This window comes from Pseudophryne corroboree, chromosome 2, assembly GCF_028390025.1.
Source record: "Pseudophryne corroboree isolate aPseCor3 chromosome 2, aPseCor3.hap2, whole genome shotgun sequence".
Lineage (NCBI taxonomy): Eukaryota > Metazoa > Chordata > Amphibia > Anura > Myobatrachidae > Pseudophryne > Pseudophryne corroboree.
The window spans coordinates 41056209-41178104 of NC_086445.1; the positions used below are offsets into that span (position 1 = coordinate 41056209).

Genomic DNA, 121896 nt, shown 5'->3' on the forward strand with positions numbered 1-121896 from the left:
CACCAACCCCTCTTGCTGCCACAGGTTTAAACACTTTGTATGTCTGACCCTTTCTTTTCGGGATTTTATCAGACATATCCTTATCCTTAAGTTCTGCAATACCTCTGGTTCAAAGCTGCCCACCCTAGGGAATGATACCCTATCGTTGTCAGTCATACATACCCATTCGTCATAAAACTTCCGTGTGTGAACCATATTTTTCACACATGATAAACCTTGCTGACCCTTTCAGCCGCAATTCTGACCTTCTCGGTCCTAACTCTTCTGCCTGAACCCTGCCTACCATACGTCCCTTAGTTGAGCAACTGGCTCCCATAATTTGTGGGTCTTGCCTTCTCGGCTATTCCCACAAATACCAAAATACTCAATATAAGGCGACGGTGAAAGTTCTCCGAGCGCTTCCACCCACTCTCGCCCACGTTGGCCGGTACTACCATACACTGTCGATAGCGAAGGCGATGTACCCAACTTAGGGCTCCTATCAGACCTTACAGCACCGTAATTTCTTTCGGTGGAGGTTCTGTTGGAATATTTTCCTGAGAGAGGCAGCGAAAAATTCCTTTTCGGTATCTGTCAGCTGGAATTGTTTGTAGGGTGAAAAACAGAGAAATTAGATAACTTTCCTTCACCCTTTCCAGTGAAGCCCACCAGGGAGATTTCCCAACCTTATCAAAGAAAAACCCCTTTGTCTATACAATCACGTCTGCGTATGCTTTTCCACAGCGCATATGACACAATGGTATCACGTTGTGCTGTGTAGAACAAACGGACATGCGATGCAATCGCACAGCCTATAGATACTAGTTATCTATATGCCTTAGGATTGCTGTAGACCACTTAGCTTAGACCACTCCAGACCACTTAGTTGTATGGGATCACTAAGACCACTTCAGACCACTAAGACCACTTAGTTCTAATCACGCAAGGTAGCGAACCCTACGCCACCGGGCCTCTACTAACCCAGTGTTACCACTCCAGCCGCTTAGACCACTTAGACCACTTAGTTCCTGGGTTCAGCTCCACTCACTCCGCTTTCACTCACTCAAATACGCATTGTTTTTCTGTACAGAAAATTTTCTCTCGTTCTGATTGGCAGCTTTACCCCCAGAGGCAATACAGTTTAAACAAAAGTTTTATTCTAATCTGCTTTAGAAACCGGGTAGTTTTGTGCTATTGCAGCATGGCTACTATCCCACCTTAATTGAACAAATATCGTGTGGTTTTATTATGCGCACATAACCCTACGCAAGCTTGCGTAATTATGCAACCGTGCGTACCCCTATGCCACGTGTGCGGCCTTGTGCCACATGCACATTTTTTGGTACGCTGTCCTCACGTTCCGTACCACGTGTACCAATGTGCGTATGCAATTCAACAAACCACAGTCTCTATAAATGTGAGCAATACTAACTATAATCACTCACTTAACACAACACCCAGTTTTTTTCCTGTATAAACCTTTAACGACAGGGCCAGACTTGCATGTTGTGCTTTATATTTACTTCCTTAAACACTGTTATTTTAGTTTTAACTATATAGCAACAAATGTATCCGGTTTCACACAGATATAAATGAATCTAGCAATAATCAATAATTTAAATGATATGATTCAGATTGGATAGCTATCCTGCAGAACATACACTGATATAAATATACACATAATTATAATAATATTATATATATATATATGTACCATTCACTGGTCTCCTATGAGACACCTTACCTCTTATTTGCATAGCAAAGCTATTTGCTTTCCACTGCTAAAAAAAAAAAGCAGTTACACAAGTTAATTTGCATTTCAATGGCTATCCTATAGCAAACAGAGAGTTAACTAAATCCTGGGAAAGAATTTTTCTTTTTTTTTTTATGTGCAATTTCTTACACCAAGCCAAGCATTTATCTCACCATTTACTCTCACTAGGCCCAATTGAAACTATTTGTAATTGACTATGGCATGAGTTAAATAAATGCATTGGTAACTCATAAATGGTGCTTGATGTGACAAGGGAAACTGATTGTTCTGAGCAGACTGAAAATCAGCTATTTAGAAAATGACCTTCCTAAAATGGTCACTGCTCCTCCCCCTTCCACATCCATGAGGTTTACAGAAAATGGTGGACAGGCCATGTGGTTAGTCCAAAATGGAGGACAGACCATGCAGCTTCCTTTGTCACAAAATCACACATTATACAAGCACCAGAAGTTATTTTAGGCCTGAGTTTAAAAAAAAAACTATATCACTTCCGGTGGGCGGGCCGAACGGATCGGCTGCTTTTAGCAGAGAGCTCTCCGTGCACCTCGCCAATATAGCCCTTATCATCGGCTATATTTGGACCAGGGGCCCCATTTTCACGACTACGGGGCGCGGAGATAATAGGGAGCAAAGAGGTACTCTCCCCGGCTCGCTCCCCTTCTCCTTTGAGCCCACCGAAAGAGGCACACGTTTAGTGCCCGGCACAGCGGCGGCCATCTTGGGACTCGTGACCATCCGAGTCCGGCCCGCCTGACACACAGAGCAGCCAGCAAGTGCCCCGGAGAGACGTCTCCCCTCACCACCCCTCGAGGCAGCCGCTGCTTGAGCTCCGGTCTCACTCATCGCACCGCGGACCTCGGCCGAGGCCCGCGATCCCCCTCCTGGAAACACCCCACCTGCGTCACTCCTGGGACAGCTGAAGGAAACTACACAGCTAGCCAGTGTTACAGAGTCACAGGAGGGCCTAATTGACGGCACTTCCCTCCATATCCCCGCTGTGTCCGCAACACCCTGGCTGACTGAGGCCTACAACACCACACTCCCGGCAACTCCTGGCAAACTACAGGTGAGCGGTGCAGTCATACCTCCCCCCAACCCAAAACCACAGGGAAGTGAACCACCACCCCACGCTGTGGGTCCCACAGGTACCGCGCTGGTCGCTGCCTGTACCCCACGACAAAGACAGGCGAGCCCTAAGTTTTGAGCCCAAACAAGTCTGACAAATCAACCTACATACAGGGCCCAGCTGACCCCCTTACCCCCTTCTGGTATCCTGGGGTTTCTCTGACCGTTCTGTACCTTCTGCAACGCCTGAGTTGCGCTCACACGGCATTACAACCTATAACTCTTGTTACACCTAGCCTGAAGACAAACTTATCATCATGGAAAAATACGTGGCTAAAACGCTCCGGGCAAATAAAAACTCTCAAAATAAAAACAAACCGGCACCCAAAGAGCAAAGCCCACTTCAACAGCGGTCACCTTCCTCGCCGGGCGAAAAAGATGCAGACGACTCATCGTCGACTGACCTCAGGGCCAGCCCGTCCGCCGTGCAGAGGGCCAGGGAGATTACGGAAATCATATCACCCTTGTTTGACGCAAAACTGGCACCCTTATTAGAGGCCATCAACTCAGCTGCGGCCCAAATATCACAACACACTCAACGATTAACAGAGGCTGAGGATCGTATCTCCACATTGGAAGACGACCAACACGCGATCCAATCACAATTAAAAGCTCACGATAACACGCTAACAGCCATGAACGATAAAATTGAAGATTTGGAAAATCGCAACCGTCGAAACAATTTGCGCCTCATTGGGCTTCCAGAGACGGTCAGGCAAAAGGATTTGATGGACTTAGTCACCCACTGGCTGCCCTCAACTTTAGATCTTCCTTCCTCACCGACCTCATATCTAGTGGAACGAGTTCACCGCATCGGCCCCGAAAGACAACCCTCCCAATCTGCTCAATCACGCCCCAGACCGGTAATTTTCAAACTGCTAAATTACCTGGACAAGGTAAAAATTATGGAACAATACCGCAAGAGTTCCGGTCTCTGTTATGAGGGCTCCAAGATCCTCCTCTTCCAGGACTTCTCCTTCCAGGTCTCCTCGCAACGAAGGGAATTCTCCCCAATATGCAAGGAACTATTCTCTCGGAACATTAGATTCGCACTCTTATACCCCGCAAAATTGAGAATCTTCCATGCAGGAAAACCAAATTATTTTGATTCCCCAGAACCGGCACGGAACTTTCTCAAATCACTTGACACCCATGGATCAAACTCCTGTATGGATGACGCGGACTGAGTGCCCTGGAGTAGCAAGTATCCCTTTGTTATAAATAATCTTCTATATCTTTCTAATGGCTAACACACTACTAAATTTAGACAGTCGATTAGTCTGGTTACAGATAAATCTGTTGTTTTCATGTATGATGTTGGGACAGGGAAGGGGGGGGACTGCTTACCCACTCTCTCTGTCTATGCCTACCTTTTCCCCTTTGTCTAATCTTTTCACAGTTTCAGTTAAACACAAATGGTTCCTAGAACCATTCTCTTGGGTTCAGATATTTCAAAAATGTTTTGACCGATGGCTTATATTGTTTTTGTTATCACAGTTTACATGTATTACAGTGCATCATGGTTATCTAAGTGCTCCCCTACATGCTGCCATATTACACTCCTTTTGCCCTACCTCCGCTCGCTGGGACGGGGGGCCGGGCCTTTGCTTGTGGCTTCTCTCTCCAAGTTCCATTAGACTGGGTATTGGATAATGATAGACCCACGAGCAGCTGAGACATCTGTAGATGGCTCAAAGACATCACTCAAGTTAGTCTCATGGAACGTGGAGGGCTTGAACACACCGATTAAGAGGAAGAAAATCCTAAATCATCTCAAAAAATTTCACCCAGATGTGGTGTTTCTACAGGAGACACACTGGCGTAGTACAGATCCAAATAAATTGAGAGATGCTTGGGTGGGTGATTTTAGAAGCGCCTCATATAGCACCAAGACACGAGGGGTCTTAATACTCTTTCATAAATCATTACACTATGAAATAAGGGAAGAGTGGATAGACCCGGAAGGTCGATTCTTATTATTGAAGATGGATATTGAAGGTGAACGATTTACCTTAGCATGTATCTATGCCCCTACAGGTTCAAACACATCCTTCTTCTCAAACATATTTGTTAACCTGCAGGGCTGGATTGAGGGCTCATTGATTTTGGGAGGTGACCTTAATGTAGTCCTGGACCCTCAGTTAGATGCATCAGGAAGTCCTAAACAATCAGGTTCCAATAGGCCTATACCACCCACACTTTCCTTGATGCTAGACTCCCTACAACTTCTTGATCCCTGGAGATTTACACACCCCGACGCCAGGGAATACTCCTTCTCTCACCCGCACAAAACATTCTCTAGATTGGATTATTGGCTGGTATCGGCCTCTCTAATACACAGAGTAGAAGATTCAACCATAGCTAGTATCCTACTATCTGATCACGCTCCTATTTCATTAACAATCACGTTGGCCACGCCTCGCACAATCTCTTACAATTGGCACTTCCCAGAATACTTAGCCGCCTCAGAAGACTTTAAACTCTACCTGCCTCAGTCCTTCCTAAACTACGCACAAGACAATGCAACACACACAAATGACATGAACCTTTTCTGGCAAGCTTCCAAACCTGTTCTCAGAGGCCAAATACTATCTTATGTTGCCACAAAGAAAAAACGCTTTAAGGAAAGGATGTCTGCAGCTTCCCAACAGGTGACCACCACATACTCAAGGTTACTGGCCGACCCCACTGAAAACAATAGGCTTCAATACAAGGACGCCAAATTAGTTCATGACACTTTATGCACAGAACAGGCCAAGCTATTCCTCTCTTTCCAAACTAATAAATACTTCCGCTGGGGCAACAGGCCAGGAAAATTATTAGCTATCATGGTAAGGACCCAGAACACTCCCAAACATATCTCCTCAATTCGAGACAGTCACACTAAGCCTTCACTGACCCAAGAGGCAATTAGTAATACCTTTCTGAAATTCTTTGAAAATCTTTACACAGCACCCCCTGACCAGCCTGAGATAGGAGAGGACTTCTTACTACAAGCTGACCTCCCTACTCTTAGTGACACTGATAAAAGATGTCTCACCGCCCCCATTACAGATGAGGAACTGGAATTAACCATAAAATCCCTTCCCAATGGGAAATCTCCAGGCCCAGACGGTCTGTCAGCAGCCTACTACAAAACACTCCTTCCACACATCAAAAAACATCTAGGGGCCCTCTATAACTCAATTCTGACTGGAGGTCCGGCTCCGCCTGACTTCAACACAGCCAGAATCATTGTTCTACCCAAACCAAACAAAGACCATACTTTGGTATCGTCCTACAGACCCATCTCGCTACTAAACCAAGACTTCAAAATTTTTACAAAAATCCTCGCCTCCCGCCTCCAATTGATACTGCCCACACTACTACACCCTGCACAGACAGGATTTCTACGCAATAAACACTCTGTGATCAATGTCCGATCTTTAATAGCGGCCATGATCAAATCCCACGAATCACGGGAGATGGGAAACACAATTCTCAGTTGTGACGCAGACAAGGCCTTTGACAGAGTGTCTTGGGCCCATATCAAAAGGATACTTAGACACCAGAACTTTGATCCTGCCTTTACACATGTTTTTCAAACACTATACCAAAACCCCCAAGCCTTCTTGACAATCAACGCCCATAACTCAAAACGTTTCATACTACAACGCGGGACCAGACAAGGTTGTCCTTTATCCCCTCTCTTATTTAACCTAGCAATGGACCCCCTCCTCAGACACTTCTTAAAAGAAAAAAAATGGAGAGGTATTAAACTAGCCAACCAGGAACTTAAATTTTCAGCATTTGCGGATGACATACTACTCTATGTTAGCAATCCTCATGAGGCCATGCCACATTTGCTTAACATACTTAACTCTTTTGAAACAGTATCAGGATTCAAAATTAATTACTCAAAGACAGAAGCATTAGCCTTCTTCCCTGCAGCTAAATTGGGGTGGGGTGACACCTTTCCATTCCAATGGGCAAGGAATAACCGTCTCACCTACCTGGGCATCATAATCCCGGATCACCCTTCCAAACTATACTCCCTTAACTTTCTCCCACTCCTCGCCAAAACTCAAGCAGATTTCACCAGATGGGCCCACCTTCCGCTAACGTACACAGGCAGAGGTCACTTGTATAAGATGATCAGCTTCCCACGCCTCTTATATGTGTTACAAATGCTTCCGATGATCCCAAATAAAAGCACATTTGTTCAACTAGACAAAGCGCTGACTAAATTTATCTGGGCGGGTAAACGCCCACGATTTTCCCTATTCAAATTGCGACAACCGAGATCGCTCGGTGGTTTGAACTTGCCATGCCTTCGTGCATACGCATTAGCAGCAAATTACAGGATCGCCCTGGACTGGGTGGGTGGACAAAACAAATACACCAACGCACAATTAGAACAATCTTTCATACCCACCTGGAACCTGACGTCCCTGCTGCACACCTCCCCGAATAACATGCCTAACCATATAAGAGACAATGTGCTTATCTCTTCTGCTTGTGCTGCTTGGCAACAGATCCGCTCTCAATTAAAACTCTCAAACCAGACGTCACTCTTTACACCTCTCTGGGGCAACCCTGATTTTAAGCCACATGTCACCTCTCCGATATTCCGTAATTGGCATGACGGAGGACTGAAATATGTACATCACTTCTTAGACACCCAAAATTTAACACTACTCACACACTCACAGATCATAGAGCGCTTCCCGAACCTATCCATACCGCTATTCCCCTTCCTTCAAGCGAGCAGCTTTGTAAGAAAATTATTATCCCTTTTATCCTCCCAAGATATTTCTAATGCTTTAGATAGATCTGCTCGACTTAACCCAAAAGGTCATTTCTCAATAGCATTTATACACACACACTCTCGCCCATTACTAAATATAGATTCTGGCACAGTGGGCTTACTGAAATGGACAAGAGATTTCCCGGACCTTACACTAAGAGCTATTCTAGACGCCAACAGCTACCTAGATAAGACACTGGGCTCAGTCACATACACAGAGATGCACCAGAAAATACTACACAGAGCATACGTCACCCCTAGATTGAGATTTCTCATAGGAGCTGCCCCTTCATCCCGCTGTTACAAGTGCACCGCTTTAGAGGCAGGTATAGTTCATTGCCTCTGGTCATGCCCTAAAGTACAGGTTTTATGGCAGGCACTACAATTATACATAACTACAGAGCTGAAAATACAATTCACCATAACTGAAACTTGGGCGTTTTGGGGCATTTACCCATCTTCCCCACCCAACACGCTAACCAAAGGTAATCGCATCCTATTAATCAAACTGGCCGCTGCAACAAAGAAAACAATCCTCTCTCAATGGGTCTCCACCGATCCAATCCCCATTACATTGCTACATCCTAGAATTTCCCATCTCTTCCACTTGGATTGGACCAACACTACACTACAGAAAGACAAACTAACGGAAAAACACTTCCAAACTTGGTTGCCGTATGTTTTAACTCTTCCCCCACTGGTAAGGGCCGCTCTGCGACAATGTTTTCAAGATACCAGATGGTATTTACTGGAGACACTTAACTCCACTGCTCCTTTCTGACTTTGATCTTCATCTACATACCTGTCTTTACATAATCTCTACAGGACCCGATGTGGCTTTATAATATCTTGTTTATTTTTACATAATTGATTGTTCTAAATACATGTCTAATGATGTTAGAATATGGCGGAGTACCAAAATCTATATGTATCGCCAAGCTGTTTTGCACTGAATACATTTGTTACTTGTTATCTGTTACTATACTCTGTAACCATCTGTCAATAAAAAAAATTTTGAAAAAAAAAAAAAAACTATATCAAGGCTATGCAGCAACTTTTAAATTTACTTTTAAACCTACTTAACAGATAAACAATCCAATCTGAATCAAACACAATATGACTTATTTGAACTTTGTTTTGCAACAATAAAAATACATTTTAGCATCTTAAATATTATGAGAAACACATTGTCCCCTGAAATTTCATATCATTGGCTTACTGATAACACAACAATATACGTGGATGTTATTCATCAGCGTTGTGATGCGTCCATTGGAGCCGGTCGATCACAGACGCGTTTGTAATGTACAGTGCATCATTAAGACCATGATATCCCTTTACGAGCCCCCATCTGTAAATACCAAATTGCTTTCTAACAAATATTTAAAATGCTTACTCTAATATATATTGTAAACGCCTGCACCTCTTATTACCATGTGCCATGAATGTGCGCTATACATAGCAAAACACTGCATCCCATAAGAGAAAACAATACACCCACACATTATCTGAGTTCCAAAGCTCATTGATGTATATATTTGTTATTAAAAGGATATGGATTCAATATATTACAATGTACAGTATACCTATAGTTACATGGTTACAACTCATACAGTAAGCAGTTAATACATACATACATACAGTTACATACAGTTACAGGCCAGCAAATACATCACCATATCTTTCTCGTATAAAAGTCTCTCCATATCACTCTCTCTCTCTCTCTCTCTGTAAAATCATGCAGGAACTGGGCAGACAGCATCTCCATCATCATCTGGGACAGAACAGCAACTGAGAACTGTGTGTCTCTGCAATGTGTTATCTAGTTTTTTGGGGGAGGGCACTTTCTCATTCATGATGAGTCACTAGTCTATTTGTATATGCTAAACAGGTTCAGCCTTGAAGACATCCAAAGGGCTGGCCTGAGTTTCCTGTCCATTGTACTAATAAGAGTGCTTTTAGCTTTCATACATTTAATCATAACTATTTGTTGCAATGTCTTACAACTTAATAACAAGTATCAAATGAATCTACACATTAATCTGGTTGCTTAAATACCATATATGACAGGTGTATCTTGCTTTGTTCAAATAATACACATACATGACATTACTTCATTATATAATATTAAATCATTATGATGTCTGGCGCTTGATATTATTATAATTATGTACTGTATGAAATAAGTGTCGAATCGGGGGCGTGGCCTGGCTAGCAGTGGGGACAGTAGCACCTCACATGAGCTCCTGCTACCCAAGGGTTAAAAACTCGGAATTACCCCCCAAACAGTGCCCTGGTGCCCCCTCCACTTGCCTTATTGCCTCTGCCTTCAGTGGCCTGACACGGGGAGACGAGCTGCGGAGTCGGGAGGCGGCCTTGGCTGCCTTTGCGGACTGCGGCCTTCCCCCCCTTGTGAAGCCGGGGCCTCGATTTTGGCGCCTTGCGGGGCTGGGCTCCGGAGCTGTCCGTGGGAGCCGGGATTCTTCCTTCAGCCCTTCCGGACCACCTGTTCCTGGCTGCGGTGACCTCGTCCCCCCCCCGTGGGCCCCTCCGGCGGAGCTGTGTGGCTGACGAGCCGGGCCTGCGTCCTCCAGCTACCTCCGGCCGCCGCGGCCTACTACGCGCCCCGCAGCCGGGACCTGGAGTTTGGGGATACCCCGGCCGGGAGCTCCGGGACCGGAGCGCGGCCGCGACGGACCCCCCAGGACCTCGGATCTTCTTCCCCTGGTGTGGCTGGGCACCCCTGACACCAGGAGAGAGCCTCAGCGCCTCCACCGGCCCCACAGGAGATATTTGAGGAGTACAAGCTGTCCTGTGTGTGCTGCGGCGGCCATTTTGGATTCCTGGGACACAGGCTGGAGGGAGCTGTGCACACCTACGGGAAGTTCTGAAAGGCTGTATAACACTTCCAGCAGGCTGAATTGTCTTCAATGTCCAGTCCACTTGGAATGTGGTGAGTACCTGCTGCTGCCACAGCAACCATTCCCGATCTGCACCCCTGCTCCATAGAATCCTGTTACACGAGCCCAGAGCCGCCATTTTGCTTTCTGGCACTCAGCCAGGGTGAAGATAAATCGCATTATACCACACACTCCTCACCCTTGCAGGCTTACAGATTCTGCCCGCATTACTGCCCGCAGTGGCGACAACCATGAAAGAGCTTTAATATCCACGGGGTGTGCCAGGGCCACAAGATGAAGGGTTAAGCCGCAATCTACCCCGACCACAGAGCTGGCTCCTGGGAGAGCCACGGCCTCAGCGCTATGACACTCGGATCCACACGTCCCCGACCCATTCTCAAGATGAGTTAACGCAAGATAATAAAATGCTACAAGTGCCATAACTAAGTAGTTGGACTCTATTTATAACGCTCTGGCACATTATCCCCAACTCCGCGGCTAGGACACCTGAAGATGACAAATTTATCCCCCTCTGGAGGCCGCTACGGTGAGCTATTTGATCTACAATAACAGAAGTCAGGAACACGATATAATCTTGAATACCGATCAACTTCTACGAACCTGATAAGACACCTTCCTCCACCCTCCGACCTTCCTGGGGCTATCAGTACTTACTCCACCAGTCACATAGGAGACCGGTGCGAAGCTAAAAAAGACAGCAGCCTGACCTCCCCGGACTATCCGCTCAATGTACGGACCCTGAACTGTGTCCCCTCGTCAATAATTTTTCATTCCCATTTCTTTTACACCTCCACCGTTATTCTCCCCCTTTTTTTTTGTACATATATGCCACTATGTCCAAAAATAAAAAAGCAACACAAGTCCCGACTAACTTCTTTGGCTCAAAATCTAAGGGCCCGCAGAACCCCAACATGTCCGCAGGCTCCCCCCCCCTCTCCGTGCTCATCGGAAACAGGTATCGACCCTCAGATACAGGCGGTCATGTCGAGCCTACTGGAGGGGGTACAATCTGCGTTCAAGCAGGAACTCTCGAACGCCATAGCTGATTTTAAATCGGACCTTACAGCCCTCGGCAATCGAACGGACACATTGGAAACTAAGACGGACGATCTCTGCCGCTCCCAACACCGCCTTGACAGTGAGCTCACCAGATTGCACGAAGAAATGGAGACCCTCAAAGAGCGACAAGAGGACCAAGAAAATCGCTCGCGTAGAAATAATCTACGCATACGCGGTGTCCCAGAATCGGTCCTCGGACCATCGCTGCCGTCATTTCTGAGAGAATTCTTCATACACATAGTACCAGACCTCACAGACGAAGAATGCCTCTGCGACAGGGCACATAGAGCACTCCGTGCAAAACCGTCTCCTGCCCAACCACCCAGGGATGTTATTATCCGTTTCCATTATTTCCGTTCGAAAGAGAAAATTCTATCCTCCGTTCGAGACTCATCGGAGATTCTGTTTAAGGGTATGCAACTACAGATTTATCAGGACTTAGCCCCCTCCACGATCCAGAAACGTCGGGACCTCCAGCCGGTCACCCGGGTCCTGCGTCAGCATCAGATCAGATACAGATGGGGATTCCCCTTTCAACTTCACGTCTCGGTCAATAACTTTGTCCAGTCAGTCAAGACCTTAAACCAAGGACAGGAACTACTGGCAAAGTTAGATCTCCTTCCAGCATCATCCGTAGTCGACACGGCGACTTCTTCATCTAAATCACCGCACCCTCTGCCACCCCTTCCCGACTGGACGAGGGTGACCCGACAGCGCAATGTGGACAAAGACCCTCCCTGACCTGGGGAGCTCCCCGCTGTGGATTATATGCGTAATGTTGGCGCAACAATTCCGCGCCTCGAACTGAGCCAGAGCCGTGGAAGATTCGACCTCCATCCATATGCCAGTGTCTTAACTATCCTCAGTTATTGCTGTTATAATTAAGTCATACCTGTTTGCACCCCTGTGGTTTCCCTTCTCCCTCCCCCCCCCCCCCACCCCTATAATATATATTTTTTTTTTTCCTCCTTCTTCTCTTCTCCTCTTCCCCAACCCCTTCCTTCTCCCCCCTTCCCCCTCCCTATCTTGAATTTATGTTTGAGGTTCTTGTTGTCTGGACGCAGTTCTCATTGTCCTATATTGTAATATGTCAGATATAGATAAAAAACGGCCAAAGCCAATCCCAATCCTTGTGGCCCGGGCACCCTACGCCCTCCCACATGGTACCCTGGTTACCCCCCCATAATCCCTTATTGTTGCTTACAATGTTACTGTTGCAATGCTTTTCCCCTGGCGGTCCCCGAATGGGACCCACAACCTTAGGGATGTTTCCCCGTTTGGGGTGTTTCTTCTTCTTCTCTATGTTCCTCTTTCTCTCTCTCTTCTGGCGACCTCTGCCTGACCTTCCCGCTCCTTTTCTTGCTTGGCCCAGAGGGGTGGCCCTCTTCTGGCGCGGACGGTACGTTACTGGACCTTTAGGGCAACATGCCATACTCCCCCACGTAAATAGCCATGTCCCTTAAAATATTCTCGGCCAATGTAAATGGCCTAAACTCCCCTAGGAAACGCACCGTGTTCCTGAGCGCCTGCAGACGAGAAAAAGTCGACATAGCATTTCTCCAGGAAACACACCTCACCGGTCCCCATACCCAGCTTAAGGGCAAATGGTTCTCCCAGTCCTACTTTGCCTCGGCAGACTGTAAAAAACGGGGTGTGGCCATATTAGTTCGCCGTAACATCCCGTTTACTCACTCTAGGACAGTGACAGACCCAGAAGGACGGTTCCTCATGGTAATGGGTACCCTCCGCTCAATGGCTCTCACACTGGTCTCCACCTATGCCCCCAACCAAGACCAGTCTCTGTTTTTCGACTCTCTCTCTAAACGCTTATCACGGGAAGCACAGGGAAGCATTATCATGGGTGGCGATTTTAACACCATAATCAACCCGTTGCTAGATAGATCTGGCCCCCCCCCTCACGCTTCTATAACGACCCTTCCTCGGGCCTCCCACACACTTACCGCCATCATGAAACATCACGGCCTCTGTGACACTTGGCGTTCCCAACACCCTCACACCAAAGATTTCACGCATTTTTCAGCCCCACATCAACACTACTCCAGGATCGATATGATCCACATCTCCTCTGCCCTCGTACCACTGATTTCGGACACGGGCATTACACCTCTGTCATGGACGGACCACGCTGGGGTCTATCTCCTTATAGACATATACCGCGCACCGCGTAGGAGATATAAATGGCGTCTGGACGACTCGCTTCTACAACACCCCTCAGCATTAGAAGAAACCAGACTAGCAATCACACACTACTTCACCGAAAACACATCTCCCGACATCTCGCTTAATGTTCTCTGGGAAGCCCATAAAGCTACGATTCGCGGAGCCTTACTGGCAAAATCGTCAGCACTTAGGAAAAAAGCAGCGCAGGAGATATCCTCCCTCGAATCAGAAATAGCCACCCTACTATCCAAACATAAAGCATCCCCCAATCCTTCCCTGCTCACCCAGATAGATTCCCTTCGGGGACAACTTAACACCCTTCTTTCCAACCGCGCGGCACTGATCCTCCGGAAGCTGCAACAACGCTTCTATGATAAAATGGACAAAATAGATTCCCTACTGGCCAACAAACTACGTCGCAAGCAAGCGTTGGGTGCAATAGATAAATTGTATTCGTCGCGAAGGGGAACCTATACATATGACCCTGAAGTGATGGCCGAAGATTCCGTTTGTTTTATAGCTCCCTTTATAACCTACCTGGCCCATCCCAGCAGTCTCCTGAAGAGACTGGGGGAGTGCGCTCATACTTGTCTGATACCCCCCTCCCAACCCTATCGGATTCTCAGTTGGAAGCCCTTAATTGTCGAATCTCGGAGGAGGAGACAATAGCCGCCATACGATCTATGCGCTCGTCGGCCGCTCCAGGTCCGGATGGTTTCACAGCCCAATATTATAAACTCTTCGCAAAGAAGCTGACCCCACACCTAACCTCCCTATTTAACGGTATTCTTGAGGGAGCCTCCTTCCTGCCAGAGACCACCCGGGCCGACATAGTGGTAATCCCAAAGCCCGACAAAGACCCGACTAGTTGCCTGAACTACAGACCGATTTCACTATTGAATGTCGACCTGAAGATATACGCGAAAATATTAGCTAACCGTCTGGGTCCCTTGATGCCCGGTCTGGTCCATCCGGACCAGGTCGGCTTCATCCCTGGACGCCAGGCACCTGATAACACTAGAAGGGCCATAGATCTAATATACTCGATTCAAAAAAGGAAATCTCCCTCTCTCATTCTGGCTCTCGAAGCGGAAAAGGCCTTCGACCGTATATCGTGGTCTTTTACCTTTGCAGTCCTTGACAAAATGGGATTCTCCGGAGAATTTTTGGAAGGGATCAAAGCACTTTACTGCTCCCCATCGGCCCAGGTTATGGTTAACGGTGTCTCCTCCTCCAGTTTTGGGATTGCCAATGGTACCAGGCAGGGATGCCCCCTTTCCCCTTTAATCTTCGCACTAGTCATGGAGCCCCTAGCAGCAAGAATCCGTAAACAACAATACTATTCGTGGAATATCCACAGGCCTATCCGAACATAAGATAGCGTTATATGCCGACGATGTCCTGATCTCCCTCACAGACCCAGCCCAATCTCTCCCCGCCCTCTTATCCGAGATCAGCTCATACTCCCAGTTCTCTGGATATAAAATAAATGTTAACAAAACAGAGGTCCTCAACTTTTATAACCCAGCAGCTCTCAAACAAGACCTTCAGAACACCCTCCCCTGCAACTGGTACACAAAGAAAATCAAATACCTCGGTGTGTACCTGACCCACCATCACCACCAACTTTTCCAAGCAAATTATCCCCGTTTATTGCAGACAATCAAGGAGGATTTGGTGGAATGGTCCAGCTACTTTATATCATGGATAGGCAGAATTAACTCCGTCAAGATGAGCGTACTCCCCCGACTTCTGTATTTATTTCAGACCCTCACGATTTATGTCCCTACCTACGTGTTCAAGACCCTGCAACGCCAATCCTCCCTTTTTATCTGGAACCATAAGCGTCCCCGCGTTAGACTTAAATTGCTTCAACGCCCCTCCAGAGGCGGAGGCCTGGGTATTCCGGACTTTAAGAAATATTTCTATGCTGCACAACTTGCTCAATGCGCACAATGGTGCAACGAGGGAGGGACACGAAAGGTCTGGGTGGGAATAGAGGCAGAGGAGACGGGCCTAGCTACATTATCCTCCCTATTGTGGCTTCACCGGAACCAGCGCCCGCGCGCGGCCCTCTCGCACCCCGTAGTAAGTCGCTCATTAGCGACATGGGATCTGACAAATAGACGGTTCAGTTTAGCCCCATACCCATCCCCGCTAATTCCGTTATTTCACAACCCAGCCTTTCCTCCAGGCATGGGTAAAGCCTCGCATACATTTTGGCGCTCGAGTGGTATACTATATGTTAACGATATCACCTCCAATGCTACTTTCCCACAATTTGCGGATATCCGTGAAGGAACAGTAATCCCCTCTTCGGACTTCTTCCGCTACCTACAAATCAGACACTTCCACTCCACCATTACCACTGCGCTCCTCCACAGACATTTATCCCCCTTCGAATACATTAGCTGGAAACGCACCAACACTAAGGGCCTCATATCAGATATATTTACACCTTACTTGACGACTACCCCAATACATCCCAGGCCCCTCACGAAGCGGCATGGGAAGAGGAACTAGGAGTAACTATAGACAATGAAGATTGGGTAGATATATGGGACAATGCGGCTTCCAGCTCTATCTGTGTGAGAATTAAAGAAAACATCTATAAACTACTCTACCGCTGGTACTATGTCCCTGCCCGTCTACACACTATGTTCCCCGACACTCCAGATGGTTGCTGGAGGGGTTGCACGGACAGTGGTTCTTTCTTACACATATGGTGGGCCTGCCCTAAAATTCACAAAATATGGGGTGAACTCATTACATTGCTTTCGCGCTTATTTGACATCTCTATCCCCCCTGACCCCCAATACTTCTTGCTCCCCATGTCTCTTCCAACCCTCAATAGACACCAAAACAAACTATTTCGACATGTAGTTTCGGCAATGACTTGCCAAATTGCCACAGACTGGAAGAACCTGACCCCCTCACCAATGCCGGTGATAATCTCCCAGATATGGTATGTCCACAAAATGGAATATATGACCGCAGTCATACGTAACACCTCGAAACAATTTGACAAAGTATGGTCCCCGTGGCTAAACCTACAACAGGCCTCCTCCCCATTTGTAACCTGACACGGTACGCCACGGTCCGGCCCGCCTCCTGCCCCAGAGGGCCACCCCTCCACTCCCCCTCTATTCCCCCTGCTTTTCTCTCCGATCGGAGGCGCTCAGCCTCACCTGCTTTTCTGTCCCCTTTTACTTGATCTCTGAGTATTCTTTTCTTCTCATTGCCTCCGCTGACTCTCTATGATGGAAGGCCACTCCGTTGCCGAGAGTTCCCCACCGCATACATCTTAATTTTAATCTTTTAAAATTAGGGGAAAACAAAAACAAAAAAGGATCAATTATTTTGTTGTTGTAACAATTTATTGTAACTACAGTTGTTCTTTAAACACCCAAATTGTCCGGGTGCTCTGTTACCAATGTAATCTTATTGTGATCCACCCAATAAATTGTGTTTAAAAAAAAAAAGAAATAAGTGTCGAATCCATCTCTGTGGCATGTCCGTGTAAATGAGTGTGTTACCATATATTGCTGTGCTCGCTGCGTGTATTTGCAAGTATAGCGACTTATATGAGTGTAGAGTTTGTATGTTCTTTCTATGTAATATTTTTGACTTCGACAATACTAGTGGTGAGATACATACCAGCTCACACCTCAACCATGCCGCACAACATGGCATTCAACAGAACACACTCAACAGGCATGAACCAATTACAGCAACATGCTGAAACTAATATAACACAACATGTGTAACTCTAATAAAACTGCAGGTAAAGTACGCACTGGGACGGGCACCCAGCATCCTCTACAGACTAGGAGAAAAGGATTTACCGGAAGGTATCAAAATCCTGTTTTCTCATACGTCCTAGAGGATGCTGGGGTCCACTTTATGACTATGGGGTTTATACCAAAACTCCAGTATAGGCGGGAGAGTGCGGATGACCCTGCAGCACCGATTGACCGAACTTGAGGTCTTCATCGACCAACGTGTCAAACTTGTAGAATTTTGCAAACGTGTTTGACCCCGACCAAGTAGCTGCTCGGCAAAGTTGCAATGCCGAGACCCCCCGGGCAGCCGCCCAGGATGAGCCCACCTTCCTAGTGGAATGGGCCTTCACCAACGTTGGTAACGGCAATCCAGCCATAGTATGAATGTGCTGAATCGTACCTCTGATCCAACGCGCAATAGTCTGCTTGGAAGCAGGACACCCAATCTTGTTGGGAGCAGACAGGACAAACAAAGACTCTGTTTTCCATATTCGAGCTGTTCTAGCGACATAAATCTTCAAAGCCCTAACCACATCTAGAGACTTTGACTCAGTGAACGTGTCAGTAACCACTGTCACCACAATAGGTTGGTTTATGTGGAAAGATGAAACCACCTTTGGAAGAAAATGTTGACGAGTTCTCAACTCTTCCCTATCTTCATGGAAGATCAGGTAAGGGCTCTTGTGAGACAAGGCCCCCAATTCAGACACCCGCCGTGCGGATGCCAATGCCAAAAGCATCACCACTTTCCAAGTGAGAAACTTCAACTCTATCTCTTGTGGAGGCTCAAACCAATCCGATTGAAGGAACTGCAACACCACGTTAAGGTCCCATGGTGCCACTGGAGGCACAAATGGAGTCTGGATGTGCACAACCCCTTTCACGAAGGTCTGAACCTCTGGAAGAGAGGCCAATTGTTTTTGGAAGAACACTGACAAGGCCGAAATCTGGACCTTGATTGACCCCAATCGGAGGCCCGCCTCCATACCAGCCTGCAGAAAATGGAGAAAACGTCCCAAGTGAAATTCTTCCGTAGGAGCCTTCTTGGATTCACACTAAGACACATATTTTCTCCAAATACGGTGGTAATGTTTCGACGTTACTCCTTTCCTGGCCTGAATAAGGGTGGGGATGACTTCCTTGGGAATATCCTTTCGGGCTAGGATCCGGTGCTCAACAGCCATGCCGTCAAACGTAGCCGCGGTAAGTCTTGATACACGCACGGCCCTTCTGCAGCAGGTCCTCGCGAAGAGGAAGAGGCCGAGGATCTTCTATGAGCAACTCCTGAAGATCTGGGTACCAAGCCCTCCTTGGCCAGTCTGGGGCAATGAAGATTGCTCGAACCTTTGTTATTCTTATGATCCTGAGAACTTTTGGGATCAGCGGAAGTGGAGGGAAGACATACACTGACCGGAATACCCACTGGGTCACTAGCGCATCCACTGCTATTGCTTGAGGGTCTCTCGACCTGGAACAATATTTCTGAAGCTTCTTGTTGAGACGAGATGCCATCATGTCTACTTGAGGAACTCCCCAAAGACTTGTCACCTCTGCGAAGACTTCTTGGTGGAGGCCCCACTCTCCTGGATGGAGATCATGTCTGCTGAGGAAGTCTGCTTCCCAGTTGTCTACTCCCGGAATGAAAATTGTCGACAGAGCCATGTCTTTCTGCCCAGAGGAGGATCTTCGTCACCTCTGCCATTGCCGCTCTGCTTTTCGTTTCGCCCTGCCTGTTTATGTACGTGACTGCTGTTACATTTTCCTGTCTGGATCTGCACGGGATGATCTTGAAGAAGATGTATCGCTTGTTGAAGGCCGTTGTAAATGGCTCTCAATTCCAGCACGTTTATGTGAAGGCAGGCTTCCTGACTTGACCATTTTCCTTGGAAGCTTTCCCCCTGAGTGACAGCTCCCCAGCCTCGGAGACTTGCATCCGTGGTTACCAGGACCCAGTCCTGAATCCCGAACCTGCGTCCCTCTAGTAGGTGAGAACTGTGTAGCCACCACAGGAGCGAAATCCTAGCTTTTGACGACAGGATTATCTTCCGGTGCATGTGTAGGTGGGATCCCGACCACTTGTCCAACAGGTCCCACTGGAAAACTCTGGCATGGAACCTGCCAAACTGTATGGCCTTGTAGGCCACCACCATCTTCCCCAACAATCGAATGCACTGATGGATCGACACACTTGATGGTTTCAATATCTGTTTTACCATTTTCTGGATTTCCAGAGCCTTTTCCACCGGAAGAAATACTCTCTGAACTTCTGTGTCCAGAATCATCCCGAGAAAAGACAATCTTGTCGTCGGTTCCAACTGTGACTTTGGATAATTTATGATCCAACAGTGTTGTTGGAGTATTGACAGGGAGAGTGTGATATTTTGTAACAACTGCTCCCTGGATCTCGCCTTTATCAGGAGATCGTCTAGATAAGGAATTATATTGACTCCTTTTTGATGCAGGAGAACCATCATCTCCGCCATCGCCTTGGTGAATACCCTCGGTGCCGTGGAGAGACCGAAAGGTAACGTCTGGAATTGGTAATGGCAATCCTGAACCGCGAATCTCAGATAAGCCTGGTGAGGAGGATAAATGGGAACATGCAGGTAAGCATCCTTTATGTCTACAGACACCAATGTAGTCCCCCTCCTCCAGACTGTAAATCACTGCCCTCAGTGATTCCATTTTGAACTTGAATTGTTTCAAGTAGAGATTCAGATTTTTTAGGTTTAGGATCGGTCTGACCGAGCCGTCCGGCTTCGGAACTACAAAAAGGCTTGAATAAAACCCCTCCCCTTGTTGTGACAAAGGTACCAGAACTATGACCTGATCCTGACATCATTTTTGGATTGCCGCTGTTACTACTTCCCTTTCTGGAAGAGAAGCTGGCAAGGTCGATTTGAAAAATCGGCATGTGGGAACGTCTTGAAACTCCAGCTTGTACCCCTGGGATACTATCTGCAAAACCCAGGGGTCCAGGCCAGACAGAATCCAACCTTGGCTGAACAGTTTGAGACGTGCCCCCACCCGAGCGGCCTCCCGCAAAAGAGCCCCAGCGTCATGCTGCAGATTTGGCAGAAGTAGGCGTAGACTTCTGCTCTTGGGAACCTGAAGCCGCTGTGGACTTCTTTCCCTTTCCCCTTCCCCTACCTGCTAAGAAGGGGGAAGCTTTCGCTTTTTTGTATTTATTGGGCAGAAAAGACTGCATGTGCGGGTGATTTGTCTTTTTTGCCGGTGCAGGCGCAGAGGGCAAAAATGTCGACTTACCTGCGGTAGCCGCCGAGACTAACGCATCCAGTCCATCACCAAATAAGGCTTCACCTTTATATGGGAGAGCCTCCATATTTCTTTTGGAATCTGCATCCGCGTTCCACTGGCGAATCCACAACGCCCGCCGAGCCGATACTGCCATGGTAGCGGCTTGTGAACTCAAGAGTCCAATATCTTTCATCGCTTTTAGCATGTATGCGGCAGCGTCTTTGATATTCCCTAACTTAAGGAGTATCTCATCTTTATCAATCGTGTCATTTTCTGATGACACGCTTTCTGACCATTTTTCAATAGCGCGACTCACCCACGCGCAAGCAATTGTGGGCCTGGGCAGCGTACCATTGGCAACATAAATGGATTTCAATGTAGTCTCCATTTTACGGTCTGCTGGCTCCTTTAGTGAAGCCGTGCCAGGTGCAGGGAGAATTACCTTCTTTGCCAACCTGGACGGAGCACTGTCTAACACAGGGGGTGACTCCCATTTTTTCCTGTCCTCCACCGGGAAAGGATATGCTATCTGAATTCTCTTGGGAATACGAAATTTCTTTTCGGGATTCACTCACATCCCTTCAAAGAGAGTATTAAGCTCGTGGGAAGGAGGGAAAGTGACCTTGGATTTCTTTTCTTTATAGAAATAAGCCTCCTGAGGTATAGGAGTGGCTTCCGTGACTTCCAGAACTTCCCTTATAGCTACAATCATGTATTGTATATTTTTTTGCCAATTTATGATCTATGGCCCTCATTCCGAGTTGTTCGCTCGGTATTTTTCATCGCATCGCAATGAAAATCCGCTTAGTACGCATGCGCAATGTTCGCACTGCGACTGCGCCAAGTAACTTTGCTATGTAGAAAGTAATTTTACTCACGGCTTTTTCATCGCTCCGGCGATCGTAATGTGATTGACAGGAAATGGGTGTTACTGGGCGGAAACACGGCGTTTCAGGGGCGTGTGGCTGAAAACGCTACCGTTTCCGGAAAAAACGCAGGAGTGGCCGGAGAAACGGTGGGAGTGCCTGGGCGAACGCTGGGTGTGTTTGTGACGTCAACCAGGAACGACAAGCACTGAACTGATCGCACAGGCAGAGTAAGTCTGAAGCTACTCTGAAACTGCTAAGTAGTTAGTAATCGCAATATTGCGAATACATCGGTCGCAATTTTAAGAAGCTAAGATTCACTCCCAGTAGGCGGCGGCTTAGCGTGTGTAACTCTGCTAAATTCGCCTTGCGACCGATCAACTCGGAATGAGGGCCTATTTCTCTGGAGTCACTATCGTCGACACAAGAATCAGTGTCCGTGTCGATATCAGTATTCACAATATTCGCAAATGGCCTCTTATGTGACCCAGAGGGGTCGCCTGCGGATGGAAGAACAGAGCCCTGAAAAATCACATCTTCCACAGATTTTCTCCAGCATGAGATTCAGACTTATCTAATCTCCTATTGATATGATGCATACTATCACGTATTCCTTTCACCCATGCAGGCTCTTGGTGTGTCGGCAGCGCCACCACATTACACTTCTGTGTCCCTAAAATGTTTTTTTCCGGGGAGGAACTCCCTGCCTCTGACATGTCTTACACACGTGTACAACACACACACAGACACACTGGGACTTATAGGGGACAGACCCACAGTAAAATCTGTCAGAGGGACACAGTTTAGGAGCAGCCAGCTCACAACCCCAGCGCCAGTATCTAATACCTGTGAACACAGAATGCCCACTGACATGCAGCGCTTTTTACACAGTAAAACACACTTGTAAAGCACCAAATTCGCTTGTGCCCCCTGATACTTGTAGTCAGAAGTGAAGGAGGACCAGCGATGTCTCTGCAGCCTGAAAGAAAATGGCGCTGAGCAGAGTGCTGGCTGCCTGAGGAAGAAGCTCCGCCCCCACGATGGCGCATTTTTACCTCAGAAACGTTTCATAATATTTATACTGGCGTGGGTAGGGCTGTGCCTGGGCATCTTATGCCCCCTTTTTGCCAGTTTATAGAGGTGTTTTTGCTGCTCAGAGTGCCCCTCCCCCCCGCACCCTGCAGTGCCTGGGTGTGTGGGCCGCAATGGCGCGCTGCGCTCCCACCAGCCGCGCTGTACCTCAGCCGTCACTTTACTTGATAGAAGATCTGTCATCTTCTACTCACCTGTCTTCTGACTTCTGGCTCTGTGAGGGGGTGACGGCGTGCTGTGGGAGTGAGCATCTAGACATGGCTAGCGTTCAGTACCTTTCAGGAGCTAATGGTGTCCTGTCAGCCAGAAGCAGAGCCATGAAACTCTTCAGGAAGTTGGTTCCCACTTCTGCCCCCTCAGTCCCACGAAGCAGGGAGTCTGTTGCCAGCAGTTCTCCCTGAAAATAAAAAACCTAACATATGTCTTTTCAGAGAAGCTTAGTAGAGCTCCCCTAGAGTGCATCCAGTCTGCCTGGGCACATTTCTAAAACTGAGGTCTGGAGGAGGGGCATAGAGGGAGGAGCCAGTTCACACCCATTGAAAAGTCTTAAGAGTGCCCATGGCTCCTGCGGAACCGTCTATACCCCATGGTCATGAAGTGGACCTCAGCATCCTCTAGGACGTATGAGAAAATATGTAAGTGAACATGGGGTTTCCCTGGCATAGTGATAATAACGGATCTGTGGTAGGGTGGCACCAGTTCGTGGCAGACAAAAAACATCTTCTTCGCCAGAGTGGTAATAAAGAACTTTGGGACCCCTGGATTAGCAGCTGTTGTATGAACAGTGCAGCCTTATCTGAGCATCAACTCTCCGTGAACCGTTCCTGTAGGGCCGCAACACTCCACCTATATGTAACGTCCCAATGTACATCACAGTAAGGGATAAGCAGTGCGGCAGAGTCTGTTTTTCGGGAGGGTGGGTTCTGTGCCCTGTCTATTTTGCCAGTCGCAGGCCTCACAATTTCTGATGGCAGCCCTGAGGGGGATAGTCATCATTCCATCCTTTTTCTTCAGAATCTTGCATGTTTCAATAGAATTTTACAGCTAGGAAACAGCACAGAGCATAGAGGACTGGCCGGCGTCTTCCCAGCTCTCTGCGTCATTTAACTCTTCATCAGTTGAACCTCTTAAGTTGGGTACACACTACTCGATATATAGAAAACAAAAAGCTGGCACTGCGCAAATCAATCTGATGTGGATATTTATTTTCACATAAAATTACTTTCTAGACATATACAAATACATACAAAGTACTTGATACCGGCCAGCATCACATAAAAAATTATTTCATAAAACCAATTAATATATTACTACTGGATTTAATAATAGAAGATAATTTTTTAATTCCAGTTTAAATAACTAATACAATTTGTATCCTTAATTAGTATGCTTTAAATGAACCATTCATAACTCTCTCATGCAATATTAGTAATATCACTGCAAACAGATTAGACAAAAGTGTAATGTCCAGCGCTTTTTTGGTTAGTGGCATGCAACCATGCAAGGTTTTTTCCTTATAGATGTTAATATTTCATCCAAGCATGCATTATTATGAATCCTCAGTCCAGATCAAAAATTCTCTCTCCTCAGGTTAAAGACACCCACACTTAATTAATCACTTAGAGCCGCTTTGTCCACAAAGAAGGCTTCTGCCGTTTAGCTAAGCAGATCATGCGTGATTATAGCCTCTTATATGGCAATTCATAGCGTTCAATTATTCAAGGTATAATACTATGCCTGTGCAGTGTCCTTGGACAAACCCCTCCCGGCTAGTTAAAGCCTTATCTGGAGCCTCCGGGTTCTTTCTACGGCGTGTTTTCCTCCCCAAATTCAATGGGGTTTCCTATACCTGCGGCCGGCCGGCCCGCTGATGTCTCCACTGCTGACTCCTGTATAGGGAATAATGACAGACGCGTTTCCCCGCCTTTGATTACGTCGGCGGCTTCCTCCGACGGAGGCTCCAGATAAGGCTTTGTTAGGCGCCGGGGTCCGCATGGCCCGGCGCCTAGCAACTAGGGACGCCGTGCGCGTTCAGCCGCCGGCTCCCTAGCAACGCTAGACGCCGGGCGCGCTGAGCCGCACGGACCCTAGCAACAGGGACGCCACGGGCGGACCGCGTTCCCCGTTGCAGGGCCTAATTAACAAGCACACACACTTGTCCTCTGGCCGTGCAGCAAGGCAGCTGCACGGCATTTATTCCCAATCAGGCTCTAAGCAGCTGATTGGAGGACTCCCTGTTAAATACCTTCCCAGTACTTCTCACAGACGCCGGTAATAGCTTCCTGCATGCTGCCTTGGTTTGCTGAGAGTCTGTTCCAGTCCTGTTGTATCCGGTCATTCCTGTCCTCAGAAGTCCTGTATTCGGGAGTTGTCATCTCATCCCAGGAAGTCGTTTGGTCCCCAGTTGTCCTGACTGATCACCTTTGTATATCGAGTGGTGTTCCGTGAGTTGCGGCTCTGCCGTGTGTTGCGGCCCAGCCGCTTTATCTTTATATATTCTGTTTTTGGAGCATTTGCGGAGGGTTCCGCTTCCACAAGTCCTCTCTGGAACTCGGCGGTGCCGGGTAGGAGAAGTAGACAAGTGGATATTTTTGTTGTCCTTTTCCCTGGCGGTGTTTCCGCACATATTCTAGTTTTAAGTTAGCTTGTAGCCCCTGGCCTGGTTGTTTAGTCAGAGGGCCCCTTGTTATCACCCTGTCTCGGATTTCCCTTTGTCTCTCATTAAGACCTGGGGGGGCATCGGAGTTGGGCAGACATAATCCGCCCTTCAAACGCGGCTGCCATGGGCTCAAGCAACCATAGTCTCGCAGGGGATTTCCGACAGCACGGGTGAGACAACGGAGTCAGGGCGCCAGGGGCTATTTTCCATTCCCGCTCCCTTCCCCAGCATTTCGTTCCAGTGCTCCGGTCCTCGCAAAAAGATCTCCTCAGACCAGAGTGCTGGAATCATAACATTATTACCGGCCATACCAAAAAATTAAAATTAAACAGGGCTTTAATTTTTTCCTCTCATTCAGTTTTTGTTAAAAATTTTTGGCCTCATGAATCCGACAGGTTTAGGGCCAAACCCTGGCCAGCTCTTAGTCAATCAGATTCAAGAACTTACTCAGATGGTTCAGGATCTTTCCCTTCGGGTGAGGTCGCAGGAAGATCTTTTGCGAGCCTCCCCAAAGGTAGTCCCTGAACCAAAGATGCATTTGCCTGACCGTTTTTCTGGCGATAGAAAATAATTTTTTAGTTTTAAAGAATCCTGTAAACTTTATTTCCGTTTAAGACCTACTTCCTCTGGTTCTGAATCTCAGCGGGTTGGGATTATTATTTCTTTACTCCAGGGGGATCCTCAGACCTGGGCGTTCGGTTTAAGGGCAGAGGATCCTGCGTTGTTGTCAGTAGACGCTTTCTTTAAGTCTTTAGGGCTTTTGTATGATGACCCAGATAGAGAGGCGTCCGCTGAAAGTCAGCTGCGCGCTCTCAAACAAGGAAGAAATCCTGCAGAGGTTTATTGTACTGAGTTTCGCCGTTGGTCGAACGACTGTGGCTGGAATGACCCAGCCCTGCGCAGTCAGTTTCGCCTCGGCTTATCAGAGTCTATTAAAGACAGTCTCCTCCAGTACCCCGCTCCTGAGACTCTCGATAAACTCATGGAGCTTTCTATTAAGATTGATCGTCGTCTCAGAGAGCGGAGGGCTGAAAGAGGAACACCTGTAAGGTCAAGTCCTTGTGTTTATTCCATTCCAGAAGACGTAGAGGAGCCCATGCAGATGGGTCTCTCCCGGCTGTCTTCTGAGGAAAGGGCCAGAAGGCAAAATTCCGGTCTTTGTTTGTACTGTGGTGGTAAGGGACATTTTGCTCGTAACTGTCCGAACAAGTCGGGAAACGCTTTGACCAGGTGAATTGTAAGGGGGATCACCTAGGTCTGCAGCTTATCTCCTCGAATAACTCTCTTTTAGTCCCAGTTAAGGTTTCCTTTGGCAGCCTCAGTTCTTTGGTGTCGGCTTTTGTTGACAGTGGAGCTGCAGGAAACTTTATGGATTTAACTTGGGCTAAGGCCTTAGGCATTCCTCAGTTACCATTGGGTAGGTGTGTTACCATGCATGGCTTAGATGGGAGTCCGCTTTCCAACGGGGTTATTACTCACCGTACACCTCCCGTAGTACTTACAGTAGGAGCTTTACATTCCGAAAAGATCGAGTTCTATCTAACACATTGCCCAGCAGTTCCAGTTGTTCTGGGTCACCCTTGGCTGGCCTTTCATAATCCCACCATTGATTGGCGGTCCGGGGAGATTTCACAATGGGGTACTTTTTGTGCTAAGGAATGTATTTCGTTTCCAGTTAGAGTAGCAGCTATCATTCCAGAACTCATTCTGTCACGATCCAGGTAATTCCTTATCAGTATTTACCTTCCAAATGTCTCCTAAGACTGTCCCAGTGTTCCAAGCCTGGATTCCATCTGCACTGTCTGTGTGCAGGACGCTGCATCTCATTGTCTCTAATCTCCTTACTGTGATTCTGGCAGCTTCATGGTTAAAACTCACATGGAAGTTACAAACAGTCTTTCCCTCCAAGTTCAAACATGGGCGCAGCCATGTTTGTTTTAATCACATGATACCTTTCAGCCTATCAGCTGCACTCTGCTCTCAGCCTGATTACCCAGCAGCTGCACTCTGGTCTCTGGTTAATCAGCCAGCCAATCCCTGTTTCCCAGCTGGTATAAATATCTTGTTCCTGGGGTGAAAAGAGGTCAGTGTTTCAATTGTCTTCAGTGATTCCAGTGTGCAGTCCTCCCATGGACTTTCTCTGCAGTACAGCCTGACTCTGCAGTGTCTCATCATTGCATCCTGTGACTGGCAGTTACCTGAGACCGGCTTCCAGCTTCTAGCTTCCAGCGGTGCCCTGCCCTGCCAGTAACCATCGGTGTTCCGCCATCGATCCCCAGTAACCATCGGTGTTCCGCCATCGATCCCAAGTCTCCATCGGTGTTCCGCCATCGATCCCAAGTCACCATCAGTGTTCCGCCATCGATCCCAAGTCTCCATCGGTGTTCCATCATCGATCTCCAGTAACCATTGGTGTTCCGCCATCGATCCCAAGTCACCATCGGTGTTCCGCCATCGATCCCAAGTCACCATCAGTGTTCCGCCATCGATCCCAAGTCTCCATCGGTGTTCCATCATCGAGCTCCAGTAACCATCGGTGTTCCGCCATCGATCCCAAGTCACCATCGGTGTTCCGTCATAGATTCCAAGTCACCATCGGTGTTCCGTCATCGATCCCAAGTATTTCTCTGAACTGTGATTCCTGTTACCTGTACCAAGACATCAGTATTCCTCTGAACTGTGTTTAATAAACCTTTGAACTTTCCTTCGTTGTCTTGGTCACGCCTTCGGGCATTTGTTCTAAAGGTTCCCTGCATGTCTAAGAACCCTGTACTGCCTCCCAGGTACACATATACCTCAGCCCCTACAACTGAGGCTTCCCCCTGGTTAGCACCAGCCCTCAGTTTGTGACAGTAAGCACTGACCTAATGGATCCGGCCGGAGACCAGGTCCAAGCGACCAGGCCGATGCAAGAACTTGCAGCCTGCCTTGAACGTCAGGAGACTGCACAGGGCCATGTGATTCGCTGTCTCCAGGACCTCTCCTCTCGGCTGGATGGAATACAAGTAACCCTCCGTGGTTCAGGGGCGTCCAGTGTGCCGACTGCAGTACCTTTGGTGGTATCCCCACCCACCATTCCCGTTTCTGCTCCTTGTCTCCATTTACAGACACCTGCCAAGTTTGATGGTTCCCCAAAAGCCTGTCGGGGTTTCCTAAATCAGTGTGAGATATATTTCGAGTTACAGCCTGGCAGTTTCCCAACTGACCGCACAAAGGTTGCTTACATCATCTCCCTCCTCAGTGGCTCCGCCCTCGATTGGGCATCACCTCTATGGGAGAAGTCTGATGCCCTGCTCTCTTCATATGCAGACTTCGTGGCAACCTTCAGGTGCATCTTTGATGAACCAGGTCGTGTGACCTCAGGCTCCTCTGATATCCTCCGGCTACGTCAGGGGACACAAACAGTCGGTAAATATCTGGTACAGTACCAGATCCTAGTGTCCGAACTTTCCTCAGCCCAAGGAAGGGCGTCTGTGTCTACAGCCCAAGAAGGGGCGTCTGTGTCTACAGCCCAAGAAGGGGCGTCTGTGTCTACAGCCCAAGAAGGGGCGTTTGTTTCTGCAACCCCAGGAGGGGTATCCAATGTTCAAGCTCTAGTAGGGGCATATGAGTCTTCTCAAAAAGGAGTTTCTGATCTGTCAACCCCAGGAGGGGTGCTGGAGAAAATAACCCTGAGAGAGGTGTCTGATTTGTCAACCCCAGGAGGGGTCACCAAAGTTTCAGCCCCAAGGGAAGTATCCAGAGCCAAGTGTCCAGATGGAAATTTTTGTGCTACAGATGCAGTTATGAACTCCAGTTTGCCGTCTTCAGAGAGCACCACCCTGTTGGCATCCAGCATGGACCAGGTCCAGGATGGTCTAACTGAACACTCTGATACCACTCATTCCGGTTCTAACCGGATTCTGACTCCTTCAGTTCCAGCTGATTCAACTGTCTCCAGACTCAATCCGGTTCCATCCGTAGGTCCAAAGACTCCTTCAGTTCCAGCTGATTCGAATGTCAATCCAAAGACTCCTCCGGTCCCAGCCGGTTCAAGCTTTTCTGGACCCAATCCGGTTCCATCCGTAGGTCCAAAGACTCCTTCAGTTCCAGCTGATTCAACGGTCTCCAAACTCAATCCTGCCCTATCCGTCGGTCTAAAGACTCCGCCGGTCTCAGCTGGTTCAAGTTTGTCGGGACTCAATCTGGTCTCGTCCATAGGTCCAGTACAGTCTCCTCTGGTTCCAGCCAGATCAAGTTCATCAGGATTCAATCTAGATCCTTCCGTTTGTTCAGGTAAAGAATTTATAAGAAGTGTCCTGGGGCCACTCCTAAAGGAGGGGGTGCTGTCACGATCCAGGTAATTCCTTATCAGTATTTACCTTCCAAATGTCTCCTGAGACTGTCCCAGTGTTCCAAGCCTGGATTCCATCTGCACTGTCTGTGTGCAGGACGCTGCATCTCATTGTCTCTAATCTCCTTACTGTGATTCTGGCAGCTTCATGGTTAAAACTCACATGGAAGTTACAAACAGTCTTTCCCTCCAAGTTCAAACATGGGCGCAGCCATGTTTGTTTTAATCACATGATACCTTTCAGCCTATCAGCTGCACTCTGCTCTCAGCCTGATTACCCAGCAGCTGCACTCTGGTCTCTGGTTAATCAGCCAGCCAATCCCTGTTTCCCAGCTGGTATAAATATCTTGTTCCTGGGGTGAAAAGAGGTCAGTGCTTCAATTGTCTTCAGTGATTCCAGTGTGCAGTCCTCCCATGGACTTTCTCTGCAGTACAGCCTGACTCTGCAGTGTCTCATCATTGCATCCTGTGACTGGCAGTTACCTGAGACCGGCTTCCAGCTTCTAGCTTCCAGCGGTGCCCTGCCCTGCCAGTAACCATCGGTGTTCCGCCATCGATCCCCAGTAACCATCGGTGTTCAGCCATCGATCCCAAGTCTCCATCGGTGTTCCGCCATCGATCCCAAGTCTCCATCGGTGTTCCGCCATCGATCCCAAGTCACCATCGGTGTTCCGCCATCGATCCCAAGTCACCATCAGTGTTCCGCCATCGATCCCAAGTCTCCATTGGTGTTCCATCATCGATCTCCAGTAACCATTGGTGTTCCGCCATCGATCCCAAGTCACCATCGGTGTTCCGCCATCGATCCCAAGTCACCATCAGTGTTCCGCCATCGATCCCAAGTCTCCATCGGTGTTCCATCATCGATCTCCAGTAACCATCGGTGTTCCGCCATCGATCCCAAGTCACCATCGGTGTTCCGTCATAGATTCCAAGTCACCATCGGTGTTCCGTCATCGATCCCAAGTATTTCTCTGAACTGTGATTCCTGTTACCTGTACCAAGACATCAGTATTCCTCTGAACTGTGTTTAATAAACCTTTGAACTTTCCTTCGTTGTCTTGGTCACGCCTTCGGGCATTTGTTCTAAAGGTTCCCTGCATGTCTAAGAACCCTGTACTGCCTCCCAGGTACACATATACCTCAGCCCCTACAACTGAGGCTTCCCCCTGGTCAGCACCAGCCCTCAGTTTGTGACACATTCCTGTGGAATACCAGGAGTTTGCCGATGTATTCTCCAAAGGCAATGCGGACATTCTGCCTCCCCATCGGCCTTATGATTGTGCTATTGAGCTAATCCCTGGTGCCGCATTGCCAAAGGGGAGATTATATGCATTGTCCGGGCCAGAAACTTCGGCTATGAATGACTATGTTCAGGAGAGCTTACAGAAAGGTTTTATTAGACCATCAAAATCCCCTTTAAGTGCTGGTTTTTTCTTTGTGGAGAAAAAGGATGGCTCGCTTAGACCATGCATAGATTTTAGAGCCTTGAATAAAATCTCAGTCAAAAACACCTATCCTTTGCCGTTGATTTCTGTACTCTTTGATCAGTTACGTTCTGCTGTGATTTTTTTCTAAAATTGACCTGAGAGGAGCTTACAATCTCATCCGAATTAAATCTGGAGATGAGTGGAAGACGGCTTTCAGTACTCAGTCGGGTCACTATGAATACCTGGTGATGCCGTTCGGCCTGTCTAATGCTCCAGCAGTTTTTCAAGACCTCATTAACGATGTGCTCCGTGACTTCCTAGGGAAATTCGTGGTCGTTTATTTAGACGACATCTTGATTTTTTCTGAATCGATGGAACAACATATCACCCAGGTGCGTCTGGTTCTTCAAAAGTTACGTGAGAATCATTTATATGCCAAACTGGAGAAGTGTGAATTTCACGTCACGAAAGTATCTTTTTTAGGGTACATAATTTTCCCTCAGGGATTTTCCATGGAACCTAAGAAGCTTCAGGCCATCCTTAATTGGGCGCAACCCACCAATTTAAAAGCAATTCAGCGCTTTTTAGGGTTTGCGAATTATTATAGGAGGTTCATTCATTCTTTTTCTGACCTGGTTGCTCCCATTGTGGCTCTGACAAAGAAAGGAGCGGATCCTACCAACTGGTCGCATGAAGCTGAGTTGTCCTTCCGGGCCCTGAAACAAGCCTTTGTCTCAGCTCCAGTCCTCAGACATCCTAATCCGGAATTGCCCTTTGTTGTGGAGGTTGATGCCTCAGAGGTTGGAGTGGGGGCTGTCCTTTCTCAAAAGGATCCGGTGTCTTTGGACTTACATCCTTGTGCCTTTATGTCCAGGAAGTTCTCCTCCGCTGAATCCAATTATGACGTTGGTAATCGGGAGTTACAGGCGGTAAAGTGGGCTTTTGAGGAGTGGAGGCATTGGCTGGAAGGAGCAAAGCATACTATTTCGGTATTGACTGACCATAAGAACCTGCAATACATTGAATCAGCTAAACGGCTTAATGCCCGGCAGGCACGTTGGGCATTATTTTTTACTCGTTTCAAATTTATAATCACTTTCAGGCCTGGTTCCAAGAATACTAAAGCTGATGCCCTGTCACGTAGTTTTCTTCCGGTTCACAATAACAATCCTGTTGTTACCCCAATACTTCCATCTTCGGTCATACGGGCAGGCCTCACACAGGATTTATTTACCCAGTTAAACCAGCTTCAACACCAAGCTCCTAGATTTACTCCTGCTGGTCGTCTTTACGTTCCTGAATTTTTGAGAGCTACTGTTTTAACTGAATTCCATGACAACAAGGTTTCAGGGCATCCGGGAATCACTAAGACATTGGAGTTAGTCTCTCGCTCAGTATGGTGGCCTAGTATGTCTAAAGACGTTAGGGAATTTGTTTTTTCATGTCAGGTTTGTGCACAGCATAAGGTTCCCCGTTCCTTGCCTATCGGGCAACTTATGCCCTTAAGTTTCCCTCTCAGGCCATGGTCTCATATTTCCATGAATTTTGTGGTTGACCTTCCCCTTTCAGCCGTATTCCGAGTCATATGGGTGGTAGTGGACCGTTTTAGTAAAATGGCTCATTTTATTGCTCTTCCCCAATTGCCTTCTGCTCAAGGGTTGGCAGTTTTGTTCCTCCGCCATGTGTTTAGGCTTCATGGGTTACCCACTGATATTGTTTCTGATCGGGGTCCACAATTCATCGCACAATTCTGGAGATGTTTTTGTGCTTCATTAAAGATGAAACTGTCGGGGGGTGTGGCCTGGCTGGCATCAAGGGAAGTCAGGATTGTGCAGAGCTCCAGCCAGCAACTTTTTAAGAGGGACCCCCTGGCCCAAATCTGAGGGCTTCTGCATAATTACACAGCCCCTAAGCCCTGCTAAACCACCCTGCATCCAGAGGTCGAGGCTGCGGAATCGGGGGGGCCCTGCGCTGCCCCCTGCGGATTGCGGCCTACCTCTGTCCCTGAAGCCGGGGCCTCGATTTTAGAGTGAGGACGGGGGACCGCCGGGCCTGGAGCGGCGGTTGCACAGACTCTCCCCTCCACTGAAGCACCTCTCCGGAGGTCGGACACCCTGCCCAGCAGACCCCTAAAGCCCCAGAGAGGACCGGAGACCGGGCGGCCTGTGGGAGACAGTGGCCGGGACACACAGAACGGACGGACGGACGGCGGCCATCTTGCGATTGGCGCCGCCTAAACCCCATCATCTGCGCTGCCTCGCCGACCCCCGGCCACCGCGGACGTCTGACACCCGCCCCCCGCCTCACATACCCTCGTTTGACAGCTCCCCCACCCCGCTGGCGGTAGATGGCGACCAGGAGAGCTCCGGAGGGACCTGGTCTCATCGGCTGGCGGCGGCCATCTTGAGGTTGGCGAGGCACCCATCCTGCTTCATAGCTGGAGATAGGCTGTAATAGGAGCTCCCTCTGGTGGTTGCTTCTGGATTTGCAGCTGCTACACATTTATCCCTATAATCCTGCCTGCCCACAGGTCTCCTATCCGACAACCGGAGGGAAATCATTATCATCATCATTGTATATCATCTTGAAATAACCGATGTGAAGGGGCGTGGCTTGGCAGCAAACCCGAGAGGATATGTTGAGCTGGAGCTCCTGCCTTGAGATCAAATTTTATATTAATCACACTGCTCCCTGGCGACCTGGGGCATATTCTCCTGTATAACAGAGACCCCCTGCATCAGCTGACCCGGACCGCGGAATCGGGGAGCAACGTGGACGCTCCCGCAGATTGCGGCCCAGTCACAGAGCAAAAGCCGGGGCCTCAATTTCGGCGGCTCTCGCGCCGGAAGCCTGAGGACTCAGCCGACACCTGCCTCCCTGTCAGATCTCCCTCAACACCCCGCTCTCACCAGACCCGGACTGCGGAATCGGGGCGGCGGTTGCTGATAGCGAAAATCAAGCCTATTGCAACTCTTATCCATACCTCTGACAACCTCCTCAACATCGGTCAAGAGATACCCATACCCCCCTCATCCTTATCCCTGCTTTAGTGAGCTAGATGCCATATTTGATGAGCACCTGCAACGCACTAAATGAAGACCAGCAATAAATGACCACCTAGCACATGAGACCCACTACATCATTTACTACCTAAGCACCTAGTGTTTCTAGCCTTAACCTCCCCCTCTGGGCGACCCTGCATGGAAAAATTTTTGATACCTCTATCCGTAATGCCCGCAGGGACTGACCAACAAACCCGAGAGGACACCCCGGAAATAGACTCATCGGACTCTGATCGCTCTACCACACGCTCACTCTCCAGAAACTCCCGCAAATCTAAACCGCCTGCCAAACAACCCAAGATGAAGCACAAAGACCTACTGGCGGTACTAGGCCCTCTTCTTGACGAAAAACTAGCGGGCATAAAGGAAGCTATCGAATCATCATCAACTCTATTAACCCAACACTCCACTCGCCTGGATGAGGCAGAGCAAAGGATCTCGGCCCTAGAGGATGACCTGACTGAAGCTCAAAGATCCTTACAGGCAAAACAACTCGAAGTCGCGGATCTCTCGGATAAGCTCGATGACTTGGAAAATCGTAGCAGAAGAAATAACCTACGAGTCATCGGTATCCCCGAATCCGTAAAAGGCCACGAGCTCTTAGATCTCCTCTCGCTAGCCATCCCAGAACAACTGTCCATGAACCTAAAGGGATCTCCCCTGATCATTGAAAGAGCACACAGATTAGGCCCGGAACGGAAAAACCCATCAGGCCGCCCACGTCCGGTCATCATGAGGATCTTAAATTACGCAGATAAAACGAGACTCCTAGACCAATACCGAAAAACAGCCAATCTGACGATCAACGGAGAACGCCTTCTCATCTTTCAGGACTTCTCAGCTGTGGTAGCGGCGAAACGCAAAGAGTTTGCCCCCATATGCAGACACCTCTTTGAGGCAAAGATCAAATTCGCACTACTATACCCAGCGCGCCTCAGAGTTTTTGAAGACGGACGTCCGAAGTTCTTTGAAGATCCAGACGAAGCTAGACTACACTTCGCCCTTCCTTCCACTTGATCACCATGTGACTCTTTTTGATTATGGCTAAACACTATCCGAACCTTCTTTTCGGGTCTCAAATGCAGAATATAAGGAGTGCGAATATCCCGCACTCATGTATATTTTCTGTTGTTTAAGTTTCCATAGTTGGAAACTACTTATGTTACTGTTTTTATGTTTTGTCAGTTGTGCCTGCCTGAGCCGGAGCCCCCTCCCCCCACTGGGAAACTCCCCCCCCGTTCGCTGGGTCGGGGTGGGACCCCATCTTATCCTTCCAACCTCTCTAATGATATTTTTCCCGATGGGAGTGGGATAATATGCCCTCCAACTCCCACTCACAAACTCCCATAGACGTAGATCCAGTGGCCACACTACTCCACATGGTATCTTGGAACGTAGAGGGCCTTAATCACCCGGTCAAACGGAAAAAAGTGCTGGCTCATTTGAAATGTATGTCTCCTCAGATTGTATTTTTACAAGAGACACACTGGTTGGATGATCCTAGACACACCCTCCGTGCCCCGTGGATAGGGAGTTGTATATCTTCTCCCTATCACGCGAAATCTAGGGGTGTGGCGATTTTAATCCATGCCAACCTACAACACTCAATCCTCAGAAAACAGCTTGACCCAGAGGGCAGATTTTTATTATTAGATATAAACATACAAAACACAACATACACTCTCCTTAACGTATATGCACCAAATACTTCACCAGATTCTTTTTTTGCAGATCTGCTATCGACCCTCATAACCTGGGGAGGCCAAAACTTGATAGTTGGCGGAGATTTTAACACGGTCATCGACCCATCCATGGACAGATCCAGGGTAAGTGCTACTACCTCTACTCCCCACACCCACTTGCTCTCCTCCTTCTGTACCCAACTAAACCTCCTAGACCCGTGGAGAATACTCCACCCCACCCAAAAAGACTATTCCTTTTATTCCCACCCCCATTCATCCCACTCCAGAATTGACTACATCTTTACCGGCACCAATCTCCTACCCAAAATCACTTATACATCTATCGAGAATATTATCATCTCGGACCACGCCCCTATATCTCTCCGTCTCCAACTAGGATTACCACAACGCACCGCCTTGAGATGGCGATTTCCAGCCTACCTCCGCCAGTCTACTGATTTTATGCTTCACCTCAAACAGTCCTGGCATAACTACACCTCAGACAATAGCGATCAACAATTAGATTCACCAATCTTTTGGGGGGCGGCAAAGGCCGTCCTTAGGGGACACATCATGTCCTATACACACGCCAAACGAAAAAAAATTTCCTCCCAACTACACGCCCTGAGCTCCACTCTCACCTCAACATATCGCAGTTACACACAACACGACACCCCCGCCCACAAAGAGGCGTACCTCTCAGCCAAGCTTGTATATGATACATTTCTCACGGAACGGGCTCAGCTCTCCTACGACTATCAGCGGAATAGACTCCACAGATGGGGTAACAAATCAGGCAAATTATTAGCAAATTTAATCAAAGGACCCAAATCCCGTAACTGGGTCAACGCGATCATGCATGCGGACAAACTGACCACCACTCCTGACCTCATTTGTTCAGAATTTAGAAATTTCTACCAATCTTTATATACCAAAGGCCCTGATGATCCTGCTGCCAACCAATCATTTTTGAAGGAAGCAGACCTCCCCATTTTGACCCAAGAGGAGAGGGACTCCCTAGATAAATCGATAACAGTAGAGGAGGTGGTGGAGGTCATTAAGACCCTACCAAACAACAAAAGCCCCGGCCCAGATGGATACGGAGCGGAATTTTACAAAATATTAAGAGACGAACTCGCCCCTACCCTCACATCACTCTATAACCATATTCTCACCTCTAAACAAATCCCCATTAGATTTAACGAAGCCACAATTATTGTCATACCAAAACCAGGCAAAGACCCCTCCCTGCCTGGGTCCTACAGACCGATCTCACTCCTTAATCAAGACTTTAAAATCCTCACCAAACTGATGGCCAATCGACTACAGCTATGCCTTTCCCGTATTATATCGCCAGCGCAGATGGGATTTCTTAAACACAGACAATCAGTGCGAGGCATCAGAGTGGCGCTGGCAGCCATTACTCACTCCCACACCAATAATATCACAGACAACATCTTAATCAACCTGGACGCTGAAAAAGCTTTCGACAAGATCGCCTGGCCTCACTTAACAAGAGTTCTACTCTACCAGCGATTTGGCGAGACATTTCGGGGACTGGTTGACTCTCTCTACAGTAATCCATCTGCGCAGGTGATAGTTAACAATACCCCCTCCCCACCCTTTCTCTTAGAGAGAGGAACTAGACAGGGTTGCCCCCTTTCCCCCCTCCTTTTCAACATCGCCCTAGAACCCCTTATACGATATATCACCAACTTACCCACCTTTCGTGGTATAAAAATTGGCAACAGGGAAATTAAACTTATGGCGTTTGCAGACGACATCCTTATACTTACCTCCAACCCACGACAGTCGATAACAGCACTACAAGAAGCTATTGACCGCTTTTCCTCTTTTGCAGGCTTCACCGTCAATTTCGACAAGTCGGAAGCATTGGCCATATTTCCCCAGATTACCAAAGGCTGGGATACCCCCTTCCCATTCCGATGGGCCAGCACCCACATTACATATCTAGGCATCATACTACCCGCTGACCCCACCCATCTATACACCGACAACATCCACCCAATTCTCATTAAGATCCAGACAGAACTTACGCTATGGCAAACACTACCCTTAAATCTCTTGGGGCGCTGTAATCTGGTCAAGATGGTTAGTTTCCCCAGACTGCTCTACGCTCTGCAGATGTTGCCCATCATACTCTCAAAAGCTGATGTATCTCATCTAAATTCCTCGATCTCGAAATTTATCTGGGCCAATAAACGACCCAGGATAAGTCTTTTTAAGTTAACCCAAACAATACAAAACGGAGGGGTGAATCTGCCGAGCGTGGAGCAGTACAACCATGCTTGTCTCCTCCGATTCGCTGTGGATTGGATCCACGGAACGTCTACCTTTACCGACTCACTAGTCGACTCCCAATTCTGTGCCCCCCTATCCCTCAGCTACATTCTCCATGCAAACAAATCGGAAATATCTAACCTTCATTTGGATAACCCTCTATTAACCTCTACTATTGTAGCGTGGAGACTCTCCCGCAGATCTCTTAAGCTACACCACACCTACTCACTCTTTCTCCCTTTGGTCGGAAATACACAATTCCAAAATGGTCAGGCCCACATCCCCTTTACCAATTGGCACACCTCAGGTATCACATGTATAGGAAACCTCCTCGACTCCAACAAAAGAATACTCACCTTCACGGAGGTGTCAACCAAATATGGAATTAGCCTCCGCCATCGCTTTTCTTTCTACCAAATATCACACTACATACGATCGACCCTCTCACATCTTACTGCCTCAGACCTGGTTAACTCTCTGGACGCACTTCTGCGCTCAGGGACCTGCTCCATCTCAGCAATATATACCCGCATACGCACGGAACACATACCCACTACAGACCTCACACAAATACAAACATGGTCCACCCAAATCCCGTCAATGTCCCCGGAGAACATAGTGGATAGTTTTGCAAGCTCCCTCAAACTTATCCCTGCCAGCCTCTATCAAGAAATGGCATACAAAATACTACACAGAGCCTACATATCACCAAGGAGGAGCCATTTGATGGGCTTGTCCGACTCGGCTAAATGCTTAAAATGCTCTTCATTAATAGCAGATCTTATGCACTGCTTCTGGCACTGCAGCCACATCCAAAAATTTTGGACAGAACTACACACCTACGGAACTGCCGAGTTGGGCTTGCGCTTCCGATGTACTGCCTCTTGGGCGCTATTCGGGTATGTCCATGACCAAAACGATATTCCCTCTCGAGACACGAAACTAATTATGATCCTCTCAGCAGTAGGCAGGAAGGCCATATTACAACAATGGATATCCAATACCCCTCCCACACTACCTCTAGCTACCTCTAGACTACTATTCCTATTCACGATGGACTGGCTGGATACTTCCCTTAACAAAGAAATATTAACCCCCACCCTGTTTCACTGCTGGAGACGATTTATCAACACACTACCTATTCCGACAAAAACAGCCATTAAACAAAGCTTTCACTGCACCACCTGGTACGGACACCAAGTTCTAGCAGATGACCCCCCCATCGCTCTTCCATAACTACACCCTAGCCCCCTCTCCTCTTCCCTACCTTCTACTCTCCTCTTGTTTTCTTTTCTTGCTTTCTATTCCCTCTCATCGTTTCAACTCTGATTGCCCGCACCTGACCCTTAAGTTCTTACATCTACCTCCTCCTACTCCTTAACACTGGATATCTATCGTCTATCTCTTCTTATCACACTGTTGATGTCTCCGTGGATGGGTCGGCAGCCCCCGGGTCCTGGCAGGTACGATTAATAATGTTAATAATGTTGTTAATACTGTTAGTGTTTTTATTGTTTTAGGATTTAGCGATCCCCAAAGGGGGAGACGCATTAATATGCTTTACTTCTAGGCAAAGAATCTGCTAATTAGCAGGAACACATTAGCTGTTCCATCATATTTTATGTTTACTAATTTTGCTATTTGGTTACACAATACTATGATATAACACATATCTAAACGTATCGATGTAAAAAGTGAAAATGTGAGGTTCTTTGTTCTGGGCTTCGGATTCTATTTTCTTTTTCTTTTCATACACGACGGTTCCGGGTGGCTAATGTGGCCCCAGGTACAGTTGAATTATATGTCATTATATGTCATCATCTGTTATGATTCAACATGCCTTTTTGACCTCAATAAAAAATATTTTGGAAAAAAAAAGATGAAACTGTCATTAACATCCGGTTATCACCCACAATCCAACGGGCAAACCGAACGAGTTAACCAGTCATTAAAACAATATCTGCGCTTGTATTCAGCCAAACTCCAGAATGATTGGTCCGAGTTTCTTCCTTTGGCTGAATTTGCTTACAATAATTCCTGTCATTCCTCCACTAAAGAGTCTCCATTCTTTTCAGTTTTTGGTTTTCACCCCAGAGCTAATTCTTTTTTTCATCATTCTCCAGTCTCCTCGCTGGCATTGACCTCCCATCTCAGAGCAATTTGGAAAAAAGTGCACCTTGCTCTCAGAAAAGCGGCCTTTCGAGAAAAGAAATTTTCTGACAGGCTCCGACGTCCTTGCACTTTTAAGGTGGGAGATAGGGTGTGGTTGTCGACTCGCAACATCAGGCTTCGACAATCCTCGGCTAGACTGGGACCCAAATTTATTGGGCCATTTCTTATTATTAAAAGAGTCAACCCAGTTGCCTTTCGGCTACGTTTACCAAGATCTCTCAAGATTGGAAATACGTTTCATTGTTCCCTGTTGAAACAATACGTTTCTTCCAGTAGATTTCCTCGGAGGATCTCTCAGGGTAGATCTCCAGTGGATGTACAGGGACAACAGGAGTTCTTGGTAGAGAAAGTTCCTGATTCCAAATTGTCCCGGGGTCGGCTTTATTTTTTAGTTCACTGGAAAGGCTATGGTCCAGAGGAAAGGTCTTGGGTCCTAGATAAGGATCTTCATGCCCCTAGGCTCAAGAGGGCATTTTTTCGGGAATTTCCTCAGAAGCCTGGCTTTAGGGGTTCCTTGACCCCTCCTCAAGGGGGGGTACTGTTAGGCGCCGGGGTCCGCATGTCCGCGCGGCCCGGCGCCTAGCAACTAGGGACGCCGTGCGCATTCAGCCGCCGGCTCCCTAGCAACGCTAGATGCCGGGCGCGCTGAGCCGCACGGACCCTAGCAACGGGGACGCCACGGGCGGACCGCGTTCCCCGTTGCAGGGCCTAATTAACAAGCACACACACTTGTCCTCTGGCCGTGCAGCAAGGCAGCTGCACGGCATTTATTCCCAATCAGGCTCTAAGCAGCTGATTGGAGGACTCCCTGTTAAATACCTTCCCAGTACTTCTCACAGACGCCGGTAATAGCTTCCTGCATGCTGCCTTGGTTTGCTGAGAGTCTGTTCCAGTCCTGTTGTATCCGGTCATTCCTGTCCTCAGAAGTCCTGTATTCGGGAGTTGTCATCTCATCCCAGGAAGTCGTTTGGTCCCCAGTTGTCCTGACTGATCACCTTTGTATATCGAGTGGTGTTCCGTGAGTTGCGGCTCTGCCGTGTGTTGCGGCTCAGCCGCTTTATCTTTATATATTCTGTTTTTGGAGCATTTGCGGAGGGTTCCGCTTCCACAAGTCCTCTCTGGAACTCGGCGGTGCCGGGTAGGAGAAGTGGACAAGTGGATATTTTGGTTGTCCTTTTCCCTGGCGGTGTTTCCGCACATATTCTAGTTTTAAGTTAGCTTGTAGCCCCTGGCCTGGTTGTTTAGTCAGAGGGCCCCTTGTTATCACCCTGTCTCGGATTTCCCTTTGTCTCTCATTAAGACCTGGGGAGGCATCGGAGTTGGGCAGACATAATCCGCCCTTCAAACGCGGCTGCCATGGGCTCAAGCAACCATAGTCTCGCAGGGGATTTCCGACAGCACGGGTGAGACAACGGAGTTAGGGTGCCAGGGGCTATTTTCCATTCCCGCTCCCTTCCCCAGCATTTCGTTCCAGTGCTCCGGTCCTCGCAAAAAGATCTCCTCAGACCAGAGTGCTGGAATCATAACAGGCTTTAACCAGCCGGGAGGGGTTTGTCCAAGCACACTGCACAGGCATAGTATTATACCTTGAATAATTGAACGCTATGAATTGCCATATAAGAGGCTATAATCACGCATGATCTGCTTAGCTAAACGGCAGAAGCCTTCTTTGTGGACAAAGCGGCTCTAAGCAGAGCCGGCCATAGGCATAGGCAAACTAGGCAATTGCCTATGTAGCGTTGCGTATAGAAAGGGCACCACTGTGTCATCTAATGTGAATAAAGAGCAATAGGGTATGGTATAATGTGAAACAGGAGCAATTCAGTGTGATGTAATGTGAATAAGGGGCACTACTGTGAGGAGTAACGTTTATAAGGTAAAGTGATACTACTGTGGGATGTAATATGAATTATGGAAACTATCGCATGATAAAATGTTAATAAAGTGCAGTACTGCAGAGCCGGCCTTAGGCATAGGCAAACTAGGCAAATGCCTAGGGCATTTGGTATACTTAGGGGCACCAGCAGCTTCTGCTGATTAAAATGATATGCGGCATGCCTATATTCTGTGTGTGACTACGGCTGTATCTGCATACGAAATGCTACGTTGCAGTGTATTCCTGGATATCACTGTAATGTAGCATTTCGTATGCAGATACAGCCATAGTCACACACAGAATATAGGCATGCTGCATATCATTTTAATCAGCAGAAGCTGCTTGTGCATCCTAGCCACATAGTAATGCAAATAAGATGCAATTTCATAACCAAAAGGCGCCCGACGTTAGCAGAGCTGCCAGCTGACTCATGCCAGGCATCTCCTGCAGAACTAGCGGCGGTGCTAGGGGGCACCAGCCAAAATCTTGCCTAGGGCATCATATTGGTTAGGGCCGGCTCTGCAGTACTGTGTGGCATAATTGGAATTGGGGTTACTATTGTGTGGCCATGCCCCTTGCCAGCAAAAACACACCCCTTTTTGGGCTGTGCGCCAAATGTGCGAACTGTTCCTATTTAAAATATGGGGGGTACAAACCCCAAAATAAGGACTGCTATGGGTGAGGGTGATGGTGCTGGGAAAGAGGTGCAAGGTCAGAGGCGGAACCAGCGGTGGTGCTAGGGGGCACCAGCCAAAATCTTGCCTAGGGCATCATATTGGCTAGGGCCGGCTCTGGCTCTAAGTGATTAATTAAGTGTGGGTGTCTTTAACCCGAGGAGAGAGAATTTTTGATCTGGACTGAGGATTCATAATAATGCATGCTTGGATGAAATATTAACATCTATAAGGAAAAAACCTTGCATGGTTGCATGCCACTAACCAAAAAAGCGCTGGACATTACACTTTTGTCTAATCTGTTTGCAGTGATATTACTAATATTGCATGAGAGAGTTATGAATGGTTTATTTAAAGCATATTAATTAAGGATACAAATTGTATTAGTTATTTAAACTGGAATTAAAAAATTATCTTCTATTATTAAATCCAGTAGTAATATATTAATTGGTTTTATGAAATAATTTTTTATGTGATGCTGGCCGGTATCAAGTACTTTGTATGTATTTGTATATGTCTAGAAAGTAATTTTATGTGAAAATAAATATCCACATCAGATTGATTTGCGCAGTCCCAGCTTTTTGTTTTCTGTAGTTTCTGTACTAAGGGTTAAAACCAAAAACCCTTGGGGATTGCTGCATCCATCTGTAATCAATCACAGCGCCAGGGGATTGTGGTTTTGTATTGATCTACTCGATATATGTCCGATATATTGTTCTGATGAGAATTGGAACAACAGGACCGATTTGGTGTTGATACAAGCAGCATGTAATACATCGTGCCATAGTACAGCGGATAGTATAGGGTGCAATGTTAGACCCTGAAAATCGATTTGTGCACAATTTCTCAGCAATGTGTAATATTTCTCGGCTAGACTTATGGCGCCACCTGCTGTTTAAAGCGGAAAATTGTAACACCAGAAAATTGTATTTATTTTCTGACTTATAGGGACTTGCTTGCAAATATTAGATGCAACATACATCTGATTACAACCCTTGTGTTAATAGAGGAAGGGGCCCACGTGCAATCTCCACCCAGGCCCCCTACTCTCTATACGGCAATGTAGTACAGGGGAGATGTACTAAGCATACTTGTCTACTCTCCCAGAATGGCCGGGAGGCTCCTGAAAATCGGGTGACCCTCCCGGACCCCCGGAAGAGCAGGCAAGTCTCCCGATTTCAGGGGTCCCCCCCTGCCCGGCTGCCCACTTAGCGAGTAAAGTGGGCGGTCCGGGCAGGCGATGACGCGATTCTTGTTGAATCGCGTCATCATAGCCACACGGCATTACACAGCGGGGGGGCGTGGCTTACATGACGTGATTCCCGCAGCCACGCCCCTGTTCTGCCCCCACCATGCCCCCCCGTTCCGCCTCTGGCCCGCTCCCCTCTGCACGTCACGTCACTGCCCGCCCCCCTGCTGAGTCGACCTGGCTGCTCTCTCCAGGAGAGAGCAGCCATAAAGTCGACAAGTATGGTACTAAGCAGTGAAAAGAGTGAAGAAGTGAGTCAGTGTAGTTGCCCATGGCAACCAATCAGCTGCTCTGTATAATGTTATAGTATGCAAATTATAAATGTTACTTCAGTTTTGATTGGTTGCCTCTGAGCACTACGGTCACTAGTAGACAGGACCCTAGCGCTGTGCCAAAGTCTAGTGCACATGCACTGGTCTCCGGGAAAATGGTGTGGCAGCCATTTTCCCAGTGATTTTCCTACTGTGCATGTGCAAAATGCTGGGGAAATGGCCACCACACTATTTGGTTATTCGCAACGGTGCCATTTGCCCAGTCACAATACACCTTCACCGCAGCAGCACGCGGACAGGTCACACACTGCGCTGTGTCAGAAATACCGCCGCCCTTGGGCCGAAAGCCAATAATCATCCCTTTTTGCAACTCGGATAAATCATCCCTTTTACCCGAGTGATATGTGTGCAGGGGGCCTATCATACACCGTATGTACCCACCAAGCTAGCGCCGACACGTGACGTACTGCATGGGCTACGCGCTGCCGACGTCAAATGTCGGAAGTAAGAATGTGACTCAACGGTGTGAAGAGAGAGTGATGAATCACCTAGTTCAAAATATTTATGGTCAATGTAATAGACAAAACCAGAGCTAGTGGCTGCCAATTATATAATACTAGGTGATTCATCGCACCCTGTGGGCGCTCTTCACACCGTCGTAAGGGGCTACGCCCAGTGCCAGATTAAGGTCCACATGGGCCTGGAGCTGCTATTTATGAAGGGCCTATTGTGTGCCTCGGCAGGAGGTGTGACAAGCGATGTGCGGGTGAGACCAGTGTGGTGTGGGTGTGGTCTACATAGGGTGTGTGGCCTGTGCCATGGGTGTGACTATCTCCATGGAGGTTATAAATAGTGCCTACCTTCAAATACTTAATAGGTGGACCTATAACAAGAAAAAGTTTGTGACCAACATATAATGCAGAGCCATCAATAACTGCCATATGACGCAGAGAGTATCTCCGTGACCACCATCTAATACAGAGAGCATTGCAGGGTTTGCCATATGATACAGAGAGCATTGCATGCTTGGTGCTATATAATACACCAAGCATCCAAGTGATCTCCACACACTACAAAGAACATTGCAATAAATGCTATATTATATAGAGAACTCCAACGACCAATATAAATTACAGAGGACATCACAGCCAGGGTGTGTGACACATGGCAGTGCGGGGTAAGACTAAGAGGAGATGACTATGTGGAGACTGGTTGCTGCTATGGATGTGAGCAGGTCTCAGGATGAAGAGACACTGTGTAGGGGTGAGGGTCTCTGGATGAAAGGACAGACTGTAGAGATGTTGGTCCCTGAATGCATGGACAGGATTAAAGGGTAACGGTCCCTGGATGCATGGACGGGGTGAAAGGGTAACGTCTCAGGATGCATGGACAGGGTGAAATGGTAACAGTCCCTGGATGCATGGACAGGATGAAAGGGTAACGGTCCCTGCAGGGGCGGAACTGTGGGAGGCAGTGGAGTCGGCTGCCGCCGGGCTCCTGGCCACAAGGGGGCGCATCTCCTCCACTGTCTCCTGCATCCTGAGGACTGCGCTGCTATTGCAGATGGAGGAGCTGTGTCAATGACACGGAAGCTGCCTCCTGTAGAGAGAGATGGCACTGGCTGCAGCTAGGGGGAGCTCCAGAGCACAGCTCCTCCCGGGCCCTTAGTAAGCCAGCCGAGGGAAGCTCAGAACTCTCTGCTCCTCCATGCTCTGGATGATAGCCAAAGGTAGGCACTGTGTGGGGGGTGGGGGAGAGGTGTATTTGGGGGGGAAGTACTGTGTTTTGTGTGTGCTTGTTTTTAAGTGAGGTGTGTGTGTTTTTAAGGAAAGTTGTACATTCAAGTAAAAGAGGCATGTGTGTGTGTGTGTGTGATGTGTGTGAGTGGCATGTGTGTGAGAGGCATGTATGTGTATGTAAGTGGGAGGCATGTGTATGTAAGTGAGAGGCATGTGTGTGTGTGTGTGTGTGAGAGGCATGTGTATGTAAGGGGCCCTACACACTCGGCGATGCGCCGCCGAGGTGGCCGACGAGCGACCCAGCGGCGGGGGGGCAGTGACGGGGGGAGTGAAGTTTCTTCACTCCCCCCGTCACCCGGCTCCGTAGACTTGCAGGCAAATATGGACGATCTCGTCCATATTGGCCGACATGCACAGCCGACATGGCCCCAGCGATGAACGAGCGCGGGGTCGCGCATCGTTCATCGCTGGGGACTCCACACTGCACGATATGAACGATATCTCGTTCATTAATGAACAAGATCGTTCATATCGTGCAGTGAAATCGCTATGTGTGTAGGGCCTATAAGTGAGAGGCATGTGTATGTAAGTGAGAGGCATGTGTATGTGAGAGGCATGTGTATGTGAGAGGTGTGTGTAAGTGAGAGGCACGTGTGTGAGAGGTGTGTGTAAGTGAGAGGTGTATGTAAGTGAGAGGCGTGTGTGTTTAAGTGAGACGTGTGTTTAAGTGAATGAGGCGTTTGTCTTTTTTTTAATATATATCTAGTGTTCACGCTAGGTGTCTGCCCCTTTTTTAGACAGCTGAATCCCGCCCTGCCCATTTTTGTGCGCCCTGCCGCCCCGCCGTTTGCTGCCTGCCGGACCCCGCCACGTCGCCGGATCCAGCCGTGCGCCGCCGGACCCGGTACGTACATGAGAGTCCCCCTGGGCTAAATTAACCTTGTAAGTATTTTGCAGCTGTAAACATTAATCTCAGTGCTTTCTACCTGGTGCAGTGTGCCTCAGTGCTCTCTACCTGGTGCAGTGTGCCTCAGTGCTCCCTACCTGGTGCAGTGTGCCATTAGTGCTCCCTACCTGGTGCAGTGTGCCATTAGTGCTCCCTACCTGGTGCAGTGTGCCATTAGTGCTCCCTACCTGGTGCAGTGTGCCTGAGTGCTCCCTACCTGGTGCAGTGTGCCTGAGTGCTCCCTACCTGGTGCAGTGTGCCTGAGTGCTCTCTACCTGGTGCAGTGTGCCTCAGTGCTCTCTACCTGGTGCAGTGTGCCTCAGTGCTCTCTACCTGGTGCAGTGTGCCTCAGTGCTCTCTACCTGGTGCAGTGTGCCTCAGTGCTCTCTACCTGGTGCAGTGTGCCTCAGTGCTCTCTACCTGGTGCAGTGTGCCTCAGTGCTCTCTACCTGGTGCAGTGTGCCTCAGTGCTCTCTACCTGGTGCAGTGTGCCTCAGTGCTCTCTACCTGGTGCAATGTGCCTCAGTGCTCCCTACCTGACGCAATGTGTATAATGTGCTTTATCTGGCGCAATGTGTATAATGTGCTCTATCTGGCGCAATGTGTATAATGTGCTCTATCTGGCGCAATATGTATAACGTGCTCTAGCCTCTACCTTGCGCAGTGTGTATAGGAGGTTCTAACTGGTGCAATGTGTATTAGGGGCACTACCGTGTGGTGTAATGTGAATTGACACTATTATGTGGCCACGCCCCTTCCCCACGAAACAACGCCCCTAGATTTTTGCTGCGCACCTTCGGTGCGCACTGTCCATGTTTTGCCCATAGGAATGGGAGCACCAAGCATTATAGTATGTACCTAAGTTTGCCCATTTAACTTAAAAATTTACCCTCACGAATGAAAAATGTGCCCTCCCCGTGATCAGCACCCTGCCCTAAAAAAAAAATACTACAGTGAACACTAATTATATTGGCACACCGCTGCGCCAAAGCATCTCCATGGAGACCTGGTGGGTGAGGGAGCACTGTAGGTGTACTATAATGGTATGCTGGTGTCTGTTTTATTGTAATGACTGACTTGGAATGCGTCCACTTTCTATGTGTATCTATATTACTATTGGGAAAGGTACCTGAGCACCCTTCTACTGTTCACCCTGGGTGCGGGATAGCTACATATGGTATGTGTGTGTATGTGTAGGGGGGCACCAAAATGTATCATGCCTCCGGGCGACTGGGACGAACTTACGCCACTGGGTATCAGGATGCAGGGACAGGGTGTAGGGGTGAAATAAATGGAGGGATAATACAAAGCTCCCATAGATCATCCTAATAAGTGCCATAGGCTGCCTGTGCCCAGTTATGTGTAGTAGTTTAAATTAGACCATCAAGTGAGAGGGTCTCTGAACTAATGGCTAGGGGGGCTGAAACACCTGATGATTGCGTTATTAAGCACTCTCGGTCTCAATGTACCATGCAGACGGACAGCTAAGCTCCAGCTTACTCAGCTTACCGATAGATGCAGGGACTGCGAGGCCAGGAACTCACGCAGACCCCTGGCTCTCACCTCCCAGAAAGCAGGGGAACACTGGCCTCCCCCCAGCCCCTTGCCCACCCCCTCAATGCACTGCCTGGCAATCAGGCAGCAGCAGAGGGGAAGTCCAGGTAAGATTGGAAGGCCTGTCCTGCACATGTGTAGAATGGATCTTGCGCAGCCGCTGATTCACGATAATCAGGAATCTGCGTGCGGCGCAAGAGCTGCATCAAACTCTGAATCAGGCCCATAGTACAGTATGCATACATACACATAGTATATAAAGAATACATAGCATGCATGCATTAGTGCATAGTATACATATACTGTATTTATACATATAGCACACATACACATAGGGCAAGATTCAATTTCAGTTTGCACAAAAGTAGTTCCATTGGCATGCTGCCCGATGTAGCTCACCTTGTATGGGACTCTCATTGCAGTGTGATTCAGTGGGGGGATTTGGGAGTAGGTGTCAGTCAAATGCGGCACAGAGTGGTGGATGGTCGTCAGCGAGGGAAGGGGCGTTTGGGCAACACTATGATGTGTGATTGGGTGCAGGGGGAAAGGCGGGCCCCAGAGGCAGTGTGGGCCCTGTAGCAACAGCACTCCCTGCACCAATGCACTGCCTGCAGCTTCTAATGCTTGCTACCTTCAAGGCCACTCCTGTTGCTTATTTTACAGCCAGTGCAGGGGTGGGCAGTTATTTCAAATGGGGGGTGGGGGTAACTTAGCAGGTTCTGGAGAATGTGGAGTGCCACACATGAAGGATTGGACCTGAGTGCCTGGAGGGTCACATTCCTCTTCCAGCACAACATCAGTAACATTCCCTTATGAAATCCCACATTTTTTCCCACTGTACAAAGTTACTTGCAACCCCTCACTCCCATTACCCCTACATTTGTTACTCATTAGTCTGCACAGCTCATGTTATTTTACCTATCACGAACACTGGTCTCCTTCCTCTCAAACTCCTGTCCTTTCTTACTTGTACAGGACTTCTGTCCCCTCTCCATCTCAGCAGGGAGCAAGGTCTCCTCTCAAATTGCCAGGATGAGCTCTGAATCCCCCACTCTGACACTTCTCTGGAAGACTGCTGAGTGCTGCCGGGACTTGGCTCCGCCCACCGAGAGCTGCAAGAACTGTCTGGAGGTGCTGTTTATCCCTGCCCACCCGGCAGCAGTAGAGATTGAGGCTGCATCAAATGGGCCGGACCTAACTGCCTTGCAGCCACGTACAGGCTGCGGGAGGCACTTTGATCATCTGTAAACAAAGTTACCATGTGTAGTCCCAGCCACATAGTAAGAGAGGTTGCTTTGTGTGACATGCTGCTTTCTCCTCCTGCTAGCGACGCCTGTCTGTGCGGCTACAGGGGCGGAGCTTAGGACGGGATCCGGAGGCGGAGCCTCATGCAGATTCAGGACAGACAGGTAGTTGGGTTGGTCGGGACTTCGGCCGGCCGGATTGGGGGTCCTCTGGGCCTATTTTCAATGGGGGGCCTGGAGCTGCAGCTCCATCCGCCCCATTGTTAATCCGGCCCTGGCTACGACCCCTTAACCCTTGCACACCCTTGTGGCGTGCATTATTTTTATTTTATGGAGTATTACCTCCAATCATAATTGTGTGTGAGTGGTTAAATATTGCATGGACAAAGGGCGTGCAATGGCTAAGGAGTCGTAGCCCCTTGCAATGGCGTGAACAGCGCACGCAGGGCCTGATGAATCACCTAGTAGGTGCTGTGGTTGGGGGAGTGGCGGATGCGGGGGAGACGCGGATGGGGGAAGGGGTCCAGGGGAGATGCGGGTGGAGGAGGGGTGGTTTGCAGGGGTGCCGCGGGTGGGGGAGGGGTTGGTGCCGTGGTGCCATGGATGGGGGAATGGGATCTGGAGCCATCGCGGGTGGGGAAGGTGCAGTTGCGGTGGTGCCGCGGGTGGGGGAGGGGTGGGGAAGGGGGTGCTGCTGGTGGGGAAGGGGGTTGGAGCCACCGCGGGTGGTAGAGGGGAGTGTGGGGGTGCCACAGATGGGTCCCGGAGGTACTGCGAGTGGGGGAGGGGCGGGTAATGCTTCTCCAGCTTCTCCTCTAAACAGCTGCTGTCCTCCCTTTGGCAGTGGCTCTCCCAGGGACTCGCACAGCAGCCAGTCACTATTGTTAGCGCCGGTGTCCCAGCGCGTCGCATTACAGGGAAGAAGATGCGCCGGAATGCTAAGGGCTGCTGGGAGCTGTAGTTTATTGAGTGCATCTACTTCCCTGTAATGCGGCGCGTTGGGACACCGGCGCTAACAATAGTGACTGGCTGGCAGACTGACTGGCTGAATCAATGTAAAAGGTGAGAGTGCAGTGCAGTGTCAGTGACACTGCACACCCACTGCACTGCACAGCACTGTCACCTTTTACATTGATTCAGCGTCCAGACATTACCCTCCGCGATATCACCCACTCTATCCCTTACATTAGACATCTCGGGGCTTCCAGGCCGGCAGGCCAGATGCTGTGTTGCGGAGTCAGGGCCTCTGGGGATCTGGGCGCGGCTGTGGCGGGGAGGCACTTCTGTGACATCACACGCAGAGGAGGCTCCGGGGCTCAGAGAGTATGCGGCGCAGGGAGGGCTATGAAAGCCTTCCGCTGCACCGCTTTCATACACATCTATGCCGGTGGCCGCAGCAGCTTTTGATCCACCTGCGCTGCGGCTAGGGAGTGGGGATTGTTGATGCCGGAGGGGGCAGGCGGACTGGCAGCAAGACATTGGATGCTGCAGTAAAAGGATCCCCCCCCCCTTTCTCCAGCGCAGAGACTTGCTGCAGATGTAGTGGCATACCCTCCAGCTGCACCTTTTTGGCAGGTACAGAACATTTTTTATGGTCTGTACCGATTTTTGCCTCTCCAAACTTCCATTGAAAGTATGGGAAAATGGGCGTGACCATGCCACTGTACCCGTGGCCACCACGCCCCCTTTTCGAATTTGTAGCAATGTTTATGTGTAAAGTGTTGGAGGGTGTGTTGCTGCAGATGCAGGGGGACTATTTTGGGGTGTGGACCTGGAGCTGCAGCTCCATCAGCCCCATTGTTAATCCTGCTCTGGGACAACACAGCAGCCAAAGGCCAGAGCCTCCCATTGGATGTAACCTGTGTGGGAGGGCGTTTCTCGCCCAATCAGCTGTGGACTGGGTGTGATAGACCTGCCACTAACCCAATGAGAGCTCCTAGCCACGCCCAGCGTTATACACAGTCACAGAGTCACAGGTCAGGGCTATATAGGAGATGTGGACAAAAGGAAGCAAATCCTCTCCCTCACCACATAACTGACACTAACAATGACCTATAAACACAATTTGCTTAATTTAATATTTATTTCTAAATTTCTCAATAATAACTGTTGGCCCAGGGGTGGCATAAAAATAGTTTTGATACTCTAGGGCGCCGTGATCCAAAAACGTTTGGGAACCGCTGGTCTATGGGGGTCATTCCAAGTTGATCGCTAGCTGAAAATGTTTGCTGTGGTGCGATTAAGTAAAAAAACGGCACTTCTGCGCATGCGTATGCGGCGCAGTGCGCAAGCGCAAAGTACTTTCACAACGGCAGATGTAGTTTCACACAAGGTCTAGCGAAGCTTTTCAGTCGCAATGGCCGCCGCAGAGTGATTGACAGGAAGAGGGCGTTTCTGGGTGTCAACTGACCGTTTCCAGGGAGTGCTAGAAAAAACGCAGGCGTGCAAGGAAAAAAGCTGGCGTGACTGGGCGAACGCAGGGCGGGTTCGTGATGTCAAAACAGGAACTGAACAGTCTGAAGTGATCGCAAGCGCTGAGTAGGTCTGAAGCTACTCTAAAACTGCACAATATTTTTTTGTAGCCGCTCTGCGAACCTTTCGTTCGCACTTCTGATAAGCTAAAATACACTCCCAGTGGGCGGTGGCTTAGCGTTTGCACGGCTGCTAAAAACAGCTAGCGAGCGATCAACTCGGAATGACCCCCAATACCCTTATACCCAGCCAAATTCTAACTGGTGAAACCTGTCGGCTCCTTGGATAATTATTACATGGCTATATTAATAATACATATAATTATTGCAGCCCGTTGTCGCTCAGCTAAGAAGCGGAAACACACAACAGCTCCGTCTTTATTACCTCTTAACAACAGAAGAATATGTTTTATTGCCTCGATTGGATTAACCACTAGCAAGATTACAAACACAATTATGTCACTGGAAACAGCGTGGGAAGCTTGGCGGGAGAATGCAAGAGCTGACTTTCCTGTTTTGCAAACAACACAGTCATGGCTCTCATTCTCCTCCTGATGTGAAGCCACAGAGGACATATCCACTCTTCCCCCGCTCTCCCCAAAACATAGCCCCCCTCCTCCGGGGGTGTAGCAAGGGTGGCTCCAGTAGAGCGCGGTTGGGAACAGTGCAGGCCAGAGGCGACAGGAGGAGACACTGACCGCCGGATCTCTGCCTGTTCTCTTTATACGTCTCACTGTCTGCTTGTAGCTGTGCAGCGGGGTTACTTCTGTCCTGCAGCACCACTCTCTGCCCCCACTGCTGCAGCACATCTTTCTGCCCAGGCTGCTGAAACACCTTTCTCTGTCCCAGCTGCTGCAGCACCCCTCTTTGCCCTGGCTGCGACAGCTCCCCTCTCTACCCCAGCTGCTGCCGCTGCAGCATCTCTCTCTGCCACAGCTGCTGCAGCACCTCTCTCTGCCCCAGCTGCTGCTGTAACACCCCTCTCTGCTCCTGCTGCAGCTGCAGTACCCCTCTCTGCCCCAGCTGCTGCCGCATTTCTCTCTGCCCCAGCTGCTGCCACTGCAGCACCTCACTCTGCCCCAGCTGCCGCTGCAGCATCTCTCTCTGCCCCAGCTGCCGCTGCAACACCTCTCTCTGCCTCAGCTGCTGCCGCTGCAGCACCTCTCTCTGCCTCAGCTGCTGCCGCTACAACACCTCTCTCTGCCCCAGCTGCTGCTGCAGCTCTCTCTGCCCCAGCTTCTGCTGCTGCAGCACCTCTCTCTGCCCCAGCTGCTGCCACTGCAGCACCCCTCTCTGCCCCAGCTGTTGCCGCTGCTGCACCTCTCTCATTCCCAACTGCTGCTGCTGCAGCACCTCTCTCTGCCCCAGATGCTGCTGCTACAACACCTCTCTCTGCCCCAGCTGCCGCTGCAACACCTCTCTCTGCCTCAGCTGCTGCCGCTGCAGCACCTCTCTCTGCCTCAGCTGCTGCCGCTACAACACCTCTCTCTGCCCCAGCTGCTGCTGCAGCTCTCTCTGCCCCAGCTTCTGCTGCTGCAGCACCTCTCTCTGCCCCAGCTGCTGCCACTGCAGCACCCCTCTCTGCCCCAGCTGTTGCCGCTGCTGCACCTCTCTCATTCCCAACTGCTGCTGCTGCAGCACCTCTCTCTGCCCCAGATGCTGCTGCTACAACACCTCTCTCTACCCCAGCTGCTGCTGCGCCTCTCTCTGCCCCAGCTGCTGCCGTTGCAGCACCTCTCTCTGCCCCAGCTGCTGCCACTGCAGCACCCCTCTCTGCCCCAGCTGTTGCCGCTGCAGCACCTCTCTCTGCCACAGCTGCTGCCGCTGCAGCACCTCTCTCTGCCACAGCTGCTGCCGCACCTCTCTCTGCTCCAGCTGCTGCTGCACCTCTCTCTGCTCCAGCTGCTGCCGCTGCTGCACCTCACTCTACCCCAGCTGCCACTGCAGCACCTCTCTTTGCTCCAGCTGCCTCACCTCTCTCTGCCGCAGCTGCTGCTGCTGCAACTGCAGCACCTCTCTCTGCCCCAGCTGCAGCACCTCTCTCTGCCACAGCTACTGCCGCTGCAGCACCTCTTTCTGCGCCAGCTGCTGGTGCTGCTGCACCTCACTCTGCCCCAGCTGCCGCTGCAGCACCTCTCTCTGCCGCAGCTGCTGCTGCAACTGCAGCACCTCTCTCTGCTGCCGCTGCAGCACCTCTCTCTGCCAAAGCTGCTGCTGCAGCACCCCTCTCTGCACCAGCTGCTGCAGCACCTCTCTGCCCCAGCTGCTGCAGCACCCCTCTCTGCCCCAGCTACTGCCGTACCTCTCTTTGCTCTAGCTGCTGCCGCTGCAGCACCTCTCTCTGCCCCAGCTGCTGCTGCTGCAGCACCTCTCTCTGTCCAAGCTGCTGCCACTGCAGCACCTCTCTCTGCCCCAGCTGCTGCCGCAACAACAACACCTCTCTCTGCCCCAGCTGCTGCTGCACCTCTCTCTGCCACAGCTGCTGCCACTGCAGCACCTTTCTCTGCCCCAGCTACTGCCGCTGCAGCACCTCTCTCTGCCACAGCTGCTGCCACTGCAGCACCTTTCTCTGCCCCAGCTGCTGCCGCTGCAGCACCTCTCTCTGCCCCGGCTGCTGCTTCAGCACCTCTCTCTGCATTAGAAGCTGAAGAGTAACATATATAAACAGCTCTACTGTGTCACTCTCTACTACCTATATTTTTGTTTCATGTCTTCAGCGCGCACTGTCCCTGTTTTAAACATGTGGGGGGCATCCAAGTGAACTTTCGCCCTGAGATCCACAAGTTCTAGGACCGGCCCTGTCACCGATTTAGGATTTTTAAATATCTTTTGTAACATACCCCCAGTTCAGTTCAGGAGAGGGGCGCTGAAACATACCCTTGCTCCGGGCACCATGGCACCTAGCTACACCTCTTCCCTCCTCCCCACCCCCAATATTCCTCTCCACACGTATTGGCTAATTCTGTAATGTGACTTCATCACAACCTAGAGACCAATAAACGGCAAGCGGATTTCCTTCCTGATCAATTCCCTGGATCATTCCCTAATTGTGTAGCTACCAGTTCTAATCAGGAATGCTCTTGTGAGATAGTCTGATCCTGTCTTATCTGTTACAGGTTGAGTATCCCTTATCCAAAATGCTTGGGACCGGAGGTATTTTGGATATCGGATTTTTCCGTATTTTGGAATAATTGCATACCATAATGAGATCTTATGATGATGGGACCTAAATCTAAGCACAGAATGCATTTATGTTTCATATACACCTTATACACACAGCCTGAAGGTAATTTTAGCCAATATTTTTTATAACTTTGTGCATTAAACAAAGTGTGTCTACATTCACACATTTCATTTATGTTTCATAAACACCTTATATACACAGCCTGAAGGTCATTTAATACAATATTATTAATAACTTTGTGTATTAAACAAAGTTTGTGTACATTGAGACATCAAAAAACAAAGGTTTCACTATCTCACTCTCACTCAAAAAAGTCCGTATTTCGGAATATTCCGTATTTCGGAATATTTGGATATGGGATACTCAACCTGTATTACCTTTAAAACTGCACAGCTGATGAACAGTCCCTATTTTCACCTGTAGAGGGTGCCAGCATGTGGGGCCACATCCAAGTGCCTATGTGCAAGAGTTCCTAACATCAATTAAATAATTCACCCCAGATTTCTAAAATGACGATATCAGTAGGAACTAAGGGGGTAATTCCAAGTTGATCGCAGCAGGAATTCTGTTAGCAATTGGGCAAAACCATGTGCACTGCAGGGGGGGCAGATATAACATGTGCAGAGAGAGATAGATTTGGGTGTGGTGTGTTCAATCTGCAATCTAATTTGAGGTGTAAAAATAAAGCAGCCAGTATATACCCTGCACAGAAATAAAATAACCCACCCAAATCTAACTCTCTCTGCACATGTTATATCTGCCCCCCCTGCAGTGCACATGGTTTTGCCCAACTGCTAAAAAATTTCCTGCTGCGATCAACTTGGAATTACCCCCTAAGGACTGTAGCAGGGTGCCCGGATAAACAGTAATGGAGTACATAATACAGAGCCTGGGAAAAGGGGTGAGAGGGAGAATCGTGGTGACCCAGGGTGAGGTTATGGCTGTATATAGAACCACAAAGCTTAATGTAATAGCCCCCTCTTGCCAACATATGAGGCCCACCTCGTAGCCCTACATAGTCACATTTTACCATTACAAGGGCTCACCATGCCATCACGACTTTTTAAGGAGATTAACTAATATTCATTAATTAACTGATGTATAACAAACCTTTTACATTAGTTGTTTCAGTCTTTTGTAAGGGATAATTCCCTGTAGCTGGCATCAGGAAATTCTGGACGGATTAATATGTCTGTAATGGGCCGGAGCACTCCTGAATCACACAGGAACCAGTTACACATTAACGCCACTTTGTCATTAATTAGAATCAGTGATGCAATGTTGTTTTTGACTAAATAGTTTAAAGGTCATAGGACAACATAAGCTTTACATCAGTCAGCAGAAATCCCAAAAATGTTACATCCTGTCCCTGAATAAGCTTAAAAAAATATATACTGTATATGTGTTTTGTTCTTCTGCACATTCTGAAAGTACGGATAAAATCAGAATATAACAAGAGAGCATTTTGTATCACTGTAATAAATACTCTTTTTATATGGTTGTTAGTAAGATAAATGATAATTTGTATAATTAAGCTAATGACATTTAAATCCAATTGAAATATACATTTAACATTTTTTTATTATAGGGTAAGTGCCACATTTTTTGTGAATGATCATTTACTTTATAAACAAACTTACATACTGTAAGAAACAATTCACAGGATTTTCCGTAAAGAAACCTAAAACTGCAGTACCACCTCCAGCTAGCAGGTGGCGCTGACTATTGATTGCAGAACGTTGCAACTGGGATATTCTAGGACATGTAAATTCTTGTAGTGTGATCCAAATTGGTGCATAACTCAATAATGAGCTGGGAAATCTTATATCATGTAAAATGATCAAGAATAACCAAGGGGTTAATGTATCAAGGAGTGAAAAGGGTTGAGAAGTGGAACAGTGTTGCCCATTTCAACCAATCTGCTTTGAGTAAACATTTGTCAAGAACATACTTTGAACTTATAGGTAGATGCCACTGGTCCACTTTTCCACTCTCTTCAATGATTGAGACATCACCACCATTGTCCAGCACAGCAGCGTTTTGTGGTGTCTTATAAATAAGCAATGATGACGACGGTAGTAGTGGTGGTCACCAAGGCAGCAGTCTGTACAGTTCTCACCAGTCTCACTGGTTTCTGTGTAACCTGAACCTCCACACCAAAAAGTACAATACTGGGTCTATACAGCTGTTGACACTGGCCAGGGGTCGTGTTGACTTGTAGGCTGCATTGACCGCATCTAAAGTGGGGCAGGGTGCAGTATCCACTATGCGGTAGTAGTAGTACAGAGTTCGGGTGACATGAAATGGCAAGAAGCAGGTGATGAAGACCAGCAGGACCGTGATGATGATCTTGATAGACTTCTTCTTGGACTTCGATGTCTGGGAGGTGGATTCCGTTGGCCTTATAAGCACATATATCATGTAGCAATTGCAAACGAGGATGATGGTGAAGGGAACGCAAAAGAGCAAAGATAGGTTCACCGTGCTGTAGATGACAAACTGGTCAAACAACTCGATGTTGGAGGTGTCGTGGCAGACGGTGCTGTTGTCACTACGACTGGTGGATACAAAGTACAACGTGGGAGACTGCATGATGACGATGGTTACCCAGATACAGACAGAAGCTATCCTGGCGTAGCGGATCTGGCCCCAGCTTAGAAACCTGATGGGGTAGCAAACGGCCAGGAAGCGATAGATGCTGATGCACAGTAAGAAGAGGATGCTGCAGTATAGACTGGTGTAGAAGAGGAAACGGACCAGCTTGCACAAGGGTTCGGTGAAGGGCCAGTCGTTAGCTCTGGAGTAATAGTAGGCCAGCAGCGGCAGGGACAGGACGTACAGCAAGTCTGACAGTGCCAGGTTGAACATGAAGATGTTGACTACCTTCCATGGCCGGATCTGGAATATGAAGATGTAGAGGGCCAGGACGTTAAGGATGAAGCCAAAGACGAATACGAGTCCATAGGACACAGGCAGGAGAATATACTTGAAATCTTCTTCAAATATACATCTGTAGGACAAATTCACATCCTCCGTATCATCCATGGAGTAGAGTGACTGAAACGAGGAGGTAGAGGTTTAAGTAGATACAACTATATATATATATATATATATATATATATATATATATATAATACCATTGGTTCACAGTTCACAGCCTCAACCCTCAAGTGTGTATGTCGACAAAGCACATTGACGTTTTCATCATGTCAGTATGTACAATGTTGACCTGTAACACGCTAACATTGACATATGTTTACAATGTTCTGACCCCAACCCATTTTGACTAAGTCGACACATCATATGTCAACACTTTATCCATATCAATATTTTGCAGATGTTGATATTGTAGCTGTCGACATTTTAACCATGTTGCCATCATAACATTCGACATTCTGGTGTCGACATAACGAATGCATACTCCATACACAGTGTGGGACATGTCACTTTTTGAATTCCGGCAATGCGGAGCTAAAGAGGTGTCATGAGTGACTCACTATATACCCAGCGTTCCTATAATCAGTGGCGTATTTATAATGGGTGCAGTGTGTGCGGTGCACAGGGGCCCTTCGGATCCAGGGGAGCCCATACAGCACACACCCTGCACCCATTTCCTCAGTACTCACCTCTCCGGAGTCCGCGGCCATTTTCCCAGCGTTTGCTGGCAAGAGATAGAGGAGGAAGGCCAAGTTGATGACTACACATGGGCCCTCTTCTCTCTAAATGTGAATCATTCCCTATAAATCATATTGTACAATAAATATACAAGGTATATAGATGCAAATGGCCGTTATACTTTGTTAGAACTGCGGTTTTGCCTCCAAATTATTTTATAACTTTTTGTATATTTTTGACAATACGTTTAGGTTTCCATAAAAGACACCTGTAAAATCCCCTAAGGGCAGTCAAGGCCCACTAACAGTCCAGGTTTTCAGGATAGCCATGCTTGATCACAGATGGTTAAATCAAAATGACTGAGGTACTAATTAAGGAGGAGCTTTCAAAACGTGGAGAGAGAAAGTACAAAATAATCAGCTTCTGCCATTTTTTAAACACAGCCTGTAACATGGCAGTTAAGAGCTGATGGGTTGGTACTTTACCTTCTCCCACTTTATCTCCCTCCACGCTTTGATACATCTCCCCTAAAGTCACCTGTGCCCGAATATGGCTATCCTTAAAACCTGGACTGTTAGTTTGGGAAATGTCGCCTTAGCAGGATAAGCGCGGAACATAATGTAGATTTTGAAAGATTTTCTTTTTTCTAAGCTTTTGCGTTTAGTTCAAGTTAATTGTTAACCGGACTGCAGCAACAACCTAGACACACAGTAACTAACCTTTATATCATGGCATTCTCTCCGGGCTGCACTTTCTTTCCATCCATCTTCCCACAGGGTTATCAGTCAGGACAGGACAGAATCCCGGGCAGTTCGCTGACGACAGGAGGAACTTGCAGCTGAAATAAAATACGTCACAGGAAAATGTTTGCAAAATTGTCATAAAACATTATAAAAATTAAATTGATCACTATGCAGACACTTGGTTTATACAATGTAAACCTTGCCATACAAAGGCAGGCAAGCTACAAGTGATGCTGGCACTAGTAGTACCACATCAGCAGTAAACTCCATGGCTTACTTCACGATGCTAGAATACAGTGCATCCAGAAAGAATTCACAGCGCTTCACTTTTTCCACATTTTGTTATGTTACAGCCTTATTCCAAAATGTAAGAAATTATTTTTCCCCTCAAAATTCTACACACAATACCCTATAATGACAATGTGAAAAAAGACTTTTTGAGATTTTTGCAAATTTATTAAAAATAAAAATCTAAGAAATCACATGTACATAAGTATTCACAGCTTTTGCTCAATACTTTGATGATGCACCTTTGGCAGCAATTACAGCCTCAAGTCATTTTGAATATGATGCCACAAGCTTGGCACACCTATCTTTGGGCAGTTTCGCCCATTCCTCTTTGCAGCACCTCTCAAGCTCCATCAGGTTGGATGGGAAGCGTCAGTGCACAGCCATTTTCATATCTCTCCAGAGATGTTCAATCGGATTCAAGTCTGGGCTCTGGCTGGGCCACTCAATGACAATCACAGAGTTGTCCTGAAGCCACTCCTTTGATATCTTGGCTGTGTGCTTAGGGTCGTTGTCCTGCTGAAAGATGAATCGTCGCCCCAGGCTGAGGTTCAAGAGTGCTTTGGAGCAGGTTTTAATCCAGAATGTTTCTGTACATTGCTGCATTCATCTTTCCCTCTATCCTGACTAGTCTCCCAGTTCCTGCCGCTGAAAAACATCCCCACAGCATGATGCTGCCACCACCATGCTTCACTGTAGGGATGGTATTGGCCTGGTGATGAGCGGTGCCTGGTTTCCTCCAAACATGACGCCTGGCATTCACACCAAAGAGTTACATTTTTGTCTCATCAGACCAGTGAATTTTGTTTCTCATGGTCTGAGAGTACTTCAGGTGCATTTTGGTAAACTCCAGGCAGGCTGCCATGTGCTTTTTACTAAGGAGTGGCTTCCGCCTGGCCACTCTACCATACAGGCCTGATTGGTGGATTGCTGCAGAGATGGCTGTCCTTCTGGAAGGTTCTCCGCTCTCCACAGAGGAATGCTGTAGCTCTGACAGAGTGACCATCGGGTTCCTGGTCACCTCCCTGACTAGGGCCCTTCTTTCCTGATCGCTCAGTTTAAATGGCCGGCTAGCTCTAGGAAGAGTCCTGGTGGTTCCAAACTTCTTCCATTTATGGATGATGGAGGCCATTGTGCTCATTGAGACCTTCAAAGCAGCAGATATTTTTCTATACCGTTCCCCAGATTTGTGCCTCGAGACAATCCTGTCTCTGTGGTCTACAGACAATTCTTTTGTCTTCTTGCTTGGTTTGTGCTCAGACATGCACTGTCAAGTGTGGGACCTTATATAGACAGGTGTGTGCCTTTCCATATCATGTCCAATCAACTGAATTTACCACAGGTGGACTTCAATTAAGCTGTAGGAACATCTCAAGGGTAATCAGTGAAAACAGGATGCACCTTAGCTCAATTTTGAGCTTCATGGCAAAGGCTGTGAATACTTTGTTAGCCGCTGCAGCCGTGGTGGGACATGCCGGCTCTCGGCCGATGCTTGGCAACGGGACCAGTACATCACTTCCGCCTGCCAGGCAACCAGGGACGCCAGGTGGCTGCTCTCAGTCCTGGCTGTTACTAAGCAGCCGGGACACTCTGATCAGCGCGCCAGATCACAGTTGGCGCAATTAGGGACCGGGGGGTCGGGCTGCCTGGGTCTCCCATGATTGGTCCTCTGGGCCTTTTTATGGGAGCTAGGACAGTGCAACCCCGCCGGTGATAGCTTCCTGCAAGCCAGTCTTTGGAAGTTGCTGGTTCCTGTCTGTAATTCCCGGAGTTCCAGTTCCCTGCATTACTTTGGATCATGTCCAGCTTGTATCCAGATCTGCTTCCATTGGAATCAGCTTGAATTTGCAACTCTTCAGTATCCCAGTTGTCCCTGTATTCATCCCTCGTGGTACCGTGAGTTTGCGGCTCTGCCGCACCTTGCGACAGAGGCCGCATCTTTATTATCTTTTGCTTGTGTTATTTTTGCGGTGGTTTCCGCACAGCTCTTTTGCTTATTCGTGATGTGATCGCATATGTGGCTAGGCTTCTATACTTTGGTTGTTCTTCTTAAGTAGCGACAGTGTCGTTCTCTGCGGGTCGTCCGTTTGCCTTAGTTTTCGTGTTTGGGTTCTGGCGGCAGCGCCGCACATAACTGTTTATTGTATTCTCTTTTCCTTCTCTCGTTTTGTTGTCTCGTTAGAGCCTTAGTTAGTTTTTACCCTTATTCTCTCGCAGTCTCGGTTAGTGCCTTGTATCTTGTAAGACCTGGCGGCATCGGAGTCTGGATGGACCTAATTCGCCCATTCAAATGCGGCTGCTAAAGGAGAAGACTAGCTCTGCAGGCACCAATTGACCACTGGGAGAAATAACGGAGTCAGGGGGTTGCGTTGGTGTTGCTGCTGTATTCCATCCCTAGCTGCAGTTATACACGTCAGTACCTGGAACTCCCCAGTTGCCACCTGTACTCCAGAGTTCCAGGTACTTGGTTCATAACATACTTATGTACATGTGATTTCTTAGTTTTTTTATTTTTAATAAATTTGCAAAAATCTCAAAAAAACTTTCACATTGTCAGTATTGGGTATTGTTTGTAAAATTTTGAGGGGAAAAATGTATTTATTCCATTTTGAAATAAGGCTGTAACATAACAAAATGGGGAAAAAGTGCAGCGCTGTGAATACTTTCCGGATGCACTGTATGTTAAATGGGATTTCCACCTTCATACCAGTGTAATTTAGGGGCCTGTTCATTATCGGGGTCTGGGTGTCTCCTGAAAATTAAGTATTGACTCATTGTCAGTAGCGGCGGTGGAACCATAATGAGTGGGTTCACTCATGCGAGACTTCTGTCAGAGAGAGCCGTACAGGGGCAGAACTTCCCATAGGGAAGGAGCGGGTCCGGGAATCAGCGCTATCTGCTTAGTAAATAGACCCCACTGTATCTCTGGGGAAGAATATCCAGCCTATGGTCACTCATGTACATAGTATAACAACAGGGAACCCTGGGAATTCAGTACACATACAGGATTCAGGCGAGTGACAGGACCTGGCTGTACAATAAGTGCGGATCAGACATCTTACATATACTGGCCTACCCTCCCGGTAGTTGTGGGAGACTCGTGATTTATCGTGTAGTCCCCCACACTCCTGCAAAAGTAGGCAGATCTCCCGCACCTAGCCCATCTTCCTATCGAAGCGAGCAGGATGGGGAGATAATACGGGGAAACTCGGGTTTGTATGGAGGGGGCGGGGCTAAGTGACGCAAATCATGTCATTTTAGCCTCACCCTTCCACGTGGACCATAGAAACGCTGTATTTTGCCCTGGAGAGTCTGTGTCTGGCCCCAAATCTGTCAGCTGCACCTCTCGGAGAGGAAATAAACAATGTTGACATGTATGATCTTACAGCGGCAATACAGACAGTACCCTTATTTATTTCAGTTATTAACATTTGTACCTGTTCCTGAAACAGATTGTTTCTTCCCGGTAATAGATCCTGAAGGATTAGCGATGCAATTATACACTGGGTCGTAGGGTTCATATACAGTTGAGGAAACAGAGGTTGCACTGGGACCCGGGCCATCTGGCTACGTCACCTCTATATGACTATTCTTAGGTCCAGGGTATAATTATATCCTCTATACGTGAGCCAAAACAAGCTTATTGCACTCCAGCCCACGCCTATAAATAACCTACAGAATTCCACAGCTTGTGTCATTTCATGTGACAGTGATAGGACGGGTGCAGGAGATTTGGGCATAGCGACCATGTAAATGATCCCCACGTATTGCAGCAGACGGGGGAATTCAGGTCTGAATTATCCCCTATGTGTATAAGCGGCACTACTACTATCACCATTATGTGTATAAGCGGCACTACTACTATCACCATTGTGTGTATAAGCGGCACTACTACTATCACCATTATGTGTATAAGCGGCACTACTACTATCACCATTATGTGTATAAGCGGCACTACTACTATCACCATTGTGTGTATAAGCGGCACTACTACTATCACCATTATGTGTATAAGCGGCACTACTACTATCACCATTATGTGTATAAGCGGCGCTACTACTATCACCATTATGTGTATAAGCGGCACTACTACTATCACCATTATGTGTATAAGCGGCACTACTACTATCACCATTATGTGTATAAGCGGCACTACTACTATCACCATTATGTGTATAAGCGGCACTACTACTATCGCCATTATGTGTATAAGCGGCACTACTACTATCACCATTATGTGTATAAGCGGCACTACTACTATCACCATTATGTGTATAAGCGGCACTACTACTATCACCATTATGTGTATAAGCGGCACTACTACTATCGCCATTATGTGTATAAGCGGCACTACTACTATCGCCATTATGTGTATAAGCGGCACTACTACTATCACCATTATGTGTATAAGCGGCACTACTACTATCACCATTATGTGTATAAGCGGCGCTACTACTATCACCATTATGTGTATAAGCGGCACTACTACTATCACCATTATGTGTATAAGTGGCACTACTACTATCGCCATTATGTGTATAAGCGGCACTACTACTATCGCCATTATGTGTATAAGCGGCACTACTACTATCGCCATTATGTGTATAAGCAGCACTACTACTATCACCATTATGTGTATAAGCGCCACTACTACTATCACCATTATGTGTATAAGCGGCACTACTACTATCACCATTATGTGTATAAGCGGCGCTACTACTATCACCATTATGTGTATAAGCGGCGCTACTACTATCACCATTATGTGTATAAGCGGCACTACTACTATCACCATTATGTGTATAAGCGGCACTACTACTATCACCATTATGTGTATAAGCGGCACTACTACTATCACCATTATGTGTATAAGCGGCACTACTACTATCACTATTATGTGTATAAGCGGCGCTACTACTATCACCAGGGCCGGCTCTACCATTAGGCATGTTTAGGCTGCTGCCTATGGGTGCCAGCCTCTGGAGGGCGCCAATGAATTCTTCTAGGAAAAACTGAATGTCTCTGTATGCGGCCTCTGTGCTGACTGCTCAGGTGCAGCCGCCGCTATGTACCACATAGTGCCTCAGCGCTTCCTCTGTGCCGACACGGGTAACATCAAGTCATGTTACAGCATATAGGAGGTGGACTTTACCCGGGCTTCACCCACTCAGTGGAATGCCCTCCCACGCACAGTAAGACTCGCCTCTAGTCTCCAAACCTTTAAACGTTCCCTGAAAACTCACCTCTTCAGACAAGCCTATCAAATTCCAGACCCACCCACATATCCTTCAGTGCTTCCCTATCTCATTACATCCTCTCTGTACAGTCCACATAACATCACATATTATGTCTTTCTTTACTCTCACACCCTCCTGACACTTGGCCAACTTTGTGGGGTATCATCATACAACCCATTAAGAACCTAGCAATCTGGTGGACCATTATGCAATAGGTAGCATCTATCCTTGTGTATCCATGCCTATTTCCCTATAGATTGTAAGCTTGCGAGCAGGGCCTTCCTACCTCTATGTCTGTCTGTTTTTACCCAGTTTTGTTCTATTACTGTTCTAATTGTAAAGCGCAACGGAATATGCTGCGCTATATAAGAAACTGTTAATAAATAAATAAATAAATAAATAAATGTAACTATGGTTATCAAGGGGCACCCCCACGTTCCTAGGTGGAGACGGAGCGTTGCAGGGGCGGAGACGGGCAAATGGGGGTGGCTTTGTGGAAACGGGGGGCGTGGGCGTGATTGTGGTGGCTGCATGATGTCACACACAGCCACCAGAAAGATAGCGTTCGGGATCCTGAGGGCGCAGCCAAGCTGCGTTGGGGTGGGCAGAGATATCAGTGTACCGGCCCCCTAGGTCTCTGATGCCAGCCCTGACTTTGCCCATGGATAATTAAAAATGTATTATCTAAATGGATTTTGGAGTCATGAATCACATAAAATTTTCATGGAACCCTTTCTTGGGTAACATTTAAACATAAATGAAGAGGTCGCACTTTTCATAAGAAATTACATATCACTTCAATAACAATGGTGTATGTACATTTTGCAAACACGGACCGCAATACAGGCGCAATTGAAAAACACAGACCGCACTCAAAACCAGCCATTTACGCGAGTGTTTGGTGATTCTCGCCTGAAACACGCCTGTAAAATACGAGTGCATACACCGTCGGAAAACACGACCCCCCCCCCCAAAACACGGGAGCATAGTCAATATCCGTATTTCATTAAAGAAAAATGCTCCTGTATTCGATCGATCCCACTCGTGTTTAACCTCGGACAAACACAGGTGAGATACGATTCTTAGTAAATTTACCCCTAGCTGTAGGAGAGCAGCCATCGATAGGCTCCTTCCCCAATGCCAGTAGCCACTTACTTCTGGGTGTGGGTACAGCTGCTGCAGCACCTCTTTGGCTGGTATCCTGGCCGCTTTCTTAGAATCAGGAGTGCAGAGTGGAATACAAAGCGCTGACTCAGGATTTGGGTTCAGCATACTGTAGGGCATTCAGGGAATCAGCAGGTAATAGGCTCAGGCAGAATCTTGAAGCTGAATGATGTTTATTGCTCCAGGGATCCCTAATTGTGGTTTTACTGCTTTGCCTTGTATTCAGGGAATGCAGTTATGGGGGTTTATCCAGGTTTAACCAGTCCAGGCTGATTTGTGTAGCTGGTACATGAATTAGCCTGGATGTTTTCGCATTTAAAACATTGGGTCTGATTCTGACTTGTACGGTATTGCACAGCCACAGGGAAGCGCAGGAAGCGGCTGTACATAGGGGGTCATTCCGAGTTGATCGGAGCTGTGCTAAATTTAGCACAGCTACGATCTTCTTCCCTGACATGCAGGGGACGCCCAGCACAAGGCTATCCCGCCCCGCATGTCAGTGCCGCTCCCCCCCCGCAGAAGTGGAAAGGCATCGCACAGTGGCGATGCCTTTGCACTTCAAGAGTAGCTCCCGCCCAGCGCAGCTTTAGCGTGCTGGCCGGGAGCTACTCATCGCTCCCCGGCCCGCAGCGGCTGCGTGTGACGTCACGCAGCCGCTGCGGCCGCCCCCCCCATTCGGTCCGGCCAAGCCACGAAACGGCGGCCAAACGCCGCCGTTCCGCCCCCTCCCGCCCAGCGATCGCCTCTGCCTGTCATCCCACCCCACCAGTTGTGCAGTGGTGTTGCTTGCTTGGCCCTCAAGCCCCCCAAGTGGCCGGGCCCCATAGCAGTTGCATTCCCTGCTCCCTCTATAGTTATGCAACTGCCATCAATGGTTTCCAGTTTCCACCAACAGATAGTTATCCCGTGGGCCAAACAGAACCTGGGGCGGAGCTTCGCCAGTGTTGGGGAGTATGCTTCATGTCCTGGCACCTTGTAGAAGAAAAAAAAACCCTTGGGTGGTTCTGTACCATGGATGGCGGGAAACTGTCTGGATCTCCCCCATCGATAACAAAAACATTTAGCATCGCCCATAAACCATTGATGATTAGTAGTCATCGATGGTTGATGGCCATCCCTATGCCTTGCGCATGGCACCTATTCAGGGATCAATTGTTGCTTTGTTGTGCAGAGCAGCGATGATCAAAGGCTCCCCTAACCTTCCCCCTGCCCCCGCGGGGCACTTTGGCCCATGGCTGGGCCAGTGTCCAAATAGCAGGACTGTCCTGCTGGAATCGGGACAGTAGGGAGATATTCTGTCGCTATCCTCGTCTTGTGAGATTTGCTTTCTGGTTAGCCTGGATCCAGAACTCAGGATGAGTCTGGAGGGACACCACAGTAGAGTTGGGCATCAGAGGGTTAACCATCAATGGTGTTATCTACCATATGTTTAGCATTAATGGCATGAAACCATCGACAGGAAACATCAGTGGTTTCATACATCGCTGGATAGCCCTGCATGTCCTACAGAGTGGGAGGCGAGCATGGGGGCAGGGCTTAGCAATGCAACAGGGAGGGTGGGGCTAAGATCTATTCCTCCTGTGCCGGCTACAGAAAAAAACATGCTGAGTCTTTGCCATCAATCGCAGAGAAGCTTGGGATCTCCGCCATCGATGGCAAAACCATCAAACATCAGTGGCAGACCATCGGTCAAAGGCCAACCCTACATTATAATTAATTTGTTTTTCCCCAAAACTGCATTATATCTCACCACCGCTGCTTTCTGAAAAGGTATTTCATGTTGGAGAACACTTTCCATGTACTGAGCTCACGCTTAGCCTCTGATTTTACCTATACATGTGCAGTACACGTGAATGGGTTAATCTGCATATTTCTATCTGTATGTGTATATTTTATTATCCAGTAAGTTCTGCCCTGGCACCTTGCTGCCTGTCTGTGCCATGTGTTGGCGCTTCGCTCCTGTTTGTTCCTCCGGGATTAATCCACACCCAGCAGAACACTCCTAATTAAATCATAAGGTTTATAGCTACTATTAATAAACTGATGTCACTAAATTGTTCTCTCCTGTAACGCTGCATTATATTTATTTCCTCGCTTGAAACTCTCCACCCACGGCCTCCAGTCTAATGATGTTCTAATTGAGACTATTACATTTATTCGGTGCGATAAGTGGCCTTAAATACACCGAGCGAGAGAAATCTCCTGGGACAAGGTAGGTGTCTGTCATCTATTCTAGAAAATAATAAATATAGAGGTCTGTTGGGACTGGTAGTTTCACAGTATAGGGGAGATGTACCAAGCCTTGAAGAGAGATAAAGTGGACAGAGATAAAGTACCAGCCAATCAGCTCCTAACTGTCATGTCACAGGCTGTGTTTGAAAAATGACAGCTAGGAGCTGGTACTTTTTTTAAAAGATGCCTTAACATTGAATTAAATCCCTAAAAATCAGGGGAAATGTATCAAATTATAAAGAGATTTAAAGTGGAGAAGTTGCTTATAGCAACCGAACATCTTCTAGCACAGACTGTAAAGCGACAGAAGCTGATTGGCTGGTACTTTATCTCTCTCCGCTTTATCTTTCTCCAAGATTTAATAGAGCCACCTTAATTTTATATCTCCACATAACGCACATGTGAAAGTGATAAACTGGTATTTTCCGTAGACTTACATCAATCACATTGTCATTGTGTGCAGTATTCCATATAGGCTATATCATTTATTTTCTTTGATTTGACTATTTTTAAAATAGTGATATGTAACAGTAAGATTGGTGATACACAATGTACTGACAGAGCAGTTTATGCATTGACTAAAATCATGGGGGGTGAGCGTTTTCAAAAATATGGCAGCGCGTACTGACAAACCTAAAAACAAAAGTAAGCCTAGCTGTTCTGACAATACTGTACAGCTCAGCCTGATTCCACATATTAGAATGCTTTCTGTAACGGCTTAAAATCCAAAAATGCTTTAGTACAAATCTAGTGTAAAGCCAGTGGCAAACGCAGGATCTCTACAGGGGGGTTTCCAAATGCACTGCACAATCTCCCACTCTGCGGAACATTGGCGCAAGTGTAGGAGTCTGAGGGAGCGGTAGAAGAACCTAGTAACGACCCTGGACATTAATGTAAATATTGGTCTTTTTATACACTGGATATTGTATGGAATACAGCATTAATATTTAACACTATAGATGGTCTCTAGTATAGGCTGTATCAAATATTGAAATAATATAAATAAGTGGTCAGGAAAAGGTTAAACATACCATAATAAAAAAATACACAGACATAATAGAACCAGTACTGCTCTTTCTAAGCACACATTCTCCCACCTCAGGGTAAGGCTCCTGTCTCTTCTTACTGGTAGCTACTCTCTGGTCCAGTACACTGATTGAGGACTCCACACACACTGCAAACTTGGTAGAAGAAGCTGCTATCACTGGACATGAGCAGCAGCTCTGTTCCGTCCCTTTAACTACATGATGTGGCAATAGCTCTAATCGTATTATATACCATTGCTGCTGTAGTCATAATTTTAGCCACTTGCCAAGAGAAGGGGGTTTCTGGGCAACCAGAACCCCCCCCCCCCCCCTCCTGCGTTTGCCTATGAAAGCTGCATACATTTTATAGAAAACCAGCTACACTGTGTGACTCGGATCCTGTGTACAGATTTTAGGCAGAGTGGGACTAATGTGTAACAGAATAACAGCGCTTGGTAATTATCTGATTACACCGCAAGCATTGTGCAACACAGAGAGTGAGGAAGCATTAGTTTGCCCCGTGTGTATTTCAACATGTTACCTCTCTCGGTATAGCTGGTATACGGCTCATTCACTTCCTGGTAGAAATGTTTATTATATTTTTATTAGGTTTATTTGATTAAAGAAACTTTCCGTAATATAATCTTATTGCGGCGTAATCTGGTGAAGGGTGGTTTATCACATAGCAGCCAATACGCTGTCTATTGCCTATGTTTTCTAAATAATATTTATACAGAAGTGGCAGCGCCTAGTATATAATATTGTAATTATCAGCTGTATAAGCCCAAACGACTTCTGTACACCGGCAAATCTGCTATTCTGGAACCATTGCTCCGTTTGCAAAGAGGTCACGGAGTACGATGCATAAAATATCATCTATAAAAAGTAAACACTCAACACGATATTGTGTAAGACATCGATAGATTTGGAGGACCTACCTCTCATTCCATCTCCGCTCTCCGGCACAATGAACTTTCACAGACAAAGTTTTCTCTGTGTCCAGCTCTAGGTAAACAGAGAGGTTTATCACTCACCTACCACTCACTGTTCTCCAGGGCTCAGGCTCCTCCTTGTACAGTCTGTTGGATGTAGTAAGACACTACTGTTGGAGCAATCTTTGTTGCACAACAGGAGAGATATCAGTGACTCTGCCAGGCAGTGAGTGCCCCATCTGCTCTTTGGAACGTAGCCTGGAATCACATTGCAAGGAACCAGAGATGGAGTTTCCAGTATCTGGGAAACAAAGTGCCATTTGTCATCCCCATCCCCGGGATAATTGATGGGTACATGACGTTGTCCCTGGTTGCTACACATTGGCACGTTGTTCTGGGCAGCAAATGCCAGCAGAAAAGGAAGGAACTGCAAGAGCATTATGTCATTTTGTAAGAACAGTAAAGTTTGATGCAGGCAGCGTTCTGCTATTACCAGGGGTGCGTACACTTTACAGCTCGCAAAGAAATAAACATATTCTACCCCCATAGCAGCCACAAGGAGGTGTCGTTGTATTTCTCTGATTTAGGGGCCAATTTATCAAAGAGTGATAAAATTAGTTGTGAATGATAAAACTCATTGTGTATGATAAACTTGTGCTCCAGCCAATCAGCTCCCAATAGACTCAGAGACAGCGCTAGGGTCCTCTTGTGACCCTAGTGCCCAGAGTCTAGCGCATACTTACCTACTTTAGATTTCTCCTCTCAGGGAGAAGCCCGGAGAGGAGACGCTGCAGGAGGAGACTTCGGGGGGCAGGGCCAGACTGTGACATCATCAAGCCCCATCGGAAAAGGCTGCGATTCACGGGTCCGCGGGAAGGGGGCGGGGCTAAAATGACACAATTTGCATCATTTTAACCGCTTCCCCACCCACGGACCCGCGAAGATGGGAGATTATCTCTCCATCCTGCCCACATCAGTAGGGTGCGAGCAGGATGCGGGAGACCTGCCTACTCTTCTGGGGGTGCGGGGGGCTACCCCAAAAAACGGGAGCCTCCCGCAGCTTCCGGGAGAGTAGGCAAGTATGGTCTAGCGCCTTGAGTCCTATTGGAGAAAGAGCGCTATATAAATAAAATGATTATTATTATTATAGAGAGGAGGTGGTCCGTGTGCAGACTCCGTCTGGGCCCCTCCCCCTCTCTAGAAGCGCCCCTGAAGAGACGGTTTAAAACCAACACAATCCTCAGTCCTTCAGTTGAACTTCAAGATCCTAGGTTGTTAAAAAAAAAAAAAAATAGGGTAATGTTATGTGCCGTCTTCCAAAGTTCCTCAAGGGGCCCTTAGCTGTGACCATTACATGATAGACAATCTTTAGGAAGTATGGGTAGAAGATCTCCAGCGCCCCCTGATGTCCAGTGAGGGGAACGTAGGTAGTAGACAGCTGAATTATCCAAGGATGTTATTGAAGAATTGTGATATCAGTTTTTTGCTATTGGTTGTTATATTGCTATATTATATTTTTTTAAACAAACTTATTTCCTGTGAAATTACCAGAAAACGCTTTCACTGTAGACAATGATTTGGTGAGACAATTGGAGACAATGGACCTGATATAAGGGGAGATCTTGGAGAGAGATAAAGTGACTGGGATAATTTAGTACCAGCCAATCAGCTCCTAACGGCCATGTTACAGGCTGTTTTTGATAAGACAGTTAGGAGCTGGTTGGTTGGTACTAAATTATCTCTGTCTACTTTATCTCTCTCCAAGCGATTTATTAACCTTATTTTTTTTTTTTTTAAAGTGAAAAAGGTGTATTTTCACACCCATTTCACATTATTTTGGTTTCACTGATATGTATTAAAGGGCTTTTGGAGCAGTTTTCGTGAAAAAACTGCTCCAAACCCTTTAATTAGCAATTTTTAGTAATCAGATTCCATTTCCCATACGTATAATGGGAAATACAATCTGGGCAAATTTACCCCCCCAAAAATGGAAAAACCACCACAATGAGCCTTGTGATAATTATGGCAGCTCCAGCTTGCATAATCCCAAGGATCATTGCGATACCCCTACTTCTCAGAGCTGACCCTAGGCATAGGCAAACTAGACAACTGCCTAGGGCATTTGGGATCCTAGGGGCATCCCAAGCCTAGAGCCGGCTCAACTTAGCAGCGGCAGTTCACTGGGACTGGGAGACGCTGGTGGGCGTCCGTCCCCATAACTCTGACACGTGGTGGAAGCCTGCGCACTGCAATCTCTGATGCCCCGCAGCTGGCATCGGCGAGGAGGCAGAGCGGTGAGAACTCCAGAGCTGGGACTCAGAATACAGAGCTCTGTCGCTCTCTCCTCTCATTCTCGCCACTCTTCAGCAGCAGAGGTAGCGCCGGCAGCTACAATGACCTTCCTAGTGGTCGCAGACCAGGGAAACCGCAGCATGTTTGTCTGTCCGGGACCCAGGTCAGAGAGGGAGGGGAGACAGGGTCTTGGGGTTGTGTTTGAAAATGTAAATGAGGGAAGGGAGCAACTCACTTGCACATCCGAATACATGCAGGGCTGCAGCTGGAAGAAAGTGTGAATATGTACATATATGTATATGTATATAATATATATATATATATATATATATATATATCTCATACTTGCCTACTCTCCCGGAATGGCCGGGAGGCTCCCGAAAATCGGGTGACCCTCCCGGCCCCCCGGAAAGGTGGGCAAGCCTCCCGCTTTCCCCCTCGGCCGCCCGCAGCAGTGAACAAGTAGGCGGGCCGAGGGGGTCCGATGACGCGATTCGCGCTGAATCGCGTCATTGTAGCTCCGCCCCCTGCTATGCAGCGCCTTGTTTCTCGGCACAGCACAGCGGGGGGAGGAGTCACGATGACGCGACCCTGATGACACGCCCCCGGACCGCCCATCCTGCTGCCGGCCACGCCCCCGAACCACCCGTCCTGCTGCCGGCCACGCCCCCTATTCACCTACAACGCTGCCTCCTCCCGGAGGAGGAGGCAGCAAAGTAGGTAAGCCTGATATATCTATATCTATCTATATATATCTATATATATATATATATATATATATATATATATATAAAATAGCCCAGAGCTGTGACTCTGTGACTGTGTGGATAACGCTGGGCGTGGCTAGGAGCTCTCATTGGGTTAGCAGCAGGTCTATCACACCCAGTCCACAGCTGATTGGGAGAGAAACGCCCTCCCACACAGGTTACATCCAATGGGAGGCTCTGCCCTTTAGCTACCATGTGTTCCCAGAGCAGGATTAACAATGGGGCTGATGGAGCTGCAGCTTCAGGTCCACACCCCAAAGTAGGCCCACTGGATCTACAGCAACATACCCTCCAACAATTTACACATAAAAACCGGTACTACTCCGAAAGGGGGCGTGGCCACGGGTAAAGTGGTGTCGCCACGCCCCCTTTCCTATACTTTCAATGGAAGTTTGGAGAGCCAAAAATCGGTACAGACCATCTGCAGCAAGTCTCTGCGCTGTAAATAGGGGGAAAAAATCCTTTTACTGCAGCGTCCTATGTCCTGCTGCCAGTCCGCCTGCCCCCTCCGGCATCAACAATCCTCACTCCCTAGCCGCAGCGCAGGTGGAACAAAAGCTGCTGCGGCCACCGGCATAGATGTGTATGAAAGCAGCGCAGCGGAAGGCTTTCATAGTCCTCCCTGCGCCGCATAGTACCTCCCTGCCACAGCCGCGCACAGATCACCAGAGGCCCTGACTCCACTACACAGCACCTGGGCTGCCAGCCTGGAAGCCCCGAGATGGTTAATGTAACAGATAGAGTGGGTGATATCGCGGAGGGTAATGTCTGGACGCTGAATCAATGTAAAAGGTGACAGTGCTGTGCAGTGCAGTGGGTGTGCAGTGTCAGCACTCTCACCTTTTACATTGATTCAGCCAGTCAGTCAGATCTGCCAGCCAGTCACTATTGTTAGCGCCGGTGTCCCAGCGTGCCGCAGTACAGGGAAGTAGATGCACTAAATAAACTACAGCTCCCAGCAGCCCTTAGCGCCGAAGCATTCCAGTGCTAAGGGCTGCTGGGAGCTGTAGTTTATTGAGTACATCTTCTTCCCTGTAATGCGGCGTGTTGGGACACCGGCGCTAACAATAGTGACTGGCTGCTGTGCGAGTCTCCAGGAGAACCACTGCCAAAGGGAGGCCGCGTGGGTAGGAGGTGGGTAGCCCCTCCCCCACTCGCAGTGCCTCTGGGCCCCATCCGTGGCACCCCCACCCCCCAACCACCCGTGGGTGGCTCCAGACGCCCCCCCCCACAGCACCCTCGCACTCACCCCTCCCTCACCCACGACACCACCGCACTAGCCACTCCCCCCAACAACAGCACCTAGTAGGTGATTTATCAGCCCTGCGTGCGCTGTTCATGCTGTTGCAAGGGGCTTTGACCCCTTAACTATCGCACGCCCTTTGTCCGTGCAATATTTAACCACTCACACAACTATGATTGGAGGTAACACTCCATATAATACAAATATTGCACGCCACAGGGGAGTGCAAGGGTTAAGGTGGTGTAGCCCCTTACGATGGTGTAAAGAGCGCCCGTAGGGTGCAAAGAATCACCTAGTATATATATATATATATATATATATATATATATATATATAAAAACACAATAGTACCCTTATCTTGCGAAAAAGTGGAAGCAGCACTATGGGAGAGGTCCCTGTTGGTAGATCTCGATAACATACAAGATAAAAACACAATTCCCAAGCGCGCTAAGTGAAACGTATTTACGATGATTCTGCCAATGATATCTACGTAGATATGGATTGTATATTGAAGAATACTTATATCTGGGGACCTTTAACAGACAGCCCCTCACCAAATAGTCACCCAAATAAGAGGCCCAAGGCCAATTAGTAAAATATTAGTTTAATACCACACATTTGAACAAATAGATGTTACAAATAGTTCATCTTATAATATTTGCATATAAAATTACATAAATTAATGCCAGTAAGTTATGTCCGGTATGTTTGATATACAGTGATAACTCTAGATACTCCCTCTGGGTTGATAGCTTTTGACTGTCAGCCAAAAGCTATCAACCCAGTTTGTGAAGATACTCCCTCTTGAGCTCAGGCCTTGCAAAAGTAGAGGGAGTATCTAGAGTTATCATTGTATATATATATATATATATATATATATATATAGGTGGAACTAGCACTGCTGCTAGGGGCACCAGCCAAAATCTTGCCTAGGGCATCACATTTCTTAGGACCGGCTCTGCTACTTCTGCACAGATTTCTCTGCCCGTAGAAAAAGCTGTGCAGTGACCCAGGGCCGTCTTAACAGCAGTGTATGCCCCTCCAGCGGTAGGGGAGGGGGGGTGCTACCAGCGGCAGCTTTGATGTCCTTTACTGCACAGATGGGGCTAAACTGTAGAAGGGGGCATTGGGCTGAATGAGGAGGCCCTAGTACATCACTTCCGGGGTGGTAGGGGGTGTTTAATACGTAGGGGAGGGGTGGCTAGTGGAGTGGGCTTAATATTTATCATTTTACGGTGGGAGGGCAGCGTGCTTGACTGCAGATATCTCAAGTTCCTGAAAATGTATTTCTTAGCTTTGAATAGGATAAAAAAAACTAGAGAGTCACCTTTCAGGAGGTTCTGGGGATCAGAGGTCAGGAGCCAGAACAATTCACCAATGAAAATCTAAAACTGCATATTAGGCGTGCAGAGCTGGAGCAGGGACTAGCTGCTTGAAGACTGATATCTCAGGTTCTGGGCATAGTAGAGACAAGCTGCCAGTGTCCACCAAAAGGGGAGAGTCACAGCTTTAGGATTATACCCTCAGAAAAACTCTAAGTCAGACAGAACCCGAGATATCTGGCTGGGAAGAGCAATTAACAGGCTTGAATGGAGACTACTGCTTTCAAGTCGGATATCTCCGGTTCCCCAGGGCTGATTTTCAAAAATCTGGTACCCGTTATACTCCTGGGACCCTTGGGCAAGAGCCCACATGGAAAGACGGCCCTGCAGTGACCCAGCTCCGGTGATCACAAGCTGGTTTTCTGAAAGCCGAGCCCAACCAAACGTCTGTGATCGGACTCCAATTCCAGGAAAAACATCATCATCCTGGCAGGGGATCTGGTGGGTTTTGGATTCGATATAAGTCCCTGCATCGATCGCCATTTCACAGCAGATGCTGGAGAGCTGTGTGCTACTGACGTCTGTGCTTACTTCACTCCAGTACTGAGCTGAACTATCTGTCTATCCACTCCAGTTCTGAGTAGACCTATCTGTCCACTCCAGTCCCTTTAGTGTTAATAATATTGGCTGAGTCATTGTTTATTATTTTTAATAGTGCAGGAACTTGGAAGTTGCATCTATTGTCTAAGTGTGTCACACTGGTGCTGCTGTGTAACTCTGAGTGTGTCACACTGGTGTTGTATTTTTTGTCACTGCCTGCAATGCAGCAGCAGCCCAGAGCTCCAAATAGGACAGCATTAACCCTTGGTGCACAGCACACTGGTGTTTTTTGTCAATTCCTCCAGTGCAGCCTAGAGCTATTATATTTTTTTGTGCAACTGGTGTGTGCTGTAGGTGCCGTGCTCCACTGCATTCACATAAATATACGATGTGTGAGTCCGCAGTGTGAGTTATTATTTGTGAAAAAAAGTTCAAATACATACTATAGTTGTTGGTTTTTTTGTACAACTTGTGTGTGCTGTACCCCACTGCGGTCACATAAATATAAGGACTGTGAGTCTGCAGCCTAAGTTGTCATTTGTTAAAATATTTGTTTCTTTTTTGTACAACTTGTGTATACTGTGGGTGCTGTATCATCCCACTGCGTTAACATACTGTAAACACAAGCACTGAGTCAATATGGATAACAATAAGTCGAGAGAAGAGCAGGAGCAGCAACTAATAACTAGTGCCATGGCTGCTGCCAGACATGATATTACTACGACATCTAGTAAATGTGGTGCAGGGGGCAGAAAGTTAATGAAAGGGCACTGGAAATTAAAATCTTTCACACTGTTAAAAAAGGGGTAAAGATGTCACATTAAAAACGGACAAATCACTACCCACCGAAAAAGAACACTAAGGCTGAAGAATAAATTGTGTGTTCACAAATCTTTAATGAGAGTCTAGGGGTGTGAGTCTTACATTTCTCACACTGTCCTCATAGACAAGCCTTCTTTGCCTCCTTCCACCATTTCTGCACCATCTGCACATGTGGTGATGAGCAGTAAAGATGGTAATGATCATATAATAAAGATTGAGGATGCTAATGTGTAATGGAAGAGGATGAGGGGGATATTTGTGTACTATCTGATGTTAATGAGGATGTTGATGAGGTTGCTTGTGTAAATTAGCCACCAGTGGCAACAGTTCTTGCCTGTGATAAAAAAAAAAAAAAAGCCATTGTGATGCCTGGGCATAAGACCAAAAAATCCACCTCTTGGGTGTGGGATTATTTTTACTGAAATGCTGACAAAGCTTGTGCAGGCACCTGCTCCATTTGTGAGGCCAAAGTTAGTATAGGTAGGGACGTTAACCATCTAGGTACCTCCTTCACATTACAGCATTTGCGGTGAGTTCATGAAATGTATTTTACAAAATTCGAATTATTTGGAATTAGCACCCTCATCATCAACCTCCTCATTAGTGATTGGAGATAGTCCTTCCAAAAAATTGTTTTGTGGGGACCTAAACAAACCAAGCACTTCAACAAAAAAGTGACAGTCCCTGTCACTAAAGTGCTTGGTTTGTTAAACTGTGCATGTCCTTGGTAATATCCAACATAAGGGTGGGTGGGCGAGCCCAAGAACAATTCTGTCTTGCACCACTTTTCTTTTCTGCCACTGCTGTGTGGCAATGGGGGTCATTCCGAGTTGATCGTAGCTGTGCTAAATTTAGGACAGCTACGATCATGTACCCAGACATGCGGGGGGACACCCAGCACAGGGCTAGCCCGCCCCGCATGTCTGTCCGCCCACCCCGCATAAGTACAAAAGCATTGCACAGCGGCGATGCTTTTGTACTTGTTGAGTAACTCCCGGCCAGCGCAGCTCCTGCAGCTGACCGGGAGTTGCTCGTCGCTGCCCCTGGTCGCAGCTGCTGCGTGTGATGTCACGGAGCCGCAGCCGCTGCGGCTCCCCCCCCCCCTTCCCGTGTGGTCCGGCCACACCTGCGTTGGCCAGACCACGCCCCCAAAACGGAGGCCAAATGCCGCCATGCCGCCCCATCCCACCCAGCGACCGCCTCTGCTTGTCAATCAGGCAGAGGCGATTGCTAGGGAACAACGGCCTTAGGCCATTCGGCATGCACCGGCGCACTGTGGGCGCCGGCGCATGCGCAGTTCTGACAACTGCAGCGAGCGATCGGTTCGGAGGGTGTTATAAACTGCTGCGTGTTTGTGCCGCTGCTCTATCGCTTAGTAACCAACCAGGTCGCTGCAGCCTTTGTCCTAAACTGGATGAAAACAATATTGTGAGCTGTGGGGTGATCATAAATGACTGGAAATGAATGTTATTGAGGTTATTGATACTGTAGGAACAAAAAGTCCAAACTTATGTGATTTTAGCTACTTTTATCAATTTAAAGAAGCAAATACAGATCTAAAACCAAAACACAAAGTTAATGCAGATCCAAAACTAAAACACGGGGGGCTGGCACACATCTCTACTCACAATACAAATACTACATCACAGAGACTCAGCGCTTATATTTCCATTGCAATGTGTCCGATTATCGGCTGTGACCAGGGTGCACACAATATACTGTTTTTGACATCTGATATTTGCAGCAGTTCCCTGTTCTTACATATGGAGGAAGCTTAATGGATGCAGAAAAACTGCATTGTTACATCTCCCCCTAACTTTTACTAGTAACTTCTGATTCACAGTTTCATCCAATGGGGACTCGACCTAACTCATGTTTATACGCAATGGGCGATGTTCACACATCAGAGCGATTATCAGCAGACGGCGCATGGGAGGTGCGTTGAGAAGTGATTGACAGGAAGTGACTGTTTGGCGGTGTTATCGGGGAGTGGTTGGGATAACGCAGGCATTTCATGGCTGTTTCAGGGTGCGTATCTGCCACCAGCTGCGAGCTCATATGTACAAAAACATGGCGCCTGTGTCGCTACTGCTGTGTCCACTCTGCGTAGCCATAGACCATTCCCAAAATGTACCCAAATAGGGGGGGATGTGTGCATACTGTATATATCTCCTATATAATAGCCCAGATCTGTGATCTTGTGATTCATTTGCTAACGCTGGGCGGAGTCACAACACTGGGCGGAGTTAGTCAAATGAGTCACAGATCTGGCCAAATCTACAGGAGACTAGGAGCAGGAGCAGATAGTATGGGCATGGCACAGGCAGGGGTGCATACCTCCCAGCTTTCTGCAGGAGCTTTCTTCAGACAGAAGGAGGGACACACTCTGCGAAAAGGGGGCGTGGCTTCACGGGAGGGCCCCGTTTTCGTCAATGAGGGGGCATGCCCAGCGCTCTGTGAGCTGCTGGCATGCCCCCAGGGGCTGATTATGAGTCCGGGGGGGCCAGGGCACTAGAGACAGGGGAGCCCTATCTCATTGCTGTGCCTGCTGTGGGTTGGGGGCGTGGCCTAATCGCGGGACGCGAGACCACGCCCCCTTACACAAATTCCGTGTTTTTTTTTTGTGTTTTTTTTTTATGGAACTTTGGCCCCTCAGCTAGGGGTAAATCCAGAGGAGGTGGTCGCTCCCACCTACACACCCGCACAGGCAGAAAAAAGCAGGGAGACTGCTGCCTCCCTGCAACACCACAGACCTGCCAACACGCAGCAGCGTGTGCTGACAGTAGCACAATGCTGCCGTTGTTGCTGGCAGGACGGGGGGGGGGGGGGGGCTTCTGAGCTGGGACAGAGCTACTCGAGCTGGGGGGCCCCCTAAAACTGTGGGGCCAACGGTACGTACCCCCTGCCCCCTCCCCTTAATCCGGCTCTGCTGCTGGAACCCCCCCTTAATCCATACCCCCTGATGCCCCCTCTCCCTCTGTCTCCACTATTCACCGCTGCTCTGCTAAGCAGAACAGCGAGTACAGGAGCTTTCCAACTGACCCCCCCGTTACCGCGGGACACTGCGACCCGCGGGTGGGACAGCGGGTCAGACCCAAAAAAATGGGACTGTCCCGCGAAAATCGGGACATTTGGGAGGTATGGGGGTGTGTGAGGGGGTATGCCGTACAGACAGACGGGCACCGGCTCACTGTGTGCTTGACCCCCCCCCCCCCTCTCTGGCGCAGAGGGGCGTCACTTTCTGGCACACTCCACGCTTCTTAGCTGCAGTTTTGTGGGGCACCTGCCGCTGTGCAGGTTCCGTACTGCCTCTGTTATCTCCAGCCCCGGCAACCCCACCGCTAGCTGCAGCGCTGCCACCCACAGTGAGGTGCGCCCAGCTCCTTCACACACTTTAGCCGGCGGGTAACGCTGCAGAAGTCCGAGCTGCTTGCAGGCTCCGACCCCCTCCTCCCTCCAGCCGCAGCATCTCCTGGGGGTGAACCAGTCACTCCCAGTCTCCCCTTACCACAGTGCCCGGCAGCTACGCGAGGTCTGCGGTGTGTGACTGAGGAGGGGGGGAGGGATGCGGACGGGCAGATGAAGCAGGACTCCAGCCTAAGAGAGTCAGCCATGCCAAGTCTCCACCAGCAGCAGATCCCAACAGGTTGGAGTGGAACAGCAGCAGCCAGCAGCAGTGACACCGGTAAGACACATCTGTCTGTCACCACTGTTCTGTCCCTAATACCAATCTCTCCCGTGCCCTGTGTTCTGTCATGTCCCTGTCACCCCTGGCCTTGCCCTGCCACCCTTATCCTGGCCCTTTCACCCTTATCCTGGCCCTGTCACCCTTATCCTGGCCCTTTCACCCTTATCCTGGCCCTTTCACCCTTATGCTGGCCCTGTCACCCTTATGCTGGCCATGTTACCCTTATGCTGGCCTTGTTACCCCTATCCTGGCCCTGTTACCCCTGTGCTTGCCCTATCAACCCTATACTGGCCCTGTCACCCCTGTCCTGTTCCTGCCACCCCTACCCTGGCCTGTCACCCCTATCCTGTCCCTGTCATTTCTGTCCTGGCCCCGTTGCCCATGTCCTGGCCCCGTCACCCCTTTTCTGACCCTGTCACCCCTTTTCTGACCCTGTCACCCCTGTCCTGGCCCCGTCAACCCTGTTCTGACCCTGTCGCCCCTGTCCTGGCCCTGTTACTGCATACCCTCCAACTACCTTTTTGGCAGGTACAATACCCGCAGCGCCTCCAGACCTCTCCCCAATGCACCACACCTCCGCACCTTCCCCTCCACCCCTCCCCCACACGCTGTGCCTCCAGACCCCCTACACCACCCGCGGCTCCCACTCTTCCGCCCCTTCACCACCCACAGCACCTCCAGGCCCCCTCCACCATCCACCCCCTTTATATGTCTCCCCCCACACCTGCCCCCCTCCACCCGCAGCATCTGCAGACACCCTCCTCCATCCACGGTCCCCCCCTCACCCACCCCTCCCCCACCAATGGCACCACCGCACCTGCCCCTCCACCACCAGCAGCACCTCCGGACCTCCTTCCCTATGCGCCGCACCACCCGTACCTGCCCCTCCCCTACCCATGGCGCCTGCGGACCCCTACCCCACCCCCGGCACTGCCGCCCCTTCCCATCCCACAGCACCTCCGGAACCCTTCACCCATCCACAACATTCCCACACCTGCCCCTCTCCCACCCATGGCACCCCTGCCCCTCCCCCACCTGCAGTGCCTCCGGACCCCTCCCCAATCTGCATCCCCCACTCCTCTGCCCCTCCCCCACCCGCAGCACCTCCCGACTCTTCCTCATCCGGGCCCCACCCCCACTTCTGCCCCCCCTCCACCTGCAGCATCTACAGACACCATCCGCAGTCCCCCCCGCACCCGCTACATTCTGTACATCGTGCCCTGCAGGTGCTGTTCACGCCGTCGCAAGGGGCTGCGCCTCCTTCACCATCGCACGCCCTTTCATTGTGCAATATTTAACCACTAACAAAGGAATGCAGGTAATACTTTATATAATACAAATATTGAACCCCAGAAAGGCATGCAAGGGTTAAGGGGGTGTAGCCCCTTGCGACGGTGTGAAGAGCGCCCGTAGGGCGCGATGAAGCACCTAGTTTATATATATAACCCACCAACCAATGTTGCACAGACATATATCATCCCTGCTAACACCTGGGAAGGGGGAATCGGGAAACCATGAACCAGGCCACCTGACACACAAAACGCTGATGGTGCGCCCTGTATTTTCCCATCTGCTGGTCTGTCCCCATATCTCTCTTTACTGCAGACTTGCCTACTCTCCCAGAATGGCCGGGAGGCTCCCGAAAATCGGGTGACCCTCCCGGCCCCCCGGAAGAGCAGGCAAGTCTCCCGATTACAGGGGTCCCCCCCTGCCCGGCCGCCCACTTAGCGAGTAAAGTGGGCGGTCCGGGCAGGCGATGACGCGATTCTTGTTGAATCGCGTCATCATAGCCACGCCCCCTTCTGTATAATGCCGGTAATAGCGGCATTACACAGCAGGGGCGGGGCTTACACGGGACGATCCCATAGTCACGCCCCCGGCCCGCCTCCGACACGCCCCCAGGCCCGCCTACGCCACTCCTCCGGTCCGCCCCCCTCTGCACTCACATCGCAGCCCGCCCCCCTGCCGAACCGACCTGGCTGCTCTCTCCCGGAGAGAGCAGCCAAAAAGTCGGTAAGTGTGATTTACTGCTTAGATAGCATGCACATGTGCGCAGCATTCATTCACCCGATGAGAGCGCCGGCCCAACCTTTCCACCCCCCCAGTGGGACGCTACGGCCCGCAGGTGGTATAGTGCCTGGTAAACGGGATTCTTCTGTCAAAAGCAGGATGCTTGGTTGTTGTTATAGGGGTCTGTGTACTAAGCTTTGGAGAGAGATAAAGTGGACGGAAATAAAGTGCCAGCCAATCAGCTCCCAACTGTCATTTTTCAAACACAGGCTGTAACATGGCAGTTAGGAGCTAATTGGCTGCTACTTTATACCCCTTCCCATTCTCCTGTTCTGGTCACAAGGCTCGATGAGTGCAAAATAGGTGCATGCACACAGAGAAAGCATGTAACATAGGTCACACAAACAGCCCCCAGTGTATCCAGATTGGTTGTCCTCCCCAAGCATCATCCTTTAGTCCAACACATTATGGGGTATATGCAATTGCGGTCGAATTCCCGAAATTGTCGAAAAACAGGACTTTTTCGCCCCAAAAAAATAATCGACAATACAATTCAGTACTTTCCGTCAAAAAAACGGACTTTCAAAATTCGACTTTTTGAAATTCGACATTTGTCAAATTCGACATGTCTGCAATGGTAAAAATGCAGCAATTCGCCAAAAGTATATTCAATTGAAGTTTGGAAATTCGACAACAGTGCTTTTAGACAGTAAATTCGTCATTTTCAATCCGCCACACTTTGGTGTGGGAATCTAATAAAAAAAATTTAAAACATGTTTTTTTTTGGTGTTTTTTTTATTGGTAATAGCATATCTATTTATATTAGAAGGGATTAGGTACTTGGTTTGTCTATTTTGGAGGCACAAGTATTATTTATATATTTCTCTGACGTCCTAGTGGATGCTGGGACTCCGTCAGGACCATGGGGAATAGCGGCTCCGCAGGAGACAGGGCACAAAATTTAAAAGTTTGACCACTAGGTGGTGTGTACTGGCTCCTCCCCCTATGACCCTCCTCCAAGCCTCAGTTAGGTTTTTGTGCCCGTCCGAGCAGGGTGCAATCTAGGTGGCTCTCCTAAAGAGCTGCTTAGAAAAAGTTTGTTAGGTTTTTTATTTTCAGTGAGTCCTGCTGGCAACAGGCTCACTGCAACGAGGGACTTAGGGGAGAAGAAGTGAACTCACCTGCGTGCAGGATGGATTTGCTTCTTAGGCTACTGGACACTAGCTCCAGAGGGACGGTCACAGGTACAGCCTGGATGGGTCACCGGAGCCGCGCCGCCGACCCCCTTGCAGATGCCGAATAGAGAAGAGGTCCAGAAACCGGCGGCAGAAGACGTCTCAGTCTTCATGAGGTAGCGCACAGCACTGCAGCTGTGCGCCATTGCTCTCCGCACACTTCACACCAGCGGTCACTGAGGGTGCAGGGCGCTGGGGGGGGGCGCCCTGGGCAGCAATGTAATATACCTATTCTGGCTAAAATATATCACATATAGCCCTTGGGGCTATATGGATGTATTTAACCCCTGCCAGGTTCCAAAAAAAACCGGGAGAAGAAGCCCGCCGAAAAGGGGGCGGGGCCTATTCTCCTCAGCACACAGCGCCATTTTCCTGCCCAGCTCCGCTGCGAGGAAGGCTCCCAGGACTCTCCCCTGCACTGCACTACAGAAACAGGGTAAAAACAGAGAGGGGGGGCACTTATTGGCGATATTTATAATATTTGAGCTGCTATAAAGGGAACACACTTATTAAGGTTGTCCCTATATATATTTATAGCGCTTGGGTGTGTGCTGGCAAACTCTCCCTCTGTCTCCCCAAAGGGCTAGTGGGGTCCTGTCTTCTATCAGAGCATTCCCTGTGTGTCTGCTGTGTGTCGGTACGTGTGTGTCGACATGTATGAGGACGATGTTGGCGTGGAGGCGGAGCAATTGCCTGTAATGGTGATGTCACCCCCTAGGGAGTCGACACCAGAATGGATGGCTTTGTTTATGGAATTACGGGATAGTGTCAGCACGCTACAAAAGTCGGTTGACGACATGAGACAGCCGGCAAACCAGTTAGTACCTGTCCAGGCGTCTCAGACACCGTCAGGGGCTGTAAAACGCCCTTTACCTCAGTCGGTCGACACAGACCCAGACACTGACACTGAATCCAGTGTCGACGGTGAAGAAACAAACGTATTTTCCAGTAGGGCCACACGTTATATGATCACGGCAATGAAGGAGGCTTTGCATATCTCTGATACTGCAAGTACCACAAAAAGGGGTATTATGTGGGGTCTGAAAAAACTACCTGTAGTTTTTCCTGAATCAGAGAAATTGAATGACGTGTGTGATGAAGCGTGGGTTACCCCTGATAAAAAACTGCTAATTTCAAAGAAGTTATTGGCATTATACCCTTTCCCGCCAGAGGTTAGGGCGCGCTGGGAAACACCCCCTAGGGTGGACAAGGCGCTCACACGTTTATCCAAACAAGTGGCGTTACCGTCTCCTGATACGGCCGCCCTCAAGGATCCAGCTGATAGGAGGCTGGAAAATACTCTAAAAAGTATATACACACATACTGGTGTTATACTGCGACCAGCAATCGCCTCAGCCTGGATGTGCAGTGCTGGGGTGGCTTGGTCGGATTCCCTGACTGAAAATATTGATACCCTGGATAGGGACAGTATTTTATTGACTATAGAGCAATTAAAGGATGCGTTCCTTTATATGCGAGATGCACAGAGAGATATCTGCACTCTGGCATCAAGAGTAAGTGCGGTGTCCATATCTGCCAGAAGAAGTCTATGGACACGACAGTGGTCAGGCGATGCGGATTCCAAACGGCATATGGAAGTATTGCCGTATAAAGGAGAGGAATTATTTGGGGTCGGTCTATCGGATTTGGTAGCCACGGCAACAGCCGGGAAGTCCACCTTTCTACCTCAAGTCCCCTCCCAACAGAAAAAGCCGCAGTCTTTTCAGCCGCAGTCCTTTCGTTCCTATAAGAACAAGCGAGCAAAAGGACATTCATATTTGCCCCGAGGCAAAGGAAAGGGTAAGAGACTGCACCAAGCAGCCCCTTCCCAGGAGCAGAAGTCCTCCCCGGCTTCTGCAAAGGCCTCAGCATGACGCTGGGACCTTACAAGCGGACTCAGGGGCGGTGGGGGGTCGCCTCAAGAATTTCAGCGCACAGTGGGCTCACTCGCAGGTGGACCCCTGGATCCTGCAGGTAGTATCTCAGGGTTACAGGTTGGAATTCGAGAAGTCTCCCCCTCACCGGTTCCAAAAGTCTGCTTTGCCAACGTCTCCCTCCGACAGGGCGACGGTATTGGAAGCCATTCACAAGCTGTATTCTCAGCAGGTGATAGTCAAGGTACCCCTTCTACAACAGGGAAAGGGGTATTACTCCACGCTATTTGTGGTACCGAAGCCGGACGGCTCGATAAGACCTATTCTAAATCTGAAATCTCTGAACCTGTACATACAAAAATTCAAGTTCAAGATGGAGTCACTCAGAGCAGTGATAGCGAATCTGGAAGAGGGGGATTTTATGGTGTCCTTGGACATCAAGGATGCTTACCTTCATGTCCCAATTTGCCCTTCACACCAAGGGTACCTCAGGTTCGTGGTACAAAACTGTCATTATCAGTTTCAGACGCTGCCGTTTGGATTGTCCACGGCACCCAGGGTCTTTACCAAGGTAATGGCCGAAATGATGATTCTTCTTCGAAGAGAAGGCGTATTAATTATCCCTTACTTGGACGATCTCCTGATAAGGGCAAGATCCAGAGAACAGCTGGAGGTCGGAGTAGCACTAACTCAAGTAGTGCTCCAACAGCACGGGTGGATTCTGAATTTTCCAAAATCCCAACTGATCCCGACGACACGTCTGCTGTTCCTAGGGATGATTCTGGACACTGTTCAGAAAAAGGTATTTCTTCCGGAGGAGAAAGCCAGGGAGTTATCCGAACTAGTCAGGAACCTCCTAAAACCAGGGACAGTGTCTGTGCATCAATGCACAAGAGTCCTGGGAAAAATGGTGGCTTCTTACGAAGCGATTCCATTCGGCAGATTCCATGCACGCATTTTTCAGTGGGATCTGCTAGACAAATGGTCCGGATCGCATCTGCAGATGCATCAGCGGATAAAATTGTCGACAAGGACAAGGGTCTCTCTGCTATGGTGGTTGCAGAGTACTCATCTGTTAGAGGGCCGCAGATTCGGCATACAGAACTGGGTCCTAGTGACCACGGATGCCAGCCTGAGAGGCTGGGGAGCGGTCACACGAGGAAGAAACTTCCAGGGCGTGTGGTCAAGCCTGGAAACGTCTCTTCACATAAATATACTGGAGCTAAGAGCAATCTACAATGCTCTAAGCCTGGCAAAACCTCTGCTTCAGGGTCAGCCGGTGTTGATCCAGTCGGACAACATCACGGCAGTCGCCCACGTAAACAGACAGGGCGGCACAAGAAGCAGGAGGGCAATGGCAGAAGCTGCAAGGATTCTTCGCTGGGCGGAAAATCATGTGATAGCACTGTCAGCAGTGTTCATTCCGGGAGTGGACAACTGGGAAGCAGACTTCCTCAGCAGACACGATCTTCACCCGGGAGAGTGGGGACTTCATCCAGAAGTCTTCCACATGATTGTGGTCCATTTGGGAAAGACCAATGGTGGACATGATGGCGTCCCGCCTCAACAAAAAACTGGACAGGTATTGCGCCAGGTCAAGAGACCCTCAGGCAATAGCTGTGGACGCTCTGGTAACACCATGGGTGTACCAGTCAGTGTATGTGTTCCCTCCTCTGCCTCTCATACCCAAGGTACTGAGAATTATACGGCAAAGGGGAGTAAGAACGATACTCGTGGCTCCGAACTGGCCAAGAAGGACTTGGTACCCGGAACTTCAGGAGATGCTCACGGAAGATCCGTGGCCTCTACCTCTAAGAAGGGACCTGCTTCAGCAGGGACCGTGTCTATTCCAAGACTTACCGCGGCTGCGTTTGACGGCATGGCGGTTGAACGCCGGATCCTAAGGGAAAAAGGCATTCCGGAAGAGGTCATCCCTACCCTGGTCAAAGCCAGGAAGGAGGTGACTGCACAACATTATCACGCATTTGGAGAAAATATGTTGCATGGTGTGAGGCCAGGAAGGCCCCGACAGAGGAATTTCAACTGGGTCGATTCCTACATTTCCTGCAAACAGGATTATCTATGGGCCTCAAATTAGGGTCCATTAAGGTTCAAATTTCGGCCCTGTCGATATTCTTCCAGAAAGAATTGGCTTCAGTTCCTGAAGTTCAGACTTTTGTAAAAGGAGTACTACATATACAGCCCCCGGTTGTGCCCCCAGTGGCACCGTGGGATCTCAATGTAGTTTTGGATTTTCTCAAATCCCATTGGTTTGAGCCACTCAAATCGGTAGATTTGAAATATCTTACATGGAAAGTAACCATGCTACTGGCTCTGGCTTCAGCCAGGAGAGTGTCAGAATTGGCAGCTTTATCATATAAAAGCCCATATCTGATTTTCCATTCGGACAGGGCAGAATTGAGGACGCGTCCTCATTTTCTGCCTAAGGTGGTATCAGCGTTTCACCTGAACCAGCCTATTGTGGTGCCTGCGGCTACTAGCGATTTGGAGGATTCCAAGTTGCTGGACGTTGTCAGAGCATTGAAAATATATATTTCAAGGACGGCTGGAGTCAGAAAATCTGACTCGCTGTTTATACTATATGCACCCAACAAGCTGGGTGCTCCTGCTTCTAAGCAGACGATTGCTCGTTGGATTTGTAGCACAATTCAACTGGCACATTCTGTGGCAGGCTTGCCACAGCCTAAATCTGTCAAGGCCCACTCCACAAGGAAGGTGGGCTCATCTTGGGCGGCTGCCCGAGGGGTCTCGGCATTACAACTCTGCCGAGCAGCTACGTGGTCAGGGGAGAACACGTTTGTAAAATTCTACAAATTTGATACCCTGGCTAAGGAGGACCTGGAGTTCTCTCATTCGGTGCTGCAGAGTCATCCGCACTCTCCCGCCCGTTTGGGAGCTTTGATATAATCCCCATGGTCCTGACGGAGTCCCAGCATCCACTAGGACGTCAGAGAAAATAAGATTTTACTTACCGATAAATCTATTTCTCGTAGTCCGTAGTGGATGCTGGGCGCCCATCCCAAGTGCGGATTGTCTGCAATACTTGTACATAGTTATTGTTACAAAAAAAATCGGGTTGTTTATTGTTGTGAGCCATCTTTTCAGAGGCTCCTACGTTATCATACTGTTAACTGGGTTCAGATCACAAGTTGTACGGTGTGATTGGTGTGGCTGGTTTGAGTCTTACCCGGGATTCAAAATCCTTCCTTATTGTGTACGCTCGTCCGGGCACAGTATCCTAACTGAGGCTTGGAGGAGGGTCATAGGGGGAGGAGCCAGTACACACCACCTAGTGGTCAAACTTTTAAATTTTGTGCCCTGTCTCCTGCGGAGCCGCTATTCCCCATGGTCCTGACGGAGTCCCAGCATCCACTACGGACTACGAGAAATAGATTTATCGGTAAGTAAAATCTTATTTTTTAAAAATATTAATATATATTTTTTTTTAAATGGAATGGTAAAATCCTGAAAAAAAATGGCGTGGGGTCCCCCCTCCAAAGCATAACCAGCCTCGGGCTCTTCGAGCCGGTCCTGGTTCTAAAAATCCAGGGGGGGGGGAATGACAGGGGATCCCCCGTATTTTTAAAACCAGCACCGGGCTCTGCGCCTGGTGCTGGTGCAAAAAATATGCGGGACAAAAAGAGTAGGGGTCCCCCGTATTTTTTACACCAGCATCGGGCTCCACTAGCTGGACAGATAATGCCACAGCCGCGGGTCACTTTTATACAGCGCCCTGCGGCCGTGGCATTAAATATCCAACTAGTCACCCCTGGCCGGGGTACCCTGGGGGAGTGGGGACCCCTTCAATCAAGGGGTCCCCCCCCAGCCACCCAAGGGCCAGGGGTGAAGCCCGAGGCTGTCCCCCCCATCCAAGGGCTGCGGATGGGGGGCTGATAGCCTTTGGAAAAATGAAAGAATATTGACCCCACCGCTACCCGCAAAGTTCCCACCATTGAAACTAATGGAGGGAGCTGTGCGATGCGCTGTCTGACAGCAGACGCGCATACAGCCAATCAGTTGAGTGCCAAGAAGTAGCGCTTCCTGATTGGCTGAAGGGACCTTCTGTGACAGCAGTCACGTGGGGTCCCGGCATTCGTGGAAACATGGGATGGGACCCCTTTCAGTCCGTTTGGTCCGGGTTGCCGTTTTGTTGTTTTGCCAAGTACGTGGATTATAACCTGGGCACTGGATTGAGGTGAGTATAATTTTATTCACAGGTACCCCGGATTCTACTTGGACAAGTGGACCGAACGTCGTGTCAACATAGGTAAGTATGTGTGTGTCGGCAGGTGTGAAATAAAGTTGTACTTTCAAGGTGTGCGTGTCCTGTTTTTATTTGGGTATTTTTTTTCCAGTAGAACTACAGGTACCAGCGGGCCCGTTTTTCTCCCGCATGCTGGTACTTGTGGTTCTCCAAGTACTCAGCTTGCGGGGGAGGCTTGCTGGGACTTGTAGTACTACTGGAAAAAACAATATTCTTTCATTTTTCCAAAGACTATCAGCCCCCCATCCGCAGCCCTTGGATGGGGGGGACAGCCTCGGGCTTCACCCCTGGCCCTTGGGTGGCTGTTGGGGGGGGGCCTTGATTGAAGGGGTCCCCACTCCCCAAGGGTACCCCGGCCAGGGGTGACTAGTTGGATATTTAATGCCACGGCCGCAGGGCGCTGTATAAAAGTGACCCCCGGCTGTGGCATTATCTGTCCAGCTAGTGGAGCCCGGTGCTGGTGTAAAAAATATGGGGGACCCCTACTCTTTTTGTCCCCCGTATTTTTTGCACCAGCACCAGGCGCAGAGCCCGGTGCTGGTTTTAAAAATACGGGGGATCCCATGACATTTTTTCCCCCGGATTTTTAGAACCAGGACCGGCTCGAAGAGCCCGAGGCTGGTTATGCTTTGGAGGGGGGACCCCACGCTATTTTTTTCCGGGTGTTTTACCGTTTTTTCCCATTTTTAAAAAATCGGATCAAAATCCGTCAAATTGTCAGTTTTTCGTCAGCGGGACTGTCGAATCCGTTTTTTATTGAATATGGTCAATTTCGGCACCCACTTGCCGAAATTAGACGGTCGAATTGTGTCGAATTAAAAAACGGGCGAAAAATTGCCGCGATTCGCCGCTAATTGCATATACCCCTATAACTGGTATCTAATATCACAGGATAAAGGATTACTCCCAAGTCCCCTAACCCTCTCATCGAACCTATACACAAGCACAGAGCCGGCCCTAACTAATATGATGCCCTAGGCAAGATTTTGGCTGGTGCCCCCTAGCATCGCCGCTTGTTACGCCTCTGACCCTGCACCCCTTTCCCAGCACCATCACCCCCCACCCACAGCAGTCCTCATTTTGCTGCTCCTACCACCTATATTTTAAATAGGAACAGTGTGCGCTCGGTGCACAGCCCAAAAAAGGTGTGTTCTTGCTGGGAAGGGGCATGGCCACACAATAGTACCCCCAATTCCAATTACACCACACAGTAGTGCAACTTTACTCACATTATATCATGCGATAGTGGGGTCATTCCTAGTGTATCGCAGCTGTGCTAAATTTAGCACAGCTACGATCATTCACACTGACATGCGGTGGGACGCCCAGCACAGGGCTAGTCCGCCCTGCATGTTTGTCCCGACCCCCCCCCCCCCCCTCCCCTTCCACAGAAGTGCAAAGGCATCGCACAGCGGCGATGCCTCTGCACTTCAAGAGTAGCTCCTGACCAGCGCAGCTTTAGCGTGCTGGGCGGAAGGTACTCGTCGCTCCCTGGTCCGCAGCGGCTGCGTGTGACGTCACGCAGCCGCCGCGGCCCGCCCCCCCAACGGTCCGGACACGCCTGCGTTGGCCGGACCGCTCCCACTAAACGGCGGCTTAACGCCGCCATCCAGCCCCCTCCCGCCCAGCGACCGCCTCTGCACCGCAATGCGCAGGCGTGTCGCTCGGATACAAAGCAGATCGTTGCTGTGCGATGAGTTTTACGACGAATCCATTCGCACAGCTGATCGCAAGGAGATTGACAGGAAGAGGGCGTTTGCGGGTGTCAACTGACCGTTTTCTGGGAGTGGTTGGAAAAACACTGGCGTGTCCAAGCGTTTGCAGGGCGGGTGTCTGACGTCAATTCCGGTCCCGGACAGGCTGAAGTGATCGCAGCGGCTGAGTAAGTCCTGGGCCACTCTGAAACTGCAAAATATCTTTTTGTACAGCTCTGCTACACGTGTTCACACACTTGCACAGCTAAAATACACTCCCCTGTAGGCGGCGACTATCTGATCATAGCGCTGCAAAAAACTGCTAGCGAGTGATCAGGTCTGAATTAGGCCCCAGTTGTGCAGCGAGACGCCAGATCACGTAACACAAGGACCATGCACCAGGAAGTTGTCGCCTGTGTCTGGTTTCTTCTCCAGCATGAAAAACATAACAAGTCTGTAAAACAACTCTATAAAAACTGTTCACAGGGGCCGGTGACCTTGCTAGACTTATCGCTTGCATTCCTCACCAGAAATAAAACAACATACAGGATCTATACTGGCTCGTTCCCCCTTACATGTAACACAGACGGTTCTGAACCCCAAATGCTTTCATTTATATATATACAGTATATGTAATCATAGAAATCGCGAGTGTTAGACTGCGGCTATCTATGTAACAAATTCACCAGATGTTAAGACACAAAACAAACATAAAACATAAATATAGATTTAAATACATTTAATGGGCTTTTTAGAATTTTATGAGACACACATCGCCTTTGTGCATACAGCACACATCACTGTGCATACAGTGCAGATCTTGTTGCTAGTGTTTCTTGCATGATCTTGTTCTTCTGGTTTGTAGGGCCTGGTTCATGTATACATGTATTTTATTTCTGTGCAGGGTAAATACTGGCTGCTTTTGCATGTAGCCCACACGTTAGACAGCTTTATTTGTACACTGCAATTTAGATTTCAGTTTGAACACACCCCACCCAAATGTAACTCTCTCTGCACATGTTACATCTGCCCCCCCACCCCCACCCCCACCCCCGCATACCTACCACACTTTCGTCAAGTAGTGGGCATGCCCAGCGCTCTATTGGTTGCTGGCCATACCCCCAGTCCCTCTTTCTCTTGTGAATTGACGCGGTGCAGAGAGGGACTGGAGACTCCCAACTGCCCTCACCCTTCCCCCACCACTGGACACTGCTGTCCGCAGGTGGGACAGTGGGACAGTCCCAAAATAATGGGACTGTCCCGCGAAAATCGGGACAGTTGGGAGGTATGCACTTGCAGTGCAGCATGGTTCTGCCAAGTTGCTTGCTTTTCTGCTTTACTTACAGACATGACTCAGACCCACTGTACATGCTCAATTTTCTGCAGCTATTGAGCAATGCAGACGCCATTTTCTGCTTTTCTGCATATATTACATACTCCATTCTCTGGTAGCTAGTATAAACTATCCATTGGCGTTTCTATAATAGGTGCAATGTGTGCGGTGCGCACAGGGCCCTGGGTCAAGGGAGTCCCACACCGCACACACTGCACCCATGCTTTATTACTTACCTTTCCGGAGTCCTGCATCGGCACTGCAGCCGTAGCAAAATGGCCACCGTGCATGTGCAGTAGTGATTAGTCTCTGGAACATGGTGGATGCCATGTTTCCGGAGACCTGCAAATGCGCTGGGTTTACTCTGCTGTGGAGAGGGAGGAGCCCACCCTAGGGTCTATGCGGGCCCCCTCCTCTGTTAAAACACCCCTGAAACTATCAGTGAGGTGCGGTGAGGTCAAGGGTTGTGGAGGCACTGGCTAATATCGAAGACAGATTTACACACACACACATATATATATATATATATATATATATATGATTTTGTGGTGAATTTTGATATTTATAAGTTATAAAATCTTCTATGACTTATTCTAATCATTATTATAGTCAAAACTGTGGAGTATACTGGAGTGTGACATGTGAGGCTCCACCTCCCCTGACCGCATACACACAGGAACCAGGAGGCACAGGAGCCAGGAGGCACAGGAGGGGACATAGAGGAGGCAGTCCGGGGGCATGGAGAAGCGCTATTGCATCGTGGTAGCCCCTGCCCCCGCTTTACAATGTTCGTTGATTTTGGCAACCACTCCTTTTTATCTCTCTCCAATGCTTGATACATCTCCCCCAAAGCGTTGAGGCAAATAGCTGCACCCTGCACCTCTGTCTCAGCCTAACTTTGGGTGGTACGGCACATACAGCACAATTTGAAAACAATGAAATTGACCGTGTGTGTGTGTGTGTGTGTGTGTGTGTGTGTGTGTGTGTGTGTGTGTGTGTGTGTGTGTGTGTGTGTGTGTGTGTGTGTGTGTGTGTGTGTGTGTGTGTGTGTGTGTGTGTGTGTGTGTGTGTGTGTGTGTGTGTCCAGGCCAACCAGATCTTTGGCCTAGCATGTCTTCCTTCTCACCTTGCATTAAACAATTCATGCTACCCTCTTCTCATAACCTAACAGGGCTGAGCGCGCAGCCACACCGTCCCAGGGCCCTTGCTTCTGACTAGCAGGGTCCCTGAAACTGTACCCTGCAGCAGGCATTGCCATCCTTTGGATGCCCTGGGCACTTCCCTCTCTAACTAAGGTGGCGGGGAGAAGAACGGTTAAGCATGATAAACAACTTAATAAGGGTGATCCAAAATTATATGACAAAATAGAGCAATAAACTAGAGATGAGCGGGTTCGGTTTCTCTGAATCCGAACCCGCCAGAACTTCATGTTTTTTTTCACGGGTCCGAGCGACTCGGATCTTCCCGCCTTGCTCGGTTAACCCGAGCGCGCCCGAACGTCATCATGACGCTGTCGGATTCTCGCGAGGCTCGGATTCTATCGCGAGACTCGGATTCTATATAAGGAGCCGCGCGTCGCCGCCATTTTCACACGTGCATTGAGATTGATAGGGAGAGGACGTGGCTGGCGTCCTCTCCGTTTAGACACTTGATTTACTAATTTTGGGGAGCATTAGGAGTACTCAGTAGTGTACAGTGCAGAGTTTTGCTGATAGTGACCAGTGACCACCACTTTTATTTATAATCCGTTCTCTGCCTGAAAAAAGCGATACACAGCACACAGTGACTCAGTCACATACATACCATATCTGTGTGCACTGCTCAGGCTCAGGCCAGTGTGCTGCATCATCTATATATATTATATATCTGTCTGACTGCTCAGCTCACACAGCTTATAATTGTGGGGGAGACTGGGGAGCACTACTGCAGTGCCAGTTATAGGTTATAGCAGGAGCCAGGAGTACATAATATTATATTAAAATTAAACAGTGCACACTTTTGCTGCAGGAGTGCCACTGCCAGTGTGACTAGTGACCAGTGACCTGACCACCAGTATATAATATTAGTAGTATACTATCTCTTTATCAACCAGTCTATATTAGCAGCAGACACAGTACAGTGCGGTAGTTCACGGCTGTGGCTACCTCTGTGTCGGCACTCGGCAGCCCGTCCATAATTGTATATACCAGTGACCTAACCGTGGTTTTTTTTTTCTTTCTTTATACATACATACTAGTTACGAGTATACTATCTCTTTATCAACCAGTCTATATATTAGCAGCAGACACAGTACAGTGCGGTAGTTCACGGCTGTGGCTACCTCTGTGTCGGCACTCGGCAGCCCGTCCATAATTGTATATACCAGTGACCTAACCGTGGTTTTTTTTTCTTTCTTTATACATACATACTAGTTACGAGTATACTATCTCTTTATCAACCAGTCTATATATTAGCAGCAGACACAGTACAGTGCGGTAGTTCACGGCTGTGGCTACCTCTGTGTCGGCACTCGGCAGCCCGTCCATAATTGTATATACCACCTAACCGTGGTTTTTTTTTCTTTCTTTATACATACATACTAGTTACGAGTATACTATCTCTTTATCAACCAGTCTATATATTAGCAGCAGACACAGTACAGTGCGGTAGTTCACGGCTGTGGCTACCTCTGTGTCGGCACTCGGCAGCCCGTCCATAATTGTATATACCACCTAACCGTGGTTTTTTTTTCTTTCTTTATACATACATACTAGTTACGAGTATACTATCTCTTTATCAACCAGTCTATATATTAGCAGCAGACACAGTACAGTGCGGTAGTTCACGGCTGTGGCTACCTCTGTGTCGGCACTCGGCAGCCCGTCCATAATTGTATATACCACCTAACCGTGGTTTTTTTTTCTTTCTTTATACATACATACTAGTTACGAGTATACTATCTCTTTATCAACCAGTCTATATATTAGCAGCAGACACAGTACAGTGCGGTAGTTCACGGTTGTGGCTACCTCTGTGTCGGCACTCGGCAGCCCGTCCATAATTGTATATACCACCTAACCGTGGTTTTTTTTTCTTTCTTTATACATACATACTAGTTACGAGTATACTATCTCTTTATCAACCAGTCTATATATTAGCAGCAGACACAGTACAGTGCGGTAGTTCACGGCTGTGGCTACCTCTGTGTCGGCACTCGGCAGCCCGTCCATAATTGTATATACCACCTAACCGTGGTTTTTTTTTCTTTCTTTATACATACATACTAGTTACGAGTATACTATCTCTTTATCAACCAGTCTATATATTAGCAGCAGACACAGTACAGTGCGGTAGTTCACGGCTGTGGCTACCTCTGTGTCGGCACTCGGCAGCCCGTCCATAATTGTATATACCACCTAACCGTGGTTTTTTTTTCTTTCTTTATACATACATACTAGTTACGAGTATACTATCTCTTTATCAACCAGTCTATATATTAGCAGCAGACACAGTACAGTGCGGTAGTTCACGGCTGTGGCTACCTCTGTGTCGGCACTCGGCAGCCCGTCCATAATTGTATATACCACCTAACCGTGGTTTTTTTTTCTTTCTTTATACATACATACTAGTTACGAGTATACTATCTCTTTATCAACCAGTCTATATATTAGCAGCAGACACAGTACAGTGCGGTAGTTCACGGCTGTGGCTACCTCTGTGTCGGCACTCGGCAGCCCGTCCATAATTGTATATACCACCTAACCGTGGTTTTTTTTTCTTTCTTTATAAATACATACTAGTTACGAGTATACTATCTCTTTATCAACCAGTCTATATATTAGCAGCAGACACAGTACAGTGCGGTAGTTCACGGCTGTGGCTACCTCTGTGTCGGCACTCGGCAGCCCGTCCATAATTGTATATACCACCTAACCGTGGTTTTTTTTTCTTTCTTTATACATACATACTAGTTACGAGTATACTATCTCTTTATCAACCAGTCTATATATTAGCAGCAGACACAGTACAGTGCGGTAGTTCACGGCTGTGGCTACCTCTGTGTCGGCACTCGGCAGCCCGTCCATAATTGTATATACCACCTAACCGTGGTTTTTTTTTCTTTCTTTATACATACATACTAGTTACGAGTATACTATCTCTTTATCAACCAGTCTATATATTAGCAGCAGACACAGTACAGTGCGGTAGTTCACGGCTGTGGCTACCTCTGTGTCGGCACTCGGCAGCCCGTCCATAATTGTATATACCACCTAACCGTGGTTTTTTTTTCTTTCTTTATACATACATACTAGTTACGAGTATACTATCTCTTTATCAACCAGTCTATATATTAGCAGCAGACACAGTACAGTGCGGTAGTTCACGGCTGTGGCTACCTCTGTGTCGGCACTCGGCAGCCCGTCCATAATTGTATATACCACCTAACCGTGGTTTTTTTTTCTTTCTTTATACATACATACTAGTTACGAGTATACTATCTCTTTATCAACCAGTCTATATATTAGCAGCAGACACAGTACAGTGCGGTAGTTCACGGCTGTGGCTACCTCTGTGTCGGCACTCGGCAGCCCGTCCATAATTGTATACTAGTATCCAATCCATCCATCTCCATTGTTTACCTGAGGTGCCTTTTAGTTGTGCCTATTAAAATATGGAGAACAAAAATGTTGAGGTTCCAAAATTAGGGAAAGATCAAGATCCACTTCCACCTCGTGCTGAAGCTGCTGCCACTAGTCATGGCCGAGACGATGAAATGCCAGCAACGTCGTCTGCCAAGGCCGATGCCCAATGGCATAGTACAGAGCATGTCAAAACCAAAACACCAAATATCAGTAAAAAAAGGACTCCAAAACCTAAAATAAAATTGTCGGAGGAGAAGCGTAAACTTGCCAATATGCCATTTTCCACACGGAGTGGCTAGGAACGGCTGAGGCCCTGGCCTATGTTCATGGCTAGTGGTTCAGCTTCACATGAGGATGGAAGCACTCAGCCTCTCGCTAGAAAACTGAAAAGACTCAAGCTGGCAAAAGCACCGCAAAGAACTGTGCGTTCTTTGAAATCCCAAATCCACAAGGAGAGTCCAATTGTGTCGGTTGCGATGCCTGACCTTCCCAACACTGGACGTGAAGAGCATGCGCCTTCCACCATTTGCACGCCCCCTGCAAGTGCTGGAAGGAGCACCCGCAGTCCAGTTCCTGATAGTCAGATTGAAGATGTCAGTGTTGAAGTACACCAGGATGAGGAGGATATGGGTGTTGCTGGCGCTGGGGAGGAAATTGACCAGGAGGATTCTGATGGTGAGGTGGTTTGTTTAAGTCAGGCACCCGGGGAGACACCTGTTGTCCGTGGGAGGAATATGGCCGTTGACATGCCAGGTGAAAATACCAAAAAAATCAGCTCTTCGGTGTGGAGGTATTTCACCAGAAATGCGGACAACAGGTGTCAAGCCGTGTGTTCCCTTTGTCAAGCTGTAATAAGTAGGGGTAAGGACGTTAACCACCTCGGAACATCCTCCCTTATACGTCACCTGCAGCGCATTCATAATAAGTCAGTGACAAGTTCAAAAACTTTGGGTGACAGCGGAAGCAGTCCACTGACCAGTAAATCCCTTCCTCTTGTAACCAAGCTCACGCAAACCACCCCACCAACTCCCTCAGTGTCAATTTCCTCCTTCCCCAGGAATGCCAATAGTCCTGCAGGCCATGTCACTGGCAAGTCTGACGAGTCCTCTCCTGCCTGGGATTCCTCCGATGCATCCTTGCGTGTAACGCCTACTGCTGCTGGCGCTGCTGTTGTTGCCACTGGGAGTCGATGGTCATCCCAGAGGGGAAGTCGTAAGCCCACTTGTACTACTTCCAGTAAGCAATTGACTGTTCAACAGTCCTTTGCGAGGAAGATGAAATATCACAGCAGTCATCCTACTGCAAAGCGGATAACTGAGTCCTTGACAACTATGTTGGTGTTAGACGTGCGTCCGGTATCCGCCGTTAGTTCACAGGGAACTAGACAATTTATTGAGGCAGTGTGCCCCCGTTACCAAATACCATCTAGGTTCCACTTCTCTAGGCAGGCGATACCGAGAATGTACACGGACGTCAGAAAAAGACTCACCAGTCTCCTAAAAAATGCAGTTGTACCCAATGTCCACTTAACCACGGACATGTGGACAAGTGGAGCAGGGCAGGGTCAGGACTATATGACTGTGACAGCCCACTGGGTAGATGTATGGACTCCCGCCGCAAGAACAGCAGCGGCGGCACCAGTAGCAGCATCTCGCAAACGCCAACTCTTTCCTAGGCAGGCTACGCTTTGTATCACCGCTTTCCAGAATACGCACACAGCTGAAAACCTCTTACGGCAACTGAGGAAGATCATCGCGGAATGGCTTACCCCAATTGGACTCTCCTGTGGATTTGTGGCATCGGACAACGCCAGCAATATTGTGTGTGCATTAAATATGGGCAAATTCCAGCACGTCCCATGTTTTGCACATACCTTGAATTTGGTGGTGCAGAATTTTTTAAAAAACGACAGGGGCGTGCAAGAGATGCTGTCGGTGGCCAGAAAAATTGCGGGACACTTTCGGCGTACAGGCACCACGTACAGAAGACTGGAGCACCACCAAAAACTACTGAACCTGCCCTGCCATCATCTGAAGCAAGAAGTGGTAACGAGGTGGAATTCAACCCTCTATATGCTTCAGAGGTTGGAGGAGCAGCAAAAGGCCATTCAAGCCTATACAATTGAGCACGATATAGGAGATGGAATGCACCTGTCTCAAGTGCAGTGGAGAATGATTTCAACGTTGTGCAAGGTTCTGATGCCCTTTGAACTTGCCACACGTGAAGTCAGTTCAGACACTGCCAGCCTGAGTCAGGTCATTCCCCTCATCAGGCTTTTGCAGAAGAAGCTGGAGGCATTGAAGAAGGAGCTAAAAGGGAGCGATTCCGCTAGGCATGTGGGACTTGTGGATGCAGCCCTTAATTCGCTTAACAAGGATTCACGGGTGGTCAATCTGTTGAAATCAGAGCACTACATTTTGGCCACCGTGCTCGATCCTAGATTTAAAGCCTACCTTGGATCTCTCTTTCCGGCAGACACAGGTCTGCTGGGGTTGAAAGACCTGCTGGTGACAAAATTGTCAAGTCAAGCGGAACGCGACCTGTCAACATCTCCTCCTTCACATTCTCCCGCAACTGGGGGTGCGAGGAAAAGGCTCAAAATTCCGAGCCCACCCGCTGGCGGTGATGCAGGGCAGTCTGGAGCGACTGCTGATGCTGACATCTGGTCCGGACTGAAGGACCTGACAACGATTACGGACATGTCGTCTACTGTCACTGCATATGATTCTCTCAACATTGATAGAATGGTGGAGGATTATATGAGTGACCGCATCCAAGTAGGCACGTCACACAGTCCGTACTTATACTGGCAGGAAAAAGAGGCAATTTGGAGGCCCTTGCACAAACTGGCTTTATTCTACCTAAGTTGCCCTCCCACAAGTGTGTACTCCGAAAGAGTGTTTAGTGCCGCCGCTCACCTTGTCAGCAATCGGCGTACGAGGTTACATCCAGAAAATGTGGAGAAGATGATGTTCATTAAAATGAATTATAATCAATTCCTCCGCGGAGACATTGACCAGCAGCAATTGCCTCCACAAAGTACACAGGGAGCTGAGATGGTGGATTCCAGTGGGGACGAATTGATAATCTGTGAGGAGGGGGATGTACACGGTGATATATCGGAGGGTGAAGATGAGGTGGACATCTTGCCTCTGTAGAGCCAGTTTGTGCAAGGAGAGATTAATTGCTTCTTTTTTGGGGGGGGTCCAAACCAACCCGTCATATCAGTCACAGTCGTGTGACAGACCCTGTCACTGAAATGATGGGTTGGTTAAAGTGTGCATGTCCTGTTTTGTTTATACAACATAAGGGTGGGTGGGAGGGCCCAAGGACAATTCCATCTTGCACCTCTTTTTTCTTTTCTTTTTCTTTGCATCATGTGCTGATTGGGGAGGGTTTTTTGGAAGGGACATCCTGCGTGACACTGCAGTGCCACTCCTAGATGGGCCCGGTGTTTGTGTCGGCCACTAGGGTCGCTAATCTTACTCACACAGTCAGCTACCTCATTGCGCCTCTTTTTTTCTTTGCGTCATGTGCTGTTTGGGGAGGGTTTTTTGGAAGGGACATCCTGCGTGACACTGCAGTGCCACTCCTAGATGGGCCCGGTGTTTGTGTCGGCCACTAGGGTCGCTAATCTTACTCACACAGCTACCTCATTGCGCCTCTTTTTTTCTTTGCGTCATGTGCTGTTTGGGGAGGGTTTTTTGGAAGGGACATCCTGCGTGACACTGCAGTGCCACTCCTAGATGTGCCCGGTGTTTGTGTCGGCCACTAGGGTCGCTAATCTTACTCACACAGCTACCTCATTGCGCCTCTTTTTTTCTTTGCGTCATGTGCTGTTTGGGGAGGGTTTTTTGGAAGGGACATCCTGCGTGACACTGCAGTGCCACTCCTAGATGGGCCCGGTGTTTGTGTCGGCCACTAGGGTCGCTAATCTTACTCACACAGCTACCTCATTGCGCCTCTTTTTTTCTTTGCGTCATGTGCTGTTTGGGGAGGGTTTTTTGGAAGGGACATCCTGCGTGACACTGCAGTGCCACTCCTAGATGGGCCCGGTGTTTGTGTCGGCCACTAGGGTCGCTAATCTTACTCACACAGTCAGCTACCTCATTGCGCCTCTTTTTTTCTTTGCGTCATGTGCTGTTTGGGGAGGGTTTTTTGGAAGGGCCATCCTGCGTGACACTGCAGTGCCACTCCTAGATGGGCCCGGTGTTTGTGTCGGCCACTAGGGTCGCTAATCTTACTCACACAGCTACCTCATTGCGCCTCTTTTTTTCTTTGCGTCATGTGCTGTTTGGGGAGGGTTTTTTGGAAGGGACATCCTGCGTGACACTGCAGTGCCACTCCTAGATGGGCCCGGTGTTTGTGTCGGCCACTAGGGTCGCTAATCTTACTCACACAGTCAGCTACCTCATTGCGCCTCTTTTTTTCTTTGCGTCATGTGCTGTTTGGGGAGGGTTTTTTGGAAGGGCCATCCTGCGTGACACTGCAGTGCCACTCCTAGATGGGCCCGGTGTTTGTGTCGGCCACTAGGGTCGCTAATCTTACTCACACAGCTACCTCATTGCGCCTCTTTTTTTCTTTGCGTCATGTGCTGTTTGGGGAGGGTTTTTTGGAAGGGCCATCCTGCGTGACACTGCAGTGCCACTCCTAGATGGGCCCGGTGTTTGTGTCGGCCACTAGGGTCGCTAATCTTACTCACACAGCTACCTCATTGCGCCTCTTTTTTTCTTTGCGTCATGTGCTGTTTGGGGAGGGTTTTTTGGAAGGGACATCCTGCGTGACACTGCAGTGCCACTCCTAGATGGGCCCGGTGTTTGTGTCGGCCACTAGGGTCGCTAATCTTACTCACACAGTCAGCTACCTCATTGCGCCTCTTTTTTTCTTTGCGTCATGTGCTGTTTGGGGAGGGTTTTTTGGAAGGGACATCCTGCGTGACACTGCAGTGCCACTCCTAGATGGGCCCGGTGTTTGTGTCGGCCACTAGGGTCGCTAATCTTACTCACACAGCTACCTCATTGCGCCTCTTTTTTTCTTTGCGTCATGTGCTGTTTGGGGAGGGTTTTTTGGAAGGGACATCCTGCGTGACACTGCAGTGCCACTCCTAGATGTGCCCGGTGTTTGTGTCGGCCACTAGGGTCGCTAATCTTACTCACACAGCTACCTCATTGCGCCTCTTTTTTTCTTTGCGTCATGTGCTGTTTGGGGAGGGTTTTTTGGAAGGGACATCCTGCGTGACACTGCAGTGCCACTCCTAGATGGGCCCGGTGTTTGTGTCGGCCACTAGGGTCGCTAATCTTACTCACACAGCTACCTCATTGCGCCTCTTTTTTTCTTTGCGTCATGTGCTGTTTGGGGAGGGTTTTTTGGAAGGGACATCCTGCGTGACACTGCAGTGCCACTCCTAGATGGGCCCGGTGTTTGTGTCGGCCACTAGGGTCGCTAATCTTACTCACACAGTCAGCTACCTCATTGCGCCTCTTTTTTTCTTTGCGTCATGTGCTGTTTGGGGAGGGTTTTTTGGAAGGGCCATCCTGCGTGACACTGCAGTGCCACTCCTAGATGGGCCCGGTGTTTGTGTCGGCCACTAGGGTCGCTAATCTTACTCACACAGCTACCTCATTGCGCCTCTTTTTTTCTTTGCATCATGTGCTGTTTGGGGAGGGTTTTTTGGAAGGGACATCCTGCGTGACACTGCAGTGCCACTCCTAGATGGGCCCGGTGTTTGTGTCGGCCACTAGGGTCGCTAATCTTACTCACACAGTCAGCTACCTCATTGCGCCTCTTTTTTTCTTTGCGTCATGTGCTGTTTGGGGAGGGTTTTTTGGAAGGGCCATCCTGCGTGACACTGCAGTGCCACTCCTAGATGGGCCCGGTGTTTGTGTCGGCCACTAGGGTCGCTAATCTTACTCACACAGCTACCTCATTGCGCCTCTTTTTTTCTTTGCGTCATGTGCTGTTTGGGGAGGGTTTTTTGGAAGGGCCATCCTGCGTGACACTGCAGTGCCACTCCTAGATGGGCCCGGTGTTTGTGTCGGCCACTGGGGTCGCTAATCTTACTCACACAGCTACCTCATTGCGCCTCTTTTTTTCTTTGCGTCATGTGCTGTTTGGGGAGGGTTTTTTGGAAGGGACATCCTGCGTGACACTGCAGTGCCACTCCTAGATGGGCCCGGTGTTTGTGTCGGCCACTAGGGTCGCTAATCTTACTCACACAGTCAGCTACCTCATTGCGCCTCTTTTTTTCTTTGCGTCATGTGCTGTTTGGGGAGGGTTTTTTGGAAGGGCCATCCTGCGTGACACTGCAGTGCCACTCCTAGATGGGCCCGGTGTTTGTGTCGGCCACTAGGGTCGCTAATCTTACTCACACAGCTACCTCATTGCGCCTCTTTTTTTCTTTGCGTCATGTGCTGTTTGGGGAGGGTTTTTTGGAAGGGCCATCCTGCGTGACACTGCAGTGCCACTCCTAGATGGGCCCGGTGTTTGTGTCGGCCACTGGGGTCGCTAATCTTACTCACACAGCTACCTCATTGCGCCTCTTTTTTTCTTTGCGTCATGTGCTGTTTGGGGAGGGTTTTTTGGAAGGGACATCCTGCGTGACACTGCAGTGCCACTCCTAGATGGGCCCGGTGTTTGTGTCGGCCACTAGGGTCGCTTATCTTACTCACACAGCGACCTCGGTGCAAATTTTAGGACTAAAAATAATATTGTGAGGTGTGAGGTATTCAGAATAGACTGAAAATGAGTGTAAATTATGGTTTTTGAGGTTAATAATACTTTGGGATCAAAATGACCCCCAAATTCTATGATTTAAGCTGTTTTTTAGTGTTTTTGGAAAAAAACACCCGAATCCAAAACACACCCGAATCCGACAAAAATAATTCGGTGAGGTTTTGCCAAAACGCGTTCGAACCCAAAACACGGCCGCGGAACCGAACCCAAAACCAAAACACAAAACCCGAAAAATTTCAGGCGCTCATCTCTACAATAAACATATGTGTGTGAGGGGGCCTTCTGCCCCAGATGTTCTGGGATCGGCCTACTGCCTCCACCCCGAGCAATAAAAAACATATGTGTGAGGGGGCCTCTGCCCCAGATGTTCTGGGATCGGCCTACTGCCTCCACCCCGAGCAATAAAAAACATATGTGTGAGGGGGCCTCTGCCCCAGATGTTCCGGGATTGGCCTCCTGCCTCCATCCCAGACATCGGAAATCTAAAATCCAAGGACAGGGGTCGACCTTCTGCCACTACCCCTGCCCACCAACAGTTGTAGGGACGGAGGTACGCTCCGCCCCTACGGGGTAACAAATTGGGCCTCCGGCCCCGATATCCACATATGTTTATGATCTATCATATGGGCCCACCAAGTACGGTGGTAACCATCAATTAATTATAAGACTATAAAAATACCTAAAAGTTCACCCGAACTTACTAACAATAAACTCCTTAAGTTAAACAAAAATAACCGTTCAGAAACCGGCCAACTGCCAGGTTACCAACCTACCACCGCCACCAAACCAAAAACTCAACTGAACTAAACAAAGCTTAACACGAAGAAAACTCAACTCAACTCAAACTAAAGAAAAACAGAACATGAAGCTAAACAGACCTCAAGACCCGGCGTACCAGATCATTGCCACCCACATGCAGGACCAAAAGAAGGATGTGACTGAGGTTAATAAACGAAATATAGTATGGAGAAAATGGGAAACCTAACATGCGTCCCTAACAGGAGGGGGTCGCCCAATTTGACTTGAGGCAAAAACACAAAACTTCGTCAGCCAGCAAAAACCGTAATTAAAACCAACGATAAAGCTGCAGAAAGTATGATATACCCGCTAGAAACCTACCAACATACGCCCGCGAAATTCCGTCGGAGTACAAAACCCAGATGTAATCTAAAAGTAAGTCGTGAGGGGTCTTACCACTATGGCCGCTCTCCAGAAGGTAGCGCCTCCACCGCTTCCAGGCGGCCAGATAAACCGTAAAAGTTGCAGGAGCCAATGACCTGTGGGCTAACGCCTCCAATCCGGGCGGATAACCTGCCACACATAAGCAGGACATAATTCCCCTTGGATTAGAGCTGCAGGAGCCAACCGCCTAAACCGCTGCCAGTCGCCGCGAGAAAAGGCATCAGCAATTTCGTTGCGCATGGCCGGGATATGCTTGGCTCGCGACGTAATGTTGTTCACCAAGCATAGCAAGACTATCTGCGCAAGGACCCGCAGGACCGGCAAGGATGCGGATCCTTGCCTATTGATGGCAAAAACCTCGCCCAACTTGTCGCCCCAGAAGATCACTGTTTTGTTCATAAGTTTGTAAATCCAGTCATCAGGACACAGAGACATGTGAGTTCACTGCTGTGCTGTTTATTCCATCCAACTCCAGGCACACTGCCACTAGACCACCCACTTCCCAGCATCCCCCTGGTCCCAGGGACCATCACTAAAGATTCAGGCTTACACCTATTAGTAAGGGAGTGTCTACAAATATTAATACACTAACATCACATACTCTTTTCTTTAAAGATAAGCCATGTACGCTTCAATGCAACAATTAATGTCATATTAAGAACATCATCTAACACGTTTCAATGAGTCTCTCAGGTCTGCGTATTTCCCTTTTGGGTCTTTCATACACAGTCTGTGTTTCATCGACCATGTTGGACCTTTCTAGAATCATGGATTGTTCACCATTATGAGGATCATCATACATGTCAGATGAAGGGTATTCTTCAGTCATGTTGTCTTTATTATGGTTAGGTTGAGATCTTAAATCCACCCGATTTCTTCTTACTTCCGTTCCACGCTCTGTATGTATAGTATAAGATCTTGGTGCTACTTGTGCTTGCACAATACCTTTCTGCACCCAAATACCTTTCTCGTAATCTCTGAGACGGACTTGGTCACCCGATTTTAGATCAGATAAGCTTTTTGCTCGCCTGTCATGGAACAGTTTCTGTTTCGCCTGTTGACGTTCCTTACTCAGTCTGACCAACGCTGAGTTATGTGGGCGTCCACGGGAACAATGTCTCTTTTGTCTCCACAGTCGTGGACGTCGGGACTGGAATGGAGTCGGCCGGTGCCTCAGCAAGTCATCCGGTGGGCGCAGGGACGGACGGAGTTGCTTCTCGTTCAGGTGAGTCTTCATCGGACCCTGACTGGTTCCGGGGTAGTGCGGTTACCCCCCCGTAGCGGGTTGGGATCTAGTACTCAGTCCCGCTCCTCTAGCATGGGTGGAAGTATGCGTAAGGTTTTCCGGCAAGCGCTGTAGACACAGGCGTAGGCGTCGGGGCACGGACTCATCCCTTGGCTCCACGTCCTCGGAGGGGGTGTCCTCCGACGGCATTTTGCACAGGGTCCGCCTCGCAAGTGTCGGTTGAGTTGGACACCGGTCACTGCGCTAAGACAGCGGTGCAACGTGGTCTGAGGCCCCAGGTCTGGGGCAGGATCCGTAAGGGCCAATATGTCCATATCTTCACCCTTCCTGGCGATGCTCGTAAAGCTTTGCTTTCGGCTAGGAAAAAGGACAGGGCAGCGAAGACGCTTTGCGATCCTACCCTACTTGGGTTAGGTGCATGTTAATCTTCGTGACATGTTCTTTAGAGACGCGCCCGGACGAGCACATGACCTAGTGCGCTATCAATTCCTTATACACGTACTGTACCATGAGTATAACGGGTCGGCTTGGCAATGTTACGATAAGGAGCTGACACAGGGTTCCATGGGCACCGAGGACGGCGGTACGGCGAGACGATGGCCAAAGCGGCCTCGCTCTCGTTCTGCCGCTCTTCGAGTGGGTCCATTGCGCACGGGGCATGGTAAATGCTTCGCTTTCCGTAATGCCCAATGTGAGTTGGGTGGTCAGTGTCGTTTTTGTCACTCCTGCATCGGATGTGGCGGAGCCCATGGGATCACGGACTGCACCAGTCCTGGGACAGGGTGTAATTCCGGCCCGCAGGCCCGGCAGAGTCGCATTTCCGCGGCCCCAGGCCCTGGCCTTGGCCCACACCCCAATTAGATTACTGGCACTCATACCCTGGCTGCGAGGGTACCCGTGGCGGGTGGACGCCCAATTTTTGCTCTCGGGTTTCGCGTCCGGTTTCCCAGTGCTGATATCTGGGCTAGTGGGTCCCGGGGCTGGTACGAACCTGCGTTCGGCTCGGGAGTTTCCGGACGTGCTCCGGCAGAACCTTCCGGCTGAGGTGTCGTTGGGCAGGATGATAGGCCCCTTTTCGGAATCCCCCCCCCCCCCCCTTACCGGATTTGATCTTGTCCCCCGTCGGGATAGTGCCCAAAAAGACCGTGGGCACATTTAGGCTCCTACAACATCTTCCTGTCCCCTAGGGTCATCAGTACATGATGCTATCCCCGATGATCAGTGTAGGGTCATTTACCTGTCCTTTGATTCAGCCGTAGCCACCATTAGGTCTTTTGGACCGGGGGCCATGATGTGTAAATTGGACATCCAGTCAGCATTTCGTCTTCTCCCTCTGCACCCTTCGGCCTTTCGGTTTATGGGTTTTAAATTGGACGATGGCTATTACATAGATCGGTGCCTCCCTATGGGTTTTTCCATCTCTTGCGCATACTTCGAGAGATTCAGTTCTTTCCTCCATTGGTGACTGGAGCATGCGAACGGTGTATTTCGCACTGCTTGGACGATTTCCTTTTGATCGGGCCACAGGACTCAGATTGATACGGTGGCTTGCTGCGGAGGGCACTCGGCCTCTTCGCACACTTCAGGGTTGCGGTGGCGCCTGAGAAGACTGACGGGGCCTCGGCATCCTTAGTTTATCTCGGAATTCAGATTGATGCGGTCGCCGGCCTCTGTAGGCTCCCAGTGGATAAAGTGTTCCGTCTTCACGATGATATACTTTATGCGCTTGCTGCGGCCAAGCTTACTGTCAAGCAGGCTCAATCCCTATTGGGCCTGTTTAATTTTGCTTTCAAAGTTGTCCCCATGGTTAGGGTTTTTCTGTAGAGAATTGGAGCGGGCGACAGTTGGAATTCGACGCCTGCATCATTTTCTCAGATTGTCCCTCGACATTCGGAGGGATTTACGTACATGTGATGAATTTCGAGTTCGTTTCAACAGCGTCTGTTTTGGGCAGGTGGCGGTCGTGTCTAGCACCTCCCTGGAGCTTTTCACAGATGCCTCTGGTGCTTCCTGTTTCGGAGCTTATTTTCAGCCGCGCGAGTGGGGCTGGTGGGCCGAGTGTTCCGCCAGAGGACAGGAGCAGTGTAAGCATCTGCGCGATGCTATCAGCCAAAGAAGCGGTGGCTGGCCCCTGTCCCCCGGGTATGGAGGATGCAATGGGGGCACCGCCGACACGACTGTGGCACGAATGGCAGACAAGACGGTGACGTCCACCAAAGGTGCGGACGCCATCGCTCTAAGCTCAGAAACGGCACGCGAGTCCCGCGCCCCCACAGGAGGTTCGCAAACCACCCGTAGGGAGCCAGGACCCGGACGATCCCTCGCTGTCGGGTATAACGGCATCGCTGTCCTACTGCAATGAGTTTTGCCTGACCCGCCTGCGCCGCGACCCCTTCCTATCTCGAGCATTGGACTCAGGATAAAATACCCGAGCGCCGTAACTACTAGAAAGATGCAGCACATCGTCCGACAGAGGGCTGTCCACAGCAGCGTCCGAGTTATCAGTACGGACGCGGCGAGGGACAGACAACCTGGTACCCACCTGTGGACACTGCGGCCGGGCACCTTAGCCTAGGACCGGCCGGGCCCGCACGGCCACGTCTGGCGGCGTCACTATGCGACGCACGTGTAACCCCAGTTGGGGGCGGAGCCACGGGTCCAACCACTGCGGGCGGACGCGTAGCGTCCCTGCGCGACAGCCCCTGAAAGTTCCGCCAGCGGCACCGGCCCATCAGCTGCTGCAGAGTGGGCGCGTCGCCCCGCCATGCGCCACCCGTCCCTGAGCTGGGACATTATACTCGCCACCGGGCCCAGCAAGAGGAGGTCTCCCTGGGGCTCCCCAGGTGCGGGCCCGAGATATGGCAGCACGCGTGCGCTGCACGGACCAACCGCATCCGGCAGCCACGCGACCCCCCGCCCGGCCAGAGCAGAGCGGTAGTGGGTCATGGAGGCCGCCCCCACTGTGATGGACTAACTCAAATGCAGCACACGTGCGTTGCCCAGACCCACCGAGTCCGGCAGCCGCGCGACCCCCCGCCCGCCTAGTGGAGAGGGAGAGATGGTCATGGTGGATGAGTTAAATACCATGCCACACGCGCACGCTAGCCGGACCCACCGCGTCCGGCAGCCGCGCGACCCCCCCGTCCGCCCGTTGGAGGTGAAACCATGGGGGCTGCTGGTGGAAAGGGGGGGCCTCCGGGCAGCTGGGCGGGAGCGCCGATCCATCAGTGCAGGACCAGCGCGCCAGCCAGCCGCCCGACATCATAGGCAAGACTCGCAGCGGCGGGTGCAGGGACGGCACAACCCCGTCCCCTGCAGGCCGCCTCAGCCGCCCCCGAACCCCTGGCACTCCGTCCCCAGCTGCAGCCAGCGGCCGGGGACGGAGACAGAGGTCGGAAGTGATCATGGGCGGGTGGCCGAGGCCTGGCCGCGCACAGCCTGGGTCTCCCGCACTGCAGGCGCGGAATGCCTGCCCTGAGCCGGCCGGACCACATCGGAGTCCAGGAGCGCGGGCGGGCGAGCATGGCCGTGGACGCCAAGGGGATCCCCCGCTCTAGGTGCTGCAAGCCCGCTCCGGCTCGGCCGGACCTCGGAGGAGCCCAGCAGCCAAGCAGGCAGGCCCGCGCTGGCCAGGGTTAGGCAAGGGGGGGGGGGGGGGGCATAAGCACACACAGGTAGAATAATGAATGAAGAAAGGTAGAAAGTAGGACAGAAGGAGGTAGAACAGGAGTAGAGTAGAAGATACAGGAGAGCAGAGAGAAAGATGAGAGGATCAAAGAATTAATATGCAGCAATAAAACACTTATATCAGCTGTACTCAACAGTTCCACGGAAAAAACTGGAAAGAGGCAGGGTGTCTTAGGTCTGAAGACTATATGTATGTCAGACCAGCCCCTATACAGAATCCAGCCAATCATAATACAGGCAGTTTTCCTTACGTTCCTCCCACAAAAACTGTAACCCCTTCTGTGCCAGAGTGATCATTTAAGAGGCATGCCGCAAGCCCAGCCGGTGAGTTTATGCTGTTTCGGCCACATTACATGACCTACGCAGTCTCAAAGCCTGCTGTGTGTGTGTCTGGGGATCTGATTGCTCAATTATCGCACCAGAGAAAGAATCTGGTACAGTAAGGGCCTAAATCAGACCTGATCATAGCAGCAAATTTGTTAGCAGTTGGGCAACACCATGTGCACTGCAGGTGAGGCAGATGTAACATGTGCAGAGAGAGTTAGATTTGGGTGGGGTGTGTTCAAACTGAAATCGAAATTGCAGTGTAAAAATAAAGCAGCCAGTATTTACCCTGCACAGAAACAACATAACCCACCCAAATCTAACTCTCTCTGCACATGTTACATCTGCCCCACCTGCAGTGCATATGGTTTTGCCCATCTGCTAACAAATTTGCTGCTGCAATCAACTCTGAATTACCCCCCTAAGTGGCTTACCGTGATCTCTGGGCCTGTATATGTCAGACATACTGTATTACATACACTGCACTTTGTTTGGGGCAGACTTATGAGCCCGATTCAGAGCTGACCGTAGATCTGCTAAAATGAGCACGTCTACGATCAGAATCTCTGACATGCGGGGGAACGCCTAGCACAGAGCTAGTCCACCCCGCATGTCAACCCCCCCCCCCCCCTCACCGCAAAGCTGCGATGGCATGCGGCTACCTGCCATGGTTTGGGTTACAGCGGCTGCCCCAGCATGCCTGCGTTGTCCGGTCTGCGCCCCCCCCAAGGGCATTCTAGCGCCACTGTCACGCCCCCTCTCGCCCCGCAACCGCCTCTGCCTGTCAATCAGTCAGAGGTGATCGCATCAGTGCGCACTGCACAAAGGGCTTCAGGATGCGATCACTGCCGTTGCTGCGATTGAGTCTGAATTAGGCCCAGCCCTATAGCTTGTTACATGCTAATTATGCATCCTTCATGGGCTGACGACAATCACTCTAAAATAAAGTATTTGGAAACCCCCCTCCGGAAATCCCGCGTTTGCCCCTGTGATGTCATGCGCAGAGGGGGCGGCACAGGGCGCACCAGAGCCTTGTTACGGCACTGTAACCTACTGCCCAAATATATGTAAGAAAATGAACTGAAATCAGCATACAGACGTAGATATGTATCAGAATTCTCCTCACCATGGCGGCAGTCGTAGGTCTGACTCATCCTGCACTCACCCCAGGCTCTGGACGTCGTGTTCCACAGCTAGGTAGGAACAGGATAAAGCTACGATCTGCAAACCCACAGACCAGCATGCCTCCTAGTGCCCTATATAACAGGAGGGTGATCTGTGTGGAGTTCACCAGGTTTTATAGGACGTGTCACCCGCATGGATCTACAGGCCGGTTGTAGGGTTCTAAACCACGGCAGGTCTGCAGTTACCAGGAAATCAAGTTAATTGGTTCAGTTAACAGCAGGCCAAGCCGACTCGTAGTTATACTGTGCCCAAGTGATTCCAGACAGTGGCTTGCTGCGGATAATCCAGACGTTAGAAATGCATTTATAGAACGTGCTCTCAGAAAACGAGAGGTCGCCAAGTTCGGTATTTATATCTTAATTGCTTTTATACGACTCCTTGCGCCTTATGTAATAAGCAAGAAAAAAGTGTTTCCCCCTATTTCCCTGGGAGAGAGGTTGTTGTAATTGACCTCGTTGTGTGATAGTCGCCCGGTTGCGTACACCAATCTGTCTGCTCTGCTTCCTCTCAGCATGCAAACGTGTATCCTGCGCACTGAGGGGCGTATTCACTATATAAGTTGCTCAGTCCCCCGACATTGAAGATTCCTTATCGCTGCATACCGCCGTAATTATAATTCTGTTTTCAGGGAAACAAACATCGTCATTGCACAAGCATTTGTCAGGACAGAGGCCCAAATAAGAGCCCATCCTGATAATTAGGGGTACATTTACTAAAGGTTCTAAAAACAAAAAGTGGTGATATTACCCATAGCAACCAATCAGATTCTGTTTATCATTTTCTAGTGATGTGCACCGGAAATTTTTCGGGTTTTGTGTTTTGGTTTTGGATTCGGTTCCGCGGCCGTGTTTTGGATTCGGACGCGTTTTGGCAAAACCTCCCTGAAAATTTTTTGGCGGATTCGGGTGTGTTTTGGATTCTTTTTTTTTTTTTTACAAAAAACCCTCAAAAACAGCTTAAATCATAGAATTTGGGGGTCATTTTGATCCCATAGTATTATTATCCTCAATATCCATAATTTACACTCATTTCCAGTCTATTCTGAACACCTCACACCTCACAATATTATTTTTAGTCCTAAAACGAGGTCGCTGGATGACTAAGCTAAGCGACCCAAGTAGCCGACACAAACACCTGGCCCATCTAGGAGTGGCACTGCAGTGTCAGACAGGATGGCATATTAAAAAAATTGTCCCCAAACAGTACATGATGCAAAGAAAAAAAGAGGCGCAATGAGGTAGCTGTGTGACTAAGCTAAGCAACCCAAGTGGCCGACACAAACACCTGGCCCATCTAGGAGTGGCACTGCAGTGTCAGACAGGATTGCACTTCAAAAAAATAGTCCCTAAACAGCACATGATGCAAAGAAAAAAAGAGGCGCAATGAGGTAGCTGTGTGACTAAGCTAAGCGACCCAAGTGGCCGACACAAACACCTGGCCCATCTAGGAGTGGCACTGCAGTGTTAGACAGGATGGCACTTCAAAAAAATAGTCCCCAAACAGCACATGATGCAAAGAAAAAAAGAGGCGCAATGAGGTAGTTGTGTGACTAAGCTAAGCGACCCAAGAGGCCGACACAAACACCTGGCCCATCTAGGAGTGGCACTGCAGTGTCAGACAGGATGGCACTTCAAAAAATAGTCCCCAAACAGCACATGATGCAAAGAAAAATGAAAGAAAAAAGAGGTGCAAGATGGAATTGTCCTTGGGCCCTCCCGCCCACCCTTATGTTTATAAACAGGACATGCACACTTTAACAAACCCATCATTTCAGCGACAGGGTCTGCCACACAACTGTGACTGAAATGACTGGTTGGTTTGGGCCCCCCACCAAAAAAGAAGCAATCAATCTCTTCTTGCACAAACTGGCTCTACAGAGGCAAGATGTCCACCTCCTCCTCATCGTCCGATTCCTCACCCCTTTCACTGTGTACATCCCCCTCCTCACAGATTATTAATTCGTCCCCCCTGGAATCCACCATCTCAGGTCCCTGCATACTTTCTGGAGGCAATTGCTGGTGAATGTCTCCATGAAGGAATTGATTATAATTCATTTTGATGAACATCATCTTCTCCACATTTTCTGGAAGTAACCTCGTACGCCGATTGCTGACAAGGTGAGCGGCTTCACTAAACACTCTTTCGGAGTACACACTGGAGGGGTGGCAACTTAGGTAAAATAAAGCCAGTTTGTGCAAGGGCCTCCAAATTGCCTCTTTTTCCTGCCAGTATACATACTACTATATATAGTATACACTATAGTATACATGCCTACTTGGATGCGGTCACTCATATAATCCTCCACCATTCTTTCAATGGTGACAGAATCATATGCAGTGACAGTAGACGACATGTCAGTAATCGTTGGCAGGTCCTTCAGTCCGGACCAGATGTCAGCACTCGCTCCAGACTGCCCTGCATCACCGCCAGCGGGTGGGCTCGGAATTCTTAGCCTTTTCCTCACAGCCCCAGTTGCGGGAGAATGTAAAGGAGGAGCTGTTGACGGGTCACGTTCCACAGGACTTGACAATTTTCTCACCAGCAGGTCTTTGAACCTCTGCAGACTTGTGTCTGCCGGAAAAGAGAGATACAACGTAGGTTTTAAATCTAGGATCGAGCACGGTAGCCAAAATGTAGTGCTCTGATTTCAACAGATTGACCACCCGTGAATCCTGGTTAAGCGAATTAAGGGCTCCATCCACAAGTCCCACATGCCTAGCGGAATCACTCTGTTTTAGCTCCTCCTTCAATCTCTCCAGCTTCTTCTGCAAAAGCCTGATGAGGGGAATGACCTGACTCAGGCTGGCAGTGTCTGAACTGACTTCACGTGTGGCAAGTTCAAAGGGTTGCAGAGCCTTGCACAACGTTGAAATCATTCTCCACTGCGCTTGAGTCAGGTGCGTTCCCCCTCCTTTGCCTATATCGTAGGTAGCTGTATAGGCTTGAATGGCCTTTTGCTGCTCCTCCATCCTCAGAAGCATATAGAGGGTTGAATTCCACCTCGTTACCACCTCTTGCTTCAGATGACGGCAGGGCAGGTTCAGGAGTGTTTGCTGGTGCTCCAGTCTTCGGCACGCGGTGGCTGAATGCCGAACGTGGCCCGCAATTCTTCGGGCCACCGACAGCATCTCTTGCACGCCCCTGTCGTTTTTTAAATAATTCTGCACCACCAAATTCAATGTATGTGCAAAACATGGGACGTGCTGGAATTTTCCCAGATGTAATTCACGCACAATATTGGTGGCGTTGTCCGATGTCACAAATCCCCAGGAGAGTCCAATTGGGGTAAGCCATTCTGCGATGATGTTCCTCAGTTTCCGTAAGAGGTTGTCAGCTGTGTGCCTCTTATGGAAAGCGGTGATACAAAGCGTTGCCTGCCTAGGAACGAGTTGGCGTTTGCGAGATGCTGCTACTGGTGCCGCCACTGCTGTTCTTGCTGCGGGAGGCAATACATCTACCCAGTGGGCTGTCACAGTCATATAGTCCTGAGTCTGCCCTGGTCCACTTGTCCACATGTCCGTGGTTTAGTGGACATTGGGTACAACTGCATTTTTTAGGACACTGGTGACTCTTTTTCTGACGTCTGTGTACATTTTCGGTATCGCCTGCCTAGAGAAATGGAACCTAGATGGTATTTGGTACCGGGGACACAGTACCTCAATCAATTCTCTAGTTCCCTGTGAATTAACGGTGGATACCGGAAACACGTTTCTCACCACCCAGGCTGCCAAGGCCTGTGTTATCCGCTTTGCAGCAGGATGACTGCTGTGATATTTCATCTTCCTCGCAAAGGACTGTTGGACAGTCAATTGCTTACTGGAAGTAGTACAAGTGGTCTTCCGACTTCCCCTCTGGGATGACGATCGACTCCCAGCAGCTACAACAGCAGCGTCAGCAGCAGTAGGCGTTACACTCAAGGATGCATCGGAGGAATCCCAGGCAGGAGAGGACTCGTCAGACTTGACAGTGACATGGCCTGCAGGACTATTGGCTTTTCTAAGGAGGAAATTGACACTGAGGGAGTTGGTGGTGTGGTTACAAGAGGAAGGGATTTAGTTGGCAGTGGACTGCTTCCGCTGTCACCCAAAGTTTTTGAACTTGTCAATGACTTCTGATGAATGCACTCCAGGTGACGTATAAGGGAGGATGTTCCTAGGTGGTTAACGTCCTTACCTCTACTTATTACAGCTTGACAAAGGCAACACACTGCTTGACACCAGTTGTCCGCATTTCTGTTGAAATAATTCCACACCGAAGAGGTGATTTTTTTTTGTATTTTGACCAGGCATGTCAATGGCCATATTCGTCCCATGGACAACAGGTGTCTCCCCGGGTGCCTGACTTAAACAAACCACCTCACCATCACAATCCTCCTTGTCAATTTCCTCCCCAGCGCCAGCAACACCCATATCCTCATCCTGGTGTACTTCAACAGTGACATCTTCAATTTGACTATCAGGAACTGGACTGCGGGTGCTCCTTCCAGCACTTGCAGGGGGCGTGCAAATGGTGGAAGGCGCCACCTCTTCCCGTCCAGTGTTGGGAAGGTCAGGCATCGCAACCGACACAATTGGACTCTCCTTGGGGATTTGTGATTTAGAAGAACGCACAGTTCTTTGCTGTGCTTTTGCCATCTTAACTCTTTTAAGTTTTCTAGCAGGAGGATGAGTGCTTCCATCCTCATGTGAAGCTGAACCACTAGCCATGAACATAGGCCAGGCCCTCAGCCGTTCCTTGCCACTCCGTGTCGTAAATGGCACATTGGCAAGTTTACGCTTCTCCTCAGACGATTTTGATTTAGATTTTTGGGTCATTTTACTGAGCTTTATTTTTTTGGATTTTACATGCTCTCTACTATGACATTGGCCATCGGCCTTTGCAGATGACGTTGATGGCATTTCATCGTCTCGGCCATGACTAGTGGCAGCAGCTTCAGCACGAGGTGGAAGTGGATCTTGATCTTTCCCTATTTTACCCTCCACATTTTTGTTCTCCATTTTTTAATGTGTGGAATTATATGCCAGTAATATATCAATAGCAATGGCCTACTACTATATATACTGCGCACAACTGAAATGCACCACAGGTATGGATGGATAGTATACTTGACGACACAGAGGTAGGTAGAGCAGTGGCCTACTGTACCGTACTGCTATATATTATATACTGGTGGTCAGCAAAATTATGCACTGTCCTACTATATATATACTGCGCACAACTGAAATGCACCACAGGTATGGATGGATAGTATACTTGACGACACAGAGGTAGGTAGAGCAGTGGCCTACTGTACCGTACTGCTATATATTATATACTGGTGGTCAACAAAATTATGCACTGTCCTCCTACTATATATATACTGTGCAAAACTTAAATGCACCACAGGTATGGATGGGATAGTATACTTGACGACACAGAGGTAGGTAGAGCAGTGGCCTACTGTACCGTACTGCTATATATTATATATTGGTGGTCAGCAAAATTATGCACTGTCCTACTATATATATACTGCGCACAACTGAAATGCACCACAGGTATGGATGGATAGTATACTTGACGACACAGAGGTAGGTAGAGCAGTGGCCTACTGTACCGTACTGCTATATATTATATACTGGTGGTCAACAAAATTATGCACTGTCCTCCTACTATATATATACTGTGCAAAACTTAAATGCACCACAGGTATGGATGGGATCGTATACTTGACAACACAGAGGTAGGTAGAGCAGTGGCCTACTGTACCGTACTGCTATATATTATATACTGGTGGTCAGCAAAATTATGCACTATCCTCCTACTATATATATAGTGTGCAAAACTCAAATGCACCACAGGTATGGATGGATAGTATACTTGACGACACAGAGGTAGGTAGAGCAGTGGCCTACTGTACCGTACTGCTATATATTATATACTGGTGGTCAGCAAAATTATGCACTGTCCTCCTACTATATATATACTGTGTAAAACTTAAATGCACCACAGGTATGGATGGGGTAGTATACTTGACGACACAGAGGTAGGTAGAGCAGTGGCCTACTGTACCGTACTGCTATATATTATATACTGGTGGTCAGCAAAATTATACACTGTCCTCCTACTATATATATACTGTGCAAAACTTAAATGCACCACAGGTATGGATGGGATAGTATACTTGATGACACAGAGGTAGAGCAGTGGACTACTGTACCGTACTGCTATATATATACTGGTGGTCAGCAAAATTCTGCACTGTCCTCCTACTATATACTACAATGCAGCACAGATATGGAGCGTTTTTCAGGCAGAGAACGCATACTGGTGGTCACTGGTCAGCAAAATTCTGCACTGTCCTCCTACTATACAATACAGCTGGTCCCCAGTCCCCACAATAAAGCAATTAGCACACTGAGCACAGATATTTGCAGCACACTGAGCACAGATATGGAGCGTTTTTCAGGCAGAGAACGTAGATATTTGCAGCACACTGAGCACAGATATTTGCAGCACACTGAGCACAGATATTTGCAGCACACGGAGCACAGATATTTGCAGCACAATTTGCAGCCCACTGAACATAGAAACTGAGAGGACGCCAGCCACGTCCTCTCACGATCATCTCCAATGCACGAGTGAAAAATGGCGGCGATGTACGGCTCTTTATATAGAATACGAATCTCGCGAGAATCCGACCGCGGGATGATGACGTTCGGGCGCGCTTGGATTAACCGAGCAAGGCGGGAGGATCCGAGTCTGTTCGGACCCGTACAAAAAAGGGTGAAGTTTGGGGGGGGGGGGGGAGGGGGGGGGGGTTTGGATTCCGAGGAACCGAACCCGCTCATCACTATCATTTTCTAGGATGCAATAGAGTAATGATAGACAAAATCTGATTAGTTGCTATCGGCAACATCACCACTTTTCATTTTTAGAAGCTTCAGGAAATATACCCCTATGATCAGGGAGGAGGAGGCTTGTGTGCAGGCTTTGTCTGTGCCCCCTCCAGTTTTAGCTCTGGGAACTAGGGTCCCCAGGGGACCCAAGCGCTGTCTCAGAGTCTACAGTGCATGCGGTGATCTCCAAGAAAATGTCGCGGTGGCCATTTTCCCATTGTTTTTCCTACTGCACATGCGCAAAACTACAGGAAAATGGCGCCGCAGTGTTAAAAAAATTGGGAGCAGGGTGTGCGGTGTGGCCCCCCTGGACCCCGTGGCTTGTGCGCACCATACACACTGCATTTATTATCAATATGTCAGTGCCTTCCAAAAAAGCAATACTGAAACATTGGGTTGTCAGATCCACCCCCTCCCTATCTGAAGTTCTGAAAAACATGTTACAATACTTATATTTCGATCGTAGATCCACTATACTCACGGGATACTCTGACCTTGCTGGGTTCTATAAAAAGTGGGGTCCTTATATATCTACATTGGACCTGGTCACTCAATCCACGATAACCGCTGCCTTTGAAAATCCCGTCTGGAAGATGTCCAGATAACATAGATTCTGATCCCCGCTCTTCTCCTCCCCTCCATTCGCTTTTTCTTAACATTTAACGTCTGGGTACCTTTTTCTCGCTCTTTCTATTTACACCTTTTACACGAGTAGCCTTACTTTTTTCTGTTTCCTTTTCTCCTTAGTAATGTTATCATATTGTCTTGGATGTAGTAATACCACCAGTAATACTATTTGAATTTTTCTTTTCATAGCTTCACTACCGAAATTCCTGGATGTATTGACAGTGCTCCCCCCCCCCCTTATATATCCTCCCTCTCTTATTCCTTTTGTTCGCCCCCCCCACAATTTGACTATGCTTTTTTGTTGTATATTGTTGTTTGACCAATGTATGCCTACACCAACTTTTCTGTGATTACCCATTGTTTCGAGGGTCATGACTATACGATATTGAGTGTCGTGTTGTCAAACGTGCATTTCTCTTATAAAAACCAATAAAAATCAGTTATGTTAAGAAAAAAATACGTCAGTGCCTATGTTTCTATGTGTAAGTTCTGTAGCATTGTGGTGTCGTATTCAGGTCTAGCACAACTTTGGAAGCTACAAATGCGCTGTGTGCCAGTATGGCAGTGGGGGTTATTATTCCGAGTTGATCGTAGCTGTGCTAAATTTAGCACAGCTACAATCATCTTCCCTGACATGCGGGGGGACGCCCAGCACAGGGCTAGTCCGCCCCGCATGTCAGTCCGGCTTCCCCCGCACAAATACAAAAGCATCGCACAGCGGCGATGCTTTTGTATTTGTGGAGTAACTCCCGGCCAGCACATCTCCTGCGGCTGGCCGGGAGTTGACAGTCGCTGCCACTGGCCGCAGCGGCTGCGTGAAACGTCACGCAGCCGCCGCGGCCCGCCCCCCCCACCCCCACCCCAACGGTCCGGCCACGCCTGCGATGGCCAGACCGCGCCCCTTAAACGGCGGCATTAAGCCCTCTCCCGCCCTGCGACCACCTCTGCCTGTCAATCAGGCAGATGCGATTGCTACTGAACGACGCCCTTCGGCCGTCCGGCATGCAAGCGAGCGATCGGGTGGGAATGACCCCCAGTGTGCGGAGGTTGTTACAGTTATGGTAATCTGGTCAAACTAGAAATTGAAAGGGCCTTTGTATTAGGAAAATAAGTTACTGAGTGCTGTGTGTTTGGACTACAAAGACTGATATTAGTGTCTTATTTCAGCTCCCCTACCGTCTTTGTATATTAGTCAAATCAGGGCTCAAATTTGCTGCACAACAAATAACAAAAAAAAATAATAGTTGTTGTGGCCGGAGACTCCGTCAGCCACAGGGACAATGGCAGAGCAGGGCTGAAGGGGTTAACCCTCCATGCCCGACGCCATTTTGCAGAGTCAATAGG

General features: G+C 48.9%; 1 protein-coding gene across 4 annotated transcripts; it reads right to left on the bottom strand.

Annotated features, from left to right (window-relative positions):
• Window positions 1–57234: 57234 nt before the first annotated feature.
• LOC135050484 (P2Y purinoceptor 2-like) lies at window positions 57235–106692 on the bottom strand. Of its 4 annotated transcripts, none has more exons than XM_063956977.1 (3): window positions 106621–106692; window positions 60006–60124; window positions 57235–58728 (listed from the first exon to the last, which is right to left on the bottom strand). In XM_063956977.1, exon 3 carries the CDS (start codon window positions 58714–58716, stop codon window positions 57796–57798), a length of 921 nt encoding a protein of 306 aa, XP_063813047.1. In that variant the 5' UTR covers window positions 58717–58728; window positions 60006–60124; window positions 106621–106692; the 3' UTR covers window positions 57235–57795. The 4 variants fall into 4 exon arrangements, with proteins under 4 accessions (XP_063813047.1, XP_063813045.1, XP_063813048.1 ...); XM_063956975.1 differs by lacking the exon at window positions 106621–106692 and adding an exon at window positions 71010–71144; XM_063956978.1 differs by lacking the exon at window positions 106621–106692 and adding an exon at window positions 70914–71002.
• Window positions 106693–121896: the final 15204 nt, after the last annotated feature.

Bases quoted from the DNA above. Each gene is read 5' to 3' on its own strand.
- LOC135050484 (XM_063956977.1), bottom strand. From the start codon at position 58,716: ATGGATGATACGGAGGATGTGAATTTGTCCTACAGATGTATATTTGAA.